Here is a 119,349-nt window from a genome sequence, read left to right on the forward strand (position 1 = left end):
TCTACGGTTTTATTTTGTCACTTTCTACTCAGTGCTGAAAAACTCTGTTTACGATACAACTATGAAATGAGTTAACACAGGTGAAAGAATGCCTTGAATTGTACGTGTTAACACCTTGCTTGTTAAATTGATAATTCCGATCTCCCTTATATATTGGCATCTATATATCAATGAGATTGTTTATCTTTCATGACATTTGTATGGCTGAGAAGGGTTGTCTTATTGGTTCCTTGTATATATAAACTAAAATTACTGAGAAGTCTTTATAAAAGAAAGATTTGTGGCACTTAATTAAAGACCAGAAGTACTTTCTCGTTCTGGAATGAATTCCCATAATCCATCCAGAAAGTAATAATTTGTTTTTCAACATTTGCCTAAAAATAGAATTATTTTGTATGTCCTCCAATAAAAATAACAGGTTAATACCGTGGCACAGTGAAATTGAGGATGAACTACAGTAATGACACAAGCTTATTTGATTGAGGGTTATTAAGAAGGAAAAGTGAAATTTTTCACGAAGCATACTTTGTTAAATAGATTCAAAAGCTCATAGTTGACAATACCTTTACTCATGAGAAGAAGATGAAGTTATGAAGCCAATTTTTTGCTTGTTGTTACCATGGTCTATGAAAGAAAAAAGAATAAATGCAACAGATGAAAATGAACCAGGCACCTGAAGCGTGGATAATGTACACCTCTACTTCACACACACCCCATTCACCAAAATATAATTTACGAGACTATATTTTCCCGAAAATATGTGATTTCTCCATCAATTCCATCTTTTTCGTCATTATGTGAAATCAGTATGTGATATACAGTATAACAAAAATACGTACGTATTTTTATTAACTGTAAATGACCAAACACAAACTGATTACATAGAATGAGATAGAATTGATGGGGAAATCACATATTTATTGGGAAAATATGGTCTCGGTTACTATATTTTGGTAATTGGGAGGGATGCAGAGATGTAAGTTATCCACAATTCAGGTGCCTGTGGATAAACTTGCAGATGACATAAGGCATGAGAATACATCGATACACTTAGTAATTCTTTAAGAACTAGTACTGTCAGGAATTTTTAGTCTCTTGTTTTAAGAAAGACTGGGAATGTGCATTCAGAGTAATACGTAACTTCTCATCGTTCACTCCGAGGAAAACATGTGAAGTAATGGAGTCACATGAGATTTAACACTCAATATAGTGGATAAAATAGATGAAATAGTGTATAGATTATATGGATTCATTAAACGCAATTTAACCCAAATATAAATTTAGAAACCATAATGAAGAAAAAATTATACCGTTCTGGTTTTTCAAAATATTTGAACTTGCTGGAAATCATGGTACCACCCTGTCAATTTTGGCATTCTATCTTTAAAAAAAAATAATAGAAAAAATCCTGTGGGCGCAATTAAAGTGAATTAAATCTTTTAATCATCCTATTTCCATAGTTAGAACCTGTTTTGAATCGAGATGAGCGTGTTTAAGTGCGATTTTTTCCTCATTTAGAACGAATTCAAGTGTATTCAATTTGCTTTTCGTAGCGGTGACGAACCCCAAATCTACATTCAATTCATTGAATTCAAGTTCTTGAAAAATAAAAATTGCAAGTTTACAAACAGTACAGGTATATAAGTTAGAAATATCTTTTTATGTCTTCTTTGAATATATATGTTTATATATACATTTAATTGTTTCCTCAAAGTACATTCTATATTCGAAAATCAATTTTGTTTATGCTAACTTTGAAACAGTTGTTAAACGTCCAAACTCGCATAATTTCTCACTCCCTTCTCTCTCTCTCTATCTCTACCTTCTCTCTTTCTCTCTCTCTCTCAGGGCGTGGGTGCGTGTGTGTGAGAATATGTGTGTCTGTGAAATAATGTCTAAGGTGTATTTCATATTTTGCAAAGATTGCTATAAAATATTTACTGATAAAAGAAAAACATACAATATCCTTCATAACTTTTATTATAGTAAGTATACTTATATTTAAAATGAGACAACTTTATGTGCATTAGCTGCCATTTACAAGTTTTTTTAATCTTGACAAAATAGATACTGCTACTAAACCAAAAGTTTCTCTGTTAATTGTATAGATAGTATTTAAAAAATTGATCACTTTTTTTTCAAAAATATTCATGACAGGATTATCTCGCATTACCTCGGAAAAAATGTCACAAATTGTCTTAATTAATTATAAACTCCAGTTTAAGAACTTTCACTCTATTTCTAAATATCTATGTCATTCTCCTTATTTTCTACACGCATAAAAATGGTAACTGCCCACAGAATTGGTTATTTCTTCATTGTTTAAAAGTAGACTACAATGAAACATGGGTACTGCAGAATAATACAGACATTACTTGAATCATGCGATGTCTTACAAAATTATAATTTAATATAATTTATATAAAAATGAGTATTCATTTGTTTTGACAAATTAAAATTGCAGCAATGATGCCTTCCTATTTCTTTTTAAAATAATAAGCTAGGCCTCTTGTATCAGCCGCTTTAATGTCTCAATTTCTTTACGCATTTTCTCACCTGCAATTTCAATAAATACCTTTTAGTCTACGTAGAAATACGATCAATTTTGGATCATTAACAAGGATTTTGTTAAGTTGGAAAAGGCAATGACTTTAATTTAACTACGAACGGAGAGGAAAATAGATATTGATTTTAAAAAAAATCAGTGATATTTCAATCATTCGAATTTTTTACATCCCCGGTTGCAAAGAATATGTTTAACTGTCGGAACCAATGAAGCCTTAAACCCGCATCATAACAACCTAGTAGACTTAACTTCAGCTTGGTTACTCTAAGGAAATATAAGTCAATATTTTAGAAGCCTTACACGTAGGTATTAAATGAATATATCTTTCCATCGGGGGATTTGCTTATGGCGGGTCGATACCCCACGCCAGATCGGAGCGCGGCGCACTCTATTTGAATATTCTAGTTACCGGAGATCTTCGGATGGTGGTAGTAGGAGCATGTCATTATCTAAAGGTATTTATCTCTCAAATCTGTTGTGTATACAATCACCGGCTCTTTAAATGTATTTTTTAAAGACACAGTCCAGGGTCTTGACAATGCACAAATAGTCTAGGATAATTAAGAGTTTGTGTCGATATTTTCTCTTTATATGTACAGAAGAGTTTTAAATGTTCTCTTCTATGTAGCGTTTACTTGGAGATTTTTCTAACTCACAAGAAGGTAAGTTTTTTTAAGAGTGATTTTTGTATTATTAATACTCAAATTTGACAAATCGTCGCCAACTTCGTGCTGAAGATTTTAATGTACACACCTGATGAAATCTTTGTTCTTCCTAACACGAGCGTACCGATTTACAAAGGCTCGGTGATAGATTCAGATACACTCAAGTAACTTCATTTGATATCGGAAATAGTTTCTTTTTAAAATCTCCGAAATAAAAAAAAAATAATCATATGTGCTGATGATTAAAAAAAACTATTTTTCATTACTTCATTATTCTCCGCACGAAGTGTTTAATTATCACTAACGTATAACTTTTCATTTCACGATTTTCTTTGTAAAATCACGATGCCAGGGCCTAGAATCGTTGTTTCATGCCGCAGTTTCGTGGACATCGTTTCATTATTTTCTAATTTTAGACGATTCTCGAAATTTCAAATATAAACTGGCAATTCAAAAATACTTAGCTAATATATTTCAGAAATCTTAGTACTACGAAATGTAGATTTAATCTCAAGTGTAGATACGAGTTACGGTATATATAAAAAGTTTAATAACCTGTTGATGTTAGTTTGGGTCTCTGCGTTGGTAAGCGCATGATAAACCTTCACACTACGTCTTTGTACTTCTTTTTAAAATACTAAACAACAAGTTAAATTGTTAGTACTTTTTATGTTACAACTCAGACCCAACACGTGACAAAACCTTAAAGGATATTCTTCTCTGTTTGTAAATATCTCCTTTTCTGTTTGTTCACTAAAAATAATTTAAACCTGTTTTATTTGCACTTGTTTAAAATTCCCCATTTAATGTTAGTTTTCCAAACTTAAAGAATTGTAACTTTTATTTGCTTTGATCAGGCTGCAAACATGATTTAAAACCAAAAAGTTTGGTACCTTTCATTATAAATTACATTTGGAGAATTGAAAGTTACCAGAGACAATCAATTATAGTATAGAATGCCGAAATCAATACATAAATGGCGAAGGACACACGTATCAAACTTTGGTTTTATTTGCAAAATTCTCCTTGCTTGAATACTGTTTCACCATTCTGAAACCTAGAAAATTCTAACAATCGCATAAATAAGGCGAGAAGAGATTTTTAAATTTTATGGTCTCTAATGAGCTATAGCTGAAATAATTTCCTCAACGGAATGAAAGGCAGATACACAAGATGTTTAAAAATGCATGACAATTCTTTACCTCGAACTACTTGAAAACTTTTCAAGGGATATCAACTTGGGCATATGTAACCAAAAGCCTTTCAAAGTTTATAGGTCCAATCGATGGTCTTTCGGACATTACATAAGGTGATGAAATACAGAAGGGATTAATAATTCCTGAATTTCGTAATTTTCTACCTGCTCCACAGGTGTGAAGAAATACTCGCTGAGAAATTCCTGCTTAAAAGTCTGTTGTCCATTACATCAAATGACGATTGTACAAGACATCATAGGAATATATCTTCAAGGCTTGAAATCAATGCCTGACTTGTCTTGAATTTTATAAATTTCAAACACTACAAAACTCGAGTATCCACTTGACACAAATGACGGCTTTTATAAGATTGTGTTTTAATGATCGAGAGCATTTAATGCTTTTAGGAAAATAAAACATCTCACTTTAAAAGAAATGTGGACCGAATTGAGACTTTCATGAATTGGGTGACATGTATGCCTAAGCCCTTAGTTATTGTTTGTGTCAAATATGTCTATCGCATCTTGTTTTTCTTCGCTTTGATCATTTAAACTAAACAATCGTGTTATCTTATTTTCTTCTACTTATATGTTTTTTTCAATTGATCTAAATGTTTCAAAGTCATCGCCAAATTTAAAATTTCATTTAATACTGCTGCTATAATTTGTTGAAAAATGTCTTTGCACATTCTGTCGCCTTTGTTTTTGGTTACTTGGATACTCATCGAGTATCTTGGCTCTTAATAAGTACTTACAACTAATCGTTACTTAAAATATCTGTTTTACTTGCATCGTTGGTATGCAGCTTTAATAAATAGACTTCTGTGTTTTCATTCTGACAACTTAAACTGTATGATTCCCAAGGATATATACATGTAGCTTAAGTACAAAAAAAGTTAATGTTTTTGCGTTAAGAAAGCATGAAATCGCCTGAAACAACGGGTCGGATTTCAAGCTGGCATAACTATGTTGCAATACATTATTGAATACCCATTCAGATTTAAGTGTATTATTAAGCTTAGTTAATCAAGATTCTAAACAGAAGACCTAGATAGACTAAAAGGTTACGAGTCTGCAAAAAGGTTCCAATGTTGTTCCCGTCAACATCGTAAACCCGTTTCTGACAATAAGTCAATTACGTTCAAGGTCTAATTAGTTGGTCTAAAACACATTATCACTGTAAAGGCCCCCAGTCAAGTATTACATTATACAAACATAGAAATATACTTCATCACCCAGACATGTATCTAACAAAGGTTTCGATGCGACCTTGTAGTTAATAAAATAGTATTTAAAATTCAAGAAATAGAATACCAAGTTTTGTAATCTCTGAATAGAAATATTTCGTGATCTCTATTTATCTTAGATAATCAAACCTGCCTATTGTTGCCCTTAAGCTTATACAGAAATATTCAGTCTTTCATTTCAGATTAGATTGTCGTCTTATTTAAAGATCCAGTCATCATCAAAACATTAAATTCACAACAGACGTAAGAAGGAAAATGGAATTGGAAATCACTTAAATTTTAGTTATGTCTTCTTCGTCAAGTTCAAGTAGTTCTGGAATTTTTCAAACAGAAAATCGTGCAGCAACGCAGATTTCCCGGCTGAAGCAGGAGTACGATCGGCGACTTTTACATTATGAAAAAGAGTTCGATGTTTCTTTGTCTAGGATGATAAATCGCGAAAGGGGACTGAAAGAGTCTATGTTAGCTTATACAGAACGCATGCGTAAGATGACCAACACAAAAAATAGTGTCGAAGGGATGTTATCCAATGATTCACCGTTATACGTAAGAGCAAAACATATTCCAAAGATACCTTTAACCAAAAATAAAACCAGGAGACCAGCATCATTTGATGAACTTATAGGCAAGAATGCAAAGTCAAAGTCAAATAAACCCCGGAGAGACAAACCAAAATCGGCTTCAAGGCTATCCCTCCCCTCGTTACCGGAACGATATAATAAAAATTCCCATCAAGTGAAAATCAGTTTCGTAAGTGCTTCAGATTTGTACGATATAGTGGATTTTAGTATAAGAAACAAGGGAAATAAGGAGGACACATTGAGATACATAGAAATGGATAATATTCATAATCACACGCCCTCCCCTACAGGTCGCCCGCTGCCTGGTGCAGGGAATAGAAAGGCTTCTAGGAACATTAGTAAAAGTGCCAACAATGAATCGCCCACTCCTAAAAATCCTAAAGACTTTAGTACTTTGCCAACACTACCACCGATAGAGAGTTCAGAAAAAGAACAAGACTCTGAAAATTCAGACACCGATAGCGATAGCTTAGACTTAAATAAAGCAAATGTGGAGGCTTTCAAAAGAAGGCCGAATCGTGCCAAACGTATGCAGATAAATAAACCAGATCTAGCAGATATTCCTGAAAATGACGTGGCGTCTCAAAAGAGATCGGCAAAGAGTGAACGAACACTGCCTTCCCCACCTCCCAAACAGTCACCAAGAAATGTCCTTAATCTGCAATCCCAGCTCGTGGCCATTCCAGAACACCAAACTCCGAGTGATGAGCTGTTGATTTTTGACAAGAAAAAGGTGGGGAAGTTACCCCGTCGAGAAAATGGACAGAATGTTACGCCTATGGTGCGACTGGAGCCATTTAAAAATGTCTTAAAAGAGCCAGAAGATAATACGGACCAGCATTTAAAAATGAAATTGAAAGCCCAAAAACGATTTAAAAAGTTGATTTTTCTCCGAGATGTTCCGGATAGACACCATCGATTGTAATGCTTGTTGAACAGTTTAAACTTCCCATTACCTCATACTGTTAAATCATTAAATCTTCTAATGTTGTTCTAAAGTTTATCTTTTATGTTTTGATTGGTAATGGTGCAGAGATAACACTTTATTCTGCTTGTGATGTACTGCACTGCAATACATGGTTCTATATACTCTTACAAACACTGCAGGAAATTTGCACCTTGTATACCTTTAACTCACACAATCGAAGGTCGCATTACCGCACTTTCGAGATAACGTGCATTATTTGACGAGAGATTTATTTCATGTTTTTATCTTTCAGGTGTCAAAAATCTCCCGACTTTCTGTTATCCTAAACATATCCTGAAAAAATATACCAAGTCTTTATAAATGGTTTATCTCTTCTTGTAAACCAATCAATAAAATTTCTCTTGAATAGTACGAAAACCAATTTTACCATAATTTTAACCATTCAGCGTTCAGATTTCTTTCGCTCAGACAAGACGTGCAGTAACAGTTTTCAAACAAATATTGTTGCGTACTTTGTGAACCGTATTTTTTTTAATTCTGTCTGGGTGTTTGTATTTATGAAATCGAAACAATTTTCTCTGAAAATAAGTGACATTTTCCTTATTTTCTATTTGAGGCGTGGTTCTGTTCAAGGTATTCAATAAGCACTGTCCGTAAAATTCTTACCGAAGACATAAACATAATATCAAGAAATTAAATATAAATGGAATTGCATAAGAAGTATTCATATGCTTTCTAATCATAACTGTCATCTTTAAATGTTTTCAGATAAATAGTGTTAAATGGGGAGTACAGATCATCAAAACTGATAGCTTCTAACTGATTATTAATGAAATTAATATGTAAAATTTGTCATCGTATGATTGGCTTTCCTGATGGGAGCACGGATTAATTAAAGATTCGTTCATTGGTCCACATTATACCCGTTAACCGCGATTTGTCACCATCATATAAGGGTTTCTTACTTCAAACTAATTCACTTAAGAGTTTCTCAGAGGCATCGATTCGTATAACGTCTGCATTTTTATTGTGTTTACTTGAATTTCAAGATTACATAACTTATAAAAGGAATCCTTCAAAATAATTTACTTTCAGTTATTATTTCCTAATTTTTCAATTCAGTTGACATTAGAATTAATAGAAAAAACATTCTAACTCTTTTTTAATGAGTTCCGTGGGTAAACTCTTATTGTCGTTGAGAGTTCTGTAAATATGTTTTACGGAACGTTTTGAAAGCAATTTTCCAATGCAATGCATACGCTTTTCATCTCTAATTCACTTCAATACTCGGTAAACGTTATTTTTCATTTATTTATTTTCACTGAATACAAAACGATTATGTTTCTAAGGCTACTTCCTCTGCTAAAGGCATCTTAATCACCAAATCAGTATATGTTATGTTTTTTTTTTAATTGTAAAAATAAAATTTGATGACAGTCAGCTGTTACAAAAACGAGAGTAAAACGAGAACCATTTTATCATAATGACACAGTAAAACATACGTCTAATCAGCATGAACAAAATGTAGAGAATGGTCTGCAAACATGCACGGTCTAAATGATAATGATGATAAAAATCCTGATTTATGTGGATGTTGCATATCTTTTTAATTATCAATTAATGCACCTGCATGCGACTAATATTTCAGTAGCAAATCAAAGCTCTTTATTTCACTCATTAACGATTTCCCGAAGGAGAAAACAATTGTAAGATTGTATTAGCTGCACCGAAAAGATTGAAAACTCACAAAAGATTTTCTACAAATTGCTTGCATACACCGGTACCGATTTTATTACCAAATACACACGTTGAATCAATTTTGAGTAATTCAAGCACTTGAGTTCATGGGGTTTTTAAATTGGCATATTCATTTGAAAGAAGTTTCAAAGGTCAATGAGAACTCAGATGAACCTATTATATGCTTAATTTTTTGCTAAATCAATTTAAATCTATCAAATCTATTAAGTGTATTGATTTGAACTTTATATTTTAGACGAAATTTATTTTCATGACTTGTACTTTATTTTCTCAACCTTGTAGCATTAGGTGGTTTGAAATACACTCGGATGTATGTGCACGTTTTATTCAGTGTATAAGATGTATAAAGTTAGGATAAAAGAATGTATTTTAAATAACATAAGGGTAATTCACAAAACCTCTTTTTGATGCATGTGTTGTGGTTTTGCCCTTGAAGAGACTTGCTATTTGTGGCAGAAAACCAAGAAAAACTCCTTGGCTTTCAGTGTTATGAGGGACGTGGGCAGCCAACAGTTCCAGTATGTTAGAATCCCCAAAACTGGGTCAAGGCACTTTAATGAAAAGTGGCTTCCCCCAAACATTAAAAATATGAGCGTTTTATGAATTACGTGACACTGAAGTTTTTGTAAATTTTTAATTACAAATCCTTAAATAAAAGTTTATGTCAAACAAATCAAGAATTTTCAAAAACAATACACAGCACCTGACCTGAGGCCTGAACGCTGGACTGAAAGGACATGTACATTTTGGTAAAAGGTTATGTACTCATTAAAATCATAAACATGTAATAATCAGTATGTCCACTAGATGTAGGAATTCAGAAAAGATTTTAAAAGATATAAGGAATTTTCACAATATGACAACCTTAGCTCCATTTTGAGTCCTGAACCATGGGCCTGCGGGCCACAACTTTTATAATTTTTTTATAGACGGAAAAGTGTATATTATAATTATGTGAACAGTTTTCCTGCTAGCTGTAGATCTGTAGCGCCTCGCTGAGGCCAGCTTTAAAATAATATTTCTTTGCCCTCTCCCGACTCATGATGAAAAAATTGGGTCGGTAGGTAGGTTGGATTTTTTTTCCACATGAAATTTCAACATCAATGCTGAATTTTCAAAATCTATTTTCCGGAATGCATAAAAAAATTGTTTCATGTAGTTAAAAAAAAGTTTTGAGTCGGGCCATTCTTAGCCAGTCGATCGGGAGAGGGCAATCAAACAATTTTTTAAAGATGGCCTGATCTGAAAGAAGACAAAAAACCTATCGAAAAAGTGTACATTTTTGTTGCAAAAAAGTGCGCTGTTTCTCTATTTATTTCTCCGTATGTTTCAAAATATAACTTGTGTTCCTTTCATATTCTTTTACCACTTCCACAACAAAACTGCATGTACAAGTCGAACCGAATTGTCTTACCACCAAAAATGGTAGTATAAAAGGCGAAATTTTCGATGGTCTCAATTTCAGGTCCAGGAAGGCTATTAATAACAGTTTTGTGGAATGTTTGCTGTTTAAGTAGTACAAGAATATGTTAGGAACACGTGGTTAGTAATACTTTGAGATGGCAGCGTAAATATACAGAGAAATAAATCGAGAAACAGTGCACTTTTTGTGTTAGATATACACTTTTTTCAATGGGTGGTTCTGTATCTCTCTGGTCGTCCGTCTCAGTTTTTTTTTTCCAGACCAGCGAGCTACAGATCTGCAGCTATTTTCCTGCTAATGTCCATGTGTAGAGAAGAAGATTTTCAAAGATGTAATGTATTTCAAAATATTATGACTTCAACACCTTGCGTTCTGCTAATTGCGTTACTTATAAGATTGGAAGATCCAGAATCTTTGTATACAATTCCCAACATATCAGGTGCAGAAGCCAAACTAAAACTCAATCATTAAAATAGGTAAGAATTATTAACTTTAATGACTGTAATCTCACATAAATGGACTTCGTATGTAGACTGATACATGCGATTAGGCTCGATAAAAGAAATGAATAAAAACTCGATAACACTTTTAGTTACCAGTCCGCTAGTCCAAGTTCAAAGCAGTATCTACGCACAAAACGAGAAAACAGTTTTTATCTAAGTCTGCCTAATTCTAGGAGGAGAAATTTATATCCTTACCGATGAATTTAGACTTTAGTTAATTAAATTGACATTAGAATTAACAAAACAATTCCGTTGTGTTTGTAAACAATTGCGCTGGAATTCATTCCACTACCCCTGCCAAATCTGCGTAAACAAGCAAAGTTGACAGCCAGACCGAACGGAATTTAAGTAATTAATGTATTTGTAACCCGTCTCACTTAGTGTTCTAACCCTATTACACGTAATCTTCGTCATTTTGTTTTATCTGCGTTGGCATTAAGATTGATTTTTAACTTAAAGTCCGAAGACAATTTATCAATGTAGTTATTAGAGTAATTATAAGGTGTCTTCTGGCACGTAACGCAAATATGGACAGACAGAAAGAAAAGAGCTACGTTTATTTTCTTCGATCTATTCAAATGAATCTCATTCCAAATTATGTTTTTATTGCATATTAGTAAACAAATATGAAATATGTATACTTTGAAATAAATGCGACGACCTTCTAAATTCAAACCTTTATCAGTAACTAAAGGCAAATGCAACCTGTTCCATTAATTTGAATGCAACTACAGAAATGTTCGATTCAATATAATTTTTTGTCCATTTACATTTTAGAAAAAGCAAACATATTCAAGCTTATTATCACAAGACAATATTAGATTTGTTTTCATTATAGATCAAAAGGCTTTACATAACAAATAGTTTTCCTTTAATATCTATCAGTATCTAGTCAAAGACTACAAAACTTTACTGATTTAAATAAGTCCAGTAATTTTATTAGTCAGTTCTATTAAGGAGGTTCGATCCTGAGCTTTTGAACAGATTTTGTTCTAGACCTTTATTTCTAAAATTCTGCATCATTTATAAGTTCTATCATTAAATCTGGATTCTACAATGTAAATTAAACTATATCCAAAGAAAAAACCGCGTTTAAATTCCATTCAAATAGGATTAAGCCAGGAACTTTATTTTGTGGCGGAAGGTTTTTTAGAAGAAAATGATCAATTTTTCCCTTTTGAAATATATACAGTACTGTTAAGTTTAGATTCCTATTTTTCCATGCTGGTTGCAAACAGAGCTGTTTTTTGCAGTGAAATGTTTTATGCTGGTTCTGAAATATCTATCAAATTATTTCTTATGAATTCTTTCATTATATTGTGACAAATATAGTAAATATATTCTGAAAGTCCAGGAAGAAATTGAGTCAATTTTAACGTAAAAGAACTAAGTACGTTACGTATTATTCGAAGGCCCACAATTTTTCGTATTTTGATATACACTTTTGCAAAAATATACCTACTATGTATATGTAGAAGAAGATTGGTAGTTTTCATATATGCATAACAAAATTTCGCAAGTACGTTGATTAGAGGCATTCACATGATTTAAACATCCGTTCTTTCCGGAAATTGCTATTTTTTCCACTATTTTTACAACAAATTCCCAAAACTGAAGTAGTGCACACTCCTCGAGCAAAATAAAACATATATATTTGAAAATAAATTGATAAAAGACAAGCAAAAATAATGGTAAGAATTTGCTCGAGGAATGTGCAGTATGTTATTTTTGACATTTCATGACTATTTCCGGTGGCGGATACCGAGTTAGTCGAGGGGCGATTTCTTATCAAGGAGTTATAATAATGGTGTATTTCGTGTAATAATGTTAAAATATAAATTTATCATTGATTGACTATATTTATATTGCTCATACAAATATATTTTTCATGAAAATAGCATAAAAGCTAAAAAAAAAAATGTTTATAGAAATGACAAATTGCAATATTGTTTTATACAAATAAGCCTTACACTTGATAAATGCTGCCAGGAAGAAGGGAAGAGATCAATTTTAATAATATACTAAATAAAAATGTTCAGCTAATAAATGATATCACTTAAAGTATTATTGCAGAAAAGAAAATGCTTAAATCCTAGCCTTTATTTTATTTTGCTACTGAAACGGCCTAGTTGACTTCTGCATGTATGTAAATAAATTACGCAATAAACTCAAAGATGACGTCACAATAGGTCCCCTTGCAACTCGTACATTTTTTGTAAAGGGGGGAGGGGGGGATAAATTCCCAATCTTTTGGATGCCGTTTGTCAGGACTGACCAGATCAATTAATATTCTGAAGTCTTGTATATTCAGTCATTTATACAAGTGCACGGTTGATGCTTCAATATATTTTCAGATTTTATAATTCCACGCACAGCGTGTTGCATCTGCACAAGTTTATATTGTAGACATTGCCTGCTGTTAATATTATGCATATAAAAAAAGGCTCATATATCACCTAGTAAAATTTATTTTTTACCCGTATATTCTACTTAAGATCATTCCACATATATACCATGCAGATTTGTAATTTCTTATCTGTCGAGGATCCAGTGACGTTAAAAGAAGACTGGAATGAGAAAGCGACAGAAAGGTCCAAAAAAGAATTTCTGTCAAAAAAAAAAAAAAATAATAAAAAAATAAATAAATAAATAAAAAGCTGTATCGGACGAAAGGTTCACTTTTCAGCAACTACCTGTCACTAAATTATTTCACCCCATTACGGCGATGTATGTGTATCACACAATTTAATATAAGTACTGTGGAACAAAATTATCAGTCAGTGTGAACAAGTCTGAAAACAAGTTATTTATCTGGCACGAAGAGTCAGGGGAGCAGGGCCCCTTCCCACTTTTTTCCCAAACCTCGAAAATGATCATTCCAAGGCTAACCCCCCCCCCCTCCCTCTTTTTGCTGTAGCATAGGTAAAGTTAAGGAATTTGGTGTATTGGGGGAAAATTGGTTGTGAAAAAATAATTGTGAAAAGAAGTTTGAACTTTCCGTGACACGGGCCCTCGGTTTTTTAAGGTCTCATCCGAAAGACCCGAAACTTTCACTTCAAAGTGGGTCGCCCGCGTGGCGCAGTGGTCAGAGCGTTTGCTCTAGAGTCGCGGAGTAAGGAGTTGATCCTTACATCGGAGGTTCGAATCCCACTGTGGGATGTGAGACCGGTCCTTCGGATGAGACCGTATAATCCGAGGTCCCGTGTCTCAGTAGGTGCTGGCACGAAAAAGATCCCTCACTGCTCAATGGCCCTCAGTGCCAAGTATAGGTCAAAATTTTCAGCTCTCCACCGGCAAGTGGTGGCGTCTCCATATGAGTGAAAAATTCTCGAGAGGGACATTAAACAACAATAAACAAACACCTAAGCACAGGCACTTGTTCCGTATACGGGGCACCCCTACTTATAAGTAGGGGTCGCCCTCATACGAAACAAGTGCCTGTGCTTAGGTCGGTAGCGGTCGTGATTCGAACACACGACCTTCCGATCACGGAGCGAGCGCTCTGCCTGAAATGGATTGAAAAGCAGGCATAAAGGCCTGGGATCTTTCTTCCCATAGGTTTGGTATATCGAAGGCTTACAATACTTAATTAAAGATAGGCTCTCATATTGAGCGAAACTTCTAGCAACAAAGTCGAAACTTTAAGCAACAGTATTTATCTTTAATTATATGTAGTATTTAAAAAAGATCGTAAATGTGTTCTTCAAAGAAAGTAAATGTTTGTGCATGTTTATTTTAATTCCTTTTTTTTGAAAAGCTATACTAAGTTGGTAAAAAAAAGCCTCAATAAGTTGCTAAAAAATGCGATAGAAAATTGCCTATGCCAGCTATACAAGAGAAGTGCTGCATCTCTACCAGCTTGTAAAGGGGTGCGGAGTGGGGTGAAACTTGATTCGTGCATTTGAGAAATACCATCCAGTGACATATAAAATTATTAATCGAATTACAGTCCTTTTTTCCAGTTTTTTTTTAAAAACTTTCTCAGATGACAAGACAGAAACGTTTTAAACACATTTTGTTTAGATAAATTCATGAATGACGCCGCGACTCGTTGGAAAGGATGGGCTGGGGAGTTTGCCCTTTCAATGTTATCTATTAATTAAAATTTTAAATACTTTTCGAAAATATCTTTAATGCTTTCTCATAAAATTTCATAGGGAATCTGACATTCTAGAAAGTAGTGTTAAAAGTTTTAATGCAATCTTAAAATCAAACCAAGTAATTTGCATAAAAAATATTGTCTAGCTTTTAAAAATCAAAATTTTGCTTGAATTATAGAATAATCGGATACTTATAATAAACGTACTATTAAATATATGCGTTATGCATCTCTCTCTCTTTCTCTCTCTCTCTCTCTCTTGTTTTAAAATCATATAAATTATTCTTTCATTTGAACGTATATTGTCGGACCCAAAAAACCAAACTGTTTGTCTGAGGCCGTTATTTAATCGATCGATGGGTCGACAAAACTCATTTTCCCATATATTAGTCAATAAATGTTTTGTTATACCTTTGAATCTTGAGCTGGCTTCCATGAGTAAATTAACTTATAAACCACACTGCGTTTAAACTTGGTCAATTTCGTCACTGTCGAACACCAACGAATGCAAATAAGATTTAGCTGAACCCGCCCACAATTTTGACGTGAGCGGTCTAGTTTCTCATCGACGGGTCAAATATCTTACTCCGCGGCCAAACATCGATGTTTTTAATGACCATTCAGTACAACACTGGAAATGTGTATAGATGTATATAGAAACCAATTTCTAAAGTTTTACAAAATTTTGTGTTGTACTCTGAAAATCTTCAGAATAAACTCTGAAAATATCTCAAAAGCGATTTGTGCATATGAGTATAAATGATAGAGGCTGTATTCGAATGATTAAAACTCTGTATCAGACAAGGGCGTTCCGTGAGAAAATGAATTTTCTGTAAAAATCTTAACAGAAACTTTGAGTTGATAAAGTCATGGAAAGAGAAAGGCGCTTCACAGTTGCTGATCTTGTAAATGCACAGTTACGCGGTAAAATAATAATAATAAAAACATGGACAAACAAAATTATGCTACTGGTACGATTGTTAGCAAAATAAATTAAAATTGATAGAGAAACGTTTTTAATAAGTGGCTATTGGGCCAAACTGTGAAATGTAAAGGGAGAAATTTTTAAAACACCATGACGCAATGTTTTTGACGTTATAATGCATCTCCGGGGTTACCAAAACATGTTAATTTTAAAATTAATTAAATTGATTTCTGTTAAGTCGAATAAAATGGAACTTCACACATCAACAAAATAAGTATTTGATATAAAAATGTGTTCTTTTTAATATTTCTTGAAAGTAATATAACGAACTTTCCAATAACCCTCGTATTTGCGTAACGTCGCTAGGTTGACGTCATAACGTCATAGTGTTATTTTCCAAAGAAACTCTCTATATTCAGATAGCTTTGTAGGAAAATTGATTTGAGATAATCACAAAAGTTAAGCTGAATTAAAAAGAGGACATCTTAGACATGTTTCAAAAAAATCTTCATCAGATTTGGGGGCAGGGCCGATTTTGGTCCATAACGTACTTTCTTCTTAACACTTTTTTAGTAATATCTAAAAATTTAGATGATAGACCCCCACTTTTGTTTTTCTTTTCTGAATATATAAGATAACTTTGATCAATCTGCTTAAATTCAGCAAAAGTTTAAGACTTTTAAATAATGTTCTTGCTGGTTAAATTTTTAATGCCAGAAAAATCACATTTTGTGAGTGCAGAAAGGTCAAATAATTGATTTTGCGAAGAAATTTGAAACTTTTCCTTAGTCACAACTTTAATGTGTCTTTTTTTAAATAGACTAATATTTTATATTGTCCCATGATTTATTTGGATAAAAACTTTGGAGGGAAAATGTCGAAGATGTGATTTTTTATTAAGACACAAATTTCAGTGCAAAAAGGTCATATTAAATGTACTGTAGCGCCAAAAGAAGCATATTGACCCTCATTTTTTGTTTTGATTTTTAATTAAGCTATGTGTGTAGAAACTAAAAATATACTTCCCCAAAAAAGTTTAAAACTTTAAATATCAGGATCCAACCTCGTTAAGGAATGTCGTGCGATTGTTTGAAGATTTTAAGAAATGTTTTTTCTCCTTATTTCTATGGTTATTCATGAAAATATAAGACAACCGGTATTGGTGGTCTATTTTATCACGTCATCCAATGGCACCTATATTAATAATTATTATTTTTCAAAATATTGTAAAAATAAAAAGTGTAAAATTAATCGGTACATGTATATTCAAAGACTTGTTTTAAGTGTAAATTTCGAAAATAGATCTGATGCACTTAAAATGAAGAAAGCAAGATTTACTTTATTGACGGTATCAAACAAACAAAACAAAGATTTAAAAAAAAAAAAACAAACACGATAAAAAAAATTCTTAAATGTCTAGCTCAGGTATTTAAATTAATTTTACAAAACGTTTAGATATTTCTGAAAATTAAACTTGTTCTTTTCAAGGAAGTTTTTTTTAACTTCCGGATGTTGCCGTATTCACATTTCGCAAATTGGAACACTTATTCAGGAAATCTCTATTATCTTTTTAAAATTATTTAACAATCCCAAAATTTGAGTCATTTGGAAATTTTCGAATATAATATAGGTCGAGATAACTGTTTTATCGCCATTCCATGAAAAGTATTGTTAGATGAATGCCTTGATGACGTCATTATACCTCGTCAAAGGGAGGGGACACTGGTTTCTGCATAATTTGCTGTCTGTAAAAAAAATTGGGTCATGATTCTTGAGCCCTTGATAGTAATGGATTCAAATTTTAGTCTGTTGTTGCTCATGACCAAAAGATGTGTCAACATCCCACTCAAGGTCATATCCCGAAGGCCAAGGTCACTGAGAGATGAGATACGAATTTGGTTGCCGCTATAACTCTAGAATCTTTGATTAGAATGAATTCAAACGTTTAAAGTATAATTTTACCCCTGATCTGGGGGTATTGCATGATCTTAATGTCGTATGGGAAAGATCAAGGTCACTGAACTAAGTGACCCTGAAATTGCATTGGGACTCTTGAAAATGGCTTGACTGAAATTAACTCATAATTAGGTATGATTTTGCGCGCGTTAGAATTCGAATCAAGATGTTGAAGTTTGAATCTCTTCCCTCTTCTCAAATTTACTTATGAGTTTGACCATTACTATTAGACTTTGACCATAAATAATGACATATCGACAGTACCTATTTCAATGTTTGACAGTCTAAGGGTTTGGATATACGTGCATTTTAATCGACAGTTCAAAGTAAGTGCTTAGCAAGATTTTGTAACATAATTCTATCCTCTCATAATTCAGTGATATAATGTTGAGTCAAGATAATGAATCTATGGTACACCTTAAGTCCATCAGCAAACTATAGTCAGGTTTGAAGATATCCTCAGCAAGGCTCTGAGTTATAGCTCAGAATTTCGTTATCATTTCCTGACCTTGACGTTTGCAAGATGATGCTGAATCAAAATCACGACACAGCTTTAGGTCATGGATACAAACACACTAAAACATAAATCCATTATACTACAATCTAGGGTTCGTCATTTAGGGCTCGGGTACGATTTTTAACAGACATTAGATTAATTTCGTATTGTTGGTGTTAATCCAACAATAATGTGGTACATGTATATTTATGTCAGAGAAAAGTCTAAAATTAAACTCACCATAATTTTGGACAAATATGGGCATTATGGTCTAAATGCACTCTAATTTGGAAATTCACCTCGCCCTGCAGTTAAAAAAAAAGCACACAAAAAACAAACATATGGCTGCACTGGGTAGATTATAAAGACAGGCAGACCGTATTTGAAAATGTTAACACAGAAAGAGACTTTTCTAATCGTTGCTCTTAATTTTTTATCTTTCCTTTGCATTTATTCTTCCTCACGACAAACAGTGGTGATGTGGACCCTTATAGATGTTAATGTTATTATTTTCTACCAATTATATTTATCATATAATTACATGAACAATGTATTGTTTAAGTCTTATTTTGACAATGTAGACATTTTACTTATACTTGAGAAACACTACAAAGAACATCTAAGTTCGATAGTGGGGATTTGTTAAGCATAAACTAATAACAATCGATGTCCAAGTTATGTATCAAATAAGATATTCCAACCATAAAAATTACATAAAAAATACATCGAAGAAATTCCAACAGCGTTAACATTGATCACAGATATAAGAACACAACCTATTCTTACTGCCGTTCTGGCATTATTCAGATATTGACAAATTTCATTTGTTTTGTAATCTCCTTTTCTAACAAACTGATGCTTTACAGATATGTCAAACCTTGCCTCTTTTTTACTAATTGAACCTCTTTGAAAATCTGAAGTTGTCCATTGTTGCAGGTTTCTGCCGTATTGATTTCAGTTCCTTAGAGTACTGGTATGACAAAACATTTTTGTTTTCAAACCACGAATATGCCATTAGTTTAAAAATAATTCTGGTTTGCGTCAAAATAATTGATACAGAAGTTTTGGAGATAAAATATATAAAAGTGAGTAAGGTGCACTTGAATTCATAAAGTGATTTTTAAAAGCACCAGTCTGACATTCTATTAGAGATTGTTCTTTCTGACGTATCCGTATACGTATCCGTATCCGTATACGTATCGAGGTATGAGAGGCATCTCGATCCCGATGATTTAACCGTGGGTACCATTTCCATCGTTTCTTGTTTGATTTTAACCTCATTCATTGGAAAATAAGATATATAGTAATATTTCTAATAAAACGTATCAAGTTGCTGTTCACACCTATCATTTTATGGAAGGATTTAAAAAAAAAAATGAAATTAGTAAAAAAGTATGTATATTTTTATTAAATTGTTTAAAAATTAAAAAAAGGTTAAAAAGGGACTTCCCCCTTCTCTCTCTCTCTCTCTCTCTCTCATACACACACACACACACAATATCAGGATATATTATTGTTTCATTCTCGAAGTAACCTTTACCAGTCCAAGACATATTTCCCATAATGCATACAGTCAACGCTCTTTATCTCTTGCAACTTGATTGGACCAATTAAAACTTCGATATATCCAAGGATTTGAGTTAACAAAGTTTAACTGTACGAGGTGTCAGAGATCAAACATTCTAGATGAGTATAAGTTTGTATACATCAAGCAGACACTTAAAATTGATTAACAAAGTGGAGAAGGGGGAAGCTGGGCCGAGGCAGAGAGAAACCAAAAAGAAACCAAAAAATGACAAGTCACCTTAGCAAAACTTTGACAATAAAAATGTGTAGAAATTAATAAAACTCCAAAAAAAACCTATTACTGGGTATGTATGTTTGTGGGGGGGGGGGGGGGGGGGTATGGATATTAAGTTTTGAGTTCCTCTTTTCCACAAAAATAATTACGGATACATTAACTGTGAAAGATTAATTTGACCATACTGCATACTCTGTGTGAATGTTTGTGTGTGTGTGGGGGGGGGGGGGGGGGGGCACTGAAAATTTCCATCCTCATTTTCTTTTTTTTAATTATTAACATTCTGTATATCATTTGATTATATATGATGGACATAGTTCTCCAGAAAAGCTTTGGAAAGCTGGCAATTGGGATGGTTTGAAAACTCTAAATTCCCTAAATTGTTAGGTGATAGCGTATCCGAAATTCCAGAGAGCTTGAGAAAGGACTACCATTTCCAAAAGTAATGCAATTACACGCATTTTTATCGCGGATGAATTAACAATTGTCGATAAAAGGAGAGATAAACGGAGAAAATTTTTTATTTATGTCTTATACATTACTTTATATACATGTTGTCTAAAGTTTACTTAATGATTTATTTATTGAAATTTAGACTACTGTAATTCTTTGTGTACAAGCGGGATCAAAACTCTTTAAAAAAAAAAATGCTGATATTTTATCAATTAAATGTTTTGTATAAATTTTATCCTTTTTTCTGTGTTTTTTTTATTTCTCTGCTACGTTGAAGCAGCCTCTTCGATTCTCTTCAATTCTATAAACTGCTTGTTGAATTTACTCACACTTGTCCCGATCTGGGCCAAAATGCATAAATAAATAAATAAAATTAAAAAAATGAATAAATAAATAAAAACCAGCTAGATGGACAAGGTAGCATAGAATAAATAGATAAACCTATTGTTTTGGAATTTTTTAGCCTAATGTTCTTTTTTTTTCTTACAAAAAGAGAGTTAAGATAATGAATACCATATTATGAAACAGTTTCTATATCAAACCATGAATTATATATAATACGCATGTACGACAACAAGAGAACTAAAAGGAAAATCAAATTTAACTATTGCATTTTCATTTCATTACCTATTTTTTGTCGCAATGAAGTCTTTTCAAGTTAATACTGCTGAAAGGACAAAATATAAAGCAAAATCAAGCCGTATGAGAATAGGCACGAAAGTAGCAATTTCAACTGGGGAGGGGAAGGGAAGACATACAGGTATTTGTCAAATAGTTCATTGAAAAAAGAATGAAGAAAGTCAACAGACGCTATGAAAATTTGTGTGTGTTCCCGGGGGGGGGGGGGGGGGGGTAAACTGGCATTTTTAAGCATATACTGGTAAGGGTCTGGAAGCAATTTCTCTTTAGAAAACGGCTACAAGGTTTTGTTGATTGTGTGGATATCAACGTCTTTTGCATTTTAGTGTGTGTGTGTGTGTGTGAGTGGGGGGTGGGGGGTGGGGTTAACTTTTATGTCATCTAATATTAATTACAGAATCAATCAATAAAATGTCCTGATGTTAAGAGGGAGAGAGGGGGATCCCGATAAATGTTTTTAAACAAAATTGCAATCAAAGTTTTAAACAATATAATGAAAACAAATACAAATTTATTTAATTTCATTATCTATTTTTTAAAAATTTTCCAGCGAAATGAAAGACGTTTAAAGCAGGTTAATACATTTTTTATTAGAAAAAATACCATATGCTATTATTATATGAATGGGGTTTCTTTAAAACCAAACAAATAACGATGGAAATTATAGTAAATAGTTTAGACATCGGGATCGAGATGCCTCTCTCACCTCGATACGTATGCGGATACGGATACTTGTACGGATACGTCAGAAAGAACAATCTCTAGTATAGGCAATAAAACGAAATATTTTTTTTCTAATTGACTGGTTTTAGTTATCTAATTAAGAAAATATCATAATATTTTTCTTTTCAATCTCTTTTTAATTCTTCATTAAAGAATCATATTTAACTGCTTTTCCATAAAATGAAATAAATATCAATAATACTTTTTGGACCGCCAAAAACACAACACTTCGAAAAAAATTCTTTTTATATTTACATGTATTAATATTGATTCAAAATCATGGATTGAGCAAAATAAATTCCCTTTTTTAAACAAAAAATATATTGTATAATTTAAAAATAATTATTGTAGCTAATTTACATTGTTATATCAAGGAAGCACTTTTTTTTAACTCAGAATTTTTTTTTCAAACGTGATTTTCAAGTTTTTCAAGTTGCAATCGAACCTGATATACCTAATGTTTCTTTGAACTTAAAAAAAAATACATCGAAACATAATAAATATCACAACTGCTACTTTCCTGGATCTGGTATTAATATAAAAGATCACAAAAATAAAAATTTATCATAACTCATAATAAGTAAACGCATGTTTCTTACGACGCATATTTTTTTTTAAGAATGTGAATCTTAAAAAAAACACATTTGTGTGTAAAATCATTCTTTTTGCTACGATAAAATTTTTGAATATATCTGAGTAAATATTTTTATGTTTCAATACAGGTAACACTATCAACATAATATTTCCTAAAAATACACCAATAATTGCTAAAAATTGACGATTGGAAACTATACCTCACTATAAAAGAATGTTATCACACACTCCCCCACTGCATTAGAATTTACCCATATATTAATTTAGGAGCCCGAACGTATAAAAATATAACATTGCAATCTACAGGGGTGCCTTTGATTAGTGCCAGACATTAACTATCAAGACTCAATCATCATACACCACATTCTTATCATTTCAAAATCGACGTAGATGTCTGATTCATCATAATATAGTACTTGTTTACGAGACATTTATCTTTTTACCCAAAGAATTCCAACTGTTTTAAACTTGACATTGCCAGCTTCCGAAAAAATGTTACTCCATTCACAAAATATGTTTACTACGCCAGGAAAAATATGCTCTAGTTGATTACGTAATTCTAAAACCTATACTTAATCATACTTATCTATTCTCTGATGTGTTTTTATGTTGGCGTGGCGTGCTCCCTTTTTGGTAAGATGCTAAATTGGTGATTTCCTCCCAAAATGCATTCGGTTGGGGATACAGGAAATTCTCCAGTGCTTACGGGTGACAAGAGATGACTCAATCAACACTATATAAAACAGAAGAAACAATTCAGAAATCATAAACTGAAAATACAGACGATACAAGAAGGAGAAATTAAGAGAACTTTATTTAATAGGAAACAGTAGACGTTAGTCATGAGATTTTATGCAGCTTTGGTTATCGTAGGTTTTCATTCGTACAATATTCTTTAATCGTTTATTTATATGTTTAATATTGTTATAATTCTTTTACATTATATTTATTTCACATGTAATTTTAATTTTCTTTTAATTTTTTTTATTGAATTTACAGGCTTCCTTTGGGTTAGCTTTGACGACATCCAACCCTATCTCTGGTAAGTGCTTAAGACTCAAGATTATTTGTCTGTATTTGTTATCCCTTGAAATAATCCAAAATCATTACCATCGCATGCAGAGAGTCCAATAGCCTTAAAAATCAATCGAATGTTCTGAAGATAAGCCTGCATTCTTGACTTTAACAGATTTTCGTAAATCCACAAATTGATATGTTTATCGCGATAGCCACACATTAGCTGTCGTTTTTAAAGGTTATTCACTTTGTTAAACAGAATCAACGATTTTAATTTTCTTTAAAAACGCCACGGTAAGTTAAGACATTACAAAAAAATTAATAAGCATCAAACAATTGTAAAATCAAATTCAAAAACGCGTCATTATGATTATTTCAATGCTTGATAAGGGACTAAATGTACATACGATCAAATGTGGTTGAAAATCAAACCTCAACCGAAACTTCTTTTAAAATGGTTTATTTTTCATTCTAACCAAGTCCACATCTGGTAAAATATTTGTAAAAAGGTTTTGTGGCCTTTTTTCATTTTTATTTTTAATATACATGTAATTACATGTACATACTGAAGAGTAAAAATTAATATTGTATTTTGCCATTGGTAGGTCTATCGGAATGCCAGGACAGTATAGCAGACGTTGTATTTGTGCTGGACTCTTCAGCAAGCATCTGGCCGCCAGACTTTCAGAGGCAACTCGTCTTTGTGGAAGATATTGTCAAAAAATTTAAAATTGGTCCAAATAACACACAAGTAGGCGTCGTCACATTTGGCGAAACTCACAAACTCCGATTTCACCTGAACAAATATCAGAAAGATGCCTCAAAATTACAGAAAGCTATAAGCTCCATTCATTTCGATCCTGGTAGATCAACAAATACCGGAGACGCCATCAAATTTGTGTCGAGTGTCATGTTCACAACAAGCAATGGTGCCAGAGATAATGTTCCCAGAGTAGCGGTAGTCATAACCGATGGACGATCTACAGATTCTGCCAAAACAGCCGAAGCTGCACGTGCTGCACGTGAAAGGGGAATCCATCTTTTCTCCATAGGAGTTGGGAGAAAGTCGGACAAAACTGAACTCGAGAGCATTGCCAGTAAACCGTCCAAAGAGTTCGTTTTTACAGTTGACAATTACAGCGCTCTAAAGAACATCCTGAACGTTTTCGCTGTCAAGACATGTCAAGGTAAAAATCTTTTGTTTTTAAAATTATTTAAACAAAAAGGTTGCTTTAAAACATATTATGAATTTTGGTTTATTACAATATGTTGCAAACTATTCTTAAATTTCAGTAACGACAACGCCTCAACCAACCACAACCGAGACTACCACCACTACCACCACACAGCCCACCACAACCACCACACAACCTACCACAACAACACAACCTACCACCACCACCACACAACCTACCACTTTATCATTTAGAGGTGGACAACAGAGTGACCAGTCTTTTGTAAAAGGTTTGTAGATGTATTAGTTTTGGTATTTACAATAGTATCGATATTTACTAGCAAAATACTAGTATTTGCTTTTTCTGGTAATATACAACCATTCAAAATTAAGTTTCATGATGCACTTGCAGAATGTAATGGAAAGCCAGCCGACATTTATTTTGTCATGGATTCATCCAGGAGTATTGGATATAGCAATTACCAGAAACAGAAGACTTTCATCAGTAAACTTGTCAGTGCTTTCGACATATCCAGCTCTAACACCAGAATCGGAGTCGTCACTTACAGCCACGACATCAAGGTTGACATTCCTCTTGGTTCCATTTTGACCGTCCCTGAACTTCAAAAAGCAACCAGAAATCTACCGTATCATGCAAGGGGGACAAACACAGGTGATGCCATCCAGTTCGTCAGGAAAGTGGGATTCGCTACAGGCGTTGCTAGACCCGGAGTTGCCCACATCATGATAGTTTTGACGGACGGACTGTCCATGGATACTGCTAAAACAAAAAAAGAGGCTGTCCTGGCTCATGATGCTGGTATCTATGTGTTTGCTATCGGAATCGGAAATGGTGTTGACACAGTGGAGCTTAGCGCCATTGCTAGCGACCCAGATAAAGATTTCCTTTTCCATGTCAAAAATTTCGATGCTCTGAATTCCATTAGAACATTGCTAGCTACCAGAACCTGTGGAATGTTACCTAAAGACGATGCTTCTTCAAATGGTAAATTGATAAGATTTTTTCAATTTTTATCCATTCTTCATTTTTCTGCTATTTTCTTGTCTTGCATTAAAGGAATATCTTTAAGTATGTTTCCATTTTCCACAAACTAATTTTTTAAAATCTCTTTTTAGTAATTCAATTGCCAAAGTATGGAATGATGGACATCGTATTTGTTTTTGATATGTTTGGAATCGGGACCCAGAAGACCCTTATTATCAACAAATTTATCTCCTCAATCGTGAAAAGAATCACCATTGGAATGGGAGACATACGAATCGGTCGTTTTACAGCCGATTGCCCAGAAACAACACAAACTGGTCTGGTCCCTGTGACGTCATGGAATGGCGTATCAAAAATTACATTCCCCGGACTTGGCAGTCTCATTGACAAACTTGACGCCTTCTTCGACCAGAATGGTGCCAGGTTAGGCGCGCGGCGAACGGCGGTAGTGTTTGTTGACGAACAAGAACAAAACGTAATGGACATTGTTAGCAAGCTTCATTCTCTTAAAAACATGAATGTCATCACCATCATTCTCGGCGAGGAGGAAAAATATGTTTTGGAGGAAACAAAAACGAGAAAGTATTTCTATGTTCCTAGCTATGAACAGCTCTTTAAATTCACTTTTCCTTGTTTGAAACAACTGTGTTTCTGTGACGCTGTATAGATTTGTGTATGAACTTACGTGACTGTGATATTACATTCCATTTTTTTTTTAAAATATTTGAATTTATATTTATATAAAAATATTTATGAGTCATTTCTTATTTATACATATTTTACATTTTATACATTTATACAACTTATATTTGATGTTGGTGCTATTCATTGTTCAGTATTTGCCCAACGTCGTTTTACTTGAAAGAAATACTAAGTATTCATGATTGTATGTGAACTCATCCATGACTCCCTTGAAATAAATTTTCAAATGTGATTTATTTTTGCTTTCTTCTCTGTTTAATAAAATAAGTTGTTTACTTTGACAGCTGTGACCGTGTAAGTCCTTTGGGGACTTAACTGATTTTAATTAACTAAGAAAAAAATAAACAAATAAAATCTTAGAAGTTCTGAACATTTAACATTCACTTTTATAATGACAGCGATTTTCCGGATCTGATTATGAAACCTCACCTGGTTTCTTTTTTAGTCTAAATTCGATACATCCGATGTCGATTTTGTGCTACTGTACGAAACGATTTATCATTTTCTTGTTAAAAATGATTAGAGAATGGCCAAATTGAACAGTTGAAAGATAAATGGTTTGATTTTTTTTTATAAGTTTAAATGATACTTTGATATGATAACTATAATAACATCCACGGACCGATTATTATCACTTGATCATCAAGTTGATGGATATAACATGTAAGCACAGGGGCTTGCTCCCGGCTTATAATAATTTATGAAGGACATAAACAACGTACCTTACCTACTGATAATTTTTCAAGATATTCTTAATTTAAGATTATAGTGCCATCAGATGTTCGTAGGCAAAAAATCAGCATGCATTACCGGAGGTTTTGAAAAGATATCAATTGATGAAAATTTCAAAGAAAAATATACAAAAAATACTAAACATATATTCTAGATGTTTTGTTTATCCAAAGTTGTTTTAGAAGAAGTGTACAACAGCATATATAGACATTAAATTATAGCACACAGTTCCTTTAAGTATTGGAACTCTTTAACTCCAGGGAAAAAGACAATAAAGTTCAAACTACGTTGTGTATGTCCTTAAAAAAATCACATACGTATTACCTAAACAACAGTATTACATATATGACTTTTTAATAAATCATAATTACAAGCCTGGAGCAATCCCCTGTGGTGTAAGGATAGGGACAGTACAGTTGTTTCCTAGTAGCGAATATTTGCCAGCATCGAATAATATTTTATTTAAATATTCTTGAAAAATGAGGGGTTTCAAAATTTCTTACAAGGTGAATACAATAAAAGGATTAACATTTTACCCCTGTGTAGTGTCTTTGTAGCATATGAATGATTATTTTCCACAATATTTACAAAACTAAAAAATGAATTCAGAACTAGGAAAATAGGGAGGTGTTGTAAATGACATCTCTGTGCCTGTACCATTCAAATTTGGTACCACTAATTTGAAAAGCATAGAAATACAAATAACAACCAAGAACATTTGGAACTTCGACCTTGTAGGTTGAGTGCATGACAACAACAAACCAATTTGCTACTGGTAAAACAACTGTATTCAAGTTGATCCCTTTGCAAGACCAATCTCAGTTGTAAATTCCAAAAATACTTTTACAAGAAAATTTTGAGTTTATCAGGACGAAAAATTTTGAAAGGAATTGCTGACAGGTATGGTCTATTGCAAGAGTGACCCTTCTTTTTATTGTTTCAAAATTTTATAATGAAAAGGGGATTAACTCAAAAATTTTCTTCATAAAGAAAATTGAGTTATTATCAATAAAATTGATCAACCAGTAGGACAGTAGCATTTAGACTAGTGTGGCAGTGCCTGAGAAACTAAATCTTATTTTTGGGGCTCTTCTATACATTACCAATTTTATTTTTAACACTTGCCAATGGATAGTAGCAGTAATCAGATAATGTTGGGGCTTTCTTACATATTTAGTGTAGATATACTTTCCTCTGGGTTGAAATTCCATGGGTTTATGTTTCCAGTTTAGTTTTCTAGTCCAAAAACTAATGAATTTGTATGCAGTTACAATTCAACTAAACATATAGACTGGAAATTAAAACACTAGTTACATGTAGTTGATGAGAGATGTAATTGACCCTTTATGTTATTCATGTCTTACAAAATCTGTGCATCCATAGTTTTTCCATGTACAATGTGGTTTTTCAAATCTTGAAAAATTTTCTCAATATTAAACAAATATAATAATTAAATTTTAACAGTGATTTATGGAGTCCAAAGTAAAACAGAGAACAAAGGAATGGTTTGACATACGTCAATCAGTTTACCTGACATCATCAAAGTTTGGAGATGCTCTTGGAGTTGGAATGGGTAAACCTTATGATTTCTTCCTCTCCTTGATGTCAGATGATAATGATGAAGATGAGGAAGAAATAATGGAATCATCACATACACAACATGGAATAACGATGGAGGAGATCATCCTGGAATGTTACCACCTTCTGACAGGGCACAAGACAAGGGAGTCTGGTTTTTGGGTGTCCAGGGACAGGATCCTTCAAGATCTGATAGGTACATCTCCAGATGCAGTCGTTGTGGATGATCAAGAGGAAGACATTGGGTTGTGTGAATTTAAGGCTCCTATATACAGAATGTACAAGACAGATAATACAGTACAGGGTAATTTAGTCATTTATATTTGTAAATACAAGGTAAATTCTAAGAGCAAGGTATTTACATTTGCTAGTGCAAGTCAAAAATTTCTTTGTACATTTTTGTACACACAGTTTAGTGCAAAGAATCTTCTGCCCAACAAGACATATTGTTATAACATATTATTGAAAGTAGTAACCTTTTCTTATCTCCTGATCTAATATTAAGCACTGCATCCAAAAAAGAAGGGAAAAAAGCCTTGGGAACCAAACCTGTCTATTATTTCTACTATATCTTTATTTGAAAAGTGGCAATGATTTTCTTTACAATTTCCATTATTTCAGGTATACCTCGACATTATATGGCCCAGATACAGGGGCAGCTGGCCATCACAGGACTTCCATGGTGCAATTTCTTGGCTGTTTGTAAAAATACAAAAGAAATCATGTTAAAAAAAGTATATTTTCACCCAGAATACTGGAACAATGTAGAAAAGATTCTGAAACAGTTCTGTTATGCTTTACAGGTAAGCTGTGCAGCACAAAAGGTGTTAGTACACATATGACAGGCATTATACTTACAACTTTGAATACAATCATTTTATATTCACTTACAATATATTGTAATAAACTTAAGTTCTGTGCACATACATGTACATATATCTTTAAAACAAATATGGGAACTTTTAATACAGAAACTATGTATCTTTAGATAAAATAGGTGAATATTTAAAGCAGAAATTCGATTTTTATAATAAAGGTCAAATTAACAATATGATTGTCTAACAATTTTAAATAGAATTGAATAAGTGTTGACAAACTCCTTGATATTGTTTTTTTTTTTTTCAAATACATGTATGTAATATAAATCTTATTCACTCTGTATGAGTAGGATGCCAGATTGAGGAAAGAGTTGGGTTATGATCCACTGGATTTTGAGGGAGCAAGGAAACTAGAAACTTGGCCAGTACAAATAGATTATCTACCTGGTGAGCTGTCAATCAAAGTTGAGGACCTCCTCCAAATTGACAAACGCAAGCGCTTCAGTGGTCCATCCAATGTTTGGCTGTCATTTGATTTCCTGATTGGTCAGTCTTATTCTCTACCTCCTTGTTTACAGGAATATGCCCAAAAAATGATTAACGAAGTGGATGAACAGTTAAGATGTAAGAGAAGGAAGATCGAAGAGCAAACTGTTGTTAACGCAAATGGACGATCATGATAATTTGAGTTATTTGTAATCATTCACAAATTTCATACTAAATTATATTGTTCCATTTCTAAATTTGATTAATACTAGGGAATGAATTGGACATCTCTAGCATTCTGTGATAATATCAAACAGTTTGACACATGTTGAATCTAGATTTAGTGAAAGCTTTGTCTGGGCTTGAAGGTCAAATTGTTTAAATGTCATCTAAAGACATTAAAAATATAAACTTTTTTTATGATCTGAAGATATACTTGACATGTACCAATATCTATGTACTGTACTATATATATATTATAGTATATAATCATAATATATATTAATAAATTGTAATTGAATTTTGACATATTACATGTTAAACATGGTAAACATGCTCTTACCCTGTATTAATGTTTGTAATTCAAAAATAAATCTGTAAGATTCATTTCCTAATGATGCTAATTTGATGATATTTAAATAGAATAGATACAGTATTATGATAGTATATATAAGGTCATTAATAACAACGTATTTGTTCTTTCCATCTGTCCATTTAGTATATGTAAATAATATACGAAACTCAGTGTTCACTTACATGTAGCAACAATTGTGTTAAAATAATTCAAACCTCTCTCTTTGACCTTGTTATTTGGACAATTCTTCCTCTGGGCACCATGGATCTCTGCAGTAAGTTTGAAAGTGAAAGGTTCAAGAGGTCTTTTAACATGTCCACAGTTTAGCTCACACCTATTACTGTCATTGACCTTTAGAGTTAAGATCATGCCACATGCCTTTCTGTGGCAAAGATCAAGTGGTAATTCTCATAAACTGTCTATAACTTAGTTTAATCATCATTTGTCTTTGTTCATGATCTTTTAGACCCTCAAAATCAGTGTTCTTTTGATGACCACCTTGCATTTCTGTTGCAAATAAGAAATTGAAAATATAAGTAAAGTCAAACCTTGTTATCTAGAACTTGATGGGACCAAGAAAAAACTTCTAAGATGTCCAAGCATTTGAATAAGTGGTTGGGACTTCCAAATCACTTCATCATATCCATGGTATTCGAGATATCAGTGTTTGAGATATCTATAAATTTTACACATATCATTGCCTGTGGTTTGACCTTAAATGTTTTGACCTAGAAATCAGTAGGCTTCTTCCTCTTGCTCTTATACATCTCTCTGCATCTCTCTGCAACATTGACATGAATTATAATATGGGCCAGCTTCTACAGTTCCTTGCAACTTTGATCTGAGGGGATAATTAATATAGAGAGGAAAATAATTTTTAACACATTCCATATATTCATTTATCTTCTTCAGTTGTAATCTTGTATTCTCAACTACCCCCCCCCCCTCCTCAAAATCCTCACCACAAGTACAAAAACCAGTTATAATGGTACATATTCCCTTGCAAACTTTGTTATTGGGGGATAATAAATGGCATTTTTATGTCAAAGTATTTATGAGAATTTTTTTTTTAACAAATTACTAATTGAAACTTCAGTAATCAAAATAGCAAATCTTATGTTCACATTAATTTATTGAAATGTCAATAATGACAATTTACAATAATAATATTTACATGTACATTGGTATGGTTCATCACTCATGATAATGTACAGAACACAGACTGAATATTTACTGGAGTGACAGTTTTTTTGTGACTTGAATTTATCTTCTGTAGCGATATCGTTTAAAATGGAACCACAGTTGGAAAATGTTATTCTGAAACTGACAACGAAATCCATGTTTGTAAGAGTATTCCCACTCTCTGTGTACAATTTTGAAGGCAATGTCCTGAAAAGTAAAGATACATGAAAAGCTTTGTTCCTCATCTACGAATTTTGAGACATTCATCGACATTCTTTGAATTAATCAGGAGAGGAAAATTTCAGGGTTGAACAATGTTTTCCTTCGTTGAAACCAAGAATGGGAGACATAACAAGCAATAACATCTGAAATTATGCACTTTCCTCAAACATAGTTTGAAAACATTACTTTAATTTTTCATTTTAACATAGTGCTCATAATTGTGTAATTATACACAATGAAAAAATTCATTGCAGTTTTTGAAAATGTGTAGTAAAAAGTACATTGTGCTTACTTCATAAGGTGGCCCAGCATGAAATCTTAGAACAGCAAAATCTTTGTTGTCTTCTATAGGTGTCTGAAGTAGAAACATTCATTAATATAATTATACACAGGCAAGGATGTTTTTGGTCGAACTGAAGAAAAAACTCACAATATTGTAAGGAGATATTTGTATCTTCATATTTTTGTAAAATTCAGTTACTTACTAATGTGTACTCGGGGGTATCTGTCTTGTCAATCAAATCTGGATAAAATATCTGAAAATAAAAAAGGAGACCCATGTCCCACAAAGCTACCTGATTCATCAGTTAACAAAGTTTAAAGGGTCATTTCATGACTCTAGTAACTTATGGTTGCTTGTGCAGCAAATTGTAATCTTGCTGTTCTGATATAGATTTTTTTATGAGTTTTGTTTCTTACATAACCTTTGTCAAACTGTGATTACCTAGTCCTATTGTGGCCCAACCCAAGCTATGAGAACCATGGTTTCTCCACAACATCAGGATGTATGCACATTAAACTACGTGTATCTAAATGTAGCTCTGCTGTTCTTGAAGAATGTGAGATATTGACTAATTTTTAAACATTTACATCATCTATTTGCAGCCCCACCCTAGCCTGTGGGGCATGATATAAACAAGCATAAATCTACATTATACGAGAATGCTTATGTATAATGCTAATGCAAACAGTTGTGACTCTGCTGACTCTGAGAATCAAAAAGTTAAAAGATTCTTTTCCATATTTCAAATATTAATTTTGAACCCCCTGTTGTGAACCCACCCTGCCCTAGGGACCATGATTTGTATAAATTTGAATCTATTATTTGAGAATGCTCACCAATTTTTCAACCACTTATGAGCTGGCTATAAATTTTATTTGATGAAATACAAAATTCATTCATGGAAAAAGTTTTTTAGAATGATAAAAATTAAAAATGTGTCTGCAACATATACATGTACTGTATTCAACAGTATATTGATAGGTATTAAACTAAAAAAAAATTCAACATTAATTGTGATACGGATAAGGTTTGATTTCAGAATTATATCCTCTTTGCATAAGTAATACATGTAAATGAAGAGGTACCAGTAATTGAATGAATAAGTGCAAAATAAAATGAATGAAAAGTAATACATGTAAATTAAGCAGTATTGTACATTTTACACAGCTTAATGTTAAGAAAATCCTACCCTACATGTATTTTACAATTAACTAATAATTTCCCCTAAGAATGGAGTAAAGCCCTTCATTTGAGCAAACTTTAATCCTCCTAACCGAAGGATACATGTACTTTGTACAAGATTTGGTTGAAATTCTCATGGTGAATCTGAAGAAAATGTCAAAAAGTGATTTGATAACAGACAGATACATGGAATGATAGATGGCTAACAAACAAACTTCAATCAGAAAAAAATCACTCAAGCCCTAAGCTCCTGTGAGCTAAGAATGAAACATGAATTTAAAGCAATATGAGCTGCATTTTTGAGAATTTTATTTTGCTGTTAAAATGTGCTGTTATGATGTAACTGTATGTAACTTAAACTTTTATGATCAACTAGAATAAAATAAAGTATTAAATTATTAAAGTATTAAAGTATTAATGCAGCTAATAAAAGTGTTCCATTTAAACCTGCAAAATTTACAAAATCACAACGAAAAAATAAACAAAGACCAAAATGGATGACTACAGATTGCTTACTCCTACGAAAAGAAGTTAGAAATTTAGGGAAGAAAGTACACAAATATCCAAACAACTGTGAACTAAAACATGCCTTTGCAAAATGTAGAAAAGATTATAATAAACTAAGGAAAAGTCTTAAATCTAATTTTTACAATAGTATTGCAGAAGAAATTAACACGCTCTCGCCACAAAACTCCAGTAAATTTTGGAATAAGATAAAAGAAAATAAATCAAAGAAAACTAATGCAGAAACAATTGGAATTTCAGAATTCGTTGACCACTACAAATCCTTACTGAACATTCAATATACTGATGAAGAGAGCTTGAAATACAAGTACACTGAACTAAATACTGAACCAAATCCATTAGACTTTTTGTTTACTCAAGATGAAATAGAACAAAGCATTTTAAAGCTGAAAAATGGTAAAAGTGCTGGGCCTGACTTAATTTTAAATGAGTTTATTAAAACAAACAATACTACCCTTTTACCTGTCCTTACAAAACTGTTTAATATTCTACTTAAAAATGGAAAAATGCCCAAAGAATGGAACCTTTCACTTATAACATCATTATACAAAAATGGTGATCCTAATAATACAAACAATTATAGGGGTCTCAGTGTTGCAAGTTGTTTAGGAAAACTTTTTACAGGCCTTCTACAGAAACGCTTAGATAATTATCTTGAGTCAAATAACCTACTAAGTCAATATCAATCTGGATTTAAAAAAGGTCATAGGACCACTGACAATATATTTGTACTAAAAACACTTGTAAACAAATATCTTTATACAAAGAAACAGAATTTATATGTGTGCTTCGTAGATTTTTCAAAAGCATTTGATACTGTGTGGAGATCTGCACTTTTATACAAATTGAATAAAAAGGGTATTGGTGGTAACTTTCTCAAACTTTTGACAGACATGTATACAAATACATACTATTCTTGTAAAAAGGACAATCAAATGAGTGAAAAATTTAAAGCTAATAGAGGAGTCAAACAAGGTGATAATTTAAGTCCAACACTTTTCAATATCTTTGTTGATGATTTTGTGAATTATCTTAAAAATGTAAGCACATATCCTGCATATCTAGATACTATGCCAATAAATCATATGTTTTTTGCTGATGATCTGGTCCTTGTATCAGAATCAGAAGTTGGTCTACAAAACTGTATAGATGTTTTAGGAAAATATTGTTCAGACTGGAAATTGTGTGTTAATATGGATAAAACAGATGTTATGATTTTTTCAAGAAAAACAGATGATGAAACATCATTTAGATTTTATTACAATCACCAAATGATTAACATAACGAATGAATATAAATATTTGGGTGTTGTGTTCAGATCTGATGGAAAAATGAAATTTGCAGCTGAACAACTATCAGAATGTGCTAGGAAAGCATATTATGCTATTAAATCAAATTTTCCTGCAAACATTAATTTTTCAGCTGAAATTATGTTAAAATTATACCAGTCAATGATAATACCAATTATTACATATGGATCTGAAGTATGGATAACTGACTTCAAATGTGATTTAATGTCTTCAGACCAATTTCCTTTTGAAAAAACACAACACTTAATATTTAAAGACATACTAGGGGTACATAGAAAGGCATCAAATCTTGCTGTTTTATGTGAATTGGGTCGTTTTCCTTTGTACTATTTATGTTATGAATATATGTTTAAATATTTTAAGAGACTTAAGGAAATGGAAAACAAACATGATTATAATAATTATTTAGTGATTTCTGCATTTAAAGAAGACAAAAAACTTGTATCTAGAATATCTTGGCAAAGAAAACTGTCTTCATTACTACAAAAATTAAATATCACTTCTTTGGATATTTCTCACACAACCTTGAAAAACAAATTACAAGAGCATTACCTAAACAAGATACATGAACAACTGAAAAATATAAGCAAATCAAACTCTGGAAAGTTAGCTTTTTATAGTAAAATTGTAATTCAAAATGAATACAAATTGCAAAGTTATTTAAAGCTGCCTTTAAAGAAAAGTTTTAGATCTGTATTAACAAAATTAAGGATCAGTGCCCATCCATTATATATTGAAACGGGCAGATACTGTAAACCCCCTATTCCTAGAGAAAAACGTTTATGCTATTCATGTAAATTATTTATTGAAGATGAAAAACATTTTGTTCTATACTGTTCAAAGTATGACCAATTTAGAGGCAATTATACTGATATATTTAATGTAAACACATATACTAGTGATAATCCCATTAGAAAAATTGTCAATCCTACAAATATTACAACTGCTAGAAGGATATGTTGTTTTTTGAAAAAGTGCTTTGACACCAGAAAAGAAAGTCAGCAATGAATACTTAGAAATATGTGAATATACTCTACATTATTTTGTTCAACTCACATTTGTCACTTTGTATATGTATGTATTATTCTTGTTAATTCGTTTTATGTCATGACTGTATGCCGACATGGTAATTGTCAATAAAGTGAATTGAATTGAATTAAATTGTTACAGAATGTACAATAGAATGTACAGTATTATATAAGAAATCAATATTGTACAGGACCACAATAATGTAATTTTGCTTCAATCAAAGCTTATAAATAGTTCTTCCGTCGCAAATATGAACAACAGACGTTCACAAACATTCTTTTTTCTGTCACTGAAATAGTTAATTACAATTTTGCGACAAAAAAATTTCGACATCAAAGTTGCAGCTCATATTGCTTTAATATTCAATATGAATACCCTGTACCTGTAAAATTAAGAGTTATTGGGTGTCAATATTGTAATGGAATAAATTCTTACATTAAATTTGTATCCCTGTACAATCTTGGGTGGAGGATTATCAATGTCATAATGGGTCTGATTGTACTTGTTCCACTCAAAGCCAGTGTGAACTCGGTTAAAGAACCGTGGTTTACGAGGACGATACTTGTCAGACCATAAAAATTTCTGGTGCTCCGTAGGAATTTCTACACTGAATGTTGCCTCATCATCATTCATTCCCTCCCTGGCTTTCTTCTCAAATTCTGTCTCTCCATCCAACTAAAGTGAAATACAGAATTTATCATATGACTTAACTATGAAGCTATTGCAACTGTACCATGACCTATCCAGTAAATAACATGTAAACTCTACCCTGAATTAGATAAACTAGATAACACTTACAACTACTGAAAGCAAATCTTGACCAGTTAAATGGATATCAACTACAGCTAATAATTTTACTCTTACCCTGACTCGCCCTGTTGATAACACTTGCTGCCTGGCCAGCTCCAGTTTTCTCATGTCATCTGTGGGGTCATACACAACAGTATCAATCTCTAGTTCACTCGGCCTGAGTAGTTTAGGGGAGTAATTTCCAGCTTCATAATCAATGTAAGATTGATCCTCCAAGTCTTCTTCTGTAATCAGTGCCTCATCACTGTAACAATAAAATAAGTTGTAGTTTATCATGCCTTATCCTCATTATCAAATCATTTCATACACTATGTGTTGTGGTTTTCAACTGCATGTCACAATAAATATTCAAGAAAGGAAAATCATCAGCGGGGCATCAGCGAATAGATTTTATGTCATATATATTATTATATTATTATATATTTTAATGTAGATGTACAATTACATAATCTATAGTTTATTAATTTATTTATTAAAAGATGTTAGCTCTTATGTACTCTTGAATTTTAGGTCTCATTTGGAAATTTTTTTAAAAAATTTGTATCTCCAGTAGACCTGTTCTCAGTGTTTAATAAGGTAGTTTCAGTTAGGATCTTACTCTTCATCATCTGCCTCTGTACTAGGTCCAGGACGGGGCTCCTCCTCCCCTGGCTCTGTTTTGACAGCACTGGTGGATGGTCCTGGTGAAGGTTGGTTCTCTCTGGTATCAGGAGGGGCAGGAGATTGGGTCTTACTGCCAGAGGGTGCTGGTGACAGTCTCCTGAGACCAGAGGGCGCTGGTGATAGTCTCCCAAGACTAGAGGGGGCTGGCGAATTCCTTCTGTCTGGTGTGCTGTTGTTGCTGCTACCCCGAGACACACCAGAGGGAAACAGAGGACCAGAGTCAATTCCTTGCTGTAAACATTGAACAGGATTATTTGTAAAAGGAAAGGTACTGTATAATTTGAGTGCAGGACTCTACATGTTACATTTTTATTGTACAACATAACTAGAATTTGATTACCACAATATTTTCAAATTTTAAAAAGCTCACATATTTGTACAATATAAAAGAATACTTTTTATAAATTATCTAGAAGTTTATTAATTATCTCAGATAATTTCAAAAAGGTTTTAATTTTGTGGTCTTACTCTGTCACACCTAGTAAAAATAAAACCCTATTCAATATAGGAATGTACATGTAAAGAATACTTTTTGTAGATATAATTAAAGAAAACAACATAAACTAAGTAATCTTTTCTTAAGGCTGCAGACTAACCTCTTGTTTCAGTTTGAAGAGTTTCTGTCTGAGATTTTCTTGGTGCCTCTCCATCAGTCTTGTTCTGGCCATGTGTGCCTTCAGCTGCTGAAGTAGTGACTCCCAATATCCTAAAATAAGTAGCAATGAATAAGAAGACATGATCTTATCTTATATCCACAGCCTCATAATGCATATCCAAACTCTCTCTCCATGTTGTATATACAATTGTACATTTATTTCACTAATCTACCGGATATATCATAAACACTTGCCATACTCCTTATCCACAGGTATTATCCAGTAAAACACTGCCCATTCTCTTTCCCTCTTGCATACACTTTCAAATTGCATATGTAATCCACTGAACCACTGAACCATGTTTATGTGTACCCATTATCCAGATTTTAAAAATGTATGATTGCTAAGCATGGACCCTTGCAATAATACACTACAGAACACACACTCTCCTTCTCTCTCTCTCTCTCTCTCTCTCTCTCTTTGTGTGGGGTGTGTATGTGTATAGTGCACACATATATAATGCAGCCAGTAAACCTACTTCTAATCTTTCTCCATCTTGTACATGATCCACTGTACATCTACACTCTCTTTACCTTTGATATGTATAAACATCAAGGATACTCACCACCCCTCTCCACATGTATATAATCCAATTACCTAAATCCACTCCCTCTCCACTTGTGTATCATCCACTAAAAAAAAAATCAACTCCCTCTCTACTTGTGTATAATTCACTTACCTATATCCTCTCCCTCGCCACTTGTATAAAATTCACTTATCTATATCCTCTCCCTCTCCTTTTGCATATAATCCACTTACCTACATCCACTCCCTCTCCTCCTTGTAACTTCTTTTTGATCTGTTCCTCCAGTAACATCAGTTGATTTGTGGTTTTACCTTTGAAGATGGACTGTACTTCATTGCTGACTGATTCATTGATTCTTTCTCTTCTGTCCTGGTAATCTAAATAACAAAAATTTATACTGAAGTGAAGCCAGTCTACATTGTATACTCTTCCAAATAACGGTTTCAGTTTAGACTAATCAACAAAACAATATATATTTTACAAGTGTTTTCTCAGTTTTGAAATTTACTTTCAGATTGAAAGTAAATTAAACTTGAATAATATTTGGTTTCCAAAAATTGTGATTAAATATATTCGAAAGATTAGTAGAGATTTAACATTGATGAAATGGATATATAAGCATAATTATTTTTTTGAATGTAAAAATGTTACAACATATCATGCACAAGATTTAAATAAACCAATTTTTAATTTTCTTGTTCAAAGTGAAAATTAACCAATATATATGAGACTAAGCCTATATAGAATTGATGCAGTCAAGTTACAAATTTTATGTACTCCAAGACTACTTCCTGTGACAGCTGTGGTATTTTTTACATGACTGATAAATAATGTTTACCCCTCTGACTTGAATCTAACTTCCTGAGTTGAGCCAGTTCATCATTAGCAATAGTAATGATATCCCTCCAGTACTCCACATTTTTCCCTTGTTCAAGTTCCAAATAGACTTTAATGTCCTCTAGTAAATCTTCCAGATCTGCTATTGTCAATCCCTAGAAATAAAGTGAAATCATTTTGTATATACATAAAAAATATAGGTACACATATGGTAAAAGCATTCCTGAGAATAATCAATAATTAAGTTCCTGGTATATAAAAATGTTACGATACACATAAGAGAATATCAGCATTTTATAGATTTAGGACATAATTTAAGACAAAGAAGCATTTTATAGCCATAGCAATAGGCAATTAACTGTGAATATATAGTGATTTAACAAAAAAATAAGTTACATATATGTAAGAATACAGGAGACTCTTAATGTCTTACATAGAGATAAGTATATGGCTCATGCATTTCCACTGCAAGATCATCATCTTCTGCACTGATGTATTTGGCTAACAAGTCAATTGGTTTAGCTACAAAAGATTTCATTTAAATGTATGTATGAATCAAAAGCCTTCTAATACTCTTTCCTTTTGCAAAATCCATAGCCAGATTTTTCTCCTTTACACACATTAACACTCTTTTTTTTACTTTCTGAGGAAACTATTTCGGACTTTAGCACTGGGTGGATACTGTTAAATAAACAATGGAATTAAAAGGCAACTGTCAAGCTCCTTTAACTTAATGATAATTTAAATTTTAAAAATATTTAAATAAAAAAAATCATAAATACCTCTGCCATCCTGTATTCGTATCTTTGATCTGAGTTTGGCTTGGTTTAAATGAAACTGAAAGTCAAAAAAAAAAATCAAAGACAAGTTTAAAATACATGTATTAAATATTCACTATGTGAAATGGCCAAAATTGCACTGAAAAATACTTTTTCACTCTAATTTAAGAAATTTCCAATCGCAATTATTTTATAAGATTTACACAGAAATTGATTTAACTTACACTATCTTCTTGTTTTTCCCACACTCTGTAATATTCGGACTCTTTCTCTCTCTGCATTAATTCCTGAACAGAAATTAACAAATAAGAGCTAAACAATACCTTATTACTGATTCTGCATGAATATATCTCTCTCTACAGGTCAGTCTTTAAACTGTAGCTCATTTTGTGAAGGAAACTTATGACATTTACTGTTTTATCTACAGTATACTATTTTTAGAACTATATCTAGCTTACCCGCTCCTGTTCTCTCTCCTCCATCTGTCTCTCCCTTTCTTGTCTCCTCTTCTTGACCTTTTCTAACTCTCTCTAAATGTGTTTGAAAAAGTTAACATTTGAAAGCTTTTCAATTCACCATCCTCAACTGATATCAAACAAAATACATGTATATCAACAATTTACATTCTAAGAAAAGAATAACTCTCTATCATCCCCCCTTTTTACCCCTTTTCTTTCTTTCTTTTTTTTTTTTTTTGTAAATGAGGGTAAATATATATACTTGTACAATGTAAATTTAATTTGCAGATACAGCAAAACCCTTTATGCATATATTACTCAATGTTCCAAAATATAATAAAATATAAACATGATAAAGCCAAAAGATATAGTGTTATTTTTTATAACTGAATTTACATTTTAAACTTTTAGAAACAACATTGACTCAAATGCTATGCAATAATATTCATTACAAATCATATATCTACAAAATTTAAAAGATTTTTCACACTCTTAACATCAAATAATGTACCGTAAATATGTATCTTTCTCCTCCAGTGAAAGTCTGAGTTGTTTATTTTCACTTTCCCTTTAGTTCACTTACCCTACTTTCTTCCAGTTTCATTTTCTGGTGTCTGTGGATTTCGTCTTCATTCATGTGCTTTTTTCCTTCCTTTTCCATCTTTTTGTTCCAAACAAATGTATCTAAGAGATGCTCATCTCCAAATGGATTGTCTGCATTTGTGTAACCCTAAATTAAACAAGCAATATTATATAATGATTATTTCATCAGACTTCAAATTGTAAATTTTATCTAAAAATGGATTGTATATATACCAAATAGTCTTTGTCCCAACCCATCTTTTCCTTGCGTCGTCTTTCTTTTGCTTCTTTTTTTGCCAATCTTCTGGCTCGTTTTTCTTCTGGTGTTTCCAATGTCTTCATTAATTCTTTCTCTCGTCTATTACAAAAAGCAATTTTGTGTTTCATTTAGTATGTCTCAAAATAAACCCTGCTTGACTTATTTCAGCAAGTCAAAATTACTTATCACAAAATATTTCTATTGCCTTTTATGTGAAAGTATGCTGCATGAATTTACTTTAAAAGACTATAAACCCCCACTTACTTTCTCTCCTCTTTATTTTTGAGAATGGTTTCAATCTTCGATTTCTCCATATTTCTGATGCGAGATGAACCTCCATCATCATCTGATTCTGACTGGGAGCTGGAAGGTGTCCGATGCCTCCTTTTTTTGTGTGAAGTCTTTGATGAACTTTCATATTTGTCCCTTTTTCTGGAATGTGACCGTGACCTTGATCTACGTTGCTCCACTGGTGACCTTGATCTGTGTTGTTTCACAGGTGATCTTGACCTTGACCTATATTTTCTTGGAGATCTTGTTCTTGATGAGTCTGAATCAGATTCTGATTCACTGTCTGACCTACAAAATAAAAAAATCAAGTATAAACAATTTCCTGTTATGTGGTTAATGTGGATGCATTTGATTGATTGATTGTATGTTGTTTTACGTCCCGTTTGAGAATTTTTCACTCATGTAGAGACATCACCATATACCGGTGAAAAGCTTCAAATTTAGACCTTTACTCAGCACTCAGGGCCATTGAGCAATGAGAGTTCTTTATTGTACCAACTCCTACCGTGACACGTGGCCTCGGTGTTTATGGCCTCATCCAAAGGACCCGCAACTTTCACTTCAAAGTGCTAAGCGCTTGGTGAAGGAACAGTTGCTACCTATTAGTATTTTTTATCGACTTAGGTCAGTCAAGGCTGTGATTCGAACACACGACCTTCCAATCACGGAGCGAGCACTTTACCGACTGAGCTACCTTGATGGTAGGATGCATTGAAATAAAGGATCAAATTCTGCTGATCATCATTAGGCCTAAATAGTTTCTCATTTTCAAGTAATTGCACTTCACAAAAAAAGTCTGTCACTTTGTGAGAAAAAAAAATATAGTCTAAAAGAAGGATGTTTTGGTGTTATGTCTGCTCTGCTTCATCTGACTGGTCAACAATACACAATTTAAATATGGATGTTCAATATAGACTAAAAGAGACTAGGAAAACATCTCCTGACAGAATTCTTGCAAAAATTTTATTGTTAATACCATATTGCTTTGGAAATCTGCCTCTCACAGAGGGGGACCCGTTTCTTGATAAAGTTTTGTTTCTTACTATAATTTTTAACTATACCGTACATGGCAAATTCTAATAAAATATATACAAACTGATGACAGTGAGTGCAGCAAACTTCATAGATATTGTCTGAAGCATGAAAAATTTACTAATTTCTGTCAGATGGCACACACGGTGAAAGTAATACACTTGTTAATGCATATGTGGGTTTTTCCAACATCCACAGGTCATTCTATAAATAACATTGATGTTCCGACATTATGTGATTCAATAGTTAAACAGATAATTTTAAAGTCATTTTTTAGCATAAATATGCTCAAAATAAACATGTCCAATAAATATTATCATTGTTTATTTACTCTATGAACTATGGGCAAATACTTAGTTCAAGCGCACATGCTTGACCCACATTCAACAGCTTACGTTGAATAAAAAAATCAGACACCAATGTACTTAATATGTTGTCACAATATTTATATGTAAGCAATGATGCTACATAATGTGCACCCTTTTTGTTTAAAAATGACTGTAAAAGTAGGGACATCCCCAAAATAAAAAAAAATGTAGTAAATAAAAAAGGGGGAGGGTCACTAGGGTCTATTCAATTTGTAGAAAGCAAGAATAACACAGCACATAAATATGATAAAAAGACAGTGGCTTTAGAGGAAAATAAAATAGAACAATTTTTTTGTGATTAGATCTATTTTTATAAAAGAGAACTCAATTGTTTAGGTTTTTTAAAAGTTAACTTGACAATATATTCAAAATATAACATTTAAATTTAAAAAAAAAATAAAATTAATGATGCATTTGTATTTTTCATTTAAATATAAATTCAGATACATGCACAAGTAACTCAACGAGACACGCCGTGCGCCGTCAATTCGGCAAAATTCCCCCCATGCATTAAAAATTTTATGGGGAAAACACTGGACAATGTGTAGGAATGGAGGAAATTTGGATTGAAATCTGCACATATTCTTCAGAGAAATTTTTATCAGGCCATGTGAAAAATTCTAAATTCCAAATAATCCTTTGCAGTGCATAACAACATGGTGGCTTTGGCATAGCAACAACTTACTTGAGAAAAATTACAAACATGGATTTGATGCAATTTCCTGCCACAAAATTATGGTTTGCATCCTCAGTAAACATGACTTTGTATGTGACGTCATGTTATCATCACTTAAACGGCTCAGCTATTTCTGATTTTGTGGGGAAAATCCGAGAACTTCGGAATCTCAATCCCGATGTATGGGGACTGCAAAGTTAGAGATATCGATTAAAGAAAAAGATGAACTTACAACCAGTCTTCGACAAATCCCGGGAGTCCGAAGCCTGGGACCTGGTAAAATTGGAAGCGGGCATGTGGAAATTGCATACTTACAAGCCCAAAGGGCATGTAAATTCTGAGGCCTAAGCCTCCGTATTATCAAATTAAATAATACCAGTAACATTAAATGTACTTTAAAGTCTGATTTTTCATCTACAGTGGAGCACCAAATAGAATTTTGACGATAGTTTATTCTACCGCGATTTCCAAGGAACTCTTTTGCAAAGGAGACACAAAAAGTGTACAGGTTGAAAACAATATTAATGGCGAGACAATAGATCGACAGAAATGGATTTCGGATCATTTCCATGGCATGAAAAGGCAAATAAGAATAAAATTACTTGACAAAATTCTGGGCATGTAAATATTTGTTCGGGCTAGCGTAATAAGTGGTTAAACCTGCCCGAAGGGCATGTACTGAAAAAAAGATTTGGCGAAGACTGCTTACAACACACAGTAAATGCAGACTAAAGGAGTCTACTGAAAAGTGTAATGTAATAAGCAGAATACAAAAAACGACACTTGAAAGGTGAAGAGAGTTGTAGAATAATGATTAATGATTACAAAAATAACTGTGCTTGCCCTAACGGTTTCACCATCGAATATTAAAGAGACATACGAATGGGATTGATGGGTAAATCACATATTTTTTTCTTTTTAGAGAAGTTAATTATGTAAGTTATATCTTGGTAAAGGGGGGGGGGGGTAATGAAGAAGATCACACTTCGTTCAGGCATTGGTCTCTTTTTCAGGTGCCTTTGATGCATTTTCATTCAACAAACCAGAGACATATAAAAACCATATATCTCTGAACAAACGAAATCTGTGTCCTTCAGTTCTGCTACTTAGAATCGTTTAAAATGAGAGATGGTTTACCTTTCGTATTTCTTCTTCTTATGGCGATGTTTTTCTTTAGATTTCTTTTTGCTACCCATTTTCGTCAAATTCGTATGTCTATCGTAAAACGTAAAACAGGAACTTTACATTTGAATACTAAATTTAGAATCAAAAACGTCTCAATGCACTTTATCCGGATATCAGAAATCGCACCTGCGCCTTTTTATCTCACACAATATAACTATAAATCAGTTATTCTACAAAAATGTGACCAAATAACTTTTTTTTTAAGTCGTTAAACAAATTTACCGCTGTAACATCATTATTATAATATGAATGACTTAACATGAATATATGTCGTCGTTTTTTGGTTGTTTTTTTTTTTTTTTAAATTAATTTTTTGTTTTATTTTGTTTTTGTTTTTTATTTGTTTGTTTGTTTGTTTGTTTTTAAATATGCAGTTAAAGTTTGACACGAACAAAATAAAATGTTTAAAAACCTAAATCTAACACAATAAATCTTGAAGTCGCTTCACTCATTTACAAATTTCATGACGAAATTTTCAGTTGTGCAAGCGTTCCGATTAATTGCATGGAATATTAAAGAAAAGTTTCTTTCCCTATATAATAAGAAAACAAACCTCTTCTTGCAGAGAAATGCTTGGATCTTAATTGTTTCGTACGATATCATAGTATATCGCAGCAAATCAATTAACTTCCGTAGTAACGTTTTTATTTTAAACCATGCAGATACGACAATGAACTGGAACCTACCTGAAAATGACCACGGAACCTAATACGATCGATTCTACTTTCGAGTCAGATAATCAAGACCATTACATTTTCGACATGACAAAATGAATTGCACAAAAATTGTTCGCTCTTTTAAAAATTTAACTTCCGTAATTTTTAATTAATACTTAATTCGTTCCAGACTTCAAAAGTCATGTTATTACACCATTATACACCCAACAAAGTTTGTACCTTTATCAATTTCGTCATTAAATATTGTTTAAACTAAGCATTAATTTCCTTAACATTGCCTTCTGGCTGCGGTGTATCGAAATTGTTGTATAAGTTAATTTAAAAAAAAGTTAAAGTGGATTTTTTTTTTCAAGTGCACTGATACAATGTATGTCCTTTAAGGAATAATGTTGTTCAGTTGGCTATTTTTAAGCAACATTCCCCCCCCCCCCCATGTTTTATACCCTGAATTGCTTCAGGTCTATGTTTTATCTTAGAATGACTGAAAATTTACTGATATACTACTGAGAAAATTACAGATAAATTGGACATAATTAAATAATTCAGTTCATAAATTGAACAAGTTTGGCGTTGTACACGTTACCATCATCTTCTGCATTAAAAGGATTTTAATGCTATGAGAGAGAGAGAGAGAGAGAGAGAGAGAGAGAGCGCAATAAATAAATAAATAAATAAATAAATAAATAAATAAATAAATAAAAGAAATCTAATTGATGATTTGAATTAAATATGTCATTATGGATTAAAAGCTGAACTATAGCTTTAGTTTATTGTCCATAAACTATTTTCCGATTAAGAGATACTGTACTACTAATACAACTGTTTGGATGTAAGGTGTTGAATGAGGACTGGAAAAAGAATTAGGAAATATTGAAACTTGTGACGTCAAGATCATTATGACGTCACAATTTCCAAAGGTGTAGGCAACGAATGTCGGAAGCTTGTTGTGCTTATGTGACAGATTATATATTGGTGGAAATTTTTCCGAAACGGGATGAATATCTGCGATCAGGTTAGTGATTTAATACGGTTGTGGAATATAGTTTACATTTACATATATTAGAGTACTAGTATCTTGCATTTTTTATTTAATGTAATTGATTTCGGCCTGAAATTTAGGACAGGAAATGTGAATTTTTGGGCGTTTTTGGCTACTATGCTTGAACTCAGAAAAATAAAATATTTTTAGGTGAAAAAGGACTTTGTCTAACAGAGAAATAAAGATGCCTTAAGTATATTTCTATTTCCTTGGTCATATTTGATTAATTGTATATGTGCACTATGTTAGGTACATTTTCATGATTTTGATATATAATTCATTTGTTGATTAATAGATTTGAAATTGGGGAATTGGTAAATTGGGTATAACAGCCAAATTTCAACCGATGTTGCAACGAGGGTTTAATAAATCACTAAGTATCTCTAAATATTCGTAGCCAGTACATAAGAAACTACTTGTTTGATAATGGATCACTGATTCGTCACTGTTCTTTTAACGTCACAATATCAATTATGACGTCAGTATGTTTGATGTTTTGACAACGAATGGCGGAACATTGTAGTCATATTCTTTTCGATGATTCTATTCTGCAAAAGTGAAATTGTGTCTGGAAAAAGCTATGATAAGTGTTAACCAGGTTAGTTATCAAGCCAGTAATAGGCAAAATATGTTCTTCCAACATTGGTGGGCGTGAGTTTAAGGTTTTGATTTAGTTTGCTTACTCATGTTTTAAAAAATTATATCAATATCAGTTTCAGTCATGATAAATTGAAACCAGGTAATAATATATGATGTCCTACATATTTATGCTTTGGTATTTTACCATATGTGCGACACTTTATAATTACTGATATTTACATGCTACCCCCCCCCTTTTTAAAAATTATAAGACGCTGAATTTTTAAAAGTGTTTCTTGTAAATGATTAATATGTGTCTTGTCTTTGTAGAACGAAACTGAAACATTGGATTTTGGGAAAGAGGCTGTTAAAAGTGTGGTAAGTGCAGCTATCAAATATGAAAAACCTACAAAAAAAGGGGGGGAGCGGTGCTACAAAATACACGAATCGAACTTTGTTGCTAGGTGTATAAAATAAAGCAATAATTGATATTTCATAAGGGATTTCATGCTAACATTTATTTCCAGGATGAGAAGTTGGCTATTCTCAAATTCCACTATAGCTGGGCTGAAATGGTAGAAAGGGTGGAAGAGGAGAAATTAAATGAAGAAAAGGTGAGATATAAAAGTCTTCCTCCCAAAACTTGTTCTCGGTAACTATTCTTATTAATTGGTTCTAAATATTTTGTTCCTCGAATCTGGAGAAAGAGGGTTAACACATGAAATAACAATGCACGGAGTTTTGTTTTGTTTTTCCTCAAATTTATCTTTGATAATCAAAACTAAAATTTTAACATTTTTCAAACGACGTTTCAAATTATTGAAACTTAATGCACACTTCCTCTTGTAGAATGAAACCCAACTGAATTTCGGGGAAGAGATTAAGAAGACTGTGGTAGGTGATTTTTTTTGTACTGATCGCCTTTGGAATTAATATATATACATGTATATATATTAGTGTTGTCAACGAATAACCGGTTAATCGTCAAACGAAGCGAATATAGGTTAGTAAAGTTGTTACTCGGTTACTCGGACATAGACACAAAAGTAGAAAAGAAATATTATTTTGTTCATAAATTAATACTTACATATGTCCCTCATTTTATTTACCGTTATTTAACGACTCAGTTTTCACAGTTTATCTAATTGATGGCTTATATTTCTAAGGAGTGTATATACAAGTTTAGAAGATCTGAGTTAATTATTAATGACCTCACTTAAACTGTGCGAGTCTGCATTACAAGATTAAAGAAGATGCCTCCACAGCATCAAAAACGTATATTCCGAAACATTTTAAAAGAATTTAAATCTGTAACGCGCAAAAATACTTTAAATAGAATTAACATACACCGGAACATAACTCTTAAACCAGCATATAGGATATCCTGCAAAATGTTCAACCAACTTTTACGGGATATTTGAGAACAAATTTGTTAGGAAGCTTTTGAATTTTACAATAAAAAATAAATTACAGGCCGGTATTTAATGATAAATAATGGAAATTGTAACGACGTTACAAATATTACAGTTAATATTGAATATATATACCGCAAGCAAAGGATGTTGGAGGTCTAAAGAGAAACCATCCGAGTAATGGGGTAATCGATCGGAAAAGTAAGCGAGTAACAGGTTACTAAAAATCGTTTTGACAACACTAATATATGTAATTAAATTAAAGTAATTACATCTAAATTTAAATTTTAGGAAGAACATTTGGCCATTCTAAATTTAAAAGATGAGATGGTTGAAAGGAAGGAAGGAAATATAAAGACAAAAGCAAAACAACGAACATATATTAAACCGAAGAAAATGAGACATAACAAAAAGTTAAGAAAGGAGAGAGAGGAGGAAAACTTGAAGAAAGAGATATTGAAAAAACAAGTGGAGATGTTGAAAAAGGAAGTAGAGAAGAGATTAAAGACAGATGAGAAAACTAGGGAAAATAGAAGAGAGAAATTAGGGTCAAAAGAGAAAAATGAGCAAGAATCAGGAACAGAAAAAGAGGACCAGAACAAACTAAAAACAGAAAGAAAGGAGAAGAAATCAGAGGTTGACAAAGCAGTGATGAAGTCAGAGGACAAAACACCTGAGGCTGAACAAAGGATTAAAAAGTTGGAGGCAGAAAAGAAGGGAGAAACAAAAGAAAGCAAAGAGGGGGAGATGTCAGATATGGAAAAAGATACAGAAGAGAAAATAAACACACCAGAGAAAGGCAAGGAGAAATGGAAGCCAGATACAGAGGAAAGGATAGACACATCAGAGAAAGACAATGAGAAGGAGAAATCAGAAACAAAAGAGAAGATAGATACATCAGAGGTAGACAAATTGGAAGAGAAGTCAGGTACAGAAAAGATGATAGGCACATCAGAGAAAGACAATGAGAAGGAGAAGTCAGATACAAACGAGATGACAAATACATCAGAGATAGACAAAATGGAAGAGAAGTCAGGTACAGAAAAGATTATAGACACATCAGAGAAAGACAATGAGAAGGGGAAGTCAGAAACAAAAGAGAAGATAGATACATCAGAGGTAGACAAAGTGGAAGAGAAGTCAGGTACAGAAAAGATGATAGACACATCAGAGAAAGACAATGAGAAGGAGAAGTCAGAAACAAAAGATAAGATAGATACATCAGAGACAGACACATCAAAGAAAGACAATGAGAAGGAGAAATCAGAAACAAAAGAGAAGATGGATACATCAGAGGTAGACAAATTGGAAGAGAAGTCAGGTACAGAAAAGATTATAGACACATCAGAGAAAGACAATGAGAAGGAAAAGTCAGAAACAAAAGAGAAGATAGATGCATTAGAGATAGACAAAGTGGAAGAGAAGTCAGGTACAGAAAAGATGACAGATACATCAGAGAAAGACAATGAGAAGGAGAAGTCAGATACAAACGAGAAGACAAATACATCAGAGATAGACAAAATGGAAGAGAAGTTAGGTACAGAAAAGATAATAGACACATCAGAGAAAGACAATGAGAGGGAGAAATCGGAAACAAAAGAGAAGATAGATACATCAGAGGTAGACAAATTGGAAGAGAAGTCAGGTACAGAAAAGATGATAGGCACATCAGAGAAAGACAATGAGAAGGAGAAGTCAGATACAAACGAGAAGGCAAATACATCAGAGATAGACAAAATGGAAGAGAAGTCAGGTACAGAAAAGATTAGAGACACATCAGAGAAAGACAATGAGAAGGAGAAGTCAGATACAAAAGAGAAGATAGATACATCAGAGATAGACACATCAGAGAAAGACAACGAGAAGAAGAAGTCAGAAACAAAAGAGAACATGGATACATCAGAGGTAGACAAATTGGAAGAGAAGTCAGGTACAGAAAAGATTATAGACAAATCAGAGAAAGACAATGAGAAGGAAAAGTCAGAAACAAAAGAGAAGATAGATGCATTAGAGATAGACAAAGTGGAAGAGAAGTCAGGTACAGAAAAGATGATAGGCACATCAGAGAAAGACAATGAGAAGGGAAAGTCAGATACAAACGAGAAGACAAATACATCAGAGATAGACAAAATGGAAGAGAAGTTAGGTACAGAAAAGATGATAGGCACATCAGAGAAAGACAATGAGAAGGAGAAGTCAGATACAAAAGAGAAGATAGATACATCAGAGGTAGACAAAATGGAAGAGAAGTTAGGTATAGAAAAGATGACAGGCACATCAGAGAAAGACAATGAGAAGCAAAAGTCAGAAACAAAAGAGAAGATAGATACATCAGAGATAGAAAAATTGGAAGAGAAGTCAGGTACAGAAAAGATTATAGACACATTAGAGAAAGACAACGAGAAGAAGAAGTCAGAAACAAAAGAGAAGATAGATACATCAGAGACAGACACATCAAAGAAAGACAATGAGAAGGACAAGTCAGAAACAAAAGAGAAGATGGATACATCAGAGATAGACAAATTGGAAGAGAAGTCAGGTACAGAAAAGATTATAGACACATCAGAGAAAGACAACGAGAAGAAGAAGTCAGAAATAAAAGAGAAGATAGATACATCAGAGACGGACACATCAAAGAAAGACAATGAGAAGGAAAAGCCAGAAACAAAAGAGAAGATGGATACATCAGAGGTAGACAAAGTGGAAGAGAAATCAGTTACAGAATCAGACACAAATAAGAAAGAAATTCCAGAAGCAGAGAAAGAGAAGGAAAAATCAGGTGTATTAAAGAGGACAGAGCAATCTCGGGAAGAAGGAAAGGAAAAGGCAGACATAGAAAATAAAAAAGAGACACCAGAAGCTGAAAAACAGGAGGAAAAAGAAGATGTAATGAATAAGATTGATTCTTCTGATGAAGAAAAAGAGGAAAACTCAGCAATTGAAAAGAAGATACAGATTTCAAAGAAAGAAAACCAGGATGAAAAATTCAACAAGGATATAGGGAGGGAGGAAAATTTAGAGTCACGAAAAGAGGACGTAGAAACAGAGACAAAGAATGAGAAAAAATTGCAAACAGTTAAGGAAATAAGCATGAAAGCAGGGAAGAAGGAGATAAATCTAGATATGGAGGATGGCATTAAGTATACTCAGGAAAGACAGCCTTTCTGGTACAGCTTCCTTTGCGGAACATGTTTATCTGTGAGTACAAGTTGCTTTCACTAAATAACACTTTTCAATACAAAATATGTATGGTTCATTTATTGTTTTATTAAGAATATTCAATGTGCTTGTGGATAATTTTTTTAGCACACATCTTTTCATCAGAAGGAAAAGAAGAAGAAAAAGAACAAAATAATGAACAGAACAGAGAGAACTGGATTTTTGGAGAGAATTAGGAAGCTTTTTCGGACTTAACTTTAATATATTATACCAATGGCAGAATTATATATTTAAAAAGGATATTTTTTTTTAAAAAGTTTTATTTGTTAACCTATTTTTATACCTGTATTAAAATTATTTCTAAAGTAATTTTCTAAACCTTTGTTTTACTTGACCATCACTACAGCAACTCATTATTGTGAAAATCCTGTGTTTGAATTCGATTATTAATAAAAACAATTTTTGATGTATCCACACACACACACACACACACACACGTATATATTACATGAAACTACAAAAATGAGACATATTAAACTTTATGGAATAGGTGAAGATAATGAACAGTGATCATTCAAAAAAAAAAAAACAAACAAACAAAAACAAAAAAAAACAAATAATACAAATTGGATGGATACAATCATTGTTGCTATATAAACCACATCTTATCAGTTTCATAGCTTAATGCTTATTTCATTGGCCTTAATATTTTTTTAATTTAATTTATATTTTGTCCGGTGTGACTCACAAAATGTTTCTTCACAAATATAGCAAAACCTTATTATTTCGAATTTAATGGGCCTGATGTTAAACTTCGAGATATGTGATGAACTGAGGTAAAAAAAACTCACTTCGACATATCCATGGTTATAGAGATATCGATGTTCGAGTTATCGTAGCTCAACTGTAAGCCGTCTTTTTTTTTTTTGACATATTTTTGTCATTTTTTCAATTTGTGGCAAGATGGCTAATTTGTTTAATATTTAAATTGTGTATTTAAATATTCTTTCTGTGTTTCCTATGAAATATATCTTGACTAAAGTTGAAGAAATGATAAAAAAAAAATTCTGTGTAATATAAGCATACCAGTGAAGCATACGCGATATCTACTAGCACCAGTATTAGCAGTCCTTTGCTGAAATCAGTCTTTCCACTTTCTCAAAGAATCATTAATGTTTAGCATGTTTCAATTGTTGCTAGAAGTTTTTTTTTTAGGAAAAATGTTTAAAAGTGTTTTGCTATGTTTTCCGATATAAAACTTTTGATCCCCTATTGTAGTCTCATCTAACCTATGGTCATGGTTGCATGGGCTTGTTGACAGTTTTTTTTTTTTCAGATGAGAATGTACCATTTAGTCTTGATGGAAGGACAAAGTGCTGGTATTGGGTGTGCATTAAACCAGAATACCTTGACAAGCAAAAATAGATATTCTCTATTCATTTTAGTAGGTAGCATTTTGTTAGCAAGGGCTGAGGATTGTTTGGGGAAGATACCTCTTGAATTCAGGGTCAAAACGTTGTCAATGATGAAAACTTTTGACTTGATTTATTGTGCGATCTTAAAATTGATTTTCCTCTCCACTGACCGACAGTTCCTGTAGAAGAAGTAGCGTTTGAAAGAATTTAAAGAAATTTCTATTTTAAGCAACCATGGCAATGTTATTAGTGGAAATCAAAAACTGATGCACATAATTAAATATCTGAGTATAGTCTACTTGTATCCTATTGAAATTGGACCAAATTTGTAGGAGTTGCATTTTGAAAAAATTGTTTACGGACGGACAGACAGATGGACGGACAAACGACAGATACATGAGTGACATGACCAATGCATAAGGTCTCTAACCAGTAGAGCTAAAATTTGATGAAGATATCTCAAATTCTCTTTATAAATTATTGCTTTGATTTGATGATTCATGAATCCTACATTTCTGAAGGAAATCTTGCTACATTCTTGTCAACATGAAGTAGATAATGCAAATCAATATCTTTCCTAGCCATTCAGTAAGCATTACTTTATTATCAAATCATGATCTAAATGTGTCCTAGACATTAAACAGGATTCTAAACAAGACTTCTAAGAGCCAGCATTAAAAGACAAGTTACAAAAACACTACATCATCTGAAGATCCAACACATATAGAAAATTAATACGTGCACGTATCATCTACATCACAATAATTGCTCTGTTGTTAACCATGTAAGGAGCCACAACAGATAAATAGTAACAAATTTTGTCTTCATTCTTTTAATTAAATTAAATTAAGGTCTTATACCGACACATGTACACATCTGGATTATTTTCAGACATACATTGTACATTGAATGTTTACATATTATATTTGAGTTATAATTTCTTTCTCTTTATCAGATTTTAGACCCTATGATCCTATACTTATTTTCAATCAAAAGACTATTGTGATACACTGCATATTGCATACATATATGCTAAAGCAAACCCTCTTGTTCACCAGAAATGCTTAAGAAACATGTTTGCTTGTTCATCTCCCTCATTAAATGGTAGAAAATGATCAGCTTCAACTGTTTGGCTAACATTTACATTGTACAATATTCCATCAAACTAGATCTCAGCTTTAAAATCGTGGATCAAGGGTGCTGAATAAAGATACCCCTATGGTGAGAAATAATTAAAATTCTTATTAGAATCAACAGGTATACAATTTGTGAAATAAAACAAATTTATACATCCAAAAATTAATAAAAGACATTTCAGATATTTAAAGGATAAAAGTGATGGTCTAAATCTGTAAGAGGCGCAATATAATGAAATATCCAGATAATTGATCATATCAATCATCAGTAACAAACAAGAACATAGATCCATCTTCATCATAACTCGTTTCCAGTTTTCCTGCAGTGGTTCTTAAATCAATGTCACCATTATCTTCACAGTCACTTACTTCACTTGAGGATTTTTCAGGATTATCAATTTCTATCTGAAAATCATTGCCAGACTTGGATTTTCCTCCAAGACTAATGCGAGTGTTTTTGTGCTTTGAAAGATGTTTTTGGAGGTAGTGTTTCCTGGAGAATTCACTGTTGCACAAGTGACACACATAAGGTTTCCTTCCCATATGAGTTGCTACATGGCGATCATAATCAGATTTATAAGGATACATTTTGTTGCAGATCTCACATACATGAGGATGTCCACCATTATGCTGAAACCTATGCATGGAATATTCTCGTCTTGCATTGAATGAAATCTTACACTCCCTACAGTAGAATTTACTATTTATCATTTTTTGCCCATTATCTGTGTAAAGAGGTCTCTCCAATTCCTGAAAATTGCTTTCCAATTCCTTTTCAGTTTCTGAGGCACTTTTTTCTGGTGATTTTGAGTTTGGTTCCAAGCTCTGAACAATGCTTTCTATGGAAGGTTCCAAGGTTTTCATGATGCTGTCAACAGAGTCTTTCTCTCCAGGTTGATTACTCTCTTCTCGTTTGTGGATTGTCAAGTGATCTACCAATGCATTGCGTCTTTTGAATGCCTTGTTGCAAATGTGACACTTGTATGGTCTTTCATCAGAATGTGTTGCTTCATGCCTTACAAGGTCAGATTTGCATGGAAAAACTTTTCCACAAGAGTTGCATGTATGTGGAATTTCTCCTCTGTGTTCTAAGCGATGAATTCTGTACAGTGTTACTTTATCAAAGATTTCATTACAAATGTTGCAGACATATTTTCTAAACTTTACATCTGAAAATTCCTGAATATCTATTTCCTCATTTGTTGGATCACTCTTACTACATTTAAAAACTATGTCCTGAGTGTCTTTTGCTTCATTTTCCTCATCATGACGTGCCATGTGAGCCAAGAATCTAGTCCTGGTATGGAACCCCTTGTCACATGACTGACATCTATGAGGATACATGCCAGTGTGGATTCGAGTATGCTCTTTCAAGTTTGAAGGACGATTAAAAGCCTTTCCACAAAATTCACATTTGAATTTTCTATTCCCATCCTGCCTAATAGTTGCAGGCTTTATGACAAATTTTTCAGGATACTGTTTAGCAGACAATATCTGCTGCCCGGAATGTAAAGCTTTGTGAACATCAAAGTCCTCTAACTTCTCAAATACAGCCTTACATATAGGACACATAAATTTATTGTTTATCACATTTTTTTGGCTGTGATTTACTTTCTTGTGTGTTCTACCTTTGGTGAGTCTTTTTGGAATTTTTAATGAAGTATCTTCTTTTGAAAGATTGTATTCTTTTTGTAAAACTGGTGGAGAATCCTCGCACTTGTTATTCCACTCTTCAAACTCTGAATCATCTACTTCCTTTTTAGGTGATAAAACAGGAGGTAAGTCTTCATGTTCTGGATCAGTTGTTTCTTGTGGCATTGGGGAAGCATTCATTGACAAAATAGGAGGCGTGTCTTCATACTCTGGGTCATACACTTCCTGTTTAACAACGGAAGTATTTTTGTCTTCTGAAACTTCAGCATCACAACCATTTTCATTGAAGAAGTGTCCATCCTCATTAGACATCTCCTCTTTTATTGGAATATTCATTCTTGAAAAAGTAGATATTGAATTTTTGACATCATCAGTAGAAACTGATGGTTCATCACCATATTCAGGATCAAGGGCTTCCTGCTTGATAAAAAAATTCAATGGTGCTTCACCCCCATTATTATTCTCAATATCTGGTCCATTCTTAGTGTCAAAATCAAACTTTTGGAAATCTGAATCGCAAAATTCTTTTTTGACCTCATTATCATGACTTGATTCTTCATGCTTGTATGCATTGTCAAATTTCTGATCAATAAGAGCATTAAAAGACTCTTCGTCATCAAATTTTGAGGCATATTGCCTGTCAGTTTTTCTTCTTTTAATATCTTCAGATGGACTGTATTCTTCCCTACATGGTTCATCAAAAGAGGTGTCAAACTGCTCAGACTTTCTTTTGTTAAAACTATTACCATCAACTGAAGATTTTACACACATTTCAGAAGTTATGCTATACTTTTCTTGTACATTCTCAAAAGGAACAGGCATAGAAAATGTCCTGCCATTTAGTAAAGAAACCAATGTCTTGTGGGTTGTCCCATGTTTTGAAATACTTTGTTTTGCTGCAGAATCATTTGCTTGTTTCAAAGTTTCTTGGATGGCAGAAGTACCTTTGTTGAATGAAGGAGTTTGATTCAACAAAGAAACAGAATATACTTTCTTCTCTTCTTTGAGTTTTCTCAAAGCAGATGCAGATGCCATCGAAACAAATCCCTTCACTGATGAATCAATTTTTGGCTGATATGGGATGCATGCTTCTGTTTGTTTCTTTTTTACAGGAAAACATTTATTATGGCTTTCATTAGTCAATCCCATAAGTGAAGCTAAGTTCTCATCTATGCTTAATGCAGGTAATGTTAGGTCTTTTTCATTGGCTGTGGCAGCTGGATTACATGTATCATTTGTTGTAGATGTTGGTGAGTCTGCAACCAAAAAAGTATTGCTGGGTTTCTTAAGAATCGACATCCAAGATGTGGTTTTCCCTAATGTGTCCATAAGTTTAATATCATGATTGATAAATGATGCATCTTTTTTATGGAAAGTGGCCTCTGGATTAGATGCTGCATTTGACGTACATGTTGATGAGTTTCCTGGCAAAAAAGTACTACTGGGCTTCTGAAGAATTGACATCCAACATTTGGTTTTGCCAACTCCATCAGTAAGTTTGCTCTCACTATTAACAGAAGAATAAGCTTCTGTGCTATCCTTCCTGTTTGCAGACTGATTTGATGTTTTTTGTATTTTCACTCTATTACATATATTGTCTTCTGTTCTACTTTCTACATTTTTGTCATCTTCGTTCACATTGCTTCGCTCAAGGCTGTGGATTGATGGTTTTACTTCCTCATCCTCACTTTGAACTGGACAATCTGTTTCTGGGTTTTCTGATTTTGAAGTTCGATCTGGTAACACATTAAACATGTGATCATAGTATTCACTTGCAGCAGTCTTTGGTAAATTTTCATTTGAACTTCTGTCCTCTGTATTTGGCAGTAAATTCTGTTTATCAGCAAGAGAGAATTGTTTTCCAGGTATTTTCTCAATTGATGACCTTTGTTTATCCAGCAGTGAAACAAATTTAGTGCTGGGTTGTATCCCAAACCCTGATCCAACCCTGAAAGAATCATCTGCCCACTGTACTTTGATTTTGCTGTTCTTTTCTGGATTGCCTAATATTAATGTTTTGGGGAAGTCTTCCTCCTCATTCTCCATAGTTGTTCTGATCTTGCACACCTGTCTTAAAAAGTGAAAAAAGAAATGATTACACTGTATAAAAGTTTGAAGATTAAATAATATAATTCAATGATTGCTATTTTTGCTGAGAAATCAACTTTAAAATCTTGTCCTTGATTGGCCTAAAGGAGTCATTAAAACTCATATATTTCAAAATATACATTTATATACGAAAACGAAATGTGCTTGGATATATTTTTAAAAAATGGGCTTGAATACAGCAGTCTCCTGTAGCAAATAATATTGACTATTCTTGTTCACTTTAAATGCGTATATATAAAGAGTATAAAATCATTTTGCATAATAAAAGATAAGACATCTTTGGAAAACTTCCTCCTACGATATAGAGAGTAAAGGGATGTAACATTTAAAGCAACGATGATGATAGCAATTAAAAAAATCATTCTTGGAGTTTTTTTTTTCTACATAAATTAAAAAAAAAATACCCTGATATAGACGTGGAAAATAATAGGAACTCTGTGTACAGAAGGGAAAGAAAAATATTGGAATGGTTGGCAGAATACAGGAAATGAGAGATGCGTCGATAAATATAGGTTTTGTTAGTTCGGAAATAATATTTCCGCAATATGATTCAAACTGAAAAGGTCGAGCACATGCAAATTCCAGGATTTGGGCAGTTTCTAATACGTCGCACTGAATGAATGTAGAAGGTGAAGATAAAGAACATTAATTAATTACGGTACAAGATAGAAAAGCCCCCAACCCACTCCCAAGTTTTGTTTTGATCAGCTACACGTTGAACATTTATTGCTTTTTTCTTCGATGTATCGGCAGAGGCATAAACATGATAAATAAATGTCATTTACGGATTGAGTGATATTCATAAAAATCGAAAAGCATCTGAACAAACGACTTGCAATTATAAATTAAAGATTGTTAAAATCCAGAATTTTGACAAACGTAGCAACGTACTTTTCAAAAAAGGGGGGAGGGAATCTGACAAGCAAAGAAAAAACAAAACACACACACACACTGACCAAAAGTGTGTGTGTGTGGGGGGGGGGATGTCAACTTCCCAAAATTATCTGACAAGAAAAAAGAGGCTAATTTACTGCCCAAATCCTGGAATTTGCATGTGCTCGACCTTACAACATCAAAAAGTGGGGGGGGGGGACCAGCATCTGAAGGAAAATTTACTATGGCAAAAACTATACAAAAAAGGGGGCAGCCCACCCCCTGCGTTCTACGGGCCTGACCAGAGCAAAATAAAATCTTCAGACGCCAAAACTGATTTTAATTAGACAATCAACCCCACCAGCTTCTTTTTCGTCAAGTATTTAAACCAGCTCTAAAATGATGTGTGTTTTTTTATTCCTCATTCAACCACTACAGAATCAGAAAGTAATTATAAATTAATGTTTTAATTAAACACACACACCCTCACCCTCACAAATACACACACACTTGTAAGATATACCAATGACCATGATAAAAAGTGGACCTTATAAGTTATCATATTAGGGGTACCTTTAAACGAGGAGGACCAAAAATAATGCGACACCGGTCCACCGCTCTTCGGGTTGCCACAGATTTACCGTGCAATCTTGCAAGTAATAGACTCTACCGTATATTGAATGTCGTGGCGAACCATAGAAAATATTTTCATATTTGTTAATCTATAGTGACTGTCGCAGTATTTTTAGTAGAAGAAATAAGATGCGGACACCGTACACACTGTCCTACTATGCTCTTCTAAGAGCAAATACCACCTAGGATGTCAGATTTTTTTGCTTTGAGTTTATGAATATAAACATAAAGAATACAAGTCAAGGAAAAAAATGGAAATTTAGTTCTCTAAAAAGTGAGAGCACGATTTCATGCATTTCCATGAAATTGTTACACTTAATTTAACACTACATTCATCAATCAGTTTTGACAATTTAATGCCTTACTTTTAACATTGGTTACTTATTAAAAATTCAAAATCATATTCATCGTAATCAGATCAAAATCAAATTCATAATAGACAAATTCTGAAACGGAATTATTAATTTTTAGGAATTTTGTCTAGTGTACGATGTATTTGCAGAAAAACTTCAAAAAAGCGTGACCCACAAAGAATAATAAATCTGAAACAAACACCCTCACACACACTCTCCCTTATACATACACATACAATGGCTTGTACGTAAAGAAAATTGTGTATTTATGTTCTAAACAGTTCCCTTGACAAAAAGGTGTATCTTTCAAAAAAGGTGAACCTATAAGGTTGTTTCTGTACCTTTAAGGTTGTTTCATGTTCATTTTGTTTACTGATGCTCTTATAAAATAAATAAAGTTTATGAGTGTTTTTCTTTTATTTGTAGCAAGAAATCAGTCAAAAGAACAACACATTCCCTAAGACTGAAAAATATCCACAAGGAATATTGCTGGTAAGCATATAGAATAAAATGGATAGGTAAATTATGCTGAGAAGTTTTACTGAACATTGAATTCGTAGTGAAAATCTCTTTATTTAATTGCGGACAGTCTAAAAAATACAGCATTTAAATAATCGACCCATAAGAGAATACATGTATTGAAGGACAAACATACAATATATGAATGGTAAGGACTAACACTCGGAAATGTCTACCAAATCATTTGAATATTTCTCCGGGAAAAATAGATAACACCGAGAATTCAAGGGAAAAGATAACTATCTATTTACGAAGGGTGGTAGAAAAAGCACATTCTAGCTTCTAGTTAAGCAAGGAATCTTTAAAAACCTTCTTCTTTACTCCTGGACACCAAGCAGTCATACTGTTGGCATGATTGTACAAGCATTGAGCCCTAGCTCTTCACAAATTGTGAAATTCATGACCCCAAGATCAGGAGGTCTGGTCTTACGATTGAGCTCTATAGATTTTATAGTGAAAATGCATAAATTCTTCAAAATTTTTCTTCTCTAAGAAACTAAGTACGAGACTAAGGTGAATTTATCAATGTAAATTATGTAATTGATAGGTAAATTGGTAAAAAAAAAAAAAAAAGAATTATACGACATTTTTAAATATATAATATAAAAATTACTTTCATATAGTTTTTAATAGTCAAATAGACTTGTAAGTAAAAGATGAATGAGACAAAAAATACCTTATATATGTACATAGAATATTATTCAGAGATGAAGAGAGGCTAGTATGGTGTGGATAACATGCAGGGTGTACTCTGTGACTGAGTATTATGTTTAAACACTAGTGATAATGAAAGCGTTTAGATAGCACTGGTATATACAGGCAAGTTTCTGAGTTTTGTTGATTTTTGTTGATCCCTTTTCATCCCTTTTTTCTTTCATTTTATTTTGTGTTATTACAAAATCATTTACCATTCCACGGATCCTTTACAGGGTTGTATTACGTATACTTATGTGACTGTTTAAGGCCCTTGGGCCTCTTGTTTTAAACGTATTTCATTTAAGAGAGACAATTCAAATGATAAAGCATTGAGTTTCAGAAAAAGCATTAATTATGACAATACTGACGATATATCAATCAAAAGACAACCTTCAAAGATTGCTTTATAATCGAATCATATTTTAATAAATGATATCATCAATCAACTGCATCCAGTTATAGGTAATTTTGCATGATTTATTGGTTATTACCTGTCTATTTCACTTCATTTTTAAATATATGTACATATACTTCATAAATAATGACAAAGATAAAATAAGAACAATATACATTTAATTCCCACGTTGTAGTTTTTCTTTTACACAAACTAACAGCCACACGGAAAATTAGGTTGACACCTACCAGTGTTTTGGTCGCAAAAACCTGAAAAATGTTAAAATAGATTGTATTAAACCAAAGAACAGTCTTAAAATTAAAGGTTAATTTCAACATGCTTTTAGAATACTTTTTGAATATCGATATCGTATGATACTGTATCGATGTAAAATGAGCAGAAATTGTGTCACCATATATAAAATCGCAAACAAATACATGCATGAATACACTTTTTTGGAACATTTTAACCCCGTCGAAAATGCCTAATTAGCTACAATGTAAACATTGTTTATTATATTTTTAGTTGATCTGTTAGAGCATGCTGATTTTTTGTTTTCTCGGTCGATTCTATTTTTTTTTTTTCATTAAAAAAACAAAAGAAAGACAATTCAAGCATGCATAACGGCTTTAGATACGATCTAATAAATAAGAAAAATTGAGGTTTTAAAAAGTCGGGTTACCAGAGAAAATGTACACTATCACCATATGCCTTTTAGACCCCCCCCCCCCAAAAAAAAAAACATTTCTGAAGATAGTAAGGACTGATTGAATCTCTATCTTTAACCAGATTTAAATTATGTTAGGATTTTCACTGTATTCTGTCCGTTACTTTTTTTTTATAACTATCATCCAAAAAGATATCAAAACATAATTCCCTTCCAACTTAGTTGGCAGGGATGACTTTACCAAATATCAGTCACCATTCAAGTGGCTGTACGGAGATGGAAGGGAGGTGCGACATTTTATGAGAAAGTCAGAGTTATTTGCTTGCATAAAAACATATACGATCTTCCATGGTTTGTGGTTTGATATTACACTGTATTTTAATCCAACGAGTTGCGTGATTCCTAGCTGTCCCCGAGCCTTGGTGAGGGGATAGAAAGTACACAACTCGTTGGATAAAATCATTTCCAACAACAAACCATGGGAGAATCATTTTATCACATGTTTTCAAATGTTTTACATTGTTTTGGTATATGAATCCATTTTATTTGACTTCATCACTTTCACACAAAAATATTGTGACACCATAACTTCGTGTTGATATGAAAACGATATTTATTTATATGACCGAGATCCACTGTATAAAGGAGAAAACATGTGATAAATATATTCCGGTATTTAAGGAAGAAATTCAATAGCTATATCCAAAACTTGAAGTTATACTGTATAATCTGGGTTGGAACAGTTTATGCTTTATACCTGTAAACCGCTACGCGGTTTATAAATACAAGTTAACTGTTCAACCTAGGTAACTACAATTATAACTACTATAATATACATGTACTTCTATATATATATATATATATATATATATATATATATATATATATATATATATAAGAATTCTGATCCGAAACGAGTTTTCAGCTTCTTGTGAAGCATTCATACCAGGGTGTCCAATGGGGGTTGACAGCAATTTGCTTCTCTTTAGAAATAGGACCACTTCCTCAAATTTCCTTGACATGTGAGAAGAGTCAATGAAATGACATAGTGTTGGCAGGTCGTACACTGTGGTGTTAAGGCCCAGTTCTACTCCATTACTAATGCCATCGCCATCAGAATCGGCTAAGCACAACTCCTTTGTAAACAGATGACGACTTCTTTGAAAATCCTGGAAAGAAGACACATTAATAAAATCTCTCATTTCTTGACATTAAGGACATATTTTTCAATCCATTTATTCATTTCACTTTAATTTTTTTTTGTGCCAGCCAGAATCATTTTTATCAAATGAATGTGTTTCCATTAAAGATAAAAGCATAATTTATATATTAACAAACGTTTCATAATTTTCATAATTCATTAACTCTTAAGTATATTTAAACCAGTACCTCTAAAGTTTTTTCAAGAGATAATTTAAAAAAAAATAAAAAGAAACTTATTGGGTCAAGTAGAAGAAAAAAAGTACTCACTCTGCCAAAGTCATTGAGAGGGGTTGATGACGGCCCAGTGTGTCCGACACGGCTCCAGACGCGCCCGGGACAGCACGGATGTGGGACTCTGTCTCCGTTTAGGATGTGTTCCTTATACCATGAGTGGAAGTGGGCAACTGTCACTAGTAAACACCATATTAAAAGCTTGAAAAACATGTCTGGTTAGATTGCGATGAAAGAATAAATGTGATGCTCCGGTTTGATAAAAATGGAAAAACGTACATCCGTCTGTCAAAATCTAATGACGCTTTTCTTCTGATGGGTTTTTCTTCGCCTGTCAGTGTAAAATGATGGGATTGTTTATTGTCTCGTGCATAGACTTCTCTTTATTTTAACCATTGTACCTGTGTTGTTTTCTAATTACTTTAAAAGAAGTTCTAATGAAAAGAAAATACAAGTATCTACCTTATAAAGGTTTGAATCTTGATTTTCTTAAAATAAAAATCAGCAACAACCGAGATGAATTTTTATCGGGAGCTCGATTCTAGTGTTTCAGAATTAAGTCAGAGACGTAACTTTAAACTAAACAGAAGGAGTTCGTGCAAATCTTTCGAATGTTGTAAGGGGGGGGGGGGGTAATACCTGTAGAGGCAAATCTTATTCCTTATCATCCTGGGTATAAAAGAGGAATGCATATTTTGGAAGATTCTATTCAAGATATCAATCGTGTCTTTTTAAAAAAAGGCTTCAAGATATATATACTGTTTTATATTTTCGTAATTAAGTGTTTCATAGAGACATCTTGATAAATAGGTTTCAAAAGATGTTAATTAACAATATACACGGAAATATTTTCAATGTAACGGATTTCCCTCTTTAATGATTATAAATCTCGTAACCGCGACCTTTTTTCTCTTGTTAAATACCAAAAGATAATGGACAAACAAGTTGGTAACTTATCTGATTTTGACAATTCTAATCTCTCTAGCCGTATAACGGACCATTATATGTCATTAAGGAACGATAAAAAGACGGCGTGACGAGACAAGGACAATTAATTACCACAAAAGGTGGATAATAATTCTCACCTGTAAAAGTTATTTGAGGATTATTCATGAACAATTGTTTTACTATTTTACATGCACCAGAAAAGCTAGGTCATCAGTTCTGTTTTTTTCTGACTGAATAACTTCACCTTTAAAAATAATAAAAGATGAATTTTTATGTACCATCTTAACAACAGGTTTTGTTTTTTCCAAACCAATTATCACCGGTTAGAACGGTACATTCGGGGTGGCGGCAATGCGTGACTCGGGGTGGCGGCACCGAGGCGAGGAAAACATCAACACGGCGAATAAACCTGAATTTTTTTCATATGTTTAGACGTGTTAGATCAGAAAATTGTATTCTACGGAAGAAAGCAAATATCAACCTACCTCTGACCGTTTAAAGCAGCCTATAAGAGTGCTCCGTTTTCTCAAACACTCCTCCTCACTTTTCGGGGTATCAACGTTTTCGACTTTTGACACAATATTCTGTTTCAAAATTGACCTCAGAAGGGTTTTTTTCCCTTATATCTTAAACTGTTATAAAGTAAAACGATAGAATTAAACTTCAATCTTACTTTATAAGTCAATATATTTTACTAATTAAGCCAATTTAGGCTTCAAACTCGTTGCGACGCTCGGGGTGGCGGTTTCTGTGTCTTGCGGGGTGGCAGCATGTCTGAGAAATAGGGATTACTTTTTCATGCAGCGTTCTCCTGGCCCCCTTTCGAGACAAAAGAGATTCAGATTTCTTAGAAGAATTAAGATTATGTCATGGTACGGTGTTATTTCGCTATAAATGTGGCTATGTCAAACATTAAGAAGTATATTTTTTTATAATCTAAAGACCGGAATGAACAAAGAATAGGCACTATATAATGATAGTAGTGCGTTGCTAATATTGGTATTACTTTATACAGTTCCTACATTTAAGTTTTGAACAGAAGTCCAAGTTAAGCAGAATAATCAAGATAATTACAATCAATGTTTATATACACATATATAAATCCTTGCTGTTGTCCCTACAATAAAAAAAACTACTGAATGACTGCATGTTAAATTATTAATTGTGATAATCTGCTTACTCGGCACATATGTTCAAAGCCGAAAGATAGGAGTTTTAAAAAGTAACAAAATAATTATATTGTGGGTGTCAACTTTTTCCATGAAACCCCCTGTCTTTTTCTTTAAAAGACTTCTTATTTTTTTCAAAAAATGTATATAATTTTATCCCTGACCTGTAATACACATAAATCGACAATTTTAGTTTCGTAGGAACCTGCCTGGAAAATTATGTAAAACAGGAATACCGCAGATCAAGAAAATGGGCAAACCCACATAGCACAATATAATTATTTTGTTACTCTTTAAAACTCCTATCTTTAAGCTTTGAACATATGTCCGGAGTCAGCAAATTATCACAATTAACAATTTAACAGTCATTCAGTTGTTTTTTTTTTATTGTGGGGACAACAGCAAGGATTTATATATGTGTATGTAAACATTGATTGTAATTATCTTGATTATTCTGCTTAACTTGGACTTCTGTTCAAAACTTAAATGTAGGAACTGTATAAAGTAATACCAATATTAGCAACGCACTACTATCATTATATAGTGCCTATTCTTTGTTCATTCCGGTCTTTAGATTATAAAAAAATATACTTCTTAATGTTTGACATAGCCACATTTATAGCGAAATAACACCGTACCATGACATAATCTTAATTCTTCTAAGAAATCTGAATCTCTTTTGTCTCGAAAGGGGGCCAGGAGAACGCTGCATGAAAAAGTAATCCCTATTTCTCAGACATGCTGCCACCCCGCAAGACACAGAAACCGCCACCCCGAGCGTCGCAACGAGTTTGAAGCCTAAATTGGCTTAATTAGTAAAATATATTGACTTATAAAGTAGGATTGAAGTTTAATTCTATCGTTTTACTTTATAACAGTTTAAGATATAAGGGAAAAAAACCCTTCTGAGGTCAATTTTGAAACAGAATATTGTGTCAAAAGTCGAAAACGTTGATACCCCGAAAAGTGAGGAGGAGTGTTTGAGAAAACGGAGCACTCTTATAGGCTGCTTTAAACGGTCAGAGGTAGGTTGATATTTGCTTTCTTCCGTAGAATACAATTTTCTGATCTAACACGTCTAAACATATGAAAAAAATTCAGGTTTATTCGCCGTGTTGATGTTTTCCTCGCCTCGGTGCCGCCACCCCGAGTCACGCATTGCCGCCACCCCGAATGTACCGTTCTAACCGGTGATTATATTGGTAATATATTATCACATTGTTTGTTTACTCTGCTGGGAGGGGTTTTTTTCGGGGGGGGGGGTATTCTTTCGACCTCTATATGAATGCCTGTATGTCTACTAGATATTTCCAAACAGTACGATATTGGTAAGGTGTTTTTACTTGAATTATTACCCCCCATGTAATTGTTCAGTTCATGTAACTCCTACCAAAACAGGATAGAGTGTCACCATTTGGAAAGTTGTCAATGAGTAATGGAGCACGTTTACCAAATTAACAGATATAGAAATATATTAATTGAAGAGCGCATCAAATCAATTATTGTTCTAATCAATTCAATTAATGAGAGCCAAAATTCAATAGAGAGCAATAATTGATTTGATGCGTGTATTAATTCAATTACATGTATAGCTCTCAGAATTTAATTGAAATAAGAACTCGGTATAAATGATTTGTTAATCTCTTAAATTCAATTAAAGATATTTTTGATTACGTCGAATTGTGTGCATTCATTAAATTAACGATGTCTTTGATTCCATTGAAGACAGTACTCGTGTCAATTCAATTGTTGGTATCCTTTTATTTATTTGAAGAGAGCAACGATTCATTTATTAGTCGAATAAATTAAGCAAAATAATGATTTTCACAACTGAATAAATGCGCACAATAATTAAGAATTGGAGATATCATTTATTTGAAGAGATCTTGAATTATTGCGCGCATCAAATAAAAAAAATGACGATAACTTCAAATAAGTAGAGATATCTTCAATTATTTGAGTTTATGCTAATTTTGCGCTCCATACTGGGTTTAAAGTTGGTTTGACAGATAATTTTGCACTCTTTTCCTTTCTGGTTTGTTGGAAGAAGGTTTGCACATTAAGAGTCTTTTTTTCTGTTTTTTTTTTTTAAATATGATTTATCTTGCGTCAAAAGTCATGAAAGATATAATTTAAGAACGGATATTTACGGAAGGGTAAAGGTCTCTACACTTGAGTTATATTTGTGTACATTGTCTTACTTTTTATTGTCTTATCAATATATAATCTGTTATGACTATTAGTGACATTTTTTGGTAATATAAAGTTCGGACAATGAAATATCTAACTTTTAAGCTCACATTCTATATTTGCTTGCATTTGACTACAAAGATCATTGTAATGTAGTCTATAGGTGACATATTATTCTGAAGGACAATAACAAAAGTCATTACATTTCCTGGACTATTTGTCAAGTAAATCAAAGGTTCAGTAATTTCTACGGTGGCATATTTCTGCCCCCTACATACAAGATAAATTATGCTAATATGCGAGAAAAAGTATGTCCACATGCAAGATAATTATGTCAACATGCAAAATAATTATGTTTACATGCAAAATACCAATTTATTTTGAGAATCTAATTATAATGTTGGTAAACTTACTTTCTAACGCCAGTATACGACATCATACAAGCAAGATGCAACAGAATTATGTTGACATGCGACTTATTTATGTTAACTTGCAAGATAACTATGTTAACATGCAAGATATTTATGTCAACATGTGGACTTATTCATGTTAACATGCAACATAATTATGTAGACATGCGACTTATTTATGTCAACATGCAAAATAATTATGTCAACATGCAGTTTATTTATGTCAACATGCGAGTTCTACTTTAAACATGCAAGATATTTATGTCAAAAGGCAAGATAATAAGTTGCATGTTAACATACATATCTTGCATGATAACATAATTAACTCGCATGTTAATATAATTATCTTTCATATTGACATAAAAAAGTTGCATGTCTATATAATATGGTAGCATATTTCTGCCCCTTACATGCAAGATAATTATGTAAACATGCAACTTATTTATGTTAACATGCAACTTTCTTATGTCATCATGCAACTTATTTATGTCAACATGCGACTTATTTATGTCAACATGCGAGTTATATTTTAACATGCGAGGTATTTATGTCAACATGCAAGATAATAAGTTGCATGTTAACATACATATCTCGCATGTTGACATAATTAATTCGCATGTTAACATAATTATCTTGCATGTGACATAAATAAGTTGCATGTCTAAATAATTATCTTGCATGTTGACATAAATAAGTCGCATGTCAATATAATCCTGTTGTATCTTGCTTGTATGATGACATAAAATGGCGTTAGTAAGTAAATTTACCAATATGAAAATTACATCCTCTAAAGAGATTGGTAACTTGCATGTCAACATAATTATTTTACATGTTGACATAAATAAGTCGCATGTCTATATAATGATGTTGCATGTTAAGTTAAAATAATTTATCTTGCAAGTAGGGGGGAAATATGCCACCAGAAATTTCACTAAAATTTAATACAATTATTATAGCAAGCTTCGGGTTTCATCCTCATGTTTGTAGGAGCAGTAATGGATAGATTCCCTTCCGTTGTGGCGATGTAAAACAATATACAATGCATACTATTCTCTCAATTTGTTTCAATATACCTATAAGTTTATTTTACAGAGATAAAGCACGACTTTGTCTTAATCCAAATTGTTGTATGTATACATGAACATACAGGAAGTATAGGTCTTATTGGAAGATGTTCAAATTTAGCATGTTTAGTATCATATATCTTAAGATCGAGATTAATACTCTGTTTTTGACCTCTGTTTCTACTCTTATTGCCAGTCACACGATAAGACTCTTTAAGAATGTTTGATCTTTGCGTTGTTGGCGCGGGTTTGATTGGATCCGCGGCAGCCAAGCATGCGTCTAACTTTCTCAATGTCTGCTTGATTGGCCCGGATGAGCCTGACAAGGTGAGTTCAAGCAGGGATTATTTAAAGAATCTTTTTTGCATATAATGCCATATTCGTTAGAACAAAGTAGTTGATATTGTTGTTATGTAAAAAATTCTTGGCCTTGGAATATCAATTGCTTGAATTTATGGTAAATTAAGCAAAATATAATAAATATAAACAACTGATTATGATAAAAATGCACAATACTAAGTGGCAAATAGGAAACAAACGGTAATCAGATGATAAGAAGAAAAAAATCATCTCCTTTCTCAGAAACGCTCCCAAGATTCGCCTAGGGACATATATGGTGGACATTATGATGAAGGCAGAATTTACATGCGGTCAACTTCTGATCCTGTCTGGGCCAAACTAGCTCAAAAGTCAATACCTAGATACGCCGAAATTGAGAAAGAATGCGGTAAAGCTTATAATGTCATATCAAGTCATTTACATTTTGAGTCAGTGTATCACAAACACAATAAAAAAGATAATATCTCTGGATAGAGCGTTTAACAAAATTTACCCATGAATACACGTGTATCTCAAAACTCTTAGGTAAGATAAGCATGATTGCATAGTTCTGCCGTCACTTGTCAGATGTTTATGTCGACTTGTCAGATATTTATGTCGACTTGCAAGATATTTATGTCAACTTCAGATCATTTTGTTGACTTGTGATTCATTCACGTGTTTAAAAATTCAAAAAAACATGTCTGTGCTCAATTTGTGCAATCCAGTTGACAACACATTTCTGACAAGTCGACATAACCGCACCTGGCAGTCGACATAAAGATCTGCCAAGTCAGGTTAATCATCTGACAAGTAAATATCACTTTCGAAATGAAATGACATCTAACAAGTCAACATAATTTTTTGACAAGTCGACATATCAACATACAAGTCGATATTAGCATCTGACATGTCGACATTATATAATCATGTCGACTTCACAGAAATGTGACGACTTGTCAGAAAAGAAATTACGTCGATTTGTCAAATAATTAATTGTTGGAAGCGTATGTCGACTTGTCAGATATGATGATGACAAGTACACTAGACAAAATTGCTAACGCACCACCAAATGAAATTAATATTTTACTTTTCTAAACTTGTTTATGATGTATTTGATATATAATTATGTTGCTTAAGCAAAAAATGATGCATTTAAATGTCTTAACTGATAAATAACTACAAAGTTAACCGAAGCGTGACCATTTCATAGAAAAAATTAAAATTGTGTCTATACTTTTTTGGAGGAACAAAGGATCAGTGCACTTAAGCTATGAGAGTTGGATCCCGGTGCTTTGCCAATAATAAATTTCCGAAATTTATAAACTTTCTGAATCAGAATTATTAAACAATATCTTAAGAGCAGGGTTTGATATATTATATCACATAAAAATATTAAATAATGCCGAGCGGCACTGGTTTTTGCAACAGGGGTCTAGCAGTTTTGTCACATTTCTATTGTTATTCATATGCATACCAGTTTTCAACGACATTGTTTACATCGAGCCGCAACTTGTCCATTCTTCTCATTTGCACAGAATGTGTATTTTGATTTAAACTTATACATATCCAAAGGGCAATGTTGGACAATTTGCGGCTCATATGTAATTTTTTAAAAAAAATTCCAAACTACGGTCGGGTTAGCTATACTAAATTAACAGGTCACCGAGTGTCAACCTATTTTGACCTGTTTGATATTATAATCACTTTACTCACGTGACATTCCACTGTTCGATATGCTTTCATTGTGTCTGTCAATGGACTTCAGGGCTGTACACACGGATATGTATTTAAGTACAAAATCTGACTATGTATAGACTTTTAATACAGTGAATCCTAAGATTTTTCGAATCTTATAAAACTGTATTAAGAATAGGGCAATGCTCTATTTCTTAATACAAGTCTTAACTTAACTTTCATTTTTAAACCAATCAAAAGTACTCACATTGTGGTCATCCTATTTTTATCATAACAAAAAAAAAGCACGTGGTAAATAATGGTCGACTTTAGCAGTAAAAATATCGAAAAACTCGTTGTTTTATGGGAAGAAGATCAAAAGAAGTAACTACATGTAATTGTAAAAGTTGCTCAAATGCTGCATTATCTATTCTAAAGAAGTTTTTATAACTACTGGGGTCTTCTCTTTGCACCTCATCTAGCGATGCATTGTGTGCACCAAGTACATATACGAGTGTTCCGCCGCTGTTTCCATTACAGTGGTTTTTTTCAGTTTTAATGCAATGCATAATACGATAACAGATACTGCTAACAGAACCTCGTTTTCCATTATTGAGAGAGAGAGAGAGGGAGGGAGAAATATTGCGAGGGAAACACGTAGAAATCCCTAAAGTCTATTAACAATCTAATAAAACGTATAAACGTGTGTACAGGAAAGTATTATAATATGAATATAATACTTGTATTATACAGTAACTACAAATCTCAACGTTTGTACCGGCCTGAACAACTTCAAAATAATGAAGATTTTTGCGAAAATTTTAATAGGGTCTTAAAGTTTACCTTGTCTTCACTAAATTGTGTTTTTCGTTTATGTATTTTGAAGGAAATTCTGGTATTGCCAGTGCAAATCAAGTGCACGATTAGTATGTAGCTGTGTTAGCTCATTTCACTTCTGTATTATGGTCTGCAGGCATCTACAGACACATCCCTAAACACTAGTATCATACCTGACAATATTTGGATTGCCGAAATGAAAGAAATATTGAAGACATAAGCGAGTGATTATCGATATACATGTAGTAACGTTGTAGGATTTTCGTTGACCATGTTTTTTAATCTGAAATACTTGTTCCGTCAATAAAATGTTAATTTAAATTACAGATAGTTTGTATTTCTTGGAGTTTTCATGTTAACCTAGCGACTCAAATTTTAAGTTTAAAATTTTAAAATTTTATATTTCATTTCCGAATGTTATTTATCTATACATGCATATAATAAAATATGTATCACTACATACATGTATAATTTGTTTCACTACACGTTTGTATTAATCTACGTACTACATGTACAGTGAATTACGATTACATGTAGTGTGACATCGAAGTCATGTAAATGTGAATCTTTCTTAAAACATACATTCATTCTTTGAATTGAAAAGCATTCAGCATATAAAACGAAAAATGATAAAGCTAAAGAAAAAAGAGGGGGCTTTTTTTTTCATATACGAAAACTCAAGATTGATCTAATTCGGTGCTAGGCATCAAACATATTGATACGAATCATGAAAATGATCAATATGTATGGCCATGAATCATTTATTATTTGTGTGAATCATGAAACTACACAATCTTTCTCTCCTCCGTTTAAATTCATACTGTAGAATCAATCTGGAAATAATGTGCAAATGTTTACATTCCACTTCCATGCGATTTAAATATCTCCGCCCATTTGCGGGTACCTTAAATTCGAAAGTGGTCCAGTTCAAATTTCCGGAATTTAAGGCTTATACATGTTCTTTTCAATGACGTTGTGTGGAATTATAGCAATATGTTTAACAAAAAATTTGAAGTATAAATATCAAAAGCATATGTATGCACAATAATCATAGATTAATTTAGCAATATAGTCTAATTCAAGGCTTAAAATGTGTGGCCGAAAAGGCTCCAAATGACACTCTAAAGTGCACTCATTCTTTCTTTTTCTTTCTTTGTGTTTGTGTTTTTTATGTTTGTACCAATTCAAAAATCAGAAAAAAAATTACACAGTATATGGCATTTGATCCCAGAAGAGCGTGCTAAAACAAACAGTATGGTGTCTGCAGGGGGGTTCCTTTGGAAGAATTTGTAAAAGAAATTAAAACAATAAAAAAATATTTATTCTTCTAGTGAAAAATTGGTGCAAATAGATTGACAAGCATAAAAATGTTTAGTATAGATAGCCAAGCCATGAAGTAAACACCACATCACAATTTCAAGTTTGTTCCACAAAATTGGGGCAACCGGAAATTGTTTTGACTGGGTATGGATACCAAGGCACTGGATGACTAGTAGGCGATATGATAGTCAATCGCTGCATATTATTTGATATTTTATCGGGAGACTAGCTGCTTCTGGTGTAACATCAAGGACCATCAGCGATAATCACCAACTTCATATCTGGGCAAAAAGGGTGCGCAATTCATGTCGGGAAATTGGTTTTCGGGCAAGAAAGTCATTTTAGGGTCTAAGTCATGACACATAGACATATGTCAATCCCACTGTATTGGAAAAGATGACGTATTTTATATACTAGTATCGATTAGGCAAATGTTCAATTCACAAAAAAGAATAACAAGTGGTGCGTTAGCAATTTTGTCTAGTGTATATGACAGCTAGTGGCTTCCTGGTCATGAACAGTATCACCTGCCTTGTCGACAACAAAACTTACAAGTTGACATAAATACATATCTGATAAATTGACATAAACATATGACAAGTCTAGAAAAATATCTGACAAGTGGTGGCAGAATTGTGCCATCATATATAAGTTTGTAAAATCTAGAGTTGCTAGCTGTTCATGGAGTTTTAATTTTTATACAGGAATCGAGATTGCCAAAGAAGTTGGGTGTCTTTCGATTGGAAGCCATGGAGGAAATTACATTACCTCGGTAAAAAATGTTGTTGAGAAAGATAATTTAAGCGCAAGTGTGTTGAGTGGAACAGAAGCTCGATCTCTTTTTCCTTTCTTGTCAATTCCAAAAGATGACGAGGCGGTGTTCGAGTCACATTCGGCAGGATACATCAGTCCTAGAAGACTCGTAAAAGCCCAGATAACGATCGCAAAGACTAATGGTTGCCAACACATACAAGAGGTGGTTCGAAGCGTAACTCGTGTGGTGCCCGATAATGACAATCCCATTATGTTGATGGAAGTGACTACCGACTCTGGGACAAAAATTCTAGCAAAGAAAGTCCTTGTGGCTACTGGTGCCTTTACAGCCTTCAGAGATCTCTTAGGAACCGGGGTTTCTCCCGATACAAAGCTTTATCCATTGGCAGTCACGAAACTAGAAATCAGCAAAGAGGATGCTAACAAAATAAGGTAATGGAAACGATTAGTTCAAATTTGACGCATTTCGTTTCATCCGTTTTTTTAATACTGTCTTGCATGTTTTATAGCACCATGCCTTCGGTCCTCTATTTTGGTCGAGGCGGGGATGATTGGAGTCGGGATTATCCTGTTGATCCCCGGGCACCTGTCGTCTTTTACATGCTTCCTCCAATTCGTTATCCTGATGGTATTTAAAATCTTTTGGTTTTCTTAACAACAGGATAGATAAAATGTTCAGGAGGTACTAGATATGAATGTACAAGTCCGTTGTTTATTATAGGCTTTGGTAATAATCGACAACAGACAGAAACTTGGATATAAGAAAATACATATCTGTTGTCTTTTGTAGCTTTTAGACTAATACTAGTATTTTAATTCTTTCAGGAAAATACTACATAAAACTTGGTCACTCTCATGATTCGGTACCAAAGCTGCTGCACACAGGGACACAGATGAAGAAGTGGTTCGACCAGGGACCTGATGCACGACTTACTCGGCAAATGGCAGACATGATCTTAAGTGTGGTCAAAGGTAATATTGGGTTCCATTTCAAATTTTGAGAAGAATTCAACACGGATGAGAGCGGAGACATTTGGTTCTAATATAAATCAAAGACATACCGATTTTTCCTTGTATTTATTTATCAGTAATTCATCGACACGGTAGTAAGCGCTCGGAAAATTGTGGGTTCGATCCAGGACCGCGACAAACTTAACCTCGTTAAATTTAGGTAGCAAGTATTCATTCCCTAAGCAGTCTTTTAAGGTCTCGGATGAGACGAAAAACCAAGGCCCTGTGTCGATCACAGCAGACGTTGGTACGATAAAGAACCCTCATTCTCAATGGCCCTGAGTGCGAGTAAAGGTTTAATTATCCTCATCATCATCACTTAATCGGTATCAAGTCATCATACATAAACAACTACACATATTTTCAGTAATAAATCATTTGAAAGCCATATTTGGGAGACATAGTATTACATATACATGTACTTATAAAAATATAATGAATAAAATATTCAGGTAACCACATTTTAAAGAAATATAAACACTGTGACTAGATGATTCCAGGATAACCCATTAAAGCTCGAGAGCTTATTTCCAATAGGGTCCTATTACAAATAATATAAACAATGCAAGTTTTCTCCAATAAAGCACTTTATTATAACTTTTAGCACTGTATTGCATAAACATATGCATGAATTTTAAGTATGACAACATTGATAACATCCACACAATAATAAAATATGTTTTATGAACTAGATGTAAAACATTTCACTTTCATGTTCTAAAATGCCCTTTTTTAAATTTGAAGTTGATGACGTCTAATATGAGTGAAAAATTCTCACAAGAGAAGTAAAAATCAATCAATCGGTGTCATTGCTGTCAAATTAATATCCGACATTGCATTAAACCTGTATAATTTTGAGTGAAAAATCTTAAGCTCTGGCAGAAATTTTTGACTTTGTTATTGGCACATTAAACCAATGAATTACACGCTAAATGCACTTCATAAAACATGAGGGAAAAAAAATGGCGATGATTTCATCGTACATCGTGCCTTGTCATTGTCATAACGCAGTCACAAGGTGTTTTCAGGTGTCACGCCAGATGTGCATCAAAATGACAGATTTGTTGGTACATTTTCGATGATAGAAAGGTCATGTTAAGTCCATTTAATAAACACATTACGCACGGTATAATCTATATTACATGCACTAAGTACTGAATTTTAAGGATTGACAAGAAATGTTTAAAAGTTATATTCAGAAATTTCATCATCAAGTGTGCATTCAAGCTCCCTCGACAATAAAATATTCATGAAATCTGCGTTTAACAACATCTTCGTTTGTTGCATGGTATCGCTGTGTACATATATGTTGAAATTATGATCTATCATTTTATTACACATTAAGCATATTTCCCTCAAATCACAACAATATGCAAAATTAAGAACCATACGACATTAAACGTAAATTTTCAGAGGGAATTTCCATTGCTTTTAATTTTTCCACATTTACGAGGAAACGCGTCAATTTTGAACCCAAAAGCAATATTCATAATTCAATCAAATGTGACACGAATAACTGATACTAGGTGGCTTTAATGAACTCTTGGCAAAGATTCTATTTTGGTTAAGGATAAAAATAAATTACCAGGTCTGAGCGATTTCCCTCTATGGATTCAAGGAAACTGTTACAACTTCACACACAAATTAAATAAGATGTTTTTCCTTCTAGGTATTTAGACACCGAGCAAATTAATAGAACACGCATAATCATTTTTGCTCAAAGTATACTTTTAACAAATTAAAAGCATTTTTAGAAATAATAAAGAATAATTATCATACAATAACTGATACCTTGAACAATCGGAGCTTAAAAACTTAATTAAAGAAATATATTGACATTTTTGAGGTTGCAATCACAGGCACTTGATGTATGGATGATATTAGATGCAGAACTGTACCGTTATGGTTTATATTTTAGTCTTTGCCCAGTTATGGTCAAAGACTAAAATACAAAACCATAACACTACAGTTCTGCAGCTAGGACGAGGACGACATCCCCCCCCCCTCCCAAACACACACACACCACCATCACCACCTTCTGAGAATTCTTATTAGACACAATAATTTACAGAGTGTCAAACAAAAAAAAAACGTGAATTCATAGCCTATGATACTTACATTCCGATATCTGATATTCATTTCAGATTTCGTTAAGTTTTAAAGATTGTCCCTCTACTGTATATGAAAATACTAGTATTTAGTACTAGTTACATCATCCATATGTCCGGTGCCTGTGCAGGCCTGCAGAACGCAGGGGCCTAGGGGGTATATGAGTATATTATGTCGACAAAATAACAGTCCGGTGCCTGTGTAGGCCCATAGAACGCGGGGTGCCAGGGGGTATATGAGTATACTATTTTGCTATAGTAAATTTTCATTTAGATGCCCCCCCTTTGTTTTTTTTTGGGGGGGTCCCCACTTTTGACACCGTTGCTACCGGCCTGCTGTAGAAAGAAAATGCAGATCTATGTTATTTCTCGTTTCTTTTTTGCCAGAAAAAAAAACATTTACATCTTCTTAACTTTCATAGAGGGAAATTTTCCTGACCTGTTAACGAGCTACACGTCTGTTTATTATGAATTTTTATTATATCGACACTTTGCCTGACAATTAGACACCTTGTACGTCAAAAATAGAACAAGGTATATATTTTTGGACTGATATGAACCAAAACCATGGAATTGATTATGTAGATTTTCCGGAAACTGCATGTACACTGAAGTCAGTATAGGCTACATATGGTATAAAGGTAAAGAGTTTTTCTATTGCCGTAAAAAAAACTGTCAGCTCCATTGAAATTATTTATATTAAAATTTGGTTATATTCAGTGAAAGAATTAAACAACAACATTCATTAAATTAAAAAACAATTTTGTACTTTACACTTAGGTGAGGTTTTCTTTAGATTAAATTTGGAAGAATGTCATTAAAAATGTTTTAAGGTCAATATACGACTGGACGAAGAACTTTTTTCTGGGGTGGGGCTAGTGGGAAGGGTGTTTGTTTTGGTTTTTGTTTTGGGCAGTTAAAAATGATTTGTTAAATGTAAGAGCCATAATTCAGTGAATAATTCAGTCAATATAAAGTAACATTCCAAGTACACATGTATGGTATATGGTGCAAAGCTTTACAAAATAAAGTCCATACACCAGGTCCACTATGGGTAAGGCATTAAGATGCTCAGTGTTATAATCCATATTTCAGTCTAAAATTACTTAATATATAAAACACTTTGATTTATTACAGGTGTTAAAGTACTCTCTTTCCATGGTGACAGTTGTGTGGTAGATGTTGCCCCTAGCAACAGACCCTACATAGACCTAATCCACAACCAGCTAGGGGTAGCCATTGCAGGGAATGGATATGCAGCCAAGTCCAGTGACGAGATAGGAAGACTTGCCGTGGAGCTACTGATGAATGGGAAATGGGATACTGATCTCCCTCAGAACTTATTTTATGTAAAGTTAAAGTCAGGTCGTGGAATGTGTATAAGTAAACTGTAAATATAATTCAGTAAATCATTTCTTTTCTGTTTGATTGATAACTTTTTTGTGATGTTATCCATGTGATTCTAAAGGTTGATCAAAAAGTTGAATCTAAAATGTACCCCAAGTTTTCCCCAAGTATCAAATAAAATGGAAATGAATTTGTGTGAATGATTTATTTAAATACATTTTTTCTGTAATATTTAAGTTCCTCTATGCTTTCCCTGATATCATCCAAGGCTCTGAAAAACAATATTAAATCATGTGTTTGCTGGAATACCAACAATGATTTCATTTACAATATGTATTTACAACGTCCACAAAGTTTTCTTCCTTATGCTTAAAATACAGGTAAAACAACTATCTGCAAAAATCTAAATGTTCTTAATGTTAAAAATTCTTGTTTCAGTTTACCATTCAAATTGTATCATCATTTGATATGGTTGATGTATGCCCCCCCCCCCCCCCCCAACAAAAAATAATCATTTTATGAATCCTCAAAGACAATGGACATTTAAGTGTAAGAATTCCCAAGTTCAGCTAACAAGCACATGGACAGGCTGAGGGCAGAATGATAAGCCCCTTCCCCTCATTGTTTTTCATTCAGCATACAAGGAGCCTTTACCTGTGTGATAATTTCTTCTTTGGAGCACCATCTAGTTCTTCTGGGTACCATCTCCTGAAAGAGAAAAATGTCACACACCTATCAAACCTTTGGTATTTTTTTAGCACTTATTTACTGTACATTTATATCATATATTAAATTTGTATGTAAACATACACTACAATCCACAATACCAAATTTACCTGCAGAGTTCTTTAATGGTGCTAACATCTATGATTCTGTAATGAAGCTGTTTCATAAAGTCTGGCATGTACTTCTGTAGAAACTCCTTATCACAGTGAATACTGTTACCAGCCAAGGGACATGAGGAGGGAATGATGTGGGGTTTTACGAACTCCACCATTGTGTTTTCTGCTGTTTTTAGATCTATTTTACTGTTTTTCACTGCTTCCGTCAAACCTGACTAACAAATGAAAAACTCTGTGTTGAAATAACAGAACTTGCCAAAATTAGCATTTTATAAATTTTTATGGTTGTTATAATGACCTTGTTAGCAAATATAACCTATCATTGGGTCCAATTTTGACAGATATATTTCATATCAATTGTTAGGCCTTTGTTTTTATCTTAAATTTGACTACAGAATATCTTAAATTTGACTACAGAATATTCTACCTGATTGTTTACATAAGACTCATGGCAGGTGTGACTGGTCAACAGGAGATGCGTACTTCTCCTAGGCACCTGATCCCACCTCTGGAATTTCCAGGGGTCCATATTTAATGCCCTGTTTACAGATTTGTATTGCTTGTAAGTTTTCTTTGAGATTGATCACTGTTTGTTATCTTTACCATTTTCATTTATAACAACAATAAAGTTTTCTTTTGTTTTTTGTTTTTTTTGAAAAAAAATAATTTCTTTACTTAGAGGAAATGTGATGGATCAGGCCAGGAATCAGACCTAGACCTCCTTAACTCTAGACAGGTGATCTACCAAGCTAACTGCCTATCCGTAACTGAACCTGCCTGACTGCAATAAAATAATATGGACTTCTTTATTTCAGCCTTCTTTGTCATCACTTTAGAAGCTCTCGTTATTTTCTTAGTAGCATTTTTAAAAATATTCAGATCAACTACAAACTTTTAATAAATGTACACATGACAATCACATATTTATAAACATATGTTGCATTTAATAATTAAGTTCATAAAATAAATCTATTATGAAATTAAGGCCAATGATTTGTGAATGACTCAAGTACCACTTTTATGAACACTACTCACTTCTCCATGCTGTTTGGTACACCATTCTCCCATGTTATTCAGTACAGTGTCTGGCTGGTGGATAATGATATCTGGACCCTAAAATATTATTTCACAGATTAATACTAGTAAGATATATGTTTTAACTGAAGGCCTATGGGCCACATTGCTGACCTGAGTCACTACGGCCCTGCTGTTCTTCATCAGATTTTTCTAATATACTGCTTTTTTTTTTTAAATAATGCTTTATTTCTGTGCTCTTGATACAGTATATTTAATACATATATAAATATATTGCCCAGAAAATGTTCACACACCAGCTTGCGTGCTTCACTTATTATGACATAAAACAATATTGAATAATTTGGCGAATTTTTACATGTTATGTATGGAAAGACAAAGTGTATGCAGCCTTGCTTCTTAATATGCATCTTATTTTTAGATAGTTACACTTCCAACATGTTTTTCAGTTGTGTCCATACAGACTCAAATATATCAGCTGTTAAATTTTAACAGATATGTATTTTTCAACATTGTATTAGATAGTTACACTTCCAATTGTTTACATATATTTCATTTATGAAAGACTATGATCCACTATTGTGTTCCCATTCAGATTATTCTACCCCCAGTACTCATGATTTGAACAAACTTGAATCTTAACTGATGATGCTTCCATATTGACTAATCAGGGCTTTGCTGTTCTTGAGAAGATTTTTTTTAACAATTGTTTTTCCTACATATTCCTTTGTACCTTTGATCTCCTGTTGTGGCCCCACCCTATCCATAGGGGGTCATTATTTGAACAAAGGACAAGTGCACTTAAGCAATACTTAATGGGCCCTTTTCAGTGCCGTATTACTTTAGAATATATTACCAAATTGTTCTCTTTTGGTAATAGTTAAACACAAGTGGATATTTCTAATTAAAACCACGTTAAAACATCACCTAAATCAGCACGGACTTGAAACAAATGAAGATTTTTAAATGCCTATAGATACCCCAAATCCGGAAAAGTCGTACCGAACCTATTTGAGTTTCGTTTACTTAAATCAAGGAGAAGAGGTATTTAAGGTATCACACCGGTAATTGACCAATCAAAATGAACTTAATCAATTGTAGTTCCATACATAATAAAGAAATGTTTTTTTTATTGTGAGAAATTTTTTAATTTCCCTTATTCTATTTTTACATTTTTGGTATCTGTGCTTAGGATATTTTATGTACTTTGTAAAATATTAAAGGTTTTTGACAGGAACTATTTCTTTCGGGGCATAGGAGGCCACTTCCTGGGGTGCACACAGGATGTTTATAAACACATTGAATACACGTGGTTTTGAGGGTATTCCTGTTTGCAGATGGAAAAAATCAGAAAATGCCGTGTAGGTACCCTATTTTTTGGTGTCAGCTGATGTGACTGGTAACGTTTAACACTTCCTGCTAAATATTTTTTCATGAATTGGAATACCTGATTTTTAATGATTTTTTATTCTATATAGAATTACATAGTGAAAACAATTACCAGTGTGATACCTTGAAGGTGATTGTGTAAAATCATCTACACCCATATTAAAGGCAGTTTTAATTTTATAAAGGCATATTTCAACAAAATATGTCATTTTATGAACTTTCTGTGTGAAAGCACATATTTTAAATTTAGAAGCAGGGTTGACATTAATTTATACAGATTTCTATGTAAAATACTAATAATATGTCATGTTTTACCCTCAAAACTCCAAATGATGACTTTCAAAGTAGGATTATGCATCTGACATGTAGAAAGAAGTTAGAAAATGTTGGTTTTTTATTTTAGATGACTTTAAACTCTGTGCACCACCTGACCGTAGTCAATTATAGTGTCTACAGACTTTGCGGTAAAAGCACTTTAGGCTGATTTTTTCAAGAAAAGACTAATTCTGGGTTTGTGAATGAGTTTTCAACAAAAGCGACAACTGCGATAAAATGTGAAGAAGTAAAACATGTTTTTGAAAAGTGTTAAATTTTACAGAGACTGGGTTTACTTTCATTTTATTCACCTTAAGAGATTCATTTATTACTGGAGTGGAGGAATAGCAATAATGAAATGAGTTAAATTTGTCTAATAAAAGTAATGTACAAATAAAATTTATTAAGAATTTTTCAAAAATAAGAAGCTTATGACCAAAAATGCATAAATACTGTCAGGGCATGAGAGTGAATACTTATTCTGAGTCCCAACCATGCATCACACATATAGTACAGAATGTCACTTAGCACCATGGTATGGCTGTTATGGTTCTCTAGACTTTTTTCATGCTTTCGCAGCTGACATTCAAGATTTTTCAGTTTGCCGGAGAATGTTTTTTGTCATTTTACCACTTTTATGTAGGTGTTGACCCTCTGTTTTAAATTAAGTCTCAGTCAGGATGTTTATTTTAGCATGATTTGTTAAGCACACTAATGTACTGAAATATTAATAAATTACAAATTAAAGTGATGAAGACATTTGACATATTTACACAATCAAAATATCAGAATAACCATAATTCAGCTAATAAAGTGCCCTGTTCTTCTTTTGTCACTTCCTATAAATTTTATCAGCAGTTTTTGTACACCCACCCACCTCCAAGAATCATGGAGGATGGCCTGATATTAGTTTCTTTGTTGCATTTATTCACATTTAAAAGTGTTAAGTACCATGAAAATGTTTAAGATTTATATTTTTAAATTTAAATGTTGAATTTTTATGTAAATTTGGTGAAACAAAAAGATGTAATCTTGAATTAATCATGCAAATTCATCAAACACCTTTGAAATTCCAAAGTAATTCAGTGAAAAGAGGATAATTATGTATGTTCAATTGGAATCTCATGGCTAATCTGTGTCTGCAGAGAAAGCCAGTTACATAAATCACAACAATAAATTACATCTGAATTGTTTTCTCCATTTTCTTATCATCAAAGCAAGTTTAATGGAGTGTCAGAGCTGTCCAGAACCTCCCCAGATGCTGATATCATTTGGACTGCCCTGTTTTACAACACAGCTTTTAGATAAACTTCTGCATAGCAGGTTGTAGACAAGTACCTAGGCTTTATTTGGAACATAAATTGACCAGATGCAGATTTTATTATCAGCCTAATATTTAACAATTTCTATAAATTCTGTCATTCTTAGGAGGGTAAAATGCAATTTTGTTATGTAATAATTGCATAATGGTCTCAGACTTGTGAATTATTTTTTGTTTGTTGTGAAGAACAGTGCATATACTCTCCACGGATACAAAATTGGTTGCCAGGCTTAGTCTATTAAGGATGAAATTCTGCTTCAAAATATGCACCAAAAACTTCTGTCAGAGTGCTCAGTGTGTATTCTTGACTGCTCTGCAATAAGGGAGATCAATGCATCATATCTCCAGCAATAATGGGAATTAGATCCCCAGACTTCAGGATGTTAGTGACAGTTAGTTAAGAAATCTCAGGTGCAAAAATGAAAAAAATCTGACAACTTCAAAGGTCCTTGAAATCGGACACTTGATCTGATGGTGGATCATAGACGGGCGCGTTTGCTGAATGATACTTCTTGAGCTATTTTACCGAAAAAAAATCGAATGAAGTTGCATAGATGACTGTAGCCATAGTGATCAAACTAAGAAATTTGCACTCTTGCATTTGAAATAATACAATATTAACAGTAGTTCCTTTAAATTTTAAAATGAATAAAGTATATTTAGGTGGCTTTCAATACCGGTAGCATTGTCTTGCATGAATGTTAAAAATGTTTGACGCTTTTATGTGTGATGACATTTTAACGACATTAAACTCTCCTAACCCTCCCGTGTTCCTAAAACCAATTAAATACATACAAACTTCTGCGGCACGACTTCGATATAATGATACAAAACGTGCATGGCTATCATTTACAGTGAGCACCTTTGAGGAATGTTTACATGTGTAGAACTCACGTGACTACCGGTATTTTAAATAATTTATTCCACGGGTGGGTTCAACATAGGTCATACAGGTAAATAGCTTTCGCTTGTTATAGGAAAAACATTGAACTTTTCATACGTTTTTAATATTTTAAGTACAAGCCTAATCTTGTACAAATTTCCTACTTTCACACAAGTTTTATAAATGTATAATGCGCTTTTTGTCATTCGCATAAGTTTGTACAACGTTAGGCTGACAGTAAACATGAATGACAGGTGTCGCATAATATTTGGTCCGCCTCGTTTAAAGGTCCGGGGGGACCTAATACGATAACATATAAGGTCCGCCTTTTATAAGAAAAGGTCCGGCCCGTATAAGAAAAGGTCCGCCGAAGTTTAAAGGTCCGGGTGGTGCAAAATGTTTTAATCTTGACTTAAACACATGAAATTAAAGAGAGTTTGTTTACATCATATGAAGAAAGATTAAGGATTTACCCTAGCTGTTGTGTTTATTTTTTGTACAATATATCTCTTAGGGCAGGAATTGCTACTCCATGTTTAGTGTGCTTTTAGCAATACCGTTCAGGGCAATGATTTTAAAAAATGTCGCATTTATTGGATTTGTGTTTGTTTTTCCCCAGCATTTGCTTTGTGTAAATTAGGACGATTAAAGGTGTGAAATCTGCCGGTGTGTATAGGCAATAAAACAATGGGGATGTGAAGTATTCGTATACCTGACAGGTACCCGCAGGTAGAGACCGCGGCAGATAGCAATGACAATGTAATGGTCATGTGTTTGCTTTAAACCAATAGATATGAATTCTCTATTTTAATAAATTATGCTGAAGAACAAATTATAATACTGTTATGATATTCATGCGTACACATCAAAATTGTGATATATATAATTATATATAGTCCATTTTTATTACAATATTTAAAGAAATTTCTTATTCCAAGTGTAGAGTTTAATACTAAGACCAATAAAAAAAATTAAAGTATGTATATGCTTCCCTTTAGTTTTAACAATTAACTTGTTTTCAGTTTATAATATTTTGCCCTTTATTTGTGGATAGGGTAATATATAGCCTAATGTTGTATTCGATCTATATTTACTGCAGAAACAAAATACATGTAATGTTAAAGCTTAATACAGGTAACTCAATGTTGAAACATATACATCAGATTTAAAGTATAATCATGGTTTGGATTTAATTCTTTCTTACAAAAATATCACTCTTCCTCGTCATAATGAACTACATATGAAATAATGTTTCATTTTTGTAATTTTTTTTGCCAAAAGAAAGAAAAAGAAATTACACATTTTACTGTGACTATAATAGACAGACTGTGGAATAATCTAGCAGGCTGTATCGCATGACCGATTAAAATTTGAAATCATTATTGTAAAATATTTTCTTTTATTACTGACATGAAGCATTTTGGGCAAAGTTGAATGTCCAGTTCTATATACAAGTCATTTATGTATCTCACGTCTGTATGAACGGGGGAAGGGGGGGGACATCAGTTGATCCTCTTCCTTTTTTTGCGTATCAAGGAATTTCTATTTTCTACATTAATTTGTGCAAGAACCCCCCCCCCCCCCAAATGCACCCAGAAATATATTGTCAAGCGTGCGTCACATTTCCCATTTCAAGCTACATGATATGTACATTTTCGTGATGTCGACTAGAAGCGTTTCAGTCTAATTTTAAATCAAAAATATATTTCTTTTATAAAACGCTGATTATTTATGATTATTTATTTTATTCATTTATGGAAAGTGGCAACTCACGGTTATCCGGAGAAAAAAGGTAATTCATGGGGTTTTCCATCATGAGAGTCCAAGCTGCAGACAGCTCAGTATTACGTTACGCTACAACTCCATACCAAGTAGCCCCGGAGAATTGACACTGTATGGAGTATGACTGAGAGTCATACTCCATACTCTCCGGGACTTCTTTCCCTACGAATAATGATATGGAGTAATACTGAGCTGTCTGGAGCTTGATTGAGAGTGATCTCCCGTGTAGAATTTTGTACGCGGTGAAAACCAGTAAAATGTATTGTTTAGTACCACTACACCTGCTCAAGAGTTTTTGAAAAATTCTTTACGAAAGCTAGGAACTTTGCCAATGTCCTTAAATTATCTCTTTCGAAGTCTTCAGTCATTCTCCGTGGTAACCATGAAGGAAATAATACAATCGGTCTCATGTAGTCATGACAGAATTTTTGAAGTTCGATTTTCATAAATGCTATACATTGCACATGTGTTGTTTCGGATATTACCTAACCATTTTGAATAATGATTATACAGGCGCGGATCAAGAATTTTTCCAGGGGGGGGGGGGTCCATCCCAGTCAAAAAAATTTCTAACCCAAAAATTTCTTGACAAGGAAGAAAAAAAACGTAAAATCCAATTCCATTTCCAAAACGTGAAAAACAGCTATATCGTGGTGGTGATGGTAGGGTCCACGTTTTCTAAGGGGGTCCAAAGTCATTTTTTATGTAGTTCAGTATATACTTTTAATAACTCTGCAAATTCCAGATGGGGGGTCCTCCCGACTCCCCCCCCACCCCCCCACCCCCGATCCGCGCATGTTACATGAATAATTTCAGTATTGGCTGGAGAAATTTCCGGTAATACATTGCATCTCAGGTGAGGAAGAGGGGGAGGGGTGACAATAACACCTTCTTTATATTTCCATCTGCTCCTTGCGTATCAAGTACGTAGAAAATAAACACCTTCTGGTGTATTACAGATTTCTTTTTACTTGTCACACAGGGTATTTACCACATACATTATGTACGTAGTGTTGATGAACCCCTTTCTTATTTTTAAGGTGATTATTTTCCCAATTCATTGTATGAATACAGAAACAAATACTCCCTCTTTTTCATGCTATAATGAATCAAAGTCTATAGATACGGATACAGTACAACTAATGATCATTCTAACATAACATTTTTGTGATATACATGGATAATGAATCTGAACATATCTTTTGATTGTATGTGGTGAATATATTCTAGATAAATATACATTGTACTATACCATTATACATTCAGATTCGTCACTGCCTTTTATAAAAGAATCGTCCTACGATTTTCCAAGACCTTGACATTAAAATAAGAGGCCCATAGGCCACAACGCTCACCTGAGTCAATAAGGCCCTGCTGTTTTTCATCAGCAAATTTATTCTAACATATCTTCCAATGAAAAACGTTAATCCCTATTGTGACCCCACCCTACCCCAGGTGTCATGATTTTTATAGATATAGCGCTAGCCCAACCCTACCCCTCGGGGTCATAATTTAAACAAACTTGAATTTACACTACCTCAAGATACTTCTATATCAATGTGACTAAACATGGCTTTGTTGTTCCTGAAAAAAAGGTTTTAGAATTTTTTCCCCTATACATTCACATGCTAAACCCTGATAGTGCATGGTGGCCCATCCTACCCCTAGGGGGTCATGGTTTGATTGATTGATTGATTACGGTTTAACGCCGAGTCGGCTATATTTCAGATAATTTACCATTATTTTCAGATATTTTACCATTAGAAAACAAACATTTTGGACATGGTTTATTTCCGTAAAATAAAAACTGGTCAAAATGGCAGGGCGGACCTTAAAACGCAGTATAATAAAAGGTCCGCCCTCTGTTTTTCAGATATCGTACTATTACTAGGCGAAAATTTTGAACAGGGTTTATTTTCGTAGCATACAAACTAGAGAAAGAGACAGGGCGGACCTTAAAACGCAGTATATTTAAAGGTCCGCCCTCTACTTTTTAGATATCTTACTATTACTAGGCGAAAATTTTGAACAGGGTTTATTTTCGTAGCATACAAACTAGAGAAAGAGGCAGGGCGGACCTTAAAACGCAGTATAATAAAAGGTCCGCCCTCTGTTTTTCAGATATCGTACTATAACAAGGCGAAAATTTTGAACAGGGTTTATTTTCGTAGCATACAAACTAGAGAAAGAGGCAGAGCGGACCTTAAAACGCAGTATAATAAAAGGTCCGCCCTCTGTATTTCAGATATCTTACTATTACAAGGCGAATATTTTGAACATAGTTTATTAAAAGTTATCGTAGCGGGGAAAAAAAACTCGTTAAAATGGCAGGGCGGACCTTAAAACGCAATATAATAAAAGGTCCGCCCTCTGTTTTTCTTTTTTCCCACATACATGCATCTCACTTACAAAGCAAAAATTATGGAAATGCTGTAAGTTCCTATTGGTTTTTTTTCTTTGTTGGTTCGTGTGTTTTTCCAGGGTAAAAAGATAATTAGGTTTTTAATTTTAGGATGGACGCTAAATTAACTTAGAAAACTCTTGGAATGGCCTAATTGTGCATAAAAATTGCATATATACTACTTGTAGTAGTGTACTTTTTTTCATTTAATATGCTGACAAAAAAAACAAAACTTTAATGACAATTAATACGTTTGCAGGAGATGTGTCTACTGTATTATATATCTATATGCAACCATAAACATCTGTCAGAAGGGACCAAGGATATATATTATTATTTAATTAGTAATGTTGATGACGTGCAACAAGAGAACTATAACCCCCCACCCCCCCACCCCCATCACACACACATAAATAAAAAAGAAATAGCCGCTAAAAGTCGTAGAAAATCTAATTTAAACCAAAATCAAAATAAATATAAAAAATATTAACAAAAGAACACGACTTGGTGGTGTTTTATGAATTTTTATATCAGTCACGATCTCAACAGACACTTTCCTTTTTATTTTAGGGGGAAATACATGTCAAGTTGCTCTGTAAAACCCCTCTGTAAATAGTATGGGTGGATAAGATTCTCCCTAGTAAGAAGGTGGAAAAGGAGCAAATTCTGTACTGAAGCGTACTGAGTATTTCCTATGGTGCATAATAAAGCCGGGGTTGTTTCTTCCAAGCTCGCTGCATGTCATTTCCGAAATTTTGCATTGCATTTCCAACATTTTTTGTTTTCATTTTACAATACAATCAACACTAAGTCTAGTAAAAATACAAAGTTTAGTTATAAAATGCAATAATTTCAATAATAAAACAATCAATTTTTGATCACCAAATTTTAATGCCCACTGAATTACATGTGTTTGAAAGCACCGAAAAACAGAATCCCCTCAACTTTGATTACTTTATTCCCTCAAACATAGTTTCTGTATGTCATAAATTCTATCTTAACCTTTCTGATCTCAAATTCAGTCTGATTATCTTGATTTGAAAAGATGAACAAAAATTCACAACTTCCACTTACATGTGTCCGAGGATAAAATCATCATAAGATTCTTTTAAATAAAAGCAGAACTTATTATTTGGAAATCAATGAATTATTCTTGATTTATTCTTTAATTTTTTTTAAAAGGGAAATTTCAATTTTGTTTTCTGTCACCGAGCAAAATTAACGTTTTTGAAATAAATAACTCTTTAAACATATTTTACTAAATTTGGACATTTATCTGTTAAATTCTCTATCTATTATCATTGTGTGTATATTATTTAGTTGATTGAATCTCATTCTCTTTGAAACAGGATTAAGACATTCCAATTGACTTTAAGTGACGTGTCAAAAGAATTGATACTCGTTAGGTGTAAATGCCTCAGGACCTGTTAGTCTAATATCAATAACTTTGTTTATATAATTATTTAGCAATGTCTTTTATGTCCATTCCATCAAAGAAACACACCTGTCTATCAATTAACTCAGCTAGTGTCATAATTCAATTATTGTTTACTCTCTATCTTACAAAAAGCTATGTCCATTATACCTTCTTCAGTTTGGAGGCCCGATGCTCTACCGGCCACATCCAACTCGGTTAAGACTTGTAAGCTATTATTGAAATTTATGTTGATTGTTATTTACCATCGTCTATAATAAATTCGGAAACTTAATTTTACCAGTTCTTGGACTTTATATTGGAAGACCATAAGGAATACGGCACCTTTCTCGTTTGCATTGTATTACGGCCCCACAGCGCCGCTACTTTTTACCCGCCAACATTCCTTCTTCCCCGTTTACGCTAAACAACGGATATAGTCCAGGAATTACTTTTATAACTTTATAACCAAAATCTAACTGGTTATAATTGGTGATAGAATCGGGACGTTCCCCTCTGTGTTGTACCTTTCACTACGCCAGCGACGTGTTCTACCCATGAGTTTAATTTCCCCAAACATCAACAAACCTCACGATGGACATTTACTTTCGACCAACGTGGACTTCAACAAATTCCATTCAGCCGCGATATAGTTGCACCTTTAAGCATCCATCTCCGTCAGTGTGTTATAACTGTGGAAAGTATGGACACTATGCCAAAACCTGTCAATTTCCCCCTAAAAAGTCAAATTCAAGTAAACTGCGTGACGCAAATAGAATTCGTCATTTTCTGGACAGAAAACAATGTTTGAGAGAATTACCATTCTACAACCTCAGACAAACTGCCTTCCATAGATGTGTGGACATTACTTCTACCCTTCGATGTCAAATTTCAAGAACAAAAGAACAACTTAAAAACTCAACAATCAGAATCAAGGAACTGCTTCAGAAAGTGCAAACCACCGAGCAAAACTTTGAATCAACAAAGGAACAATTCATCTCCGTTCAACAAGAAAGTTCCGCAAAAGTCTCGCAATTAGAAACAAATATCCAAAACCTACAGAAAGCTAATCCGGAATTAAAGCAGGAAATAATCGATCTTAAGATAAAACTAAACAATGCAAATAAAAACAATAAAATGACTTCAGACCGTGTATCAGAGCTTTCTGCACAGAATCAGAAGCAAACGGAGGAAATTTTACAGTTGTCAACACAGCTATACACTGCAGATCAAACCATGAGAAGACAACAGTTTCGGTCAGAGGAGCAAGACGCCGACATCAGTAGTCTTCGCTTCCAAGTTGAGGGTCAAATTCAAGAGATCAATTCCCTACGTTTCACAATCGACTCTCAAATTCAAGAAATCAAAAACCTCCGGAATCAAATCGACGACCAAGATCAGGAAATCGAAAGGTTAGAGGACATTATTGATTACGAGAGACAAAACGGACCCAACCCTTACCCCGCGTACAACAACTTCCACGGACATTGTCAGTGCCAACAGTGCTCACCATTTTATTGAGGGTGTTCCTTTCTAAAACACGAGGACGTGTTTTCCCGGAGGCCGAAGGATATTATCACCGAGCAAAATTAACGTTTTTGAAATAAATAACTCTTTAAACATATTTTACTAAATTTGGACATTTATCTGTTAAATTCTCTATCTATTATCATTGTGTGTATATTATTTAGTTGATTGAATCTCATTCTCTTTGAAACAGGATTAAGACATTCCAATTGACTTTAAGTGACGTGTCAAAAGAATTGATACTCGTTAGGTGTAAATGCCTCAGGACCTGTTAGTCTAATATCAATAACTTTGTTTATATAATTATTTAGCAATGTCTTTTATGTCCATTCCATCAAAGAAACACACCTGTCTATCAATTAACTCAGCTAGTGTCATAATTCAATTATTGTTTACTCTCTATCTTACAAAAAGCTATGTCCATTATACCTTCTTCAGTTTGGAGGCCCGATGCTCTACCGGCCACATCCAACTCGGTTAAGACTTGTAAGCTATTATTGAAATTTATGTTGATTGTTATTTACCATCGTCTATAATAAATTCGGAAACTTAATTTTACCAGTTCTTGGACTTTATATTGGAAGACCATAAGGAATACGGCACCTTTCTCGTTTGCATTGTATTACGGCCCCACAGCGCCGCTACTTTTTACCCGCCAACATTCCTTCTTCCCCGTTTACGCTAAACAACGGATATAGTCCAGGAATTACTTTTATAACTTTATAACCAAAATCTAACTGGTTATATTTCATTGCCGGAAAAGTACTTTATGATGATAAATGTCAGAGATGAAAATTTTAAAACGTCAGAAATGAAAACTACAAAATGTAGGGAATGAAATAAACAATATATTAAAAAAAAAAAACTCCGGAAATAAAATCCTGTGCTAGGCTCATTTTCCAAAAGGGGGAGGGGTCTTTAAACCTAAGCTCGTTTTTCCGGGACAAATATTAATGCGGGAGGAAAGTCTACAACATCAGTACTTTTTAAACTATTTTGACATGTATTAGCATAATTTTGCTATACCCCACCCACCAATAATACAACAACACCATTTATAATCTTTTCCTTTTTGGGGGGGTGGGGGTGGGGTTATTGCTTAAAATGTTCAACTCGATTGACTTTGGTTTGATTTTGCCAATTAATGCACATCTTCCTTAACCAGTGTTAACACCGGGGTAATATCAAGTAGAATGAAATAATCGTTAGTCTTGAACTGGATAAGAAACGATGGTTATAAAAACACGGGGGATATGCGACTTCAAGTTTCGTCAGGTGAGACAATAGGCCTACCCCCCAAAGCACAGACATGTTGTTTTAACAACAACGGGATAGGCTAGTACACCGTAACACAAGTCCCTGTCACAGTGACCCTCCAATTATTTTATAGTTAGGTACAATATGAATCGTAAGAATTACGCATAATTATTATTAATAATATAATGAAATATCTTTCGAAAGATATGAAAATTCTTTTTGGGAAGTGGAAGTCGAACGTTGTTAGGAAAGAGACTGTAATGAAATGATCATTGTTGGACTTACGAACACCATATACTGAACAATGTGCCAGTGAAGGTATGCGTATTATATATATATGTATTTTTTTTTATTTTGCAATGATAAATTGATATCACTTAAACTATAAAAGACACGTGTCGTACATGATTTTCCCATAAGGGATCTTTGCATCTTTATATTTTTTGTTTTGTGCACTACCTGGGAGGTATGTACTACCATATGACTACGATAAGGAGCTAACAGTTAATCAGTGCTAACATCAAATTTTGAATAATTTTTTGATAGATAATTTGAGGTTTTGTTCTGAGATATATCATGGTATTAGAAATAAAATTAATTAAAATTGGCTAACGAAATCCAGCAACTAGCGAGATATCGCAAGACTTGATCCTTTTAGTATATATACAATGTACATACATGTACGTCCCTGGAACTCCATTTTGCTCGGAGGGACACCTTTATAACAACTATACCTTAAATTATTTAAAAAGATTAATAAAGCAAATTAATTTCGAATCAATAAAGGAGAAAAATCTGCATATTAAACCGAAGGCGGACCTTTTATTATAGAGGCAGGCCGGACCTTATATGTTATCGTATTAGGTCCCCCCGGACCTTTAACTGTTTAAACGAGGCGGACCCGTCCTCGATTTACTATAGAAAATCACAAATGTCGGCTGACCCCTACCACATTGTATGGCTTTGCTCTTTGTATATTCATGAATTTCAGCGATAAAATTTGTTGAATCTTATAGTTTAGATATTAATTAATGATCTGAGATGAAAAATTATGCTTAATTTGATTCTTCATTTTTTTCACATTTTACCGGGGCCCTTAAGTGCACTCGTTCTTTCAAACTACACTAAGTCTATGTAACCACTAAGTCTGGCCCAGCTGTTCTTGCCAGATTTTTGAAAGATGCAATTAAATTTTCTTTAATTCTTAATTAACACCCCTTGAAAGACGGCATGTTCCTTCATTTGAATGAACTTGAACCCCCTTCCCCAAGAATGCTTTAATTGTAGCAAGTTTGGTTGAAAATGGACCAGTTGTTCTTGAGTGGAAGTTAGGAGTGTGAAAAGTTTACAGACAGATGGATGCTGGACAAAATGTTACTAGTATCAGGAATTCAGCTCAGTTGAGCTAAAACCTATCCAATACCGATATGTAAATGCATATGTTTTAACACTCTACTTGGAATAATCAGTTTAATTTTGAAATAAATCTAAAGTTGAAAATAAATACATGGATATAGAAATTTAACATTGAAAGAAAAAAAGAAATTTGTATCTGGTGTGACTCTACAACTTGTTGAGCAAACTAGATGCCACTTCTAATATTTTGTTGTTCTGCTATTATTTAGCTTTTGACTGGAACATAATAATTTACTTAAATCTACCTCATTTTAAAAAATCTAGGCCAGAAAAATAAGGAAAAGACTCCACATTCAGAGCACATTCAAGTTTTTAGCACACCTGTGCCAAAGGCTCAAATGAGCTTTTCTGATCAAAATTTATCCTTTGTCTGTTGTTGTCATTGGCATTATTGTCGTAAACTTTTTACAATTTCATCTGCTCCTCTAGAACCACTGTGCCATTTTCAACCAAACTTGGCAAAGAGTATCCTTGGGTAAAGAGGATTCAAGTTTCCTTGGATTCAGTCTTCGCAAGAATCACTGTGACAGAAAAGATGAAACTCAGGTGAAAGGTTCCTGACATAGTGTAGATTTAAATTTGTTCAAATCATGACCCCAGTGGGTAGGGTGAGGCCAATATGGGACATCAAAGTTTTACATGGTTATGAATTGGAAAAATATTTAAAAATCTTCTTCTCAAGATCAGCAAAGCAATTATCAGTCATATTTATATGAAAGCATCAACAGGTAGTATATACTGTATATTCAAGTTTGTTCAAATTATGAGTCCCGGGGGTAGGTTGGGCCACTATGGGCAATCAAAGTTTTACATAGGAATACATAGGAAAAATCTTCTCCCCCAGATCAGCAAAGTCATGATTAGTCATATTTATATGAAAACATCCTCAGGTAGTGTAGATTCAAATTTGTTCAAATCATGATCCCCTAGGGAAGGGTGCACGAGGGGCTACAATAGGGGATCAAAGTTTTACGTGGGTATATATACATTGTAGGAAAAATCTTCTTCTCTAGAATAGCGAAGAAAGTTTACATACTAGGAATAAATGAGAGAAATCTTTAAAAATCTTTTTTTGAAGAACAGCAAAGCCAAGATCTGTCACATTATATGGAAGCATCCTCAGGTAGTATAGATTCAAGTTTGTTCAAATCATGACCCCTGGGGTAGGGTGGGGCTCCAATGGGAGATCAAAGTTTTACATAAGAATCTGTAGGAAAAAGAATCTGATGATGGAAAACAAGAATGGCCAGTTACTCAGGTGAGCATTGTGGCCCATGGGCCTCTTGTTTAAATATTTGGATTTAGAATAAATGTGCAGCATCTGCCATCCAATAAACATGAGATCATGCTTTACCAGCTGAAAGAATTTTAAACTGAAAATGAATGCAAATACATGTATTAGAATGACATACATGTACATGCAATACAGCTTTATTCTATAATGAAATCAGAAGAGTCCTTACTCCTTATATCATCAAATAGAAAAGAACTTTGTCATACTACATTATAACAAAAAATTCTTTCAATCAATACCTACCTCTGCAATGATGTTCAGATCTGAATCTGTCACAATGCAAGCCATTTCCAGTATATGTTCTTGATTGACATCCAGACCTGACATCTACAAACAAATTAGTAGGACAAGCCATGATATTTATAAAATGCCAACTGGGGGAGAATATATTATATTGTTATATTCAGAAAAGAATATAGTCTCTATATTCTCTATATAGAGAAACAGTCAACATATTTATAATAGCAGCTCCTCTGAAATAATTTATTTTTTACTATTGAATAGTAAAGAGAGTTTTCCCACATTTTTATTCTCCACTAGCAATGAAGTTGGAGGGGATGATAGTAACACACTTATGTGTGTGTGTGTGTGGTGGTGGTGGGGGGGGGGGGGGGGGGGGAGGTGTTAGTGAGTGTGTGTGTAAGGGAAGTCACAAAAGTAATAATTTAAATTTATATCAGAATGGATATATTCTTTTATGAGGGGATGTTGACCGCTTTGTAGTGCCTATGTTGATTAAGATTCTGTTTAAATTAATTATAAGTATTCAGATTGATTAAAATATTGTGACCAATGATACCATTGCGACTTCCGAAAAAACATGACGTCAAAATAAAAACCTAGGTAACACAACTATGGCAAGACTCGTTAGCACAACAATGATAATTAAATTACAGACAGATCATATTATATAGTGGCATATATGGGATACAAAATTTAAAGGTGAATTTGTTTCCAATGCTAAATTATTGATTTTTTTTTGGAGGGGGGGATAAAAACTTGGTTTTGGTAAAGAATAGTCAGGCAATATTTCATCCCTTATAGGCTAACATAATCAGTGTTGCCCTCAACCCCAGTTATTATTTGTATATTTTAGAATAGGTAAAGTGAAAGTGAAAGCAACCCACATGACAACACTATCTTCAACACTGATTTTACCTCGAGATCAACCCAAACAATATTGTTCTTTTCATTCATTTTCATGTGTTTAGCAGTTGATGGTTCAGAAATAGAACTCATGGTTTTACACAGAAGTAGTCTGGTATTTTGAATAAACCTCCTAAATATCATTTCTATGGAATCTCACAACAAATACAAATACAACATGTGTATCGATACAACATGAACAAGGTTGTGAAATATAATTATATGACATTGCTTAATTTAAAAGATCGGTTGTTGCAGATGTACAAGTCTATGGCCAATTTTATATGATTCACTTGAGAACAAAATATTTTTTATGTGTATACATTTTGTAGCAATATTTAACAAATAAGCTAAAACAACATTTAAAAAGCCTAATGTGCTTCCATACACTCCGGAAAAATACGATTTCTACCGAAGAATGTTGAAACTTTATACTGATTTTGTTTTTGAAAAATTTAAATTTAGTATATTGAATATTATTGTGAAAAATAGATTCTTTTTATTAATGAGTAAAACTAATTATTATAATTTGGAGAAAAAAAAATCCATCGCTCAATGACGTCAATGAAGAATGGCTGCCATGATGGAAGCGTGATTTCTTGAAATAAAAGGTTTGTGATTACAGCATAGTTTGGCATTATTCGGTTATATTTTTATGTAATTAAAAATGTTGCCTGTTATAATTATGATTAATACAGAATGCACTATAAATTGATGATTACAAGTAACGAAATTTAATGATTTGCTCAAGTTATCAGGTTATGAGCTGATGCCACCGCTCCTGCAAACGAAATTTCTTTTGAAATATATTTTAGAAATTTAGTTAAACAGGTGTCTATATATGCTAATATTACAAAGAGCCTTTTATGACTTTTGCTTACTGGAAGATTCCACTAGATTTTTACATGAAATATAAGAGTTATACCGAAAACCATTTATGCATGGAGTTTCTTCCCTTTGATATGTGAAACAATCAGGAACATTAAATTTATCGCTTTTCTGCACTACAACATAGTTAGATACATGTACTGTGAATAATAGTAATTTTGTTAACAAATTGCTCCTCCTCCAATAGATAGAATGTTCTATCGTTAAAATGATATTGTCCTACAGACCCGGTTTAACGATAGAATTCGTTCCGTGTATTCACAATGTAGCAAAATAAACACGGGCGATAACTCGAATTCTGTGCATTTTCTATGAAGAATCCAGAGAGTTCCGAATGTCAACATGGCGTTAAATTTGAAGCGAGCAAAAAACGTTGAGAAAATGAGTTGAATTTTCGTATATATATGGATTAATTTTTAGGTTAAAAGGCATATACAATCTCAAAAAGGTTTGTTATGATTAATTTGGTAGTTATTTTCAGTGCAACTCATTTTGTATTCTTCAGAATCATTTCGGAGTGGATCCACTCCGATTTGCTACATTGCACGTATATGGGACGTATTCTAACTGTGGTGAGGGCCTGTCCCCAGACACAGTTAGAATATTCTAACTACTCCTCCAAGTGCTCCAACACAAACAGGTTTGGACCAATTGCCCAAATGGCATGTAACAGCTCTTTTAGGATATTGTTGACAGTGCAACCATTGGGCGAATGCATTATTCACTTAATTTTAAGATCCGCCTCTTCAAACTGCACAAGACATTTGGAACGTCTAAACTGTGACATCACATGATGTCCTATATTAACTACATTTCCATAAACAAAGTTTGAAAAGTGCAAAAATTTTAACAAAGAACATTTAATCTACTATCTGTATGCAATATCCATTAGATTAAGGTGAATTTATTTTTTTGTGAATTTTTAGTTGTTGTTACTGCATTAACGAAGTTAGCAGCGAGAACAACATGCGATGCATTGTGTAGGGGTGAAACAATACACCTCCTTCATGGTTCCATACGTATTGTATAATTTTGTCTCGGTACGGTTATTTTCGATATGATACATTTGGTAGAAGGAAACATTCAACATTGTTTTATGCTTTCTTTTACTAAATCTAATAACCTAATTTACGAATTTTATTTGCAAATTGACTAGAAGAAATTGATTAGAATGATTTGACTGTCAAAAATTATTTCACAAACTTTCAGTCCTCAAAAATTTACGTTTTCTATAAATTCTATACTTACTAATACTGAGTAATGTGTTTTACCTTATGCCAAACCCTACTGAATAACGATTCCGACCGAAAAATGAACCGAAAATGATAGATTTGCGCCTTATACCAAACTGAGAAAAAGTACTGCAGTGAATTGATACCGTGGTGAACCGTTTCACTCCTAGCATTGTGGGTCCAGAATTACTGCGAAAAAAAAATTCTTTTGAATGAATGGGCAGTAGTCTGAATTTTCTCTTCGCCCAGGCATTGTTGTTAGAGCTTACAGTGACGAGCAGCACTTTGCGCCGCTCACTGTAACTGCTGTAATATCCCAAATGGAATATAAATTTAGAGTGCAAAAAAGGAAAACTTTTTATTTTACTGTAAATATATTATGAATCCACATTGCATTCAATTCATATTTACGCAAATTTATGATATTTATAGCAGAGCTCCCACTGGAGCGAAAATATTTTTCGCCACTTTTCACGATGAAAGGAATTGCATTCTTACATCTTGTCTCGACAAGTGTATAATTATTATGCTAAACACTCCACTAATCACACTATTTCAATTTGTTTATATCACAGGCATTGTTTTAAAATTGTAAAATTGAAACCTGTATCCACTTACAAAACTAATATAGGAATTATTTCCACTTTTATACAATTAATTTGATACTGATATTAGCCAACTCTTGACAGTAGATGTCCTCTTGTTCATAACATTTTTTTTTTGAGCCTGGGGAGGGGGGTTACAGACTTAGTAAAGATATATGACATTTTTTTAAAAATGAAAAAATAATATAATAAGTAAAAATTTTAATCATATCAACAATTTATTGTGAAAAGAAGTAATTAAAATCAGGTTTAAATCTTGGCTTAATTTAACAGCTTGGACACTGGGTGTATGCATGTTAATTCACATAATTGAAAATAATTCAGCATAGTTGACAAAAGTATTGTTTTGTTTCCAAGCCAGTATTTTTCACTCTTTGTCAGTTTATAGAATAATGAACACACTATTTTAACTTTAATCAGGTAAAATTAGCAGCCATGCTCTGCAATTTTTGTCATGTTTTCCTACTTTCATTTTTAAAAAACAATCTATGTAGATCCAGATTTTATTGATTATAGTCTTTTATTAACTAATTACATCTCCCCAAAACACTTTGTCTTTCCTTTTTTAATCCATTTTATGTTATTTCAAGTAATTTTGTATCCCCTTACTGCTCCAGACAAAAGTTACCTAGTCAGCTGTATGCGTTCAAGCGAGATGTCATTTCCTACATGTACATTGTTTTCACACCCTGAATACACACGTCTGCTTGCATTAAATAAACAAAGGGGCTAATCTGTATACATTGAATAAACAAGGGAGATAGCTATGAGTACACACACTTTTGTATGGTATATCTAAAAAAAATTTCATTTATGCCACTTTTGAATTTTTTTTTTGCCACTTTTGAAAAAATTCACAATTGGCGAATCACAGCTCGAGCCCTGATTTATAGCCAAAATATAATTTTTTTTATTTTTTGCACTGTAAATTTATATCCCGCTTGCGATGTTATCAAACTGCTATTATATCCCATTTTGGCGATTGGTCCCAACATGTCCAAGACAATAAAAAATTTAAAGAGAGATATGTTTCTTGCAACCCAAATGAGAACAATCGGCTTTTTTTCCACGAAGTTTGTCTTGTGCTAAAATGAAGTTTGTCTATTGATTATCATTTAGAAAACAACAATTAAGAAAAGAAATGGCACATTTTGTGTATCCAGCAGCAAATCCACAGCCAGCTGCAGCTTACCCAGCGGTGCAGACTGCGTATGTTGCAGCAGCACCACAAGCAGCTTATGCTACAGCTGCACCACGAGCAGGCCAAGCCTATGATAGTTACCAGACGGCACATGCAACGCCCCAGTATGCATACACTACCAGAACCCAGGTGGCAGTGACAGTAAGCAACATTTTTATAAGTATATACAGTTAAACTTCGTTATCTCGAAGTTGACGGGACCATTGATGAACTTCGAGATATCCGGGGGTTCGACATATCGAGGGTTATAATTCAAATGAACTTCAAATAATAAACTTAGTGCAGCGAACATGTACTTAATAGTTAAAACTAGGGCTGGATCAATATATCGGTAATCGGTATATATCGGTATTTTTTAGTGATACGATAACCGATACAGAGATGCTTGCGTATTGCTCGATTATTTCGACGTTTAATTAAGAGAAAAAAATGTCTTTTCGGTAAGCCAGAGCGACTAACATTTCAAACGACTTCTCTAAAATCCTCTAAACGCATGACTTCAAAGCAAATAAACATGTCGAAGGTGTGGTGCCATTACACAAAAGTCAGCTGTAAAAAGGCAAAATGTAATATTTGTCTACAAGAAGTCGCAAGTTCTGGTGGAACAACAAACCTATCTACCCATCTTAGACGGCATCACAACATTGACCTGTTTGCTACCGTGAAACGTGGAGGCAATTCCGGTAGGTAAAATGGCGCGTCGAACAAATCAAAATCATGGAATCGTGGAAACCGATAATAAAATATCAATCAGATTTTTTAAATCTCTAATATATATATCATAGTTTATTTAAACTCAAAGCAATTTGGTAAAATATTTTAGCTGCCATTACTTCCACAAGTAACGTGAATACGATGTCAAGTATCAACACAGTCAGCGTAAACACATTAGCCCCACCTGCAGTGAAAAGTGTCAGTTCTACTTCTGTTACCCCATGGACCATCGCTAGAACAGCAAAGTTGCCATCTGCAAAATCTAACGAGATTACTAATGCAGTTGTAGAATACATAATCCAGGACCTGCGACCTTATAGTACAATTGAGAGCCCAGCTTTCAGGTAATGTACTCTATTTCATCGATATGATAATTCCTTTTGATAAACAATGATAAATTCCCTGAATTATTTCATATACTATCTTGTAAGGAATAATTTTTTTTTTTATAGGAACATGCTCTACCAACTTGATCCTAGATATCACCCACCTAACAGACATACTGTCAGTGAACAATTAATACCTGCACTTTTATCTCAAGAACAAGCTAAACTTCAAACTGATTTAAGTGCAGCAAAAGCTGTGGCTCTGACTTCTGATGCATGGACGTCACGCGCAACAGAATCTTACTTAACAATTACTTGTCATTATTTGAAAAAACCTGAGTGGAAATTATGCTCAAAAGTTTTGCAGACAGAAAAATTTGGAGGCAGTCACACTGGAGACAGAGTGGGATTTGAGCTCAGATCAGCTATGATGAAGTGGGGTATTGAGAAAAAAGTTAAAGTTATTACAGTGGATAATGCTTCAAATATGGACATAGCAATTCAGGTATTAGGAGCAGAATTAAAATTGGGATGCTTTGCGCACACGCTTAACCTTGCCTCAAATAAGGCATTAACTGACCCTTCGCTTTCAAAAGTCCTTGGCAAGGTAAGGGCAATAGTAACATTTTTTCACAAAAGCAATATAGCAACTGAACTCTTGAAAGTGAAACAGGAGGGACTTAACATACCCATTCATAGATTAATCATGGACTGTAAAACAAGGTGGAACTCCACATACAGCATGCTAGAAAGATTTCTTGAGCAAAGGCCTGCGATTTTAGCTACTTTACTTGATGACAATGTAAAACGCTTAAATCAGAAGGGAAAGATAGTGGCTGGAATGTTAGATTCAGAGATTCAGAGATGTGAGGAGTTTGTGGAAGTCATGAAAATAATGATGACAGCAACAGTAGCACTATGTGAAGAAAAGTCACCTACCGCAGGACTTATTTTGCCTTTATTAGGAAAACTTAGGAAGCATTTTACAATTTGTGACACTGACTCGGCATCTTTGAAATCAATAAAAGAGTTGGTTGGCAAGAATCTAGCAGTAAGATACACACAACAGAACATTGTTCATTTTCTAGAGGAGGCAAGTGCCCTTGATCCCAGAACTAAAAAAACTACCATGATTGATGAAGGAACATGGGAGAGAATCATCAACAAATGTATTACTATTGTGGCTTTGTGCAAAGACAACATAATTGTCAAGCAAGAACCAGGAGCTGAATCTGAAATTTCTGCCAAACCAGCCCTACCAAGTTTAAATATGGAGCTTGACAGTAGCTCTACTGCACCTAAAGATGAAAAAGATGTTGCTGCTTGTGAGGTGATAGCTATTTTGCTAATTTCTACTTAATGATTAAATAATAAATAAGCACTAGCTACAGTATGTTATTTACTAGGAAATGTGTATTGAAAATCTTTTAATAAAATTATACTTTATAATTTCAGCCTCCACTGAAAAAGTCAGCTTTGTCTTCGTTGTTTGATGATGACATAGAAGTAACACATGTAGATCCTCCTTTACAGGATAGTGAGATTGCCAGAAGGGAAGTAGAAAAATACAGGGGTATTCCACAAACAAGCATGTTGGAAAACCCTCTTCTTTTCTGGAGGGAAAGAAGTTTTGACTTTCCAAATTTGATTGTTCTAGCTGAAGAATATCTCTGTGTTCAAGCATCATCTGTAGCTTCGGAAAGAGTATTTAGCACCAGTGGCGACATCGTTTCAAGCACAAGGGCCTGTCTGAAACCAGACCAAGTGGATGCTTTGGTTTTTCTCAAAAAAAATATGGACCAACAATGACATTAATCTGTCTTGCACTGTCAATTCAAAGGGAATAAAATAACAAGGATTTAAAATGTAGTTTTATTTTATTATAAATTTATGCTGTAATCAAAAAATACTAAGTAACCCCTTTAAAAAACACACAACAAACAAAATAAGAGAGTGTTTTCTAATTTGTCTGTATCGACAATACGTATTGCATATCGCATCTCTGTATCGCAATATGTATCGTATCGAAAAAAAGATTTCAGTACCCAGCCCTAGTTAAAACATGTCAAATTCCAAATTCTGTATACAATTTCTTATATATACATGCACATGTATTTAGCAATAAAAAGATTTTTACGTCCTCTTTATAATTCACAAAATAAAAACTTTATATAATATGCACACAAGTATAATCCTTAGAACTACCAACGCGGCAAGTCAACCGCTAGCATCGCTTCCCATGTATACATAACCGGATATCGTCTTTGCATTGTAAATTTAAAACCGGTTGCTGTCAGAAAAACGAAAACGAAATATGCATTTTCTTTTATTGGAAAAACATGTTCATACATGTATAATCAGTTAAAAGAAAATTATTTTACCATATGATAATAAGATCAAATGCAAAAGAAGAATCACGCACTTTTGTCTAACAACAGAACAACACTGAATCACAGGGCACTTTTGCACAAGTTTTCACTGCGACACACGCTCACATGATGGTGTGTACGGACGATTGTAAATTCTCCATGCTCATATAGGAAAAATAAATTCTAATTGCATTAAATTACAGAATTTTGTTTTACTTCGATGTTTATTATTTTCACTTTCGTATGCATAAACTATGTATGCGCGCATATTTCACAGCATTAAATAGTGATTATCAAGATAAACATACCCAAGCCACAAAACAAATTAACATGTCATCCACGCGTATGCATTAGACTAATACACACAACCTTTGGCTTGCATAATTAAAATCAAGGTTAGCCATTTATACACTTCGTATAATATCGCGCTATTATCTGTTGATCACAGGAACACAGGTAACCCGAGCGTGACAGACAGGTGGTTGTTATAAATAGAGCATTCAGTTTACGTAACGGACTTGATCATCAGAGCGGAAAATTATCCCGACTTCGAGATAACGCATGTGATTTTAATGAATGGGTATACAATTTTACTTCGAGATAACCGGGGTATTCGACATTACCGTGTTCGACATAGAGGGGTTTATTTTAATCATTTATAAAGCAAATTTCGTCGGGACCATGGCCTTACTTCGACATATCCGGGGTATTCGACATATCCGTGTTCGAGATTTCGAAGTTTAGCTGTATTTGTCTTTGTGTTTCCAGTTTTAGAATAATTTTGAAAACAAGACTTGGGGGGGGGGGGTTCATCCAGATAATAGTGCCACTGTGCCAGGTTTCATGACTTTAACTGATGTTTTAGACATATCAAGATATGTTTATTGCAAGTGTGAATATGTGAAATGTGTATTAAAAGTGTTAATTTAGTGTAGTTTCACTCTTTACTTACTGATACATTGAAGTCTGACATTTTTTTTTAAATTAGCCTGCAGCAACATATGATCAGAAAGCGTACTATCAACCTGCAGCTGCTGCACAGGCTGCTGTAGCATACACAGTTGCAGAAACTCATTATCAAGCAGGTGATTATTTTAAACTCTTTTATTTCTTAGATTTTACTGTTTATATCACTTCGTTGAAATAGTTACTATGAATCATGTAATCTTTAAAAGAAAAAAAATAAGGATACCATTTTTGTTTTTCAGCTAACAAGCCCACATACTCCACAGGAGCTTACCAGTCCACACAGAGGGCTGTTGTTACACCTAAAAGTCACACACCCGTACAAGCTTCAAGTGCTGCAACATATGTGTACCCAGCGAACACGAGTCAGCCTGTCTCCACATACAGCACCACAACATATGCTACCAACACCACTGCCAGTGCAACATACACAGGGAAAGGTAACTCTTGCTTTATTAAATGTTAACAGTTTTCCAATATGTCCCCAATTACTAGACTTTGATAGCTTATTTAACAGGTCAGAAGCAATGTTTTCCCAGTCATGAAAGTTTCATGCACTTCATTAAAATGTACCTTGACATGAGTGCTCTGTTTTCAGATTTTGCAGCTTAGTCATTTTATTTGAGCTTGCATTTCTTATTTTAGGGATCATGTATGAAACAATACATATGCTTCAATAGTTGGGATAGACTGGTACATGTATAAATAAACTGATCAAAAGCCTTATATATACTAGATATAATTCAACATATACAGGTTATCATTTGGGATTAACTACCAGTTTTATTTGTTTGTTGTTTAATAACATGTTCTTAATGTGTATGTTTCAGAGTTCTCCATTAACTAAATATTTAATTGTAGAAGATGGCACCATAGACGGACAGAATCAACCTATCCTTATTTCCTGTTCTTTATTTCAAAAATTGAATAAGAGGAAATTGATTTCGATTATCACTGTTTTGAGCCAGAATGTCTTGGTACATTTTGAAAATCATTCATAGTTATTTAATTGTGTACTGTCATGGGTTCAGGAGATTACACAAATGTCTTTGATCTGTGCTCGGAATTGATCTGTTGCATTGTGTCAAAATGAGAGCAGATTAAAGATAAGCTTCTCACACATTTTTTAAAGGGAAAAAAAGTACGAAACAGGGGGATGCTAAAGGAAAGGAGAATCTTTTTGTTTTATTGTTCTGATTACCTGTACTTTTTGCACAGGTTTTCAGATTTTGACCAATTGTCTAGTAATTTATATACATAAATATAGTAAATGTAATGTATGACAAGTTTACATTAGTACAAGGTAGAAAGCACCCCCACCCCCACCCAAAACATCATCTACCAACACTTACTTACATATAACCCTTTCACTCCTGGAAATCTAAATACTGTAGCTATATGTCATATCCATATGACAGTACATGTCAGTCTAGTTATTTGTTGCTTAATATCTTCACTATCTAAAAGAACTTCTGTCTTGGGTTATTGATAAAGACATTTGATTCTTTCTACATGCCATAATCATGTGAAAGGGTCTATTGCACCCAGAGTTCTTTTATTCACTTGGGAAAACACTGCTGGGGATTTTACTAATTTGCTTAAAATCAGAAAATTTCCCACATCTCCATTGAAATAATTTACATGAATGGAAATCACTTGACTGTGAAATCAGTATTTATATATATGGGAACTCAATACAATGTATGTAGTAAGATGTATAAAATGTTTGATAAATATGAGGAAATTTTCTGATTTTCTGTAGTGACTGCTGTGTGAATTTCTAGCCTCCATACATTTATTTCAGCCAGTACAGGAGCTTCAAATTACACTGCCTACAAGCAGACAGTTCAACCAGTAGTTATAAAAGGTTTGTATTGCCAACACCTTCAGCAAGGTCATCACGAGACTAGACCAGTTCATATTGTAGGCCTGTTAGTTGTGTTGTTTACCAGAGTGGCATCCATTTGTTTGATCATAAAAAGTTTTGCATGTTTAAAATGTAGGCTCTAATTAGTGTTCTGATATGATTATTTATTGGTCAGGATTTAACAGACAAGTGCATCAAAATGTTGTTCATGACAGAAAGTAGAATTCCAGAAAGAAAGAAATTAAATTCATTCACAATCCTAATTGTGTGGCTTACATGTATATCACTGACTTCCCTGAACTTTGCTCTCAATAATCTCATTTTGCATCAACTAAAAGCAAATGCAATAGTTTCAAATATACATTTTACAACATTTTTATAAGATTAAATAAAAGTCCTAATCAACTTATAAATGATAAGTATTGGTAGTAGTTACAGAATACCTGATTCCATGTTACAGGTTATGATGCTGCTTTGTATTCCGCTGCCACTTCATACTACCAGCAACAACAACAGGCTGCCAAGACAACAAGTAATTGGCAGGTAAAGAAGGCCGGGCAGACAGGTAAAGCCAAGCCCAAGATTCCTCCTAAACAGCCACAGCTCCACTACTGTGATGTCTGCAAGATCAGCTGTGCTGGACCTCAGGTATTAATACCATCTTAGATTTTTATACCCCCCGCAAACGAAGTTTAGGGGGGGTATATTGGAATCAGCATGTTCGTCTGTCTGTCCGTCTGTCTGTAGACGAGATTTTGTCCGGACCATTTCTTGGAAACTGTTGGAAGGATTTGTCTGAAAATTTGTACACTTATTATTCACCATATGAAGGTGTGCACCTGGTATTTTCATTATGATTGGATAATTATTTTGCATTTTACAGGTGTTTTTTCATTTTTATTATGTGGTTTTGTCTGGATCTGTTCCCAGAGACTATTGCATAGATTTGTATGAAAATTTGTACACTTATTATTTACCATATGAAGATGTGCACCTGGTATTTTCAACATTATTTGATAATTTTTCTGCATTTTACAGGTGTTTTTTTTTAATTTAATTTATTGACTTAGTCATTTCGGGTTCATGTCTAAGGTTTGAGACATAGAATCTAGAACATCTGTACAAAAATGTGAACTACAGCTTAAAACTACTCATTAGAACTAAAAAAAACCCCACAAAGTATTAAAAACAGTTTTTACATTACACAGCAGATAGTGTAAATCCATTTGTCCCTTGGGAGTAATGAGTGGACATGCATCCAGTTAAAGATTAATTAATGAGTTCAGTGTGGGAAGCTGTTAGGGCATCTCTGATCAAGCAGGTCTTATCTATATCTCAGGGGAATTGGGCAGAAAGAAATAAAGATCTCTGTTGTCTAAGTCTCTTAATTGTAATTTATGCCTGTCAAAATACATAGTTACTAAAACCAGCCTTTTATTTTTAAAATGAGTTTGATATAAAGGTATTAAAATCAATTTGATTTTCTATAATTAATTATGATATTCTTTTTTTCAACAATCAATTTGCAGAGTGTCATGTCTCACAAAGATGGCAGATAGTTGCAAACTATTTTTTCAATGTAATAAAAAACACTGTAATTATTAGTGTTGATGCTTTATTAGGCTGCACCTTAGTTTCATTCATTAAATAAAGTGCCCCACCACAGCATGATACACCCATCAAATATTGTTAAATTATCATAAACAGCTTAGATTCAATTGTTTGAATGACATCTTAGCAAGACAAGGCAGTCTGCAATTTGTTGTAAAGATATAAAAATTCAAATAAAAAATGTACAATAAATAATTAGTTTAAATTATATTATACAATATCATATAACTTTTAATTATTATATACAATATCAAATTAGTTTTAATTACATCAAATTTATCTTGAAAGTAAGACTAGCCAACAAGAACAATTCAATACAACACAAGCAATTAATTAAGAGACTGATTCCTTTTGCCCAATTCCCAAGAGATGTAGATAACACCTGCTTGATCAGAGATGCTCTACCAGTTATCTCCTTACACTAAACTCATTAATTTCTCTCTAATTTGACATGCAATTTTCTGCTATCAAAATTTTCCTTGACCAGTGCCTGATCATTACACTCATGGGAGAGGTGGAATTTTTGTTGTTACAGATTGCTGTAAAGAACATAGTGAAAAAAAATAAGACTAGTATTTTCTTGATTTAACACTTTTTTAATAAAGATACTGCAATACTCTGACATCTTTTGGGACTGTGTAATTTAAAAGTTAAAAGACATAGTTTTTTGATTCTAAGTCTAATGGTTTTCTAGTTATGATTTTTCCATATCTGGCCATAGCGTCTTTATTAAAGGTCAGAGCAACCTTGTTTTAATGTGCGACACACCTTCTACCCTAGATGTGTCAGCTGACAAAGTTTGATAATTCTCGGCCTAATAGTATTAAAGTTATGAGCCGGATATGAAAAAGCTAACGGATGGACAAACATGAACGCTATAACATAATACGTCCCGTCGTAAGACGGACGTATAAAAATATATAATGAGTAATTAAATTTTCACTGTAAATGTTTAAGGAAATTGTGAACACCTCTCACATCTAGAAAACATTAGTGATTTGGTACTTTCTCTGAAAAACCCAGCGGGGGGTATTTGTCCCTTTTGGACAGTTCTAGTTTCAAATGTTAATAATTTAGATAAATAGCCATGCTTGACTTCATGTGCATGAACCTCCTATTATATATGGATAGGGAAAATTTACATACCAAATTGATTAAATTACAATACTTTGTCAAATTCTCCAGTTAAATTTTGAATTGAAATCTTTTGGAAAAATGTATTGAATTTTTTGTTGCAGACATACAGGGAACATTTGGAGGGACAGAAACATAAGAAGAAGGAGGCGGCAATGAAGACAGGGACCTCCTCTTCATCCAGTGGGCGTGGCAGTCAGAATCAACTGAGGTGTGAACTGTGCGATGTTACTTGTACTGGGGCTGATGCCTATGCTGCTCACATAAGGGGATCAAAGCACCAAAAGGTAACAAATGATTTAGTTTAAGTTGAAACAGTAAGAAATTGTTCAAAAGGCTTGATGTATATTCAGATATTCACCTTTTTCTGATAATTTGGTAATATTAGCTCCAGTATAATGTAAACCAACTTTTATTCGCGTGCGAGAAATATTCGCAAGTTTCGTGACCTACTTTAGCTCGCGAATATTAATCTCTGCAAAATTTATTTTGCTTTGTATTTGTAGAGAATGTTTCTCAGTCGCGAAAATTATTTGTCGAAGATCGATTTCAAACTGACAAATCGCAAATAAAAGATTATGTGAATAATAGTTGGTTTACAGTAATAAATAAAGTATGAAGTGTTGCATGCAGTGCATTTGGAAAAAAAAGAAACTAATCAGTTAATCTAGAGAAATCAATATCTCTAGTATTATAGCAATAAAAATGGAATTGATGCCTAAAATGAATTTTTTGAATACAGGTGTTGAAGCTCCACACAAGATTGGGGAAGCCCATTCCCTCCACAGACCCAGTAGTTGTTTCCCCTTCTGCCAGTGGCACTTCCTCTGTTGCTAAGGTTGCCAGCAACACATCCACAGCCTCTGCTAGTGTTACCAAGCCAGCTGTTAAATCAAACATAACACCCATAGCTCCTACCAAAAAAGTCCTGTCAACACCCAAGATTACATTCATAGGTAAAGCTGAGCACATTACTCCATCTTATCTGTTTATATAGAATTGTAATGAAGAATTTAAGATTGTCATGATCCCATGGCATGTTTTTGAAGAATTTAAACGATCAAAAAATTGAAAGATTACATATTCTCCATATGTCTCTAAAGGTGGAACGCAGCTGAAAACACTGGATGTGAAACCAGTTGAGGTCAAAGTAGAACCAGCAGCTACCAAGTCAGGAGAGAGTCTGAATACTTCATCCACATCTGCCTCAAGTAATGATGGTAAGCTTTCCATAGGTGCAAGTGACAATGAAATCAAAAAAATTAATAATGATTTAAAGGCAAAAAATATGGTAGATAACATTGTCCCAATCTCTTGAGTCATTGACTTAACATTATTTGAATTGTAAAATCAGTTAATAGATCAGTAAATTCAGTGACTTCTTGAATTGATTTGTAATTAATTTAGATACATGTATACTGTAGATTCCTAAATATTCGCGAGGAATTAATTATCGCGTAATTATGCGAGAAGCATCTCTCGCGAAATAAAATTACTCGTTTTTATTTTTATTGTGCTGAAATCCATGTAAAATCAGTTGATCAACCATCCATTCGCGAATTATTGTTCTCGCGATTTGACGTTTAAGGGCCATTTCACGATATTAAGTACCCACGTAAAGTAAGGAATCTACAGTATTACATTTTGATTGTTTTTCTTAATAATGATCGATCATGAAATTGGAAGTGATTCTTACTGCATGTTTTGATTTCCTTAGTTCTTATTTATCTGATTCCATTGTAGATAAAGACGAGGATGGTGATCCACTGAATATTCTGGGTGAAAAAGATGTTACTCCTGTGGGTAGGTTCCTGTATTTATGTTTAGGATACCAAAAACGGGAATTATTTTGATAATACATTTAAGTGCTTTACAATTATGTAGTATTTATTGCATATTTAAGGACATGAGTACATTGAAGAAGTTAGAAATGAACAGGGCAAGACTGTTAGCTTCAACTGTAAATTGTGCGAGTGCAAGTTCAATGATCCTAATGCTAAGGAAATGCACATGAAAGGGAGACGACATAGGTTGCAGTACAAAGCAAGTACAATACTCAGCATTGATGCAATCCAAATATGTTCTTCATTTCATTTTCATCATTGTTGAAAAAAGAAAAAAATTAACAAACAATTTATCTTGTAATATAGAAAAAGGTGGATCCAAGTTTACAAGTGGAAGTAAAGCCAAGCATCAGAGCCCGAAAAATACAGGAAGAGAAGGTGCGACGTCAGGCTCAGAAAGAGGAATTCTGGCGACGAAGAGAACAGGAACAGAGATGGAGAGAAGAAATGAGGTGTGCATAACTTAAACTAAAAAATACTTTAAATTTTGTATTAGCTGTTTAATCTATTCACCATCAGTGTTTTTATGTGAAAAATTTGCTCATCCAAAGGAATAACAAGCCAAAGTCAAAATTTATGTTTTATTGAGACTCTGCTATATCTAGTGAAACTTGTACTTGCTTTAAATAAATATGGTTCAGACATGTATGTGTTTTGTATCCTTTAATTAGAATGGAAGAGGAGATATATTGGGAGGAGAGAAGGAGATACGAGGAATTGGAATACTATGAGTGGCAGAGACAAGGACGGCCAGGCATGCCTCCTCCTCGACCATTCCCACATGGACCAGGGGGACCTATGGTAGTGTAACTAGTTTGTTTTCATAATGGGAAAAAAACTTTTTATAGATGGTGCTATATTGGTGGACTGTTGATTATTTTTGTTTTTGTAGGGAATGAGAAGGCCAGACTCATCTGATGATCGTCATGTGATGTCTAAACATGCAAGCATCTATCCTAATGAGGCAGAGGTCAGAATCTCAATTCTTTTATAGACTCACTTATCAGATTATGGAAAATTTTGTTGAACAAGACATATTTTGTTCATGTTTTATAATAATGTGTTACTTTGATTTGACAGCTTCAAGCCGTGCAGAATATAGTGTCTCTATGTGAAAAAGCCCTGAAGAATGTTTCCGACTTCCTGGCAGAAAGGTAGAATGAAAAATGCCCTACTGATTCATCAAGTTTGTTTATTTATTTGTAATACAATATTCAATGTACCTTTACATACATGTACATAATTGATAAATTGAATTTCACAGTGATGCACCAAAGTCAATGGATGTAGACAAAAACAAAAAAGAGGACAAAGGAGTCAAAAAGGAAAAGGAAGAGCCAAAGGAAGGGTGAGCTCACACTTATTAAAATTTCAAAAATTACCAACTTACAATTTTTTTAACTGATATGCATGAAATAAGTTAAAAAAAAAATAAACTTGCAGTAAGATGATAAGGTGGTGCTAAAGACCAACAATTTGTCTAATGTTTTAGAGAGAAGAAGGAGGAAGCAGCCATACCACGAGTTCTGAAGGGGGTGATGAGGGTTGGAGTTCTTGCCAAGGGTCTACTGTTACACGGGGACCTAAATGTAAACCTTGTGGTTCTGTGCTCAGAGAAGCCAACCAGGACTTTGCTGGAGAGAGTGGCAGATGCTCTTCCTAAGCAAATAGCTGTATGTACACTAAAATAATTTATTGAATCCCCAGTATTTTTTTTTTACAAGCTGAATACTCTCTGAATGTTTTTTTTTTTGTTTTGTTTAGAGGTAGGAAAATGGGTTTGAATGTTTTTGATGAATTTCAGGCTATCACAGATGAAAAGTACGAAGTGAAGCGATGTGTGGAAGAGGCGGCCATTATTGTCTCCAGCGAGAGTGATCCCAAAACATCCTGTTCTGTGACCTTGACCTCACCAGTTATGAGGGAAACTCAGCTTGCTGATGGAGGTCAGTCACCTTTACCTTGCATGGTAGAGAGGTCATGGACATGACAACTCTACCATCACAGTATTTATCCCTATGACTTGTAGATTAATTATTGAAGAATTTCCTTTATTATTTTTCGGAAGACTTTTTACTTTGTCAGTCAATCTATATACTGTACATACATTTATATTTCAGTAATATTGCAAAAAGTTAGAAATTCTTTAATTCTATACCCAATAGAATGACTGATAGTGGTAAGAGGAATTATTCAGGCTGTACTTCATAATTACTATGATTATAATGATTTTGTGTTCATTTTTTAACCTTATGCCTGGATTATTTCTTGAGATGTCACTAATACTGATTTATTTTCCCACTCATGGAAAGCCTTATAGAGTCGACAGTTTGAGAGGAAGGATTTTTGACCATTGATGGTGCTTGCCAGCCCTCTGCCCAAACTTGTGACTAGAGCTTGTGTGCAACATTACTGAGAATAATTTGTTTTTATAGGCTTCTTTGGTACTTTTTTTATAATCGTAGAATTTTATACATTCACATCAGCTTTACCATACTAATCAAAAGTGAAATTTCCTGTTTTCATTTTTCTGGTGTATTTTTTTTCTATTACCATTTTATGCTGTTTTCTGAAATGTTCTTGTTCATATCCACATTTTATCATCTTTTTGGTTTCTGATCTAAATATTAAGATTCTAGCAGTATGTTTTTGAAAGTAGTATGAGATGGTAGCAAATTTTTATCTAGATTAAAGCTCCAAAGAATGTTATACAATATCGTTTTTATGTGTTTTAACTTTCTGTCTTTCTAGTTGAACTTTTATTTCTTATAACTGATTTGATTAGTCTCTTTCTTTAATTTTGTCAGTATCTTTTTATTATGCTAAAGCTGTTTGTTTTTAAAATCCCTGCACACACATATAAGGTCACTAGAGTTGGCTAGGGCTGGCCCTCTAAGATATTTAACACCTGATTAAGAGAGATTCATCATTTTAATGGTCAAACACCCGTTCCTGAGTCACGTGGTTGAATGCTTGTATTAATACAGAGACATCCACTGTCACGGTTAAAGACCCACCAGATGTTTTGGACAGGCAGAAATGCCTGGATGCCTTAGCCGCTCTTCGACATGCTAAATGGTTCCAGGTTTGAAACTTTTTTATATACTTTGCAGCCTTATGAGAAGAAGTTTGCAATCCAAATACTTTGTTGATATCTGTACATTTGAGCATATTTTGCAAGTATTTTAAATGATCAATCTTTGTTTGAATGAAAAAAAAAATTCCATTATCACTTTCAGGATAAGTTAATACATGTAGTTCTCTGACAAACTGTTAAGCTTTTGAAATGGTCAGATTTGCTACAAAAGTTTGACATGCATTGGAAAATATCTCTTTCCATTTCTTTTGTGGCAAATCGCCTTCACAGCAATTTACCTTAGCAATGTTTTTCAAGTCACCTGAGCCATAGGTTGTTTTAATATTGATATTCTGATCTAAATCTGTCTGGCATTTTAGACTTCATTTCAGACACTGATTGTCATATCACCAATATGTGCTTCATTGTCTTAGAAAAAATGATTGTTTTTAGAATCCAACTTGGCTACAGTAGCTTTTGATAAAAATAATTGTTGATACACTTCATTCCTGTTTAGCAAACTTGTCATAGATGCTCCTCTGATTTTGAGGAGATTTGTCTGAACATTATTCTTCATATTTGCTTCCAACTGTCTTCGTTATACAAATGTGTTTGCAGTATGTTAATACATGAAAGTAATTTAGGGTCATTATATGCATACTTGTGAAGATCAGATTGAAACATAAATTCATGAAACATTAGATTCATGCACTGTAGCACATCCCTGTGTGTTATTAATCTAACGAATCCAGTCTAATTCTTGTGAGCAATGTGGTCTATGAGTCCCCTCTTGCTTGGAAATTGCTCATGTGAAGAATGTAATCTACCTGTAGGTAAGCTGTATGGTATATAAAAGTTCTATATTATACCGATTTTGTCAGAGAACTTGGGCTTAAACTTTTTATCTTTAACCATTTTCCTCTGGGGAGAAAAAGTTTTGTCAACTCAAATTGGCCATATCCATTTACGTAGACATGCACTGTCCCACATTGCAATCATTCTGAATACAATATAGTACTTGGTGTGGGCTGCACAGAATCGAAGCATTTACTTCAATGCTGTCACCACACACATTAGATATCAAGTGAATGCAAGTTGAGAGAGTGCTAGAAGATTGATCATACTCTGATAAGTGTAACAACATGAGGCTGGAAAGTTAAGGGTGCTGTCATACTTGCACTTAGTTGGAAAGTTCCAACATAAGAGCGGGTTGAGTAGCAGACATGGATTTACATCTGTAAGAATAGTGCAGATGTTTTCCTGGTGCATAAGAAGAATGCTTACCACAATATAACTGACAAAAAAATCTGGATTATATATGCCCTCTATTAAGATGGATGTATTTTTGAACCCCTTATGTTTGTATCCAGATTTTTTGTCCACCTGTTTCCTAGATGAACAGAAGAATTCATCATGGCTTATTTTGATTTTTAGGCTAGAGCCAATGGACTACAATCCTGTGTTGTAGTCATCCGGATTCTAAGAGACCTTTGTCAGAGAGTTCCCACATGGACTCCACTCAATGAGTGGGTAAGTATTTGAAGGCTGGAGACAGCCTGTGTAGAAGTCATTATGTATGATATGTCAGATGGATTCCAATGGGGTACAGTGAGTGGATAGACATTTTCTGTCGTGAGAGTTTTTTCAGTAGACTTGTCTTTAAAACTAAAATTACACTAATGCGGATATAGAGGTAGATGTAACATCCTTGGATTCCAATAAACAGCAGTCCTTAATGATACAGTTGGGACACTGAAAATTTTGTGATTTCCCCTGGTAATTAAATGCTGAAAAATCTGAGACTGTAACAATACTATAGATTGACTGTTGAAAGTTTGCATAAGGAATACTCTGTTTATTGGTTCTACATATTATGATTGTACCCCTACCTGTAAAAAAAATTCTGTTTCCAGGCTATGGAGTTGTTGGTTGAAAAGTGTGTAAGCAGTGGTGGAGCTAACATGAGTCCTGGGGATGCATTGAGACGAGTGTTTGAGAGTATCTCATCAGGACTTCTGCTTCCAGGTAAGGCAGAAAGAATTTTGGGGTGATTGTTAGAGAAGATCATTGCTTGTTAAATTTTACTTCTCTAGATTCATTTTACTCAACATTGTACATATATATTGTTCAGCATTATTAAAATCTTGTTTTTTGGTTGTAGGAGGGCCAGGACTGTATGATCCATGCGAGAAAGATTCTGTGGATGCTGCATCCTCGCTGACCAATCAGGAGAGAGAGGACATCACAGCTTCAGCACAGGTACATTGTAAATGTTGAACAAGCATATAAAGAACAAAGAAATTTTTAATACTGATTTCATCTTTGAAGATGTGAAACAATGAAACACTGAGAGTAAATTGTTGGTTATTTTGCAGCATGCCCTGAGATTGATTGCATTCAGACAAATCCATAAAGTGTTAGGAATGGATCCACTACCAGCACCAAAACATTTACGACAACGCATGAATCCACGGAAGCGTAGACGAACAGACAGTGCACCAGGGGAGGGAGAGGGAGAAGGTGTGTAAGAATTGTACCACATTGTTGTCTTTTCTTTTACACATATTAAAGTGCTTGGTAGAGTAAGACTAGAATTTGTAAAGTTTGTAAATTAATTTGAAGTTGGATGTTGGTCGTAAATTCTCAATTTTTAGTTACAGGTGAAAAGAAGGACAAAAAGGAGGATGATATAGACATGTCAGATGGGAAATAGGAGTTGATACAAATGTGTTTAAAAGGCAGAATGGAGAACAGAAATATGAATAAGAAAAAGATAATTTGTGTTGGAAAAATTGTTTTGTGCAACTGACATTTGAAAACAAATGTGTACTTTTTATTGCAGAGTACTTGCAAGTCTTGTGTTTAGATGTACATGTTTCTTAATTTCTTTCCTCATTGTGCATAGGAATTTTTATGTGGCTTTAAAGCTTGAAAGTATCGTTGAATTTATTAGTTCACCCATTTTTTTTTTAGCATGATATTTTATGAGAATATATGTTTTGTGTTGGAATCCATAGAAACTTGATCATGTTTTCAAATTTATACAAAGTTTGCATATTGTGTATGTGTATTTGTGACAGAATCTGTCATTTTAAATATTATATTTTAGGTCTCTTTCCTGAATATTCTAGCTATATAAACAAAGAACATAAGATGGCAGTGAGTATTTTTAAAGACACTTCTAAGATACATGTACATCAGGAAAATAGATACATTATTTTGAAGGTGTTATATTTTTTATGTAAACAGACGATCTGCTTTTCATTTGATATTTCAGAAATTCTGAATTCAGTATTGTAATAATATGCATATTTTGTCACAATAAAGGAAATTGTAGACATTACGTTGTTAAAAAGTTTGTGTCGGTGGATGTCATTATGAATATTAAAGAATAAATCAAATTTTGCGAGACTATGGCTGACAAATAATGAATATAATGGGATTCGGTACTCAGTATACTTTAACCCTATATCAGGCTTTGTGATTGAGTATTGTTATAGAAAGAAATTTATTGGGTGTCTTACAAATAGAAAATTTTCTTTTTTTACGTATGGGCGAAAAAGGGAAAGAACTTTTTTTTTTAATTTGAAAATGGAAAAAAATGAGATACTCATTTTTCAAAATGTGAATAAAATTGTTCAATAATGCAGTGCTCGAGAAACTATATATTATTATGGGGGGAGGGGGGGCTTTATATACATACATAGTTTACTCTATGCCTTGGATTACCCATTATTAGATTAGATAGTTGATCATTCACAGTAAGCATTTACATGTATTACTAATTAAGAAACATGAAAAGAACAAAATGTTATGACTGTAGAATTTTGGGAGAAATTATCAAACTGCATATAAAGAGGAAGTAATGAAAATATGTTTATTTCATGAAGAAGAGTTGAATTTTGAAATGACATTATAAGGTATTTGGTAATGCTTCTCAAGTAATGATGGCACTGATCTGCTATTTTGCTTATAAAATCCTGTATACACTTGAATTCATATTTATCAAGAAATTCAACTGACAGAGCATATGTAATGAGCCATACTTTCCTAATCTGAATGTGATTCCCTGACTAAAA

The 119,349-nt window shown here is 33.4% G+C and overlaps 10 protein-coding genes across 11 annotated transcripts; 6 read left to right on the top strand and 4 right to left on the bottom strand.

Moving 5' to 3' along the window:
* The first annotated feature begins 2,739 nt into the window (after nt 1-2,739).
* Nucleotides 2,740-7,231, top strand: LOC133183890 (uncharacterized). Of its 2 annotated transcripts, none has more exons than XM_061318780.1 (2): nt 2,740-3,228; nt 5,856-7,231. In XM_061318780.1, the coding sequence occupies exon 2, from the start codon at nt 5,959-5,961 to the stop codon at nt 7,177-7,179; it is 1,221 nt and encodes a 406-aa protein (XP_061174764.1). In that variant the 5' UTR covers nt 2,740-3,228; nt 5,856-5,958; the 3' UTR covers nt 7,180-7,231. The 2 variants fall into 2 exon arrangements, with proteins under 2 accessions (XP_061174764.1, XP_061174765.1); XM_061318781.1 differs by having other exon boundaries at nt 2,740-3,021.
* A 16,102-nt stretch (nt 7,232-23,333) lies between these two features.
* On the top strand, nt 23,334-26,683 carry LOC133183006 (cartilage matrix protein-like). The gene is made up of 6 exons (XM_061317916.1): nt 23,334-23,421; nt 23,552-23,594; nt 24,175-24,756; nt 24,863-25,033; nt 25,156-25,749; nt 25,881-26,683. The coding sequence occupies exons 1-6, from the start codon at nt 23,395-23,397 to the stop codon at nt 26,414-26,416; spliced, it is 1,953 nt and encodes a 650-aa protein (XP_061173900.1). The 5' UTR covers nt 23,334-23,394; the 3' UTR covers nt 26,417-26,683.
* A 248-nt stretch (nt 26,684-26,931) lies between these two features.
* Nucleotides 26,932-30,547, top strand: LOC133183891 (uncharacterized). The gene is made up of 4 exons (XM_061318783.1): nt 26,932-27,008; nt 28,648-29,065; nt 29,383-29,564; nt 29,930-30,547. The coding sequence occupies exons 2-4, from the start codon at nt 28,654-28,656 to the stop codon at nt 30,257-30,259; spliced, it is 924 nt and encodes a 307-aa protein (XP_061174767.1). The 5' UTR covers nt 26,932-27,008; nt 28,648-28,653; the 3' UTR covers nt 30,260-30,547.
* Nucleotides 30,548-31,753: 1,206 nt separating this feature from the next.
* On the bottom strand, nt 31,754-45,505 carry LOC133183013 (splicing factor Cactin-like). The gene is made up of 17 exons (XM_061317923.1): nt 45,447-45,505; nt 42,207-42,521; nt 41,918-42,041; nt 41,685-41,831; nt 41,102-41,173; nt 40,868-40,930; nt 40,647-40,701; nt 40,298-40,386; nt 39,866-40,019; nt 39,261-39,404; nt 38,442-38,551; nt 37,781-38,076; nt 37,237-37,426; nt 36,808-37,047; nt 32,529-32,579; nt 32,336-32,398; nt 31,754-32,028 (listed from the first exon to the last, which is right to left on the bottom strand). The coding sequence occupies exons 1-17, from the start codon at nt 45,503-45,505 to the stop codon at nt 31,903-31,905; spliced, it is 2,298 nt and encodes a 765-aa protein (XP_061173907.1). The 3' UTR covers nt 31,754-31,902.
* A 2,285-nt stretch (nt 45,506-47,790) lies between these two features.
* On the top strand, nt 47,791-52,615 carry LOC133184032 (enolase-phosphatase E1-like). Its single transcript, XM_061318901.1, has 6 exons — nt 47,791-47,808; nt 48,120-48,167; nt 48,317-48,403; nt 48,639-48,683; nt 49,493-52,399; nt 52,508-52,615. Exons 1-6 carry the CDS (start codon nt 47,791-47,793, stop codon nt 52,613-52,615), a joined length of 3,213 nt encoding a protein of 1,070 aa, XP_061174885.1.
* Nucleotides 52,616-54,389: 1,774 nt separating this feature from the next.
* LOC133183007 (uncharacterized) lies at nt 54,390-59,140 on the bottom strand. Its single transcript, XM_061317917.1, has 2 exons — nt 59,078-59,140; nt 54,390-58,635 (listed from the first exon to the last, which is right to left on the bottom strand). Exon 2 carries the CDS (start codon nt 58,608-58,610, stop codon nt 55,170-55,172), a length of 3,441 nt encoding a protein of 1,146 aa, XP_061173901.1. The 5' UTR covers nt 58,611-58,635; nt 59,078-59,140; the 3' UTR covers nt 54,390-55,169.
* Nucleotides 59,141-62,303: 3,163 nt separating this feature from the next.
* LOC133183892 (temptin-like) lies at nt 62,304-64,539 on the bottom strand. The gene is made up of 3 exons (XM_061318784.1): nt 64,279-64,539; nt 63,755-63,977; nt 62,304-62,410 (listed from the first exon to the last, which is right to left on the bottom strand). Exons 1-3 carry the CDS (start codon nt 64,453-64,455, stop codon nt 62,355-62,357), a joined length of 456 nt encoding a protein of 151 aa, XP_061174768.1. The 5' UTR covers nt 64,456-64,539; the 3' UTR covers nt 62,304-62,354.
* Nucleotides 64,540-70,165: 5,626 nt separating this feature from the next.
* LOC133183008 (N-methyl-L-tryptophan oxidase-like) lies at nt 70,166-79,594 on the top strand. The gene is made up of 6 exons (XM_061317918.1): nt 70,166-70,350; nt 70,606-70,750; nt 74,880-75,381; nt 75,459-75,577; nt 75,775-75,921; nt 79,206-79,594. The coding sequence occupies exons 1-6, from the start codon at nt 70,243-70,245 to the stop codon at nt 79,460-79,462; spliced, it is 1,278 nt and encodes a 425-aa protein (XP_061173902.1). The 5' UTR covers nt 70,166-70,242; the 3' UTR covers nt 79,463-79,594.
* Nucleotides 79,595-79,601: 7 nt separating this feature from the next.
* Nucleotides 79,602-97,594, bottom strand: LOC133183010 (oligoribonuclease, mitochondrial-like). The gene is made up of 6 exons (XM_061317919.1): nt 97,450-97,594; nt 96,535-96,618; nt 81,293-81,370; nt 80,252-80,472; nt 80,070-80,123; nt 79,602-79,686 (listed from the first exon to the last, which is right to left on the bottom strand). The coding sequence occupies exons 1-6, from the start codon at nt 97,579-97,581 to the stop codon at nt 79,620-79,622; spliced, it is 636 nt and encodes a 211-aa protein (XP_061173903.1). The 5' UTR covers nt 97,582-97,594; the 3' UTR covers nt 79,602-79,619.
* Nucleotides 97,595-98,001: 407 nt separating this feature from the next.
* Nucleotides 98,002-118,610, top strand: LOC133183011 (zinc finger RNA-binding protein-like). Its single transcript, XM_061317920.1, has 24 exons — nt 98,002-98,052; nt 101,282-101,504; nt 105,761-105,857; nt 105,981-106,178; nt 107,543-107,605; nt 108,066-108,253; nt 110,455-110,637; nt 111,093-111,306; nt 111,454-111,570; nt 112,094-112,153; nt 112,254-112,393; nt 112,501-112,646; nt 112,866-112,995; nt 113,087-113,164; nt 113,275-113,348; nt 113,459-113,542; nt 113,687-113,867; nt 113,999-114,140; nt 115,182-115,279; nt 116,705-116,800; nt 117,184-117,295; nt 117,432-117,529; nt 117,646-117,790; nt 117,931-118,610. The coding sequence occupies exons 2-24, from the start codon at nt 101,304-101,306 to the stop codon at nt 117,981-117,983; spliced, it is 2,898 nt and encodes a 965-aa protein (XP_061173904.1). The 5' UTR covers nt 98,002-98,052; nt 101,282-101,303; the 3' UTR covers nt 117,984-118,610.
* The last annotated feature ends 739 nt before the right edge of the window (nt 118,611-119,349 follow it).

The sequence above is a fragment of the Saccostrea echinata genome, unplaced genomic scaffold, assembly GCF_033153115.1.
Source record: "Saccostrea echinata isolate AGI-Se365-2 ecotype Australia unplaced genomic scaffold, CSIRO_AGI_Sech_v1 ptg000009l, whole genome shotgun sequence".
Lineage (NCBI taxonomy): Eukaryota > Metazoa > Mollusca > Bivalvia > Ostreida > Ostreidae > Saccostrea > Saccostrea echinata.

Bases quoted from the DNA above. Each gene is read 5' to 3' on its own strand.
- LOC133183890 (XM_061318780.1), top strand. From the start codon at position 5,959: ATGTCTTCTTCGTCAAGTTCAAGTAGTTCTGGAATTTTTCAAACAGAA.
- LOC133183006 (XM_061317916.1), top strand. From the start codon at position 23,395: ATGAGATTTTATGCAGCTTTGGTTATC. The intron at 23,422-23,551 runs GTAGGTTTTCAT...TTGAATTTACAG, and splicing joins TTTATGCAGCTTTGGTTATC to GCTTCCTTTGGGTTAGCTTT. The intron at 23,595-24,174 runs GTAAGTGCTTAA...TGCCATTGGTAG, and splicing joins GACATCCAACCCTATCTCTG to GTCTATCGGAATGCCAGGAC.
- LOC133183891 (XM_061318783.1), top strand. From the start codon at position 28,654: ATGGAGTCCAAAGTAAAACAGAGAACAAAGGAATGGTTTGACATACGT. The intron at 29,066-29,382 runs GTAATTTAGTCA...CCATTATTTCAG, and splicing joins GACAGATAATACAGTACAGG to GTATACCTCGACATTATATG. The intron at 29,565-29,929 runs GTAAGCTGTGCA...CTGTATGAGTAG, and splicing joins AGTTCTGTTATGCTTTACAG to GATGCCAGATTGAGGAAAGA.
- LOC133183013 (XM_061317923.1), bottom strand. From the start codon at position 45,505: ATGGGTAGCAAAAAGAAATCTAAAGAAAAACATCGCCATAAGAAGAAG. The intron at 42,522-45,446 runs GTAAACCATCTC...TTTATTTTGTAG, and splicing joins AAGAAGAAGAAATACGAAAG to GTCAGACAGTGAATCAGAAT. The intron at 32,580-36,807 runs GTAAGAATTTAT...TTTTATTTTCAG, and splicing joins TACAGGGATACAAATTTAAT to ATATTTTATCCAGATTTGAT.
- LOC133184032 (XM_061318901.1), top strand. The intron at 48,168-48,316 runs GTAAGTGCAGCT...ATTTATTTCCAG, and splicing joins AAGAGGCTGTTAAAAGTGTG to GATGAGAAGTTGGCTATTCT. The intron at 48,404-48,638 runs GTGAGATATAAA...TTCCTCTTGTAG, and splicing joins AGAAATTAAATGAAGAAAAG to AATGAAACCCAACTGAATTT.
- LOC133183007 (XM_061317917.1), bottom strand. From the start codon at position 58,610: ATGGAGAATGAGGAGGAAGACTTCCCCAAAACATTAATATTAGGCAAT.
- LOC133183892 (XM_061318784.1), bottom strand. From the start codon at position 64,455: ATGTTTTTCAAGCTTTTAATATGGTGTTTACTAGTGACAGTTGCCCAC. The intron at 63,978-64,278 runs GTGAGTACTTTT...TCTTCTTTCCAG, and splicing joins CTCTCAATGACTTTGGCAGA to GATTTTCAAAGAAGTCGTCA. The intron at 62,411-63,754 runs GTATGAATGCTT...AACATTTTTCAG, and splicing joins AACCCCCATTGGACACCCTG to GTTTTTGCGACCAAAACACT.
- LOC133183008 (XM_061317918.1), top strand. From the start codon at position 70,243: ATGTTTGATCTTTGCGTTGTTGGCGCGGGTTTGATTGGATCCGCGGCA. The intron at 70,351-70,605 runs GTGAGTTCAAGC...CTCCTTTCTCAG, and splicing joins GCCCGGATGAGCCTGACAAG to AAACGCTCCCAAGATTCGCC. The intron at 75,382-75,458 runs GTAATGGAAACG...CATGTTTTATAG, and splicing joins GAGGATGCTAACAAAATAAG to CACCATGCCTTCGGTCCTCT.
- LOC133183010 (XM_061317919.1), bottom strand. From the start codon at position 97,581: ATGATATTTAGGAGGTTTATTCAAAATACCAGACTACTTCTGTGTAAA. The intron at 81,371-96,534 runs GTAGGTATTGAT...ATAATATTTTAG, and splicing joins ATCTGAACATCATTGCAGAG to GGTCCAGATATCATTATCCA. The intron at 80,124-80,251 runs GTAAATTTGGTA...TTTCTCTTTCAG, and splicing joins ACCATTAAAGAACTCTGCAG to GAGATGGTACCCAGAAGAAC.
- LOC133183011 (XM_061317920.1), top strand. From the start codon at position 101,304: ATGGCACATTTTGTGTATCCAGCAGCAAATCCACAGCCAGCTGCAGCT. The intron at 107,606-108,065 runs GTTTGTATTGCC...TCCATGTTACAG, and splicing joins TCAACCAGTAGTTATAAAAG to GTTATGATGCTGCTTTGTAT. The intron at 113,349-113,458 runs GTAGAATGAAAA...TGAATTTCACAG, and splicing joins TCCGACTTCCTGGCAGAAAG to TGATGCACCAAAGTCAATGG.